Below are 107,253 nucleotides of genomic sequence, written 5' to 3' on the forward strand. Positions count from 1 at the left end.
CAAAGTGTCTAGGACAGAACTGAAGAGTCAGTTCAATACTAAGAAGCAAACACTAGAACTTGGTATTACTTCCCAAAGCACTCACTAGAACTGTATTATATACTATTCTAAATGACAAAAAGGTGCTAAGTAAAGTTATTTACAAATACAATGGTTGTATAGTACCTTTAAATCTGCAATTTAGGTTTCAGATTTTCCATTAAGAATAAACTGCACTGAAGTTCTATAAATTATACTTAAGCAATTCAGCTATGAGAGCTTACAACAAAGAGATAAATACTGCCATTCAAATCATTAATTATCATTTAACAAATCTCAACAGCAACAACCATTGTAGTTAGTTACTATTGTCTGACTTTGTATGGGCATCTTCTAATCTTATTTTCTTCATAGTTTACAACCTTGTTATGGACATAGGAAAAGACCCAACCTTAAATGAAACAACATTTAGACCTCATATTAACATTAACACACACACACACGCACGCACACACACACACACACACACACTGCAGCAGCTATTTCAAATGCCTATTTTAAGTTCAAGCCTTATTTAAAAATCAATACCAAGGACCTTTAAATAAAATTCAACTATTATCTTTCTAATCTGAAATTTTAAGAACTATTTAGAAAACCTGGTCTACTTAGCAGTACCTTTTGCAGAAGAGTAAAGGAAACTGTAAACTACATCCACACTTAAGTGAACTGCACTATGCCCTTGTGGCCAGAAAATTGCATTTTTTTTCCTAAAAGGGAGGCAGTCTACTTATTTATTCATTTGCTTGTTTTTGGACTTTCAAAGCTGGATTTATGATAACTACAAACATCACTACTTTGGAAGGTTATAGAAAAATTCTTAGAAAAAATAATTTAAAACATTAGTCACACTACTGAAATACTCATCCAATAATTTGTTCTTCGGTAAGAAATAGAACTCTTCATAGCAAATGCCCCAGAGCTGCCTCATTCAACTATTACAGCCACTAAAAACCAAACTGCTAGCTAAACCGACATGTTTCTGTAGCCTCACTGAAGACTAGCTTTATCCTGCTGTTGCAATAGGCACCACTGTCAGTCAGTGTCACAGCAGATGGCCACTGACAGAGGCCACTCACCAAGCTGACGTCCTGTGTGAAAATCCTAGCACTGACACTGTGCTTCCAATAGGTATACTGTCTAATGCACATAAAAGCAGACCTAGCTAATGCCCTTTGGGGTCAGAAGAGTTTACTTTGCCTTGATTGGCTCTCGTTCTAACCAGCAAACTCTAACCTTTTGCTTATAATGATACTCTTTTAGGAAATCCTGTAACATTGATGGCAGAGGGAGCCCATCAATTCCATCATAGGTGGTGTACCTGCAGATTACTGCACGGCAGATATACTGCAGGCTGAAAGGAAAAGTCCTATTAAGTGATATAGTAAGCAGTGGTTCAAAAAACATGCAAGAACTGGGATCCTTATAATGTTCTAGAAGTCCTGTTACAGTGGAGGAGCGAAATACACATGGGTCATGGGCATCAAAACTGAAGTTGTGATTCCACTTCAATTCTGGCATGCAGGGATCTGTTGTAGGGGCGGAAGCTCACAGAGAAGAGGTAGTCCTCTTGAACTGAGTCCCTGAGCAAAAACGTGCCTTCAGGTTTCCCTTCGAGAAGTGCTTCTGCTTCATAAGGGTCCACCATCCCCCAGTAACAGGGATTCCCTGTGATCTGAAGCAGATCCGGCACAAGGCAGTGTATGTAATTAACCTGTGTATGGACTTTCCATGCACCCTGTCTGCTAATGTGGGCATGACTGTCTCCAGACACTTGGCGTTGCTTCTGCCTCCAGGGCTGCAAACACAAGGTGGTTGTATCCTCTTCTGAGTCACAGTTACCTTGTGGAATTGCAGCACTGTCCCCACTTATTTCTGTCATTCCAGGAGCTAACTTTGGTCCCAGTTTGTATAATGGATTAACCTGTGCAGTAGCTTCAAATGTATGTATTTGTGCATTGAGAGGGGGGTCTACCCCTTCTTCAATACTAAGCCATCTTCTATGTCGAAGCCTGTCTTCTTCATCTTCTGTAGAAACCAACGATGGATCAAATGTATCAAAAAAATGTTGAATGTGGGCTCACAGGAGCTGTATGCTGTTTTATCAAATGCCATTTTTGAGCGAAATCTGAGCCTGCAGGAAAAGGACATTTCTCCAGCATTAATTCAGAAAGATGTATTTTCCTTTTGTTGGAGAAGAGTGGCTTTGAGTGCTTGCTGTAAGTCCTCATTGGGAAACACAGGCCTACGGTGTCCTGCAACCTCTGTCTCAGTGAGCGGCTCCCAAGGGCTCTGCTGGAAATGCTGTCCATGTCGTGCACAGAGCTGACTCTGTAGCACCGCTCTCGCCTCTGAAGTCCACTTCGAGTTCTACCAAACTTTTTATCAGTATCCAATGAACTTTGCGTCTTTGTGGAACAGGAATTTTTTTCTTCCCACCCCAGGGGGCATGTCGATAGTAGGAATCTCTTCAAGCAAGCCTTGTTCCTGGGGCAACACATGAGTCACTGTCCTTCTCAATGCTTATTTCAACAATTTCAGGGATTTCTGCAGCACAATTTTGGTTTCTCCTTGAAGAATTCTTTGAGGAGCTTAATCCCAGTTGTAAGGCCACATTTTCTCGTTAGGGGCTGCTTTGCTGCTGAGGAGATGAGTCTCCCAGACTCATGTTTTTCTCTTTGACAGACAGACATCTGTTGGAGTTCATGTCCATGCTTTCACTACGGCCTCCTCCCTCATGACCAAAAAGATTCTGACACCTGTACTTGAAGTTATTCCACATTTTCCCCACTTTATCCATTGATTATAAAATCAATATCTCCTTCCAGTAGTTTGCTCAGTTAAGACATCTTAAAACTTCTATGGAATATGTACTCCAATTTTGCAGGGCCTTTTTCCAACCAGAAAAGCAATTCTTCAGAAACGCCCCAAGAACCTACTGCATGTAAACTCCCACTATGCGCGGCACAGTGCTCACGGGCTCGTGGCCCGGGCTTGCCTTCCTCTTCCGGCCTGCGCCGGGATGCGGAGGCGCGGGCCAGAGGCGGCCGGCACCGGGCGCAGGCACCGGGGCAAGGAGGAGAGGCGGCCGCTAGCCGCTGCGCGGGGGGCCGGGGGCAGGCAGCCGGTCGGGCGACCGCAGGGACACTCACCGGCCAGGGCGCGCGAGGCGACCTCAGCCAGGGCACCTGCGGGCGGGCGGCAGCGACCCAGACGGCGCAGTCACCGAGAGGGCCAGTCCGGCCATCCGCCGGTGCGTCCCGTCCCCACTGACTGCCCAGCGGGCGCAACCTCGCCTCATCCGGACCGAGCTTGGGGACCCCAGCTCAGGCCGGATGCCCCCGCCAGCCCCCACCCCTTCCCCGGCCGCCTCCCCCCCTTATTATTCATTTTGAGGAAGATAAAGGACATAAACTATTTAAATATTCACCAATAAAAGCTAAGGGACTGAGTGCTTGTGGCTCAGGCCTCAGGAGTCTTGAGATCTGAAGATCACCGTTCAAAGCCAACCTGGGCTCATCTCCAATTAACCACCACCATAAAAAGACAGAGAAGTAGAGCTGTGGCTCAAGTGATAGAGTGCTAGTCTTGAGCAAAAGTTCAGGGACACTATTGAGGCCACACCCTCCTGTTGTAGGGAGTACAGCTGACTCCATCTTGTTTAGGGAAACATGGTAGGAAAAGTTGGGGGCAGTAGATTAGGTCAACCTGACTCCAAAATTCTGCTTCTGTAAATGGCTTGCTTAACTTGTTTGTTGCTTGCTCTACCCCTTGTGTCAACCTCCTACATCTGTGCCACACATGCTTGTTGCTTGCTCAACCCCCTGCATCAAGCCCCTACATCTGGGCTACGCTTTTACCTCTATAAATCCCAATTTGAGGACTGCTCGGGGTCACCGTGGCAGCTCCCCAGTCTGCCTCCTGGCCAGTCAGCCCATTTTCATTGTCAGCTCCGCGAATCTGTGCTGCATTCCTGGCCAGTCAATTTGCTTTAAGCTTCCCCAATAAACACATCTTTTTGCTTGAGACTGTCTCTGAGTGGTGGACTCTTGGAGGGACTAGGAACCCCCTCCCTTGAACCCCATAACACTCCTCCAACCCTGTCTGTAAATCTGATGCTTCTGTCCCCATTTGCCCTGTTTTCACATGGACCTTACTTACTTACTTACCTTACTTACTTTACCTACTTACTTTTTACTTACTTTACTTACTTTTTACTTTACTTATGCTTGTACTAGAGATTGAACTCATTGCCTAGGACCTTAGCTTTTTCTTCTCAATGCCACTTTCAACTTTTTGATGGTTAATTGAAGATAAGAATCTCCACCAGTTTTCTGCCTAGGCTGGCAGGAGGCATTCCAATCTCTTAACCCTTCCCTGGTCTCACAGCTCTTTTTCAACACTCCCTACAGTAACTATCCATAAAAAGTAAGCACAGTTCTAGAGTTTAAAGGTTTTTCAGCAAGTACAAAAGTCAGGATTCAAACACCAGACATTATGGTTAACCTTGGTTGTCAATTTGCTTAGATTGAGATGCAGATGAGATCAATAAAGCGCATCTCTAGGTGTGTGTGTTTCCAGTAAGGATTAGATCAATGGGTCTCTAACTATCAATGCTTAATCTCTGGGAGGACTCAAAATCTCAATACACTACTTGGATTTCTTGGAACTGTGGAAGGTTAACCTTGAACTCAGAGTCTGGATGCGGTCCCTTAGCTTTTGCCCTCAAAGCTAGAGCGCTGCTACTTGAGCCTCAGCTCCATGTCCAACTTTTTGGTGGTTAATTAGAGATAAAAAGTCTCATGTGGGCTGGGGATATGGCCTAGTGGCTAGAGTGCCTGCCTCGTATTCATGAGGCCCTGGGTTCAATTCCCCAGCACCACATATACAGAAAATGGCCAGAAGTGGCGCTGTGGCTCAAGTGGCAGAGTGCTAGCCTTGAGCAAAAAGAATCCAGGGACAGTGCTCAGGCCCTGAGTCCAAGACCCAGGACTGCCCCACCCCCCCAAAAAAAAGTCTCATGTACTTTCCTGCCTGGGCTATCTTTGAACCTTTTTTTTTTTGGCCAGTCCTGGGCCTTGGACTCAGGGCCTGAGCACTGTCCCTGGCTTCTTTTTTGCTCAAGGCTAGCACTCTGCCACTTGAGCCACAGCGCCACTTCTGGCCATTTTCTGTATATGTGGTGCTGGGGAATCGAACCCAGGGCCTCATGTATACAAGGCAAGCTCTCTCGCCACTAGGCCATATCCCCAGCCCCCTATCTTTGAACCTTAATCTTCGTATTTCAGCCAACTGTGCCTAGTTTGACAGAAATTATCTTGACTGTGACTTCCAGCTGTAGTAAGTAATCAACTTTGCTTTTTCATGTTTATCCTCCAAGATGTTTTTGCCATACCACAGACCTTAAAAAAATTGAGCCAAGGGGCTGGGGATATGGCCTAGTGAAGGGTGCCTGCCTCATATACATGAGGCCCTGGGTTCGATTCCCCAGCACCACATATACAGAAAATGGCCAGAAGTGGCACTGTGGCTCAAGCGGCAGAGCAAAAAGAAGCCAGGGACAGTGCTCAGGCCCTGAGTCCAAGCCCCAGGACTGGCAAAAAAAAAAAAAAAAAATTGAGCCAACTGACCATGGACTGAAACTTCTTAATCCAAAGAAACTTTTCCTCCTCTACCCAGGCATCCGTGGCTCATACCTGTAATTCTAGATACTCAGGAGGCAGAGATCTGAGGATCATAGTTCGAGCCAGCCCAGGCAGAAAAGCCCCCATGAGACTGATCTCAAATTGACCACTGTGGTTCAAGTGCTAGAGCACTGGCCTTGAACACAAAGAGGCTCAGGGACAGCACAGCACCCAGGCCCTAAATTCAAGCTCCACAACAACAAAAAAAAAAAAAAAGAAGAAGAAAGAAACTTTCCTCTTCCTCTTTTAAATTGTTTCTTTTCAGATATTTGCCACAGTAGCAAAAAGATCTAACAGATCACTCATACATTTGAGAGTTCCACAGTACAATGATCCTTGCATTGTATGATTCAGAAGAGTTTAGAAAACACAGTGTAGGAATATTTCTGAATGAGGGGCTTCAAAGATGTGACACATGTTTTTCCAAGGAATGGCATGGTTCCTGGTCTCAACAATTATCACATACAATGGTTCACAAGACATGAACAACATATAACATATATAACATACAACATATAACATATACAAGAATGTTTATGCTTTCCTTGTTAGTAAAGTTTATGCTTTTCCTTGTTGTATATATGATACTGAGGAACCTGAGCAGCTGTTGCACCTCTATATTGTAGCTTGGGCCTGACGGGGCCCTGAAGTTTCCTGGAATAACTGCAGAACATGTCAATGTGAAGCCTGAACAAAATGCAGACTCTAGGAAACAAGTCAAGGACCTGAATTCCAGGAAAGGTGTAAACTTCCCAAGCAACAGATCAACAGATAAATATTTGAAGTGCCAGGTGCTCCACCAGGGAATTAAGATAATCAATAACAGGACTCTGAACAAGTTATTGCCCCAATAAGTAACTAATGTATACGTAGCAGGAGGGGACTGACACCAAAAGTCCCTTGCAGCACCCCCCCACTAACAGTCACGAGGTCGATAAGAGAAGGCTGATTCCAGATGTCTTTTTCCTTTTGGTCTTTTCTTTTTTTGGTATTGGGGATCGAACCCAGGACATTGCACTTGCTAGGCAAGCACTTTGCCACTGAGCTACATCCCAGCGACGCCAGATGTAATTTGCAAACTTTGACTATCTTGCAGTTAAGCGACAAAGCCCCAGCTAGTCAGGAATAGATAACACACTAAAGATTACCCCCCTAGACTTGTTTGTTCGGTACTGTTAAAAACTCGATGTAATCTATGCTCCGGGCCTTCGTCCATCTTGGCTGTGTCCATGTGGGCATAGGTCCAAACTCCAGCTTGCTAATAAACGACTCTTTGCTTTTGCATCTGAAACGGCTTCTCCATGGTCTTTGGGAGGGGAGTGGGGGGTGCTCTCCAATTTTGGGCATTTCAATACACGTGGTGGTGTTCATTGGCCAAGCACTATTTGTCCTATTATTATTTAAAATGTCTGTAAAAGTTAATAGCCTAATAAAACCCATGAGGAATGCGATCACTCTAAGCCATTTCAGTACACAACCACAACAGCGACTTGAACTAAAGCCTGGGCTGGGAACTGTCTCTGAGCTCTTTTGGTAGCACTCTACCACTTGAGCCACAGATCCACTTAAAGCAGCTTTTTCTGTGTCGTGCTACCACTTACAGCACAACAAAAACCTGAGCACAACCCCACCATCAGAGACAATACTCAAAAGTCGACGGGGGAGAGTAGTCTGAATTGGGTTATGAGGCCAAGTCCACTAGTACCTCACCTCAGCCATTGAACTCACGCAGCCGGCCGTGAGTCTATTCCAAACTCCGGCCAGGGGAGGCATCCGCCAGGCCCCTTGGAGGGGTCCTCGGCATCTCCTGCCAGGTCTTTGCCCTGGCGCAGAGCCCCAGTCTCTGGGAACTCACCTCCCTGAAAGGCAGGGAGGGACCCGTTAGGTCCGCCTTAGGCCCTAGTCTCAGACCTTCCCAAGGGACATGGGACGGAGTGACGTGCACTCAGCTTGTGGCCCCACTGATGAGCTTCCCTCCGCCTTACAAAGCGGAGAGGGCGGCGCGCAAACTTTATAAGCCTCTGAAATGGGAAGTTACTTTACAGTCATGGTGACTTCCCACAAGGCACTGCGTCATGCAAATATTGCAGGGTTGGCGGCTTTCTTTCGAGCTCTCCCCAGGCCTTGACGCTGTGCATACGCACCCACGTGACCCTAAGCCAATGGTTGTCGGGAGCATGTTGATACGTCCGCGTTTGGATTCCATGGCGGCGCGGCAGCGGGGCAGCAACAACCGCCGGAAGAAAGGTTTGGAACGCGTGGTTTCGGATGCGGAAAACTTGGGGTTCCCCTTGCTCTCCCCTCTGCTTCCCGTGACTTGTACTTGGCTCCAAAACGAATTTTTGTTTCAAACTTTCTAAGTTGTTTTTCATAGTTCAAAAAGGCTGCGAACCCTTAATAACAAACATAGTGCCAGTACTGTTGCTAGTTCAACTAAAAAAAGACTAAACTGCTTATCCTTCACCAGAAGAGATAATCGTGATTATTTACCTATCATCTTAAAATGCCTCCCCAACATCAGAAAAGGACTCATTGGATTTATAATACTCTCTGTATTGTGCGTAGGTGCACTGTATGCACACAACAAATTAGATACTATTGTTCACCTCTGTTTTCTATTTGGAGTAACTGTTACACACATCAAATATCTTATCCAAGGTCCTACAACTACAGAGCACTCCACTAACCATTATCTCATACGGAAGTATTGGTGCTGGTGAGACTCATGCCTCAGTGTATGCATTTTGCTTTTATTTGCCTGGAACAGCAATTTAGTATGGAATGCTGAAATAGTTAAGCAGAATGATGTGGCAGTTAGCGTTGTTGGTTTGTAAACCTACAAAGCCATCTTAAGTCACTCCTTTAAATTTTCTTTTCAATATAGGTAGAGCAGCAACAAAAGACTCTCCTCCAGCCAAGAAAACTCGAGCATGCCAGACACAAGATATGAAAAAGGGGCCCGCGGCTGGACAAAAAGATAATGAGGACAGGACCAAAGACAAGCAAGGTCAGAGGGAACATAGCCAGCAAAGGGTCTCTGAAAGGGCTGGGAGTAATACCTTGTTTTGTCAAGCCATTTCTTTCACCTCTAATAATATAGTTTTTTTTTTCTTGTTTTTTTTTTGCCAGTCCTGGGCCTTGGACTCAGGGCCTGAGCACTGTCCCTGGCTTCTCTTTGCTCAAGGCTAGCACTCTGCCACTTGAGTCACAGTGCCACTCTGGCCATTTTCTGTATATGTGGTGCTGGGGAATCGAACCCAGGGCTTCAAGTACACAAGGCAAGCGCTCTTGCCACTAGGCCATATCCCCAGCCCTATAGTTGAGTTTTCTATGTTCATATCACAGTACTTACTGAATCTTCATTTTTATGGTGTGTTTGAGATGCAGTGAGACTGAAGCAGATGAAAGAAAGTAATATGACAGCTTTCTAGGCACTTTGCTAGCTACTTTTGATTCCTGTATAAGTAATCGCAGTACATATTTATCTTCTCTCAGAAACTGTGAAGGTCTTGCTGTTAAAAGGCAAAGCTCCTGTGGATCCAGAGTGTGTAACCAAGGTGGGACAGGTGAGAGGCTTTGGAATTGATTTTCAATCCATTGGTTTTCCAAGAGAGCAGTGTTCTTTTATTAGGATTTCTGTTTAGGATGATGCTCGTGGTTTATTTTGGGGTTGCCACAGTGGTTGTTGTTGTTGTTTGTTTTTTCCTTTGTTTGTTTTTTCTCCAGTCCTGGGGCTTGAATTCAGTGCCTGGGCACTGTCCCTGAGCTGCTTTTGCTCAAGGCTAGCCCTCCACCATAGAACCACAACTCCACTTGCAGCTGGCCTTTTCTGTTTATGTGGTACGAAGGAACCAAACCCAGGGCTTCGTGCATGCTAGGCAAGTACTCTACCAATAATCCACATTCCCAGCCCCACACCTTTTATCAACTAGAAAATGGTATCATTATTAAGGGGGAATTGTCTTATTTTGATAAGTTGCTGATAAATGGGAAAAGGATTTAAAGAATAAAGAAAAGCAAGTTTCTTGTATATTTCTGTAATTAGAAAAAGGCAATATATTTTCATTATAGTAATGACAAGCTGTGTGTAAAACATTCATTTCTATTTTTTTTTCTGTTGAAGATGTTGGAAAATGAACCTTGAGGCATAAGAAATTCAGAGCCAGGGGCTGGGAATGTGGTTTAGTGGTAGAGTGCTTGCCTAGCATGCATGAAGCCCTGGGTTTGTTTCCTCAGTACCACATAAACGGAAAAGGCCAGAAATAGCACTGTGGCTCAAGTGGTAGAGTGTTAACATTGAGCAAAAAGAAGCCCAGGGACAGGTCTCTTGTGCTGAGCTTAAGCCCCAGGACTAGCAGAAGAAAAAAGAAAAGGAGAATTCACAGTCTCATTTTGTATCTTAAGATTGATAACAGACAATATTCATAGAGCTCATAAGCATTGTAGACTAGAATGACGTCCATCATTGGGAAGGTTAAAAAAAAATGATGAAAGCAAGGAGGGGTGGGTTGGGGGTGGGAGGTGGGAGAAAAATGAAGAAAGGGGTAAGAAGTATGACAAGAAATGTATTCACTACCTTAAGTTAGAGCTACATAACTGTAACCCTTCTGTACATCACCTGGACAAAAAAAAAAAAGACTGACTACATAAATGTCTTATTCCTATCTTTCTAGGCTCATGTGTATTGTGAAGGAAATGATGTTTATGATGTCATGCTTAATCAAGTAAGTGGGAAATTCTGCTTGATTACTGTTAATAGCCAGTGACCAAATCTGTTAACTTCATAATCTCTTATATTAGCCCCTAGTGGTGAAATTTGTTAATGCTCAATCGCAACCTGATAGTAAGTCCTTTATGAGAAGCAGATCTTTTTTCAAACTTTGTCTTTTGTTGAACCTGTCAACAATTTTTCCACAACCTTTTGGATATTTTAAATATGTTCTTGGTCAGTTTTTTTTTCTTTTACTGGCTTTGAAGAACTTCATTTGCTAAGAAGAGTAGTTTTTTGTTTGTTTGGTTTTTTTTGTTTTTTTTGGTGTGGGGCCTGAACTCAGGGCCTGGGCACTGTCCCTGAGCTTTTGTGCTCAAGGCTACTTAATGTTCTTCTGCTGGAGCTACGGTACCACTTCCGGTTTTCTAGTGATTAGTTGGAGATAAGAGGCTCACAGACTTTCCTGCCTGGGCTGGCTTTGAACCCCAGTCCTCAGATCTCAGCCTCTTGAGTAGCTAGGATTACAGGCATGAGCCACCAGCCTAGTGAGAGTAGCTTTTTGATTGTAATATAAACCATTTTCCAAGTTTTTCAAGTTTGTTATTTGCCTTTTCATTTTATGCAAGATAGGCTTTTTTGCCCATACTGAAGTTTTTAATTTACATATTGTTACATATTATTTTTTTCTTTAATTTTGTTTTGAATAGATAATATATTTACTTCATTAAATTTATTTCCTGATGTGATTTTGTATTAGAAATTATTGCTCTAATATATAATTTTAAGGGCTAAGTAGTATTCCTCTGCTACTACTTCTATTTAAAATAGTATAAACTTTTTTGTTGTTGTTGTTGGTCATGGGGCTTGACCTCTGGGCCTGGGCACTGTCCCTGAGCTCTTCAGGTCAAGGCTAGCACTCTACCACTTGAGCCACAGCGCTACTTCTGATTTTCTGCTGGTTAGCTGGAGATAAACGTCTCACGGCCTTTCTTGCCTAGGCTGGCTTTGAACCTCAATCCTCAGATCTCAGCCTCCTGAGTAGCTAGGATTATAGGGTGAGCCATCAGCACTGGCTTAAACAGATTATTATTTTTTAATGTCATAAGGCTCTTTTTTGTTCTAATATCCAATGACAGGCAAGAGGTAGTGGTAGTAGCTGTACCTTGATAAGCAGGGCTCAGACTTCCAGAACTAACTGTAAGCTATACCGCTTTGAGTGATTTACCTGCATATAACTTGGATACTAGTCATACTCTCTCTCTCTGAATATCTCCACATTAGATTAGGTTAGTTAGGGGTGGGACAGATGTGGCAGTTTTTCCTTCTTTGCTATCCTTCATTGCTCCTTCTTCCCATGCTAAGATTGCCCTGCTGAAGCTCTTTATCCATTTTCTGCAGCTGACAAACTGAAGGTGTATAAGTAGAACTATCACAGAGTAAGAAGTTATAAAGACAACCATTGAAGACCTATAGTGCATAAAAAGGGTTTTCATTTGGAAAGCAATAACTGGGATAGATTAGGAACTAGAAAACAGCATAATCTACAGACTACCTGTGGAGAAAGCTGAAGCAGGAGGAACTAGTCAGGGTGGGATACTGAAGTGATATATGAGGTTTTAGGAAAGCTTTCAGGCTTCCACTTAATTCCTAGGATTCCGAGATTTATTAAACTTTATTCTGTCAGAGACAGGTGGGTCATGCCTGTAATTCTAGCTACTCAAGAGACTGAGCTCTGAGGAGCACAATTCAAAGTCAGCCTGAGCAGGAAAGTTCATGAGACTCTTATGCCCAGTTTACCAGCAAAAAGCTAGAAGTAGAGCTGTGGCTCAGGTCACCAGCCTTGAACAAAAAGTAAAGTTCAAACACTAGGCAAAGCACAAAATAAATAAGTAAATAAACTCTATTCTTTATATTCTTAGTCTGACAAGAACCTTTTTTTTCTCATCATACCACCTTTTCCTTTATAGAAATTACTGATAACCATAACTAAGGTTTGTGTGATTTGTGTGATTTACAATTACAAAATTATTATTTTGTCACTTATAGACCAATCTCCAATTCAACAACAACAAGTACTACCTTATTCAGCTGTTAGAAGATGATGCCCAGAGGAACTTCAGTGTCTGGATGAGATGGGGCCGAGGTAATGACTTCTATGGAGGATTTTATGAGTTGTCATTCAGAAAGCCAGAAGCAGTGTAGTGAGTGTTAAGTTGGCAAAATAGGGGTTCTGAGAAGGGCTTAGAAATCAAGTTAGCTTTCTTGAAGTTTGGGAATGGCAGGCATCCTCACTAGAAAATTTCCATGAGGAAGACTTAAGAATAGCCCCATTAAGTCTGAGAACCCTTCTGCAATTGCACTGCTGGTATTGCTCATAGGCAGTTAGCAGGTAGTGGGTATCAATGAGATTGGTTCTCTAAGCCCTCTGAGCTTTCTCTTCTTCTTTTCCTGCCCATTAGTCCAATGTAAGCAAAGAGACCTTGGTGATCTGCCTCATTACTGTTAGAGAACTTCTTTGGGGGTATAGTTCTGCAAACCATCTTACTTGTGGCATTTCCTTTATAGTTGGGAAAGTGGGGCAGCACAGCTTGGTGGCTTGCTCGGGTGACCTCACCAAGGCCAAGGAAATCTTTCAGAAGAAGTGAGTGCTAAAAAGAAATACTAACCTGTCTTCTTGAATCTGCACTGTTAAATTTTTTACATATGTGACAAAAGAAAATTGTCAATTCCATTCCACCTGTGATTAGAACATTGCTTATGATTACTAAATCATCCCACAACCTTGAGATTTACTGAAACAAGAAGAATCTAATGTGTTTAAAAAGCAACAAACAGGGCTGGGAATGTGTCTTAGAAATAGAGTGCTTGAAACACTGGGTTCGATTGCTCAGTACCACGTTAAAAAAAGCTGGAAGTAGAATTGTGGTTCAAGTGGTAAAGTGCTAACCTTGAGTAAAACCAGCTCATGGATAGTGCTTTCAAGCCCTAGGCCTGGCCAAAAAAAAAAAAAAAAAAAAGCAAGAAACAAATCCAGAAAATTTGGGGAAAGAGAATATCCAGTTACAAAAACACTTACTGTGGCCTTGGCACTAGTGGCTCATGCCTTTAATCCTAGCTACTCCAGAGGCAGGGATCTGAGGACTGTGGTTCAAAGCCAGATTAGTTTGAAAGAAAGTCTGTGAGACGCTTATCTCCAATTAGCTATTTTTAAAAAGCCAGAAGTGGGGCTGTAATTCAAGTGGTAGAACACTAGCTTTAAGGAAGAAAAATTCAGAGCCACAGTACCTAAGCCCTGAGTCCAAACCCCAGGAAAGGCACACACACACAACTTAACTAAACTAAAAAAACACCTGTGAAATCTTTGAGAACATGTCATATTCAGAACAAGTACTGGGTACATGACTTTTATTTTCAGTCTCAGTGGCTGTTTTATGTTAGGATTTAGAAAGCCTTACAGATCCCTTTTTCTTTTTTTTTTTCTTTTCTTTGTCAGTCATGGGCCTGAACTCAAGGCCTGTTAGTTGTCCTAAGCTCTTTTGCTCAGCCTCCTGAGCAAGTAAGTGTGAGCCACCAGCATCCAGTTCGTTTTTTTGTGTTGTTTTTTTTTAAACTAATTTCTTTGTTCCATAGTTTTCCTATGCATACAGTAGTATCCTAATTTAGAATTCATATTTGTGAAAAACAGATGTGTGAATGAGCTCTGTAAGGGGAAATATTTTGGAGGCTTTATAAAGAAACAATTGTTAATCCATTCTTGATAGCAGACCTTTATTTATAAGGAGTTTTTTGTTGTTGTTTTTTTCCCACCACCTGGGACTCTATAGATTCCTTGACAAAACGAAAAACAATTGGGAAGCTCGTGAGAAGTTTGAGAAAGTGCCTGGAAAATATGACATGGTACAAATGGACTATGCCACTGATACACAGGTAAATTCTGATGGTACCCATAAGGGTCAAGTCAAGCAGGATAGCCTACGTCACAAGCCAGAATGTCTTGAGATATTATTGTTCCCCACCTCAGAGGTAATTTCTTACTGTGTAATTTCAATTAAGAGCTGGAGTGTTAGAGCTAGCATGTGTGAGACCCTGTGTTTGATCCCCACAGTGACAAAAATAATAATTTTCTCAGGCTATCATTCACTAAAATGTCAATCACACGTGAAAAATGGAGATGATTTAGTGTTACCAAGATCAGAAAAGTTGAGGTATAATAGTTCTATTTACATAATACCATTTCTTAATGCCATTGGGAGGGCCTTTTAGACTTTGCTCTGACTGGAGAGGCAGATCTGGCATTCCTGCTAAATTAGTCACATTGGCTAATTCTAAATTAGTCACATTTGCTGCTCCAACTAGACTACTAGTGAAAAGTGTGTGTTCAAGCAGACATTGATATAACAGAGTTATATCAATGAACCAGTCCTTGCAAGGTCTCAAAATAGATCCTTTCATTTGTTTGGGTTTTGATTTGCTGTAGGAAGAAAATGAAACAAAACAAGAGGAGGCTCTGAGTGATGCCTTGAAGCCAGCATCCAAGCTAGACCTTCGGGTGCAGGAGCTGATAAAGCTAATCTGTGATGTCCAAACCATGGAAGAGATGATGATTGAAATGAAGTATGACACCAAGAAAGCCCCACTTGGTAGGTCTCCATATTGTGTACTACAGGCCTTCTTCATATTTCTCAATTTATTTAATGGAATATTTCATTGCTACTATAATTTAAAGCTTGCTGAAAGTACTGAATAAAGAAACCAGGATTTGAAGATGAAAGTTAGAGGGATAATGAAGGTACTATTTTGAAAGACTTTCTGCCTGTGCTTCCAGGGAAGCTGACCATAGCACAAATCAAGGCAGGTTACCAGTCTCTAAAGAAGATTGAGGATTGTATTGGAGCTGGCCAGCATGGACAAGCACTCCTGGAAGCATGCAATGAATTCTACACCAGGATCCCACATGACTTTGGGTAAGGTTAGTGCAGCTGCTTGAGTTTGTTGTTCTTTCTGCCCATATTTCATGCAACAATGAATAGCTGCAATCCTTTTCATCTTTGTAACTAAAGAAATTATCATCTGAAATATGGAGTCAAAATTATTTCTATTCAGCTTAGGAACTTAGAATGCAATAGAAATATAGAATGCAATCTATGCAACTTCCCAGCCTGAGGAAAACTATATTCCCTGACCAATGGAAGTTACTAACTCTAGAGACTATCAAACCATGGAGCAAAGCACCTGCAAGCCTACCTCCCTTTTTCATTAAGGTGATTTTAACCACACCAATACCATTTCTGTGAACCAAATGATTTTATTAGATATATAATACATATGTTCTTCTTGCTTTTTTGGGGGGTGGGGGGTGGGGGGTGGGGGGTGGGGTGTTTGTTTTTTCTGCCAGTTCTGGGCCTTGGACTCAGAGCCTGAGCATTGTCCTTACTGATTTTTTTTTAATGGCACTAGGAATCAAATTAAAGCCTTACACGTTAGGCAATTGTTCTACCACTCAGCTATATCCCAGCCTTTGGTTGTGTGTGTGTGTGTGTGCTGGTCCTAGAGCTTGACCTCACCTGTCTTATTGATGTCAATATAAGATTAAAAAAAAAAAAAATCCAACTGTATTTCCAAATGTGAAAATCAGTATAGCTTGTTTTCGTAGTACTCAGAGTATGTATTTAATATCTCCATATATTTAGAAATTAAAGTCTTTACAGATCACACTCTTTCAGCTGGAAAACTCCAATTTCTTGTATCTGTTTTGTAAGACTTATTTTTAGTTATGTGGCTTTCAGCTACAAATCAGATATCTCATTTTGGCTATATCTCTGTTCTTAGACTCTGCACTCCACCATTAATCCATACAGAGAAAGAACTGTCAGACAAAATACACCTGCTAGAGGTGAGCTATATATGGAGTGGGAAATAATTAACCGGTTTTCTTGAGTTCCCTTACTTTGGTTATATATTTCATCTTCTCAGGCATTGGAAGACATTGAAATTGCCATTAAGCTAGTGAAGACAGAACTCAAAAGCCCAGAACACCCCCTGGACCAGCACTACAGAAACTTACATTGTGCTTTGCACCCTCTAGACCATGAAAGTTATGAGTTCAAAGTAAGAAAAATGGTCATCTATTTTCATACCGTATGCTCCGTAAGACCTACTCTCCCCATCCCACTGTACTCTGAGGTTTTCTGGTTAAAAACAGAAGTCTGGTTAGAGCAAAATTTCTATTTACTAGGAAATTAGGGAAGAGCTTTTTCAAATTGACTTATGAGACTATTTGGGAACACAAATTGCTATGAAGTTAACACAAGCCCTGAGTTCTTCAGTTCAGCCAGCTTCTTGTTGGGTGCACACTGTGTATTTCTTATCTTTCCCACAGGTGATTTCCCAGTACCTACAGTCTACCCATGCTCCTACACACAACGACTATACCATAACTTTGTTGGATGTTTTTGAAGTGGAGAAAGAGGGTGAGAAGGAAGCCTTCAGAGAGGACCTATCTAACAGGTCTCAGAATCTAACTTGGATTTGGATTTTCTTGCCTAGAGTACAGTTAAGGACTAAAATGGTGGCAGAAACAACTGTTAGCTTTTTAGTGTTTACAGCTTATGTTTTCAGGACAGCAAGTACAATAATGGCTTTTTCTTAGGATGTTGCTATGGCACGGTTCCAGGCTGAGTAACTGGGCAGGAATCTTAAGCCATGGGCTTCAAATTGCCCCACCTGAGGCTCCCATCACAGGTTACATGGTGAGTAGAAATTGAACTCTGGAAGGAAAAGGATAAAAATCATGTCCTCAGTTCTTTTTTCTTCCACTAGATTTGGACTAGATGGTAGTCCTCCCCAAAAACTTAACCAGCTCATTGATAATCCTATCATCTCTTACTGTGTACTATTATTTAAATTCTAAGATATCTGTCCCATTTCTCCAGAAGTTGCACAGATGTCCCTACATCTCTGGAACAGAATTGTTAAGGGCAGTGGTGAAGGGTCTGAATTGTTTCTTTTTTTTTTGGCAAGTCCTGGGTCTTGGACTCAGGGCCTGAGCACCATCCCTGGCTTCCCGCTCAAGGCCAGCACTCTGCCACCCGAGCCACAGTGCCACTTCTGGCTGTTTTCCATATATGTGGTGCTGGGGAATCGAACCGAGAGCTTCATGTGTAGGAGGCAAGCACACTTGCCACTAGGCCATATTCCCAGCCTGGTCTGAATTGTTTCTGAGAATGGAAAACCAGGAACATGTTAGGGGTCTACATTATTGTATTTATAGAAATGGAAAGTCAGGATCAATGATATGAGTATTCTTCTATAATGGTCTAAGTGGCTAACTCTGGTCTTTGACTATTTCAGTTTGGGAAAGGAATCTATTTTGCTGACATGTCTTCCAAGAGTGCCAATTACTGCTTTGCCTCTCACCTAAAGAACACAGGACTGCTTCTTTTATCAGAGGTGATCTCTATTATGAATTCTTTTTTTTTTTTTCCAGTGAGAAAAGTTTGATCTCAGAACCAAAACCTTCATCTGCGATGTCTTTGGGAGAGCCAAATAGAATTTCCATTACATTAGATTCCTGTGCTAGTGGAAGGGGAGAACTATAAATGAGCATGTTCTGCTTGGCTTTAGAGCCACCTAGTTCTCCACAAGGTGTGGGCATTCAAAGATCTTTCTCTTTGCAGGTAGCTCTAGGTCAGTGTAATGAGCTACTGAAGGCTAATCCAAAAGCAGAAGGATTACTTCAGGGAAAACACAGCACCAAGGGACTTGGCAAAATGGCTCCTAATCCTGCCCACTTCATCACCTTGTAAGTATTCAGAGCCAGCAGGTAGATGACTTCTTTCAACAAATAAGACTACTTTCTCCACTCAAACACCTGAACTAAAGCTGATGTTAACACATTTGCTTCCATTTGGCAGGAATGGGAGCACAGTGCCCTTAGGACCAGCAGGTGACACAGGAATTCAGAATCCAGAGGGTTATACCCTCAACTACAATGAGTTTATTGTCTATAATCCCAACCAGGTCCATATGCGATACCTTCTAAAAGTTCAGTTTAATTTCCTACAGCTGTGGTGAGTGTTGATATTAAACCAGAAAAGATACAGTCTCCAAGCAAGAAAACAAGAACTATCTTTTAAACTTTTTTGATATTTTGTATAATAAAATGGTATACATCTACCACTGACTTCCATGAATTTTGTTCCTTCTTAGTTCAAGCACCAATACTACCACAAAAGGACAGGAAAAAGGACAGTCAAGCTAGCATTTGTTAAGTACCAGATGTCAATTTTACACCTCAATTTATTTCATCCTTATAAGAAACGTATAAAGCTGGGTGCTGATGACTCACATCTAATCCTAGCTACTCAGGAAGCTAAGATCTTGAGGCTCACTATTCAAAGCCAGCCTGGGTAGACAAATAACTGAGACTCAACTCTTAACTCCAATTTAAAAAGCCAGAAATGAAGGCATGCCTCCAGTAGTAGAGTGCCATTTGCAAGCTGAGTGAGAACAGGCCTGGAGTTCTAGCCCTGGCACTGGTACATACCCTAAAGCTATCTATCTATCTATATAGCTATATATATCTACATATCTCTATATACATATATGTACATATTCATATATGTGAATAAGGAAGTGAAAAATATATGATACAAGCCTCAATTTTCATTATTGAATCTGTTACCTATAAGATTATTTCTCAAATTTCTATAGTTTCTAAGTGCTTGCTCCTAAGTTCTATCTCATTGTATTTATTTATTGACTAGCACTAGTCCATGAACTAACCATTAAGTGCTCTAGATTTCAGAAACATGCTTATGGATGTTAAAATAGACATAAGAAGCTGGGCATGGTAGTTCATGCCAATAATCCCAGCAATCAGGAGGCAGAAGCAGAGAGATCAAAAAAGTTCAAAGCTAGCCTGGTGTGGCTCACCCCTGCAATTTCTAATTATTCAGGAGGCTGAGATCAGAGGACTGAAGTTCAAAGCAAGCCTTGGCAGAGAAGTCTGTGAGATTCTTTTCTTCAATTAACTACCAGAAAGCTGAGCTGGGAATGTGGCCTAGTGGTAGAGTGCTTGCCTAGCATGCCATAAAGCCCTGGGTTCGATTCCTTAGCACCACATAAACAGAAAAGGCCAGAAGTAGCACTGTGGCTCACGTGGCAGAGTGCTAGCCTTGAGCAAAAGGAAGCCAGGGACAGCGCTCAGGCCCTGAGTTTAAGACCCAGGACTGGCCAAAAAAAAAAAAAAAAAAAAAAGCTACCAGGAAGCTGAGAGTGGCGGTGTGGCTCAAATGGTAGAGCACTAGCTTTCAGCAAAAAACCTCAAGGACAGAGCCCAAGTCCTGAGTTTATATCCCAGGCCAGGCACTTAAAAAAATTTCAAGGTTAGTCTGTAATATGTAGTGAAACCCTGTCTTATAAACAAACAAAATAAATGTATCTAGGGGATAATAGCTCAGTGGTAGCTTTCCAGGTATACATAAGTTGCTAGGTTTGATTTCTGGCAGACCAAAAAAGTATGCAAACTTGGTGTATGAAAGAGAAGGCTTTGTGGATAGACAGGACAAATGTCCTATGATACCTCAGTCCAGTGGCTCTTCATTGTGAAACACATCCAAGCATCAGAAGAAACTGAAGTTATATGTACTGATAACAATCCAAACACTGCTTAATATAAAACAACTGAATTGCCTTTTCAACTCTTTTGGGTACCCCTCATCCATGGGAAATATGTTTTAAACTCCCAAGTGGATGCCTGAAACCACACATGGTACCAAACCCTAAATATATAAGCCTTTTCTTATATGGACATACCTATGAATAGTTTAGTTTACAATATAATCAGGAATAGTAAGATACAAAAACCTAATGATAGAAAAATGGCAACAATATTCTGTAATGAGTTATGTATGCAATTTTGCCCTCCAATTCCTCCCCTACTATACTGTGATCATCCTTTCTGTGATGATCCGCTGCTGGCATGAGGGGAAATGTGGGGAAGGGCAGGCACTGGGTAATGTTAGGTAGTCTACTGTATAGAACTACTTGAACACAGGTGTAATACCATGATAACTGATTTTAGTTACTTGTGGCACTGGGATTTAAACTCAGGGCTTCAAGCACTACTGGCTTGCTTGTTTATGGCTGGAGCACTACCACTTGACCACCCCTCCAGCCCTGCTCTTTTCTGGTTAATTGGAGATGAAGTCTCTGTCTAGGTTGGCTGCAACCACCATTCTCCTGGTCTCAGCCTACTAAGTAGGTAGGAATGCAGGAATAAGTCACTGCCACCCAATGCCTTTTTGCCAGTCCTGGGGCTTGAAATCAGGGTCTAGGCACTGTCCCTGAGCTCAAGGCTAGCACTCTACCCCTGGAGCCACAGCGTCACTTCTAGCTTTTTCTGTTTATGTAGTTCTAAGGAATTGAACCCAGGGCTTCATGCATGCAAGGCAAGCACTCTACCACTAAGCTACCTTTGCAGCCTGGTTGGCCATTTTTAAGTGAACTAAGTGGATAAGTCGTGGTTTATATCCTGGGTGAGATAGAGCAGGACAGAGCAATTAAAAACTTGGGCCTGGTACCAGTGACTCACATGTTAGACTACTCAGGTCAAGATTCAAATCCAGCCTGGGCAGCAAAGTCCCAGAGAATTTTCTCCAATTAATCACTTAAAATACAGCTAAGGGACAATTCTAGGCACTGAGTTTAAGCCACGCATGCACACACACACACCCCAACCAAAACAAAAATCTTGGAAAGTGTTTATTTCCACTATTTCTTTTTTTGGTGTTCTGTTACTGGAGCGTGAACTCAGGGCCTTGTGCTCTCATTAGGCGTTTTTGCTCAGAGTGCTCTACCACTTGAGCCACCCCTCCACCTTTACTTTGTTTTTCAATTTTCTATGTAATATTTTTGGACAAAAATAAGAATGAAATCAGTAATTTCTTTTCTTTTTAGCAGTGCTAAGGGTTGTACCTAGAGCTATGTGCATACTAGGAAAATGCTCAATCCCTGAGCTACACCCTCCTTTAGTGACTTTTCAAATGATGCCGTGATTCTCTACAAGATACTTAAAATAACCTTAACTCAGACTTGTAGTCATGATAGTCATGAGGTCCATATGGAAGGAAGTGAGGATACAGAGGGACTTGCAGGCATGAGGACCATGTGAAAGGAAGTGAGGATACAGAGGGACTTGTAGGCATGAGGCACATATGGAAGGAAGTGAGGATGCAGAAGGACTTGTAGAACATTTGCACAAGGCACATGAGAAAAACAAATGACCTATCAAGATGCATCCGCTGGATTCTTATTTCCAATTAACCACAACAAAGCTGGAAGTGGAGCTGTGGCTCAGGTGATAGAGCACTAGTCATCAGCACAAAAGCTTAGTGACAGCACCCAGGCTCTGAGTTCAAGCCCTATGACCAGCACACATGCACAAGCACATGTGCTTACACACACACACATACACACACACGAGAGTAAAACATTCTGTTGGAGTAGTGAATATCGAAGGAAGAGGGAGGGTGAATGAGGAGGTTGAATATGGTCAAGTACTTTATACATATGTATGAAAATAGAACAATATACTGAAATTGCTTTAAGGGGAAAAAGGGTGATAGGGTATATCGTGTGTATTTGTAGAAATGTTATAATGAAACCCCCTGTACAACTAATCTGATAATAAATCTTTTGTGTCTGTGTGTTTGCCAGTAGTGGAGGTTGGGTGCTATCCCTTAGTTTTCACACTCAAGGTTGGCACTTAAGCCATAGATTCACTTCTGACATATTGCTAATTAATTATAGATAAGTCTCAAGGACTTTTCTAATCAGGCTTGCTTTGAACTACTTAATCCTCAGACCTCAGCCTCCTGAGTAACTAGGATCATAGCATGAGCCATCAGAGTCCAGCTCCAGCACATTATATATACACATGCACGTGCGTGGATATCACCTGGTATCTTTACCCTCTTGTCAAAGGGCACTGGAAAAAAGGTAAAACTCCTTAGGTGACTTTTCCATGTAAAACATGGAAGAGGTGCAAAATGAGCGATTAAACTCCCTAGATCCTTAAATTTTATCTGTACACGCAGTGCAGTGGTGTTTGTCAGAGAGAATCCTACCAGCCCAAGATGACATGCTTGTTATAGTTCTGACTTATCTTATACAAGCCCTGGGGGCACAGAAGATGTTTCCTCCTTCCTTAAGTCCTAAAGACAGGGCCTTAAAGGAATTACTTCCATAGGCTAGGATTTCAGGAAAATAAAAAGATAGTAGAATTTTGCCTAAGAGGGCCAAAGACCACGGCAAGCATATAACTGGTCCACCTTTCACTGTACTTTAAGCTTTGTTAACTACAATGAAAGATTTCACCTTTGTGTGATTTCTCCCCAAGAACAGCAATGATTATATGACTATTGCTTGCAAGTCTCTGGGAAAGCCAGCAGGCAAATCCACTTTCAGTGCCTTGGCCTGCTCAGTGGGGCATTTAATTTTTAGGGCTGGGTCTATGATGGGACCCAGTGTTTCCTAGTTCTAGCCATTCTTTCTCACTCCTCCTTCCCTCATTCTTTTTTTTTTTTTTTTTTTTTTTTTTTACCAGTCCTGGGCCTTGGACTCAGGGCCTGAGCACTGTCCCTGGCTTCTTTTTGCTCAAGGCTAGCACTCTGCCACTTGAGTCACAGCACCACTTCTGGCCATTTTCTGTATATGTGGTGCTGGGGAATCGAACCCAGGGCTTCAAGTATACGAGGCAAGCGCTCTTGCCACTAGGCCATATCCCCAGCCCCCCTTCCCTCAATCTTTCTGGATCAAGTAAAAGTACTTTGCTCTATTCAAACTAAGTGCTGGCCAACATGACACTTGTTCTTCCAACCCGAGGGAACAAGATCCAGTGTCTAGGGCAGCAAGGGACAAGGGAGTTCCAAACACTGGTTTCAAAGAGTATCTACCATATATGAGGCTTACTTTCTTGCAGTTATAATAAGAATGTTTAAAAAATTAAATATATTAGAACATATCTCCTTCCCATTGATCCAAACCCACATAAGGACACAGGCAGGGATTCACTTAAAATTTTCTTAAACATTACTTTTAATTATCTAGCTATTTATTTAGTGCCAGTACTGGGGCTTGAACTCAGGGCCTCTAGAGCCTCTACATCTAGAGCCATACCTTCACTTCTGGCTTTTTGGGGGTTAATTAGAGATAAGAGTCTCGTGGGTTTTTCTACAGAGGCTGGCTTCTAACCTTGATCCTCAGATTTCAGCATCCTGAGTAGCTAGGATTACAGATGTGAGACACCAGTGCCCAGCAAATTTTACTTTTTAATCTTACTTAAAAAGAACACTGATGTCTTCAAGCTTTGCATTATTTATAAGTGCATTATTATTAAGTGCATTATAATTGCATTATTATAAGTGGCATCATCTTTCTTTAAGGAGTGAATTTTCTTTCCCAGGACAAAAAATACATGTTGCCTTGTGTGTCTCCAACAGCAAGCTGCAGGGTAGAGTTGGGGCCCAGCCAAGGTTCTAGGCAGCTCACTGCCCCTTTACAGCGGAACAGGCCCACCTAAAAGAGAACAGAAGCAGAGGTAAGGGCTACAGGTCTAGGGTAGTCTTCCTTACTAATCTGATTTTCTCTCACATCCATGCCTTCTATTTAGGAACAAGTAAACCAATGCAAAGGGGATTGGAGAAAACAATTTTTTTCATGTTTTCAATATGTTTTAAGAAAAGACAAGTTTGATCTTCTACCTTTTCTTACCCTACATTTGCTTCCTTTTTCTTTCTCCCTTCCTTCTTTCCTCTTTCTTTCCTTCCTCCTTCTTTCCCTCCTTCCCTCCCTCCCTCTCTTTCCTTCCCTCTATGTGTGTATGTGTGCACATACTAGTAATGGGTCTCAAACTAGGGCCTACACGCTATCCTTTAGCTTTTTCCCTCAAGGCTGGTGCTCTACCACTTAAGCTATACCTCCACTTCCAGATTTGGGGTGGTTAATTGGAGATAAGAGTCTCACAGACTTTCTTGCCTGAGCTGACTTCAAATCTTGATCCTCAAACCTCAATTTCTTGAGTAGCTAAGATCATAGGCATGAACTACCAGCACTTGGATTTGCTTGCTTTCTTGTAACATCCCTGTATCACCCATCTGCATCCATGTGCACAACACAAACACATATACATGTATACTTGCCAGTTTCATACTGGGTCTCTCCCACAGCTTAACATCTCTGTCCTTTGAAGCTGTCACCAGCAACCCAGGCAGCACATGGAGGGTGGTGACAGCACACGAGTGGATCTCAGAGAGAAAGGGAACAGCAGTATGGTGAGATCTCAGGGAATCTCTTACTTAAGGAAGCATCAAAGGCTGCTGCTTTAGACTCTGAGCTTCCTCCCTACCTTGGTGACCCTTTTCTCAAACTTACCTTTTTACGCTGACGTGTTTTTAAATGAGGCATTTCTGGCCAGATTTCCATGTTAGTGTCCAACTCTGAGCACACTGATGAATCTGACCCTTGAGTTTGGGTTTTAGGTGTTTTCCTCTGCCAGATGTTCCCTGTGGTCCATTCTCCTTCCGGGGTGCATGCAGCCAGGTGCCAGAGCATCCCATCAGAGCCGGCACATAAAAATGAAGACTCTGCCATTTTAAGGGCAGCATCAGAGCCAGAGCTTAGGCCTTGAAGGATCTACCAGCCTCTGCCAGGTATTCCCACTTACCAGATTCAGGTTTGGCTTGAGTTATTTGGGTTGAGGACCTAGTAAAATTCTCTAAATTCAGCTTGAAGTCCAGGTTCTCTTCAAACTCTCCTGATTCCTTTTGCTTCTGTAAAATGATAGGTAACTTTGTTCAGTCTGTTCATATCACACAATGCACCAATAGTCTCTGGAAACTAGCTTCTAAGGAGGCTGAGATCCGAGGATCTCAGGTTCAAAGCTAGCTCAGACAGAAAAGTGTACAATACAACAATTAACCACTAAATTAGACTTAAGTGAAGCTGTGGCCAACTGGTAGGTGCAAGCCATAAGTGAAAAAACTAAGGAAGAGCAAGAGGCCTGGTGCCAGTTACCAGCACAAAGGAAACCAAGCAGTAGGGTCTGCTCTGAGGTGGCCAGGACTTTTAGAAAACTATAATACAGATATAATAAAGTACATTAACTGGACATCTGAAGGAACTTGTACATGCGTCTACCATGCAGCCACCCCAAGATGTCAAGATGTAGGACCATTTCTATCACCCCAAAGGCTAGCAATAGTCTGGTTCTATTGCCACATATTTTTGCCTTATCTTAAGTTAAAAAAAATCATACTTTGGGTTAGTGATTTAAGTGATAGAGCATCTGCCTAGCAAGTGTAGAGCTCTAAATTCAAACCCCCGTACTGAAGGAAGAGGAGGAGGATTAAGAGGAAGAGGAGGAGAAGAATAGAAAAAGAAAACAAGGAGGGAGGGAAGAAGAGAGGAAGGGAGGAAGAAAAAGAATAAGGGAAAGGAAGGGAGAGGAAGAGAAGTGGGGGAGAGAGGGAGGAAGGGAGGAGAAGGAGGGTAAGCAGAAGGAAAGAAATCGTCCTATATTTTCATTTTTATTTTTGCCAGTCCTGGACCTTGAACTCAGAGCCTGGGCACTGCCCCTGAGCTTCTTTTGCTCAAGGCTAGCACTCTACCACTTGAGCCACAGCACCACTTCTGGCTTTTTCTGTTTATGTGGTACTGTGGAATCGAACCCAGGGCTTCATGCATGCTAGGCAAGCACTCTAACACCAAGCCACATTCCCAGCCCTCATCCTTTATTTAAGTGAGATATACATATACTTTTGATGCCACTGTGTTGGCTTCTTTGGTCCCAAATAATGCCTATGACATATATCTATATTGCTCCATGTCACATTCTTTTTCCTGCTATGTAGCACTCCATGGTGTATCTATTGCAAATTATTTATCCTTTCCTGTTTACAGAGGTTTAGATTGTTTGCGCTATTATTAAAAAATAAGTATAGACATGCTTGGCTAATTTTTTTTTTTTTGGCCAGTCCTGGGGCTTGAACTCAGGGCCTGAGGACCGTCCCTGGCTTCTTTTTGCTCAAGTCTAGCACTCTGCCACTTGAGCCATAGCGCCACTTCTGGCCATTTTCTGTATATGTGGTGCCGGGGAATCGAACCCAGGGCCTCATGTATATGAGGCAGGCACTCTTGCCACTAGGCAATAGCCCCAGCCACTTGGCTAATTTTTTGAGAACATGAGTACTAATATCTTAAGTATATATTTAAGAATGATATCACTGGGCTGGGAATATGGCCTAGTGGCAAGTGTGCTTGCCTGGTACACATGAAGCCCTGGGTTCGATTCCCCAGCACCACATATACAGAAAATGGCCAGAAGTGGTGCTATGGCTCAAGTGGCAGAGTGCTAGCCTTGAGCAAAAAGAAGCCAGGGACGGTGCTCAGGCCCTGAGTCCAAGGCCCAGGACTGGCAAAAAAAGAATGATATCACTGGCTCATAACTAGGCTTTATGTAACTTTAGTAGTAGCAGATTATAAAGGTGCTAAAGGTTAACAAGCTTTCCAGGAACAAAGGGACTCTAGAACCTATACCTGAAGTCAATGTCTTGCCTCAGTACACCCGAATCAGCACGTGAACACCTGTGCGTCTAACTGCTAAGCATGAGGACAGGCGAGGTTCAGCCTTCATCCTCTGGATATCACAATAGTGAGAAAAGACACACATAACCATGAAAACTCCCAAGATTTCATTTCTATGATTTTAAAAATAAGACCACCCTCTCTTTTCCATAATTTTTTGTGTGTGCTGGTACTGGAGCTTGAACTCTGTGCTTTCCTTAGCTTTTTCCACCCAAGGCTAGCACTCTACCACTTGAGCCATAACTCTAATTCTGGATTTTTGCTGGTTAACTACAGATAAGAGTTACATGGACTTTCCTGCCTGGGCTGGCTTCAAACCTCCATCCTGACTCTCAGTCTCCTGAGTAGCTAGAATTACAGACACAAGGCACTGGTAACTCTTTTATATCAATGCTAACTTACACTGGAAACCCAACATCCAATATTGTAGAGTTTGTTCCAGCTGAAGCATATGGCATTATTTTTGTAATAAACTTTTATTTTGCCAGTCCTGGGGCTTGGACTCTTTTTGCTCAAGGCTAGCACTCTACCTCTTGAGCCACAGCACCACTTCTGGCTTTTTCTGTTCATGTGGTGCAGAGGAATCAAACCCAGGGCTTCATGCATGCACTATCCCTGCCCAGGATATGGCATTTTGAGCCAACTGCTTTCCCTGTCACTTACCTTCCATGCTAGGTCCTGACATTTAGCAACACTAGTCCTGGACTGATGTTTGTTTCAACACATAACCAAACAGGACTTACCAATAAATAAAGAGATCCATGATCCCCTGGCTGAGTGCAAAACACACCATACTCCTTGTCGATAGACCATATCATTGGATGTTCCATGTACCGATTCCTGGTTTATAAGAAAGTAAAAGGCTGAGCCAAAGACTACCTCTCCTTAATAATCATCTTTTTTTTTTTTTTGCCTGGGCCTTGGAATCGGGCCCTGAGCACTGTCCCTGGCTTTTTGCTCAAGGATAGCACTCTGCCACTTGAGCCACAGCGCCACTTCCGGCCGTTTTCTATATATGTGGTGCTGGGGAATTGAACCCAGGGCTTCATGTATATGAGTCAAGCACTCTTGCCACTAGGCCATATTCCCAGCCCCCTACCTCTCCTTAAGACTAGTGTTTTATTTTAAGTGAGGCTCAAACTCAGGGCAACCACTAAGCCACTTTTCTCCTTCCTCTAGCTCAGGAGGAAAAAGCATTGTGGATCTTACCAGATCACAGATGGAGCATCACCAGGTTTCATTTGTAGTAACTGCAAGTTTGCTTTGACCAAAATGAGGGACTGACCATCAGGAGCCAGGCCCAGGCCCATCAAGATGCCCAAATCCTCCTGTTGAACTTGGTTCAGGTAAAGCCTATGGTTCAAAAATGCATATGGATAGAAAAGCAGGTCTTTTAGTTAACCTCCCTTGGACTCCTTGTGTGTTCCTCATGACTACAAAGAAAACGTACTATGTGCCTCCTCTTTTGTTGTGTGGTTGTTTTTTTTCTGTACTATGGATCAAAGCCCAGGCCTTCTAAATGTAAGCAAGTGCTCTGCCACTGAGCTACTTCCCAGCTCCCACATTTTTCTTCTAATAGTATTTGCCATCATTACCAAACTAGCAATCTCCAACATTCCTTTTTTACTTTTTTCTTTTCCTGTACAGGGGCTTGAATTTAGGGTCTCATGCTCTCACTTGGCTTTTCATTCAAGACTGGCAATTTACCAACTAGCCACACCATCACTTCCAGCTTTTGGGGGGTTAACTAGAGATAAGAATCTTATGGACTTTTCTGCCTGAACTGGTTTCAAAATCCTCAGATCTTAGCCTCCAGAGTAGCTAGGATTGCGAAAAATTCTTTTATTTTCCTTATACTTGTGTCTCGAACTCATAAATAAGCCCTCGATTCCACCTTAAATACAACCCTAAACCCAAGGAAGGTCTACTGAAGGTATCCCTAAGCTTCAGCTCTAAGACATGTCCTTGTCTTTAGTGTCTCCCTATACCTGTGCATCCTCTACACTGCTGGTACAATTCTTTTTCTAAAGTTCAGGCCTTAAGGTCTGGAAGTTTCTTTTCTTTTTTTTTTTTGGCCAGTCCTGGGCCTTGGACTCAGGGCCTGAGCACTGTCCCTGGCTTCCTTTTCTTTTTTTTTTTTTTTTGCCAGTCCTGGGCCTTGGACTCAGGGCCTGAGCACTGTCCCTGGCTTCTTCCCGCTCAAGGCTAGCACTCTGCCACTTGAGCCACAGCGCCACTTCTGGCCGTTTTCTGTATATGTGGTGCTGGGGAATCGAACCTAGGGCCTCGTGTATCCGAGGCAGGCACTCTTGCCACTAGGCTATATCCCCAGCCCCTGGAAGTTTCTTAGTGGTAAAGTGTGTGTTTAGTATATATGGGGTCCTGGATTTGATCCCAGCACCAAAAATAAAAATAAGTAAGTGACAAAATACTATTTAGATCATTATTGTATTTAAAGCTGTTAGCACTATACACTCTACTTTAGCAGCACTGGCCTTAGTTTATATTTCCAGACTAACTCTTCCCTTTGTCCTCTAGCTCCCATTCACTCCAGGGACCCAAGACCAACAGCTTAGACTATATCTAGAACACCCCATACACCACTCCACTTCCAAAAATGCCATTTCCTTGCCTTACCTGTCCAGATATTTGCTTTGTATACTGTTTTTTTCATCTAATCTGAAATATCACTACTTTCCTAAATTTTTTTCAAATTCTACAGCTCCATGAGGTACTTTAAGCTTCTTTAATTAAAGAATAAAATTTGACTGTACTGTGGTGGCTCATATCTGTGATCTCAAGCTACTTGGGAGGCTGAGGCAGGAAGAACTCATGTTCAAGGTCAACCTGGGAAACACAGCAAGATTCACTCTCAAAGAAATTAGAAACAAAAAATCATTTGTATCTGGGTTCACACTGCCAGGCCCAGAGCTTTGAATGAAGCAGGCACTTGAGAATTAATCATTTCAACTGTTATGACCAAGAGCAGAAAATTAGTACCTGTCAATAATTAACATCCTATTGACCTAGTTCTAAAAGAATGGAGTGATTTGTGTAAAATCTAGTTTCAGGCTAATAGATGATTTTCTTAGAAGGAAAGAGAATGATGTTAAAGTGAAAATGCAAGCCAGGCACTGGTGTCTCATACCAGTAACCCTAGCTACTTAGAAGGCTGAGATCTAGGGATTGTGCTTCAAAGCCAGCCCAGGCAAGAAAGTCCATGAGACTCCCATCTTCAATAACCACCAGAAAACCAGAAGTGACACTGTGGCTCAAAGTGGTAGAATGCTAGCCTTGAATGAAAAGTTCAGGGACAATGCTAAGGCCCTGAATTCAAGCCCCATGAATAACAAAAAAAAAAATCTAGGTATAAAGAGACCACTGTTCCTCTCACTTCGCCCAAATACTTGCTTGCTTCACCTGATATTTCTGGAGGTTGAACTTCTCAGCTGTTCCACTTTCCACTCGCTGATCTTTTCATCAGCACTCAGAACATAGAAGGTATGTGCTGAGTACCAGATCAGAGCACTGACTCGGCCTGGAGCCTGGTAATACAACAAATTCATTACTACTCCAGGATTAACCTTTGCCCTCCCAGACACACATGCAACCTAGGTTCCATTAAATACTTAAGGCAGAGTCCACATACACAGAAACTGAAATGTCCATAATTTACCTGTGCTGTGGCCATAACCTTGGCATTCTGCCACAGAGTTAGTTCTCCCGCTTGATTTCCAGACACAGTCACAGAACCATCTAGTGCCCAGGCCACAGCAGTGATGGCCGCAGAACTCCTAGGGGTATACGTGTCATCTAGAGAAGATAGTGATTCAGTAGGAGTTGTGCTACTGGCTGGCATACAAGAGAAAAAAATGAGATCACCTTTGACCTTTATCCCAGTAGCACAACTTTTTTTCATGTTTAACTCCATCTCCATTTCTCACTCACCTGCTTCTTTGGGTATTTGCCAGAGCTGTACAGAACCATCTTCTGAGGTGGTCAGCAGGAGACCCGAAGTCTCTGAAGCAGCAGCTGCACTGATTGGGCCACTGTGTCCCATGAGAGTGTGTGTTTGGCACACCTAGGAAGAAGGAATGCAGATGGGCCCTGGGGGGTTGACACAATAGAAGGTTGTCCACCTTACTTTTCTAAGTCCTACACCCCAATTCTTACAGGAAACTCACCAAGAGTGGATGCCACAAACGAGTAGTCCCATCTAATCCAACAGTCACCACAAGGAGTTCCAATCCAGACTGCCCAGCTAAGACAAGGAGAGAAAAAGAAAATCAGGAGAAAGAAGAAGAGGTATGAGGGATGAGAAAATTGGCTACTTCCTTACCGGAGCAAGGCTCCAGGACAGCGTCACAGTGACTGATGGGTTCTGAGTGAGCAATGATGCTCGTCAGCTCCACACCCTGTTGGTTCCACACTTTCAAGGTTCCATCCCGGTCCACAGATACGATGTGCTCTTCCTGCCCCCAGAGAACAGGATCAACACAAGGTCATCCTGAACAGGACATGAAAACTCCCCTTTTCCCCAAGAAGGCTCCATAAAGGTATGGGCTGACTTGGCAGTGTAAAGGAGAGGACGCATAGTTATAGACACTAAAAATACAGAGATAACTTAGTTGTTACTGTAGCCCTGAGAAGGCTTGATATAGGCCTGCTCTGGGCAGTGAAGATGCCCAGTTGGAGTTAAAGGAATTGAGTTGGAGATAAAGGAAAGATAAGAATGAAAGATTCCTAATTTGAGGGAGTAAGGCAATGTGAAGAGAACTCAAAAATAGAATCAAATGGCTCAGGACTGCAATCCTACCATCAAGTCACCACACTAAGAGCTGTGATATCAATCCCCCTTCCTTTTCCTCTTCATGTCACCCCTCCTCCAGCCACCCTCAGCCTCAATGGCATAATCTACTCCCAAGTATGTCTTTCCTTTGACTCCTTTTGCCTTTGAGATTAGACACTCAATGTATCTACTCTTCCAAAACCCCTTTGGTTCTCTGAGAGACACCTCCTACCCCAGGGAAGCTTATTGCTATCTCACCACAGCCACCACGGTGCTCACGGCACTCTGATGACCCAGGAACTGACCAAGTTGTTGTCCTGACTCTGGGTCCCAGAGCCCCACAGAGCCATCACTGGAGCAGGAAACCTGTTAGAAGGTAGAGGAACAGAAGTTAGAGGAACAATATTATCAGAATTCCTCTGGCATTTATGTTTGTTCATCATATACAGTGAAAGGTAGTAGGCCTTGTGATTGAGAAAATGAGTCCTTATGAGTTCAAATCTTATCCACCATTTGTGATCTGGAGCAAGTTTATCTCTCTGAGCTTTCTCAACAATCCAAAGCCAGTGACAATCTGATTGGTTGCTATAGGGTTGAGAATGTCTATATAAAGTACGGGACAATCTGCCTGTACACAGGGAACATTAACAATTACTATTGCCCTTCTTATTTGTGGAGTATTGGCCAACAAGTCCGAAAAAGGGGAGAAATCTGTAGTGCTCAAGAGAGCCCTCTGGCAGACTAGAAGGAAACTGACAAATCTCTTCAACTGAAATTTCTTCCTTTCTTATCTCTCCCCCACTCCCTCAGTCCTGGGGCTTGAACTCGGGGCCTGGGCTTTGTCCCTGAGCTTCTCTGTGCTCAAGGCTAGTGCCCTGCCACTTGAACCACAGCCTCACTTTTGGGCTTTTTCTGTTTATGTGGTACTGAGGAATCGAACCCAGGGCTTCGTGCATGCTAGGCAAACACTCTACCACTAAGCCACATTCTCAGCCCAGCCCATATCTTTTTGAGAAAAATAGGAGGATGCTATATTGGAAAACCACACTCCACCAACCTTGGGAGTATAATTTGAGATTTTGTGCCTGAGGACAAAAGAAATAACAGCAGTACATTTAACCCTTAGGGCCAGAAAACCTAAACCTTGGGGAGACAGTATTGTGGTGGTTTTTTTTGTTGTTGTTCATACATAGATACAATGTATTTTGATATTTTTATTGTCCACCATTCTCTCCTTCTCCCTTTATCTGTATTTGTTTTGTTGTTGTTTGGTGCTAGTACTGGGACTTGAACTCAGAACATTCTTTGGCTCTTTTGCTCATGGATGGTGTTCAACCACTTGCACCACATTTCGTTTGTCTTTTTGCTCGTTAATTTGAGATTAAAAAAACCTCTCAGATTTGTCTGCTGATCTTCAGATCTCAGCCTCCTGAGTGATTACAATTATGGGCATGAGCCACCAGCACCTAGCTCAGTAAGAACATGGATTTCTTAGAATGTTTATGGGCTAAGCATTATCACTAACATGATCTTGGAAATGTTCAATTTTATTGTCTGTGAACTACAGGTAGATACAGAAGTATCTACTTTTGAGGGTTATTGTTTGGTTAAAATATGTCCATATATTCACAGGCCTCAGTTCGAATATGGCAGAAAATACTCAGTAAATGTTAGCTACTACTATTACTGCTACTATTTTGGATATTTTGAGACAATGCCTTACTATTCAGCTCAAGCTGGCCTCAAATTCATGATCCTTTTGCGTCAGCCTTTTGAGTACTGAGATTACAAGTATGTACCACCACTTCTGGGTAGTTATGAATACTATAAATGAATGCTAGATGGGGCTGGGAATGTGGGCTGGGGGTAGAGTGCTTACCTTGCATTCATGAAGCCCTAGGTTGGATTCCTCAGCACCATATAAACAGAAAAAAAAAAAGGCAGAAGTAGCGCTGTGGCTCAAGTAGTAGAGTGCTAGCCTTGAGCAAAAAGAAGCCAGGGACAGTACTCAGGCCGAGTCCATGCCCCAGAACTGGGGGGAAAAATATCAAAAAATGAATGCTAGAAAAAGTCTGAAATGAAGAGTACTATCCTCTCCCAGGACTCCTTTGGGGCTCTGCACCACACCACCCCTTTACTCACCAGCAGGTTGTCTTTGGTCCAGGCACAGCCAGTGACCCAGTCACAGTGACAGGCAAGGAAGGAGTGAATCAGAACAGGGGCTTGGGGTGTCCTCACATCCCAACAGAGAAGACTCTAGAGAGGATCCAAGGACAGAGCAATCAGGACCACCAGAAGGAGAGCAGGTAAGGGCCATTTGGGAGAAGATGCTTTTCTTTTTTTTTTGGCCAGTCCTGGGCCTTGGACTCAGGGCCTGAGCACTGTCCCTGGCTTCTTTTTGCTCAAGGCTAGCACTCTGCCACTTGAGCCACAGCGCCACTTCTGGCCGTTTTCTGTATATGTGGTGCTGGGGAATCGAACCAGGGCCTCATGTATACGAGGCAAGCTCTCTTGCCACTAGGCCATATCCCCAGCCCAAAGATGCTTTTCTAATAGAGGGAACACAAGGAAAAGCAAGTAGACAGATCTGTAGGAGACTTAGCAGAAAAACAAGAATAGGCCGTTAAAAGAATGTAGGAAGCAAGGGGTTCTGGGTAGAATCCTTCCACAGCTCACCCAATCTCTGCCTCCTGTGACCAGGCTGGCTCCATCAGGACTGAAGCTACAGCAGTTCACAGGACCCTCGTGTCCCCAGAGCTCAGTGCCACAGGGAAAGTCATCTGCCTTGTGTGGCTGCATCAACAACTGCCGAGGCCACAGCCTCACTGCAAAATCCTCTGAATTGGAAATAGAAAGAAGAAGGTAGCCAGGCACCAGTGGGTCACATCTGTAATTCTAACTACTCAGGAAGCTGAGATCTGAGGATTGCAGTTCAAAGCCAGCCTGGGAATAAAAGTACCCATGAGACTCTTATCTCCAATAAACTACTCAAAAAATCCAGGAGTGGCACTGTGATTCAAGTGGTAGAGCATTACTTTGGGCAAAAAAGCTAAGGGATATTGCCAAGGCCCTGAGTTCAAGCGCCAGTATTGACTGACACACACACACACACACACACACACACACACACACACACACACACGAAGTTTGCCACTAAGCAAAGTCTGCCACCAGGCAAAAACTCATAGGATTAGTAGGACTTTAGAGGTCCCAGGATGAGGGCTAGGGAACAAGAAAAATTATAGAATATAAATATATTCAAAAGCATTTTTAAAAGCTGCATTTGTATATGTGTATAGTTTCCTACACCTATATATTGTGTATAGACTGCAAGGAGGTATTTAAAAGGAAGGAGTGAGTCACCCTGCCTACTGCTCAGAAGTACCTGAGGCTGAAGCCAAAAGCTCCTGGGAGGTAGCCAGTGCCAGCACTGGCTTCTGGTATGTGGTCAGGAGCCAAAGGGACTGAAGGGAGCTGTCCTTGAGCACCCAGCCCTGTAGGGACCCATCTTCTGCACCACTCACCAACACCTCGGGGCTGAGCCAGGCCAGTGCAGTCACTGCCACAGCAAGTGCTTGACACTGAGCCCCCTGGGAACCTGGAAAGTGGATGGGAACACAGAATAAGACATTTGGGAAAGGAGTAGGCTAAAGGTTCCCTCTTCCCAAAGGGCAAAAACCCATCCACTTCCCCTTCGGTACCAGAAGAGATTCTGAAGATTTTAATGCCATCTGCTCGGTATCCAACAGCCACATGATCACCAGCTGGGCTGAGAGCCACAGAGAGGGCAGGAGAGAGGGGAAGGGAACCCAGGTGCCCTCGGGGCTGTCCAAGTGATCCTGACCACACCTGAATCTGGGGCCAAGAAAAGGGTTTAAAGATACCCTGCCTTCTACAGTTTGATCCTCTCTCCCACCCCACCTATGGACACCCAACTAAAGTTTTCCTTCCAGGGATTCTCCATGAAAGCTGAACGTGCAGGTGCCTGTGTCTCTGTCCTCAAAGCTCTGGCACCTATGCTCCTCTAGTCCCTTCAACAAAGGCCTTCACTCCCCCTCAAATATTCCCAGCTTTTCTATTCCCTCCTCAAAACAGACCACAAGTCCAGCTGCCTGAAACTCACACCTGTAATCCTAGCTACTCAGTAAGCTAACAAGGCAAGGAAGTCTATGAGATTCTTATCTCCAATTAACCAGACAAAAGCCAGAAGTAGAGGTGTGGTTCAGGTGGGAGAGTGTCAGCCTTGAGAAAAAAAAAAATCCCCAGGCTGAGTTCACACACGTATACACACACATACACACACATACACACACACACACACACACACACACACACACACACACACACTAGCAGCAGCAGCAGCACAATCCTCTGTAACCTTACCTTGCCATCTTCTCCAGCTGTCAGCAACTGGCATCCAGCATTTAGGAAAAGTGCAGTAGCAACAAAGCCACAGTGGGCAAGGAAGGTGGCCAGTTGTGCCCCCTCTTGCCAGGCCCACAGCTCCACTGTCCCATCCAGCCGACCTATAATCACTACCCGCCCAGGAGCATTGAAAACTAAAGTATGGACAGAGGCTCCTGGGGCCCCCAGTTCCTATGCAAGGAAACAGAAATGAAATGTCAGGGCCTTCTCAAAATAACACAGAATGTAGATATCTATCACTCCTCACCATCCACTCCTATGCTCTCCAAAAACTATAAAGGACCTCCTTACCTTGATGAGTTCAAGTCCATCCACCCGGAAGAAGCTGATGCTACCAGCCCAGCTACCTGTGGCTATAAGCTGGCCTTCTGGGTGAAAAGCAATACAGTTCAGGGACTTGGGACATGTGTGCTGGAATGCCAACTGCCCATGAACTGTGTCCCATAGCTGGAGAAAGGAGAGAAATTAAGATCCTGAATACAGATTTCAAAGTATCTCAGACACAGATTTGGTGGGGGGGGGGGGGGGAACACATTGCTTCATCTCCTGTTGTTAGTTACTGTGTGTGTGTGTGTGTGTGTGTGTGTGTGTGTGTGTGTGTGTGTGTGTGTGTGTACACTGGGGCTTAAACTCAGTCTGGGCTCTGACTAGTTTTTTGACTCAGGTCTAACACTTGAATCACAGATATACTTCTGGCTATTTGCTGGCTAGTTGGAGATAAGAGTCTCACAAACTTTCATGCCCAGGCTGGCTTCCAAGTGTGACCGAAGTGTGATCTCAACCTCTTGAGAAGCTAGGATTGCAGGGATGAGCCACCATCACCTAGTAGTTACTCTGATCATTACTATGACCAAATATCTAACATAAACAACTTAAGGGAAGGACAGTGCCAGTGATTCATGTCTGTAATCCTAGCTACTCAGGAAGATGAGAGATCTGAGGATTGTAGTTCAATAGCCAGCCTAGGCAGGGAAGTCCATGAGATTCTTATCTTCAATAAACTATCCCCAAAAAGCCAGAAGTAGAGCTGTGGCTCAAGTGTTATAGAGCACTAGCCTTGAGCAAAAGCAGCTCAGACAGCATCCAGGCCCTGAGTTAAAGGCCACAACACCCTCTCCACACACACACAAAAGGGGTGGGGGGAAGGAAGGACTTATTTTAATTCAGTTTCAGAAGTTTCAGTCCATCATAGCTGGGAGGATCTGGCAGAGCAGAGCAACATTATGGCAGCCAGGAAGCAGAGCAGAGCCAGAAGGGCCAGGCCAAGATACAGTCCCTAAGGTTATGTCCCCAATGTCCTCCAACTAGGCCCTGCCTCCTGCTTTTCACCTAACAATGTCATTATGTTAGAAATCCATTAAGGGATTAAACCATTCATTGGCTCAGAGCCCTCAGGCTCTGATAATCCCAAAAAATGACCCCACAGACAGATACACATAGAGATGTCCTTTACTAATCTCCTAAGTGTGTCCCAATTTAATCAAGTTGATGCTCAAGGTTAACCATCATACCTGCTTCAGCAGGTAAGTCTTCCCAAATCCAGGCAGTCAGCAGCTCTGCCGTGTTAAGACAATAAAATCACCAGGCTGACTCACAGCTTAGGGGCACTTGGTCATTACCTTTACACAGCCTTCTAGGCAGACAGTAGCCAGCAGCCGGCGGTCTGGGCTCAGGCAACAGCCAGTAATTTGATTCTGATGGGCCTTGGTCTGTAGCACCCTATCCCAGAAAAACAAAGTCAAGAACTGGTGATCACCTGACCACAGCTCCCTTCTCATACCTTTCCCTAGGAGTTTTTGAAAGGAAAGGCTTTCACTAGGGACCCCTTACCGACAACCATGTTGCAGGTCCCAGAGCTCCAGAAGCCCACTGAAGGCAGTTAGGAAAAGGACATTGTCCGAAAGGAATGTACAGGAGGAGATTCCATCACAGCCAGTCGTCACAGACTTTTCCTCCTGTGAAGCCAGTGAGGAAATATACCTCAGATACCCTCTCTACCCGCCAGGCACAACCATAAAGGAAATTGTGGTAAAGAAGGGCTTAAAGTCCTCAGCTCTCTACATTCCTGACCCAAAAGAGTCAAGTGAGTCATGAATGAAGATCCATGATTCAAATAGGGCCAACTCTTTTTTTTTCCTCTACTCCAAACCTCATATCTATTTTCCAAGTCACAGATTTTCATGGGTATACAGAATGCAGTGGTATGCATGCATGTATATTAGGGTGGGGGACAGTATGGTGAGAGGGGGTAATGGCTATGGACCTCCCCTTCCCAGGCTAATCTATCATTAGTTTATCTGTACCTTTAGCAATTTATACAGATATCCTCCTGTCTTTTTGCTGAGGCTCCATACTCAACCCAGAAGGCCTGTGTTCATCCTAGGTCCTACCCTGTCTGTACAACTCACATAGGTTGTTTGCTTGTTTCTCATACTAGAGCTTGAACTCAAGGCCTCATATTCTTCCCTGGCTTTTTTGCTCAAGGCTGCACTCCACAACTTGAGCCACAACTCCACTTCCAGCTTTTTGCTAGTTAATTGGAGGTAAGCATGTCTCAGATGTGTCTGGCTGGGTGGCTGCTAACAGTGTTCCTCAGAGCTCAGCTTTCTGAGTAGCTAGGATTACAAGCGTGAACCACAGGTGCCTAACATTTCACACAGCTTTTAATCAGACCAACATCTGTGTTTTGGTTCCTTTTGTACATTATAGGCTTTATCACCCAACAAGGTTGATCACTGATGGGCAAAGACAATGTGCTAAGATCTGTTCTTTACAATTTGTGGGGCCCTGAATAGAAGCCGTACAGTAAATGCTTGAATATTTTTTTTTGATCAAGCTCTTTGATCTGATGCAGGGAGCAGGTGGTTAAGTTACTGTTTGGCTTGCCTAGTGCTTTGGGACATTCAGTCAGGGTTTATGGTCTGCTATCCTGCCTTCAGCCTCAGTGTTGTACCTGCCAGGTTCTTAAGTCCAACAAGTAAACTGTCCCATTGGCAGTGCCCACAGCTGCTCTTTGTCCATTGGAAGAGAAGGCCACGGCAGTTGGGGATGAAGCAGTTGCCAGAGTCAGGCTAGAGCTAAAAAAAGACAAATCTAGAAGAAAAGACAAATCTAGCACATGGGAAGAAAGCAATGGGACTCTCCAGCAGTCATGCACTGCATCCTTCTCTCCATTGTGACTGGTCTGTTCTCTTCCCTAGCTTCACAAAGGAGAGCAGGTATTCTCTGGCAGGCTTATTAGGGCCTGTGGTTATGGTAAGTATCCTCTAGCAGGTTTACTAGGGTCTGTGTTCACAAGTCTTACCATTGCTGATCCCCCATGGTTTGGTGCTTATTAAGCCACTGGAGTATGTACTGGCAGGGCCACCGCTGAGACAGCAGGGGAGCCTGGCAGCAAAGAGGCGACTCCATAGGCTGATTGGCTGCCTGCTGGCACAGAAGCAGAGGATACCGGCTGAGAATTGGAGCCTGTTGCCTCAGGAAGGTGCAGAACACAGCAACATCAGCAAGCTTTTGGTCCTCTTCAGGAACTGAAGAAGCTGAAGGGGGGAGGCACAGAGTATAACTAGGGAACCAATCTGGAACCCACTAACCTTAGTACCACATCAAATAATATAGTGTAAGTACCACATCAAATAATATAGTGTAATATAGTGTCTAAAAATAGTAAATGTAGTCGGCACTATTGGCTCACACCTTGTAATCCTAGCTACTGAAGAGACTTAGATCTGAGGATCACTGTTTAAAGCCTGATCAGGCAGGAAAATCTATGAGGCTCTTATCTCCAGTTAACCAACAAAAAACCCAAAGTTGGAGGTATGGCTCTGGGACACCATCCTTTAGCTTTTTCACTCAAGTCTGGCACTTTCTACCACTTAGCCACAACTCCACTTCTGACGAGTATACGTGTGTGTGTGTGTGTGTGTTTTACTGTAGATAAACTCATGGACTCTCCTACTAGGCTGGCTTTACACTGTGATCCTTGGATCTCATCCTCCAGAGTAGCCATCAGTGTCCAATGTCATTGTCTGCTTGAACTGAAAATTTGTATGGTTTTCCATTACACTTCCCCTGAGTAGGATCCTCAAGAGTTCCACATCTTAATAGTGACTCCTCTTACCATAAAGTACATAGGCCTCCAACAGTTGAGAGACAAGACCCAATTCCAGATGTGCAGCCACTACATGGAGATTGGTAAGGAACTTTGCGAGAAGGCCATGGTTCCTGCTCTGGAGCTAGAAAGGCCAGATCAGATTAATTAGGTGATGGGGCTGTAGCCCAGTGGTAGAGTACTTGCCTACCATGCCCAAGGCCCTGGGTTCCATCCCCAGTACCTCAGGGGGAAAAAAGTATCTAGACTCATTAGGGATGTGAAAGGAACTGAGGATTCTTCTTCTAAGTCCTGTGTAGCTAGGACCTAGGCTCTGGAGCTGGGACCAAAAAAAAAAAAAAAACCTTGAAAAGGAGCTCAGAGAAATGGAAGGAAGGATGGTAGGGGGAGTTGGTGAGGAAAGTAACGGCAGTGATGATAGTAGCAGTAGTAAAGGATAAAGCGGGCCTAAGAATCCCTATAGAAGTTGTTTGGGAAAAGGTGTCTATCATTGGGTACTGGTGGCTCACACCTATAATCCTAACTACAGGAGGCTGAAATCTGAAGATTGAAGTTAGAAACCAGCCCAGGAAGGAAAGTCTACAGTCAGCCAGCAAAAAGCCAGAAGTACAGGTGTGACTCAAGTGGCAGAGCACCAACCAAGAGTAAAAATGTCAAGGGACAGCACCAGGCCCTCAGTTCAAGACCCAGTACTGACACAAAAAAAGAAAAGAAAAAGAAGAGAGAGAGAGGAAAGAAGGAAGGACAGGGGAGGGAGGAAGAGAGGTCTATGGGATCCATCAACTAACCAGGTGGTAAGGCAAATCCCCCAGAGCCTTAGGAGGGCAACTTCGGAAGGTGCCTGAGGCATCAGGATCACATGTCTTCCAGAGCTGAGCTACAAACAGACATTAAGAAGGGGTCAGCCCTGCAGCAGTCCAGATCACATCCCCTAATGTTACAGCTGTCATCTACCCACTGGAGTGGTAGGCCAGCAGAAGGGGATTGACAGTGGATGGTTCAGGCCTCCAGTTCCAGCCCCATCCTCAATGCCCAGGCTGACCAAGGCTGGAATCACCTGCAAGGAGGACATGTGCTGTGTTCTCCAGATCTGGTCTCTTCCCATAGCGACGCTTAGCTGCTGTCCTCAAGGGACCATCAGGGAGGCAGAGACAGGCACCAGGGCGCTCCAGAGGGCCTTCCCCTAACAAACTATCCTCAAGAGAGAAGAGGAAAAGGACAGGGAAGGAGAGGGCAGTCTGTCAGTGGCATGCTGGCACTCAAATAGCAGTAACTCAGTAAGCAATCCAGTTGAGTGACAGGAGGCAGGTGGTGGGGGCCCAACCAAAGGAGGAGCAGGATAGAAAAATCACCATGTGGAGCCCTGACTCAAAGATGGGAAGGCACAATGAGTTCAGTAGGAGCTCAGCGAGGACCTGCTGTACCTGCGCAGACTCTGGACAAGGTAAGTGAAGGGAGCCATGGGGAAGGGGTCTCCACTGTTAATAGCAGTCACTGCTTCTTCCCAGCTCTCAGTCCCCTTAGGTATACTCTTCCAGGCACTCAACACTGCATGAAGCTGGTCCACAGTCAGACCTGAAAACCCAAGTGCTCTGAGGTTCCAAACCAGACCACCCAGCAGCATCCGCATGCCACCTGGTCCCTCACTGCCCTTCTGGCTGAGAGTCTACCTAATCAAAGATCATCCAATCCAAGCCCTCAATCTCCCATCCTTTTCCAACCACTGACCACTACGTGTGACCTCCAGGGTGGCAAAGGCTTGGGGAAGGACACTGCACCCATGCTCTTCTTCCAAGGTGTTCAGGATGTACTGAAGCAGCAGGGGGACCGTGGCTGGCAGGGCCCGCAATCTCGCAGACACCTGGAAGGAGAGCAGGTTTCAGCAGCAGGTAAATGAGCAGCAGGAAGAACAGAAAAAAAGGTAAAGGAAAACTGGTAGAGCCAGGCACTGGCAGCTCACACCTATAATCCTAGCTCCTCGGAAGCGTGAGCTCTGAAGATCAAGGTTCAAAGCTAGAAAAGTCCATGAGACTCTTATCTCCAATTAACAACCAAAAAATCAGAAGTAGAGCCGTGGCTGAAGTGGAAGGACACCATTATTGATGAAAAAAGCTAATGGAGAGTGCTATGCCCTGATATCATGCCTCAATACTAGTGGGGGAAAACCCACCAGTAGGAAGAATATAGTGGTGTTGTGCCAAGTCGTGAAACCACCACCAAGAAGACCACCGAGACTCAGACATTCCGAAATGCTACTTTGCATTTACTTGGCACGATCCTGAAATCGGGATAAGCGGTCAATTGACCTGGACCAGGCTGCCTCAAGGATTCAAGAATTCACCTACCGGGCTGGGGATATAGCCTAGTGGCAAGAGTGCCTGCCTCGGATACACGAGGCCCTAGGTTCTATTCCCCAGCACCACATATACAGAAAACGGCCAGAAGCGGCGCTGTGGCTCAAGTGGCAGAGTGCTAGCCTTGAGCGGGAAGAAGCCAGGGACAGTGCTCAGGCCCTGAGTCCATGGCCCAGGACTGGCCAAAAGAAAAAAAGAAAAAAAAAAGAATTCACCTACCATCTTTGATGAGGCGTTACATGAAGACCTGAGTACCGCTCCAAAAATACTGGAATAAGTCTATTGCAATATGTAGATGATTTGATAATAGCCGCTCCAGACAAGAATAGCTGTCTAAAGGGAACAGCTAGGCTCTTAAAGACTCTTTGCAATTTGGGCTATAGGGCCTCCACTAAAAAGGCACAAATTTGTAAACCTGAAGTCACCTATCTGGGCTGTCAGATGCACATAAAGAGACTGTGCTAAAAATCCCTGTGCCTAAGTCAGCCAGACAAGTCAGAGAGTTCCTGGGAACAGTGGGTTTTTGCCGGCTGTGGATACCTGGGTTTGCTGAGATGGCCAAGCTTCTATATGAAGTCACCAAAAACCTCCCAGAATTTCATTGGACTGAGAAGATGCAAAAAGCCTTTGAGGCAATCAAAAAAGCCTTCTAGAAGCCCCAGCCTTAGGCCTACCTGACATGAATAAACCATTCACATTATTCGTGGCTGAAAATAAAGGAATAGCAAAAGGGGTGCTCACCCAGCCAATTGGAAGCGACCAGTCGCCTACTTGTCAAAGAAATTGGATCCTGTTGCCGCTGGGTGGCCTCCGTGCTTAAGAATAATAGCTGCAGTAGCCCTCTTGGTAAAAGATGCAGATAAGTTGACTCTGGGACAGAATCTGACTGTGGCCACTCCACACACTCTAGAGGGGGTGCTAAAACAACCGCCCGAGCGGTGGAAGAGCAAGGCCCGCATGGTCCATTATCAGACCTTGTTACTTAACCCGGCACGTATCAGCTTCTGCATATCTACAGCATTAAACCCAGCAACTCTGCTGCCGGATCCGGATCTGGAAGCGCCACTGCATGATTGTGAGCAGATCCTGACCGAAGCACATAGCCTCCAGCCAGACTTGCTGGATTTGCCGCTATCACATGCCGAGCACACCTGGTTCACCAATGGCAGCAGCTTCATTCGGGATGGAGAAAGGTATGCAGGTGCGGCGGTTACTACGGACACTGAGATAGTGTGGGCAGAGGCACTCCCTCAGGGAATTTCTGCACAAAGAGCAGAACTAGTGGCACTAACAAAAGCCTTACAGATGGGAAAAGGAAAGAGACTAAATATCTATATGGACAGCTGGTACGCTTTTGCCACCACGCACGTCCATGGAGCCATCTACCAAGAGAGGGGGCTACTGACAGCCGAAAGAGGCCTTTAGAAACAAGCAGGAGATTTTAAGCCTCATCCGGGCGCTATGGGAACCAGCAAAGATTGCCATTATGCACTGTCGGGTCATCAAAAGGGAGTTGATTCGGTGACTAGAGGGAATAATCTGGCCGACCAGACAGCTAAGGAAGCAGCCCTCTAGCCCAGAGCAGAAGTATTGACTCTAGTAGACCCAGGGCCACGAGCTTTGCCTCCTGTACCCCAGTACTCCCAAGAAGGCTTGGAGTGGATAAAGAAAAGTCCCATGGCCCACAAAACCCCTGGACAGAGAACGAAACAATGGGTGGTGGAAAACTTGTGAAGGGAAACTTATCTTGCCACAAGGGCTGGGTAAGGGGATCCTTAAAAGAATCCACCGAGCTTCTCACATGGGAACCCGAAGAATGCAGGACTTGCTCCGACTCTCCAAAGTGAAAATTAGACAAGGAAATCAACTTATTGAAGATATTGTTAAAAATTGCAAGGCCTGTCAGCTTACCAATCAACAAGTTAAGCCTATCCAACAAAGCATGACTAAAGGAGCTCGCCTCCATGGGGATAAGCCAAGCGTGTATTGGGAAGTAGATTTCACAGAAATTAAACCTGGAAAATTTGGATACAAATATTTGCTAGTTTTTGTAGACACCTTTTCAGGATGGGTGGAAGCCTATCCAACAAAGCATGAGGCTGTGAATGTAGTGGCTAAGAAGATCCCGGAAGAAATCCTACCCAGGTATGGCTTCCCATCCACTACTGGGTCGGACAATGGACCAGCTTTCGTCTCAAAAGTAAGTCAGGAATAGCCGCTGCACTGGGGATGAATTGGAAATTGCATTGTGCTTATAGACCCCAGAGTTCAGGACAGGTAGAATGAATCAGACTCTAAAAGAGACCTTAACTAAATTGGCCTTAGAGACTGGCGCAGACTGGGTGTCACTCCTTCCTTTTGCTCTGCTTAGAGTAAGAAATTTTCCCTATCAGCTTGGCTTTACTCCTTTTGAAATAATGTACAGGTACCCCCCGCCCATTATCCCTAGCCTTCAGACTGAATTGCTTGCTGATTTGGATGATACTGAATTTTTGTGTAAACTTAATTATTTGCAGCTCGTGCACAAGAAAATGTGGCCCCAACTTAAGGCATTATATGATTCTGCTTCTGTCCCTACCCCCCATTTATTCAGACCAGGGGATTGGGTGTTCGTCCGGAGGCATAACCCCAAATCCTTAGAACCATGGTGGAAGGGACCCTACTGACTACTCCCACCGCCCTTAAGGTAGATGGCATCGCCACTTGGGTCCATTGCTCCCATGCCAGGCCAGCTGACCCTTTTGCCCTGGACAACGACTACCATGGTGGATGGGAGGTCTCCAAGTACCCAACTCAGCCGCTTCGCCTTCGCCTCAAGAAAATAAAGTTAGACTGAATATTGTTATAATTTCCTTTTTGCCTTCTTTCCTTGCTACCCAGGCTAATGTTGATGTTATTTTGGCAGCTCACTCCCTTATTTTAGGTAGTTTTGGGCTTGCTCAGGAATACGGGTATAGCCACCCAACCCTTAGAGCTCAGCTGAGAAGTTTATGTATTATTTTGTTGCTTACATTTGGATACTAAACACTATACAGCTAATGGTAAGTCTGTATAGCTGAAAGTTAATTTTCAGTTTGCAGTAATCCTGCAGTCCCTTGGTAAAGTAGATAAGGTTATAGGTTCCTGGCTAGGTAAGGTCAATGCCCCTGAGTCAGCCTGAAGAAGTTACAGAAGATGGATGATCTTCACCCATCAGCCCCCCTTTAAAACCGAGGGACCAGAATTGTTTTTGGGAAGATGAGGCAGGATAAACTAGAGACATGCAAAACAAAGGTACAGAGACTGTACTTGTGAGAAATGGTGACAGGCCCTTTGGTTACTACTTTGGGCCCTATTGGCCTATGCCTTATCTCTATATCACTCCCTAGACATGCTAGCCATTGAAATGGACAGAATGGAGCCATGATTGGCTCCCAAGATACCGAAAAGAAAAAGGGGGAAATGAAGTGCCAGACTTTGAAGTCAGGCCCCATTTTACCACGTGAACCCCATTTTACCACGCGAACCCCACTTTACCACGCGAACCTGAGATAAGCAGGCTCTGTGAGCAGACTCAGGACAATCCCGTTAGGGCCCAGTCGGTCTAGAACTCTAACCGCTGGGAATGCTTAACTCTGACCACCCCTAGAATCGAACCCTGAGCCAATCAGATTTGTACCTGTATCCTAATCTTGCTTGCTTGAACACCTGATTGTTGTAACTTTGTCTTTTACCTTTATAAGCTCTGTATAATCGCAGCTCGAGGCTGCCTCCTAACCTCTGCTGTGTCGGTGGGTAGGACAAGGCCCGGGCCGCGGCCCCGCTTGAATAAAGTCTTGCTTTGCTATTGCATTTTGGAATGTCTGAGTCTTGGTGGTCTTCTTGGTGGTGGTCTTGCAACTTGGCACAACAGTGGCAGTAATGAGGTGAGGGTAAGGAAAGGGGAAGCAAAGATGGCAAATGATGAGAGATAAGATGAGTGAAGGAGTCCAGAACACTGGACAGAGAGATGAGTGAAGGAGTCCAGAACACTGGACAGAGAACAGAAGTGTGTTAGGACTTAGAGGATGAGGACCAACCAACCTGTTCATAGTGCGTGAAGAGCCTCAGGTGATCAGTGACCAGGTGTAGGTAGAGTGGCAGAGCCGAGTCCTGTTTCACCAACAGCAGTTGCATCTGATGAGAATTGAAGGAGTCAGTGTGGAACCAGGAAGCCTGCCACAGCCCATCTGCCTGTGCCCCATATTTTTTACTCTATCATCTGAGCATTTCTTCTACTTCCAGCTTTTTTCTGGTTAATTGGAGACAAGAGTCTCACAGACTTTCCTGCCTAGACTGGCTTTGAAATTCAATCCTCAGATCTTCAGCCTCCTGAGCAGTTAGGATTAGGACCTTAGGATTAATTGCCCTTGGTTCTTGAGAGAATAAAGAGATTTCCATATACGGTGGCTGGCAGTCTCAGTTTCTATGCCCTCGTGCCTCAAAGATTCACCTCTATATACCCACCAGCCCATCTAGGTCCAACCTGGTTGTTAAAAGGTGACTCCTCCAGCCGCTTCCCATATAGTGCTAGCTCTTCTCTCACCAGCTGGGCCCGGATAGATGGAGCCACAGGTCCCAGGGCCACCACATGGGCACCCTGGCTCTGTTCAAGGGTCTCTCCCAGGACTGAGTCAGCTGACACACTCAGTACCAGATGTACCCACTATGATATTTGAGCAAAAGACCAGGGGTAGAAAAGAACAAAACAGAACACTATTAAAGCAATTCTTCTCCCCCTTATGGCATCCTTCTTTCTCTCCAACCTGCCTCCCACCCCCACTTTCAAATAACCCTTACCCGAGGAAGGGACTTTGGGATCCAGTCTGAGATCAGCTGCCCATTCTGATCCACCACTCTGTCAGCCCCATCGATAATGAGGACCAGGGACTGGCCAGGTTGTAAGAACTGAGCAGAGTTGGGCAGCAGCCTCTGGTGTAGCTCCCACAGCAGGCCTCTGTGTGTGGATGGGAGGTCAGGGTCAGTGGAAGAAGGAGATGCAGCAATGAGTCTGGGTAACTGTGAGGTACATACCGGTAAGTGCTGGGAAGGGCACTGGGCTCTTGCAACTTTCTGTGAAGATGGGAATGGAGGCGTCTGAGCAGGTTGACAGCAAGACTCTGATCAGGTCGAGCCGTTGCAAAGTGAAAAAAGACCAAGGGAGCCACCTTGACCTGATGAGCAGCCTGCAGGGCTGACACAAGGGAGGCCTGCAGGGATAGGAACAAAAACAGTCATGATTCATTATACACACAAGCTGTCCCAGGCTCCATAGACCACACAACCCTCTCCACCTGCCAAGGCCCTGAGACTCATACCAAGAAAGCAGTCTTGCCTTGTCCTGCCTTCCCAGTCACCAGACTCAGCCTCCCATGGGGCAGCAACAGCTTGTGTACTGTGTCCTGAAGAAGGCGTGGTCGGGCAGGATTCAGTGGGTTCTTCAGCTGCTGGAAGGTGGACTGGATCAAGTCATCGTCTGGGATGGACACCTGCTTTTCTAGCTGGGTTCTGGACTGAGGGAACACATGACACTGACTGTCCATGCTTCCAGGTTCCCAAGGACCCTTCCTTACAGAGAGACCTCACCAATCCACTTCCCACTCAGGACTTCCAGCCACTTTATGCTGCTCTGGGCATCAGCACTCCTGCTGACCTGTACATAAAGCTTCTGGATCACATTCCATACATCCTGAAGAACAAGCTGTCCAAACTCCTCCAGCCCCCCAGCATAGGGCCGGCCAGCTGCCACGCCTCCCCATTCACAGGAGTATCTGCAGACAAAGCAAGCTTAGAGAGTCAGCAGGCCTGTCTTCCCTCACCCATCTCTATCCAGGTGTTCCCTACTTATCCTAGCTCACCTGCGGCAGGTAATCTCTTTCTGTCTTCTCAGGTAGCTCTTCAATTCTGCGATCCGATATGCAGCCTCTTCAGACTCAGAAATAAAGTCAGATTTCCAGGCATCTGGCACAGAGCTGACCACCAAAGATAAACCCAAAATGAGCCAGGCTCAGAGCCCAGCCTCCCACTACCACCTGTGAGACTGGGTTATGATTCCCTGGAGCTCCTCTCCTGACTTCAGCTCCAAGGCAACTTGAGGGTACAAAGGCATACTCCCCGAGTCCTGTTCTTTCTTTTTATTTTGTGCTGATACTGAGGTTTGAATTCAGGGCCCCTAGCTCTTGTTTGGCTTTTTCCTTCTCTCCAGGCTGGCACTCTACCACTTAAGCAACGGTTCCACTTCCAGCTTTTTGCTGGTTAATTGGAGACTAGAGTCTTACAGACTTTTCTGCCTGGGCTGGCTTCAAACTGTGCTCCTTCTGGGTAGCTAGGATTATAGGCATGAGTCTTTTCTTTCTTTTAGCCAACCAGTCCTATATTCTGCATATTGAGAGAGAAGATGGCCTGTTTGGCCTTCTGGCCCTGGAGGCAACAGGAAGTACCTCAGAAAACTGGGATCCCGAAAGTAGACAAGAGCTCGGGCAGATGGCTGCAGACATTGGTCTCGATTCAGGAACTGCATTACTTCCATCTCTGTCACAGAGCGTCCTGAAGGATATTGCTGGGTCTGCAAGGAAAGGGTAGAGGCAAACAGCCTAGGTCATGTAAGTCTGTTCCCTGATATCAGCAAAAGGCCCAGGGCTCCCTCATCTCAGTAACGTTCCTCCCTCCAGACACAAGCAACAAAATATAGTGAAGAGTTTTTATTGACTGCTTGATATGATACATATCTCTCTATATAACTATATATATGCTCACTATGTGTGTGTGCGCACATGTATGACAAACAACAAAAAATGTTGTTTTGTCTTTTGATTATTTGTTTTGTAGTATTGGATCTGAACCTGGAACCTCACACATGCTAGGCAGGCACTCTACCACTGTCCTACATCCCAGTACTTTTTATTTTAAGATGGGCTCAACAAGTTCCCCTAGACTAGTCTGAAACTTGCAATTCTCTTGCCTCAGGCTTCTGAGCAGCTGAGATTACATGTGTGTACCACCACACCCAGCTAAGTAGATTTTAACATTCATAACAGCCCTGTGAGGTAGACATTGTTGCTTCTGTTCAATGTGTGGAAGTTGAGAACAGGTTCAATTAAGCTACTCCCCAAAAAGCCAAAGGAGGCACAAATAACCCAGAGAGTTGGAGACCATGTCTGTTTGATGGTAAAGCCTAAAGAGTACTGCCTAAAGAGCACTGCTGTCATACCTTATATCCCTCAGCCAGAGACAGAAGTGCTTCTTATTCTGCCCATGTTTCACTTCAAGTCTCAAGGCACTGCCTGAGCATAGTCTCTGAGTTCCTGACAGCCCATGGCTTTTTCCCAGCCCATCTGTGTTACCCAGTGAAAGTGAGGATGGTCAGGAAGATTGTAATTAGGGGGAATGTGGCCATAGCGGGAGCCCAGAATCCCCACGAACAGCTGCGAGTTCTCCACTTCCCCAAGGCACACTTCCAGTTGTCTGTAGACACAGGTGGGAGACAAGGAGGAGTCAGTAAGGCAGTGCAGAGACTACAAATACTTCAGAGAAAGGATTCTGGCTCACACTGAGCAGACTGAAGGCTTTTGAATTCAGGGCTTAGTCACTGTCTTTAAGGTTTTTTCTTCAAGTCTGGTGCTCTATATCTTGAGCCACAGCTCTAATTCCATATTTTTGCTGGTTAATTGGAGATAAGAGTCTCATGAACTTTTTCTGCTCAGGCTAGCTTTGAGTCTTGATCCTCAGATCTCAGGCTCCTAAGTAACAACCAGCACCCAACTAAGCTGCTCTTGTTGACATCCTCATCTTTATGCCCAACTCAGCCTACACTCAAGCCCCTCATTCCAGCCCTCTTATTTGTAGCTGCCACACCTGTTCCTACGGGTCTCCTCCTCTGTGATGCCCCAGCGCAGGTCAATGGCATGAAGGCTTATGTGCTGAGGAGCTGCTTGGGCCTGAAGGGCTGGCAGCACAGACCTCAGCAGCAGGTCTCGCTCTCCATGCATGTCCCGGAACGTGGAAGAAATGAAAATCCGGATGCTGTGCCATCTGGGGATGAATGGAAAACTGAACTCAGTCTAGGGATTCAGGTGAGTTTAGTCCACTCAAATCAACAGCCATTATAAGGACCATTCCTCAGCACTGGGCCCTATCCCTGATCCGGACAACAGAAGGGCATTCTCCCAGGGACTGATGGCTCACTAGTGGCTCACACCTGTTATCCTAGCTACTAAGGAGGCTGAGATCTGAGGATCAAAGTTTGAAGCCAGCCTTGGAAGGAAAGTCTGTGAGATTCTTATCTCCAATAAACTATGCAGGAAAGGCCAGAAGTGGTGCTGTGGCTCAAGTGGTAAGAGCACTAGCCTTGAGCAAAAGAAGCTCAGGGACAGCACCCAAACCCAGAGGCACAAAAAAAAAAAAAAAAAGGCATACCTACAAACCCTCAAAGAAAACCGCTACTAACTCAACTGCAAAACCCTGCCATTGAAGCCCCCTTTTACCATTTCTTTTTTTTTTTTCTTGTGTCCACACTAAGGCTTGAACTCAGGGCCTAGTGCTAAAGGCTGGCACTCTACCACTTGAACCACAGCTCCACTTCTGGCTTTTCTCTTTTTAAAAAAATATTAATTGTTAGTATAAAGGTAATATACAGAGGGATCAAAGTTACATAAATCAGGTAAAGGTTACATTTCTTTTTGGGAAATGTCACCCTAAGTAAAAGCTCATGGTCTTGAGTTCAAACCCTAGTACTGGCATACACACAAAAATTAAGCAACTGAGGACTGGGGCATAGGTCAAAAGATAAAAGGACCTAAATTCAAAACTCATAGGAAAGAAAGAGGGAGGGAAGGAAGGAGGGAGGGAAGGAAGGAGGGAGAGAGGGAAGGAAAGAAAGGAAATGAAGTAATTAGCCTAAGATTTGAGCTACTATTGGCAAAGCCAGCATGAAAACACCAGAGCCTGTGCTCCTCAACCCGCTGCCTAATCCCTAGCTTTATGGTCAAGGCACCTGCTGTTCTCTGGCACTGTGACCTCCTTTGCTTAGTAGGGCAAGGAGCAGGTTCATGATTTGACAATCCCTGGCACTAGAAGAGGGCCTCCTAAGGAAGGAAGACTTGCCATCTTGATAACTTTAGCCACCATTTTACCAGGCCTGAAGCCCTCTTTATTCACAAAGGCACAGAAAGTTGGACTGACCCATGATGGGAAATAGGAGCCATAGGGCTTAGGGCATCCTCTTCCAGTGGCCGGGGAGTCAGGACCTGTGTCTTTCCCGGGGGTGGTGGAATCTTGAATATTCTATCCATTTGATCCACGTGTTCCAGAAGGTGAGAGGCCCCATGCTCTGCAATGAACCTAAATAAACAGCAACAAAATCCTAAGAATCAGGAAGATCTTGCAAGTAAAACAGAGTAAAGACATGGCCACATTCTTGCATATGTACGAGATAGATCTAAAAATACACTGGGACATGATAAATTATAGAGAACTTTAGGCATTCACACACAGTGAGACCAAAGGAGGACACTTTTAGGAGATGAACACAAAGGCACAAAGGCCTATGTGCCTCTGATCATATAAAATAACACTTCTTCAAATGAAGTCAGGGAAATGGAAATAAGGTTTTTTTCTTTGTTGTTTTTTCTTTCTTTTCTTTTGTCTTATTCATTTATTTACCTTTGAGAGGGTAACGGGGTGGGGGGAAACCTCAGAAAAGGAGAAACCACGGTGAGCAAATGCAGTAGTGGTACTCATTAGACTATATGTTGAAAATGAACCATACAACCTATGGGTGGAGACAGAAGTAAAAAGCTGGGAGAGAGCAAGGGAAAGGAGGGGACATTGTGCGAAAAGAAATATGCTCTCGCCTTGAGCTAGAGACAGCACCCAGACCCTGAGTTCAAGCCCTAAATTGAAAAAAAAAAAAAATAAGTGAGACTACGGAAATGCAAAAGTGAATGAAAAGAGAAGAAACAAGTCTGAGGTCCTCCTCCACCCCTCAGTGCTTCTCCAATAATCCTAAGATTTCTGTTAACCCAGGGAAAACCAAGTTAAGGCATCAAGTTTAAGACTATCCACACCTGGGCTGGATTAGCTCTACACCAAGCACAGAAGTTACCAGTTTTGAGGCATCCTAATAGGATTTAAGGAAATGATTAACAGCCAAAGGAAAAGATGGAGAAAAAAGAGAATAAATGAAAAGGCTAAGGTGCAGAGAAAAATAATGTAAAATGATTTCTGGAATTAGCAGAAACAGATGAGATTTTTCTCTGGACCAAAATTAGAACAGAGGGGACAGGACTACAACCATTTTTTAAATTATTTATTTAAAAGAAAACAGTGCAATCTCCCCTATCCCTCTTTCTCTTTCCTGCTGAATACAGATTTGGCTAACTACAAAGACGTCAGGAGCTGATGCAGCCCCCTCGACTCATCAAGCAGAAGCCATTGAGGACATGAAGTATTAAGATAGCAAGTGCTTGGGCCCATGTAATGCCATGCTGCTGGGCCTAGAGAGCCATACAACAGAAATAAACTATCTTGCTTACAAAAAATTTTTTTTAAGTGATGAGTTGTTAATTTCCATTTCCTGCATAAGGAGCAAGAAATGTTTCTCCCTCTTTTCCATTTCTCCCTATTTTAAAACTACTACAGTAAAATTAATCCTTTCTTTTATAATTTATATAATACAATATAATTTTATTGTTTTTACTAAGGTGTTATTATCATTTTATAAGTCAGGTAATGGGTACATTTCTTGGACAATGTCACCCCTTCCTTTGCTTTTCCTCCATTTCCCCCTCCCATCCCTCCTCACAAGTTACATAGTGCATTTTCCAGTGTCTATTGAGTACCATGGGTGCATTGATTTACCCTTCCTTTCTCTATATCTGCCCCATTTGCTCCCTCCCAAAAGATGGGAAAAAGAATGACAACAAAAACAGTGGATTTTACCACTGTTGTTATTTTCAATGTGCTATCTGAAATTATGCCACTTTCTTTTGTTTTTCTTCCCCAGGGTTTTACCCCTGATGTTACTGTTACTGATTTTGATACCCTGGGTATTGTAAATATGTTTACTGGAAGTAGGGAAGAGAAGGAGAACATCAAAATGGAGAGACAAAGGGTAAAAGGCAAACCAATATAACAGAAATACTTACAAAACTATATGCTATAGGGCTGGGAATATGGCCTAGTGGTAAGTGCTTGCCTGGCATACATGAAACTCTGGGTTCGATTCCTCAGCACCACACATATAGAAAAAGCCAGAAGTGGCACTGTGGTTCAAGTGGTAGAGCAAAAAGAAGCTAGGGACAGTGCTCAGGACCTGAGTTCAAGCCCCAGGACTGGCAAAAAAAAACCCAACCCACAATATGCCACAATCCAACTGTACAACTCATGGGGTGGAGGAGAGGAGGGAGGAAAATGAGAGAGGAGGTAACAAGTTTGATAAGAAATGTACCCATTGCCTTATGTATGAAACTGTAACCCCTCTGTACATCACTTAGAGAATAAATAAAGTGAAAGCAAACACCACCACCAACAACAACAACAAAAGAAAACACCTCATGTTTCCCTTTCCTGGAATTCATTTTGATAGTGTTTGAAATGTTCAGGAGTATGCCTTTGTGTTCCTCCCCTAAAGTCTCAATGTGTGTGAAAGCCTAGAGTCCTGGGCAATTTACCATACACTGGTGTATTTTAGATCTAGCTTCTGCATATGAGAGAAAAAATTTAAAAAGTGAATGAAATGGAAAACACAAATAATCTCAATAAAAAGGTCTAACAAAACTTCCAGCCCATTTTATACTCACTTCAGAATCCCATCAGTACAGCCTGAGAGTGTCACATCCTTGGGATTCAAATTCGGTGACCTGGCAAAGCAAGAAGCAATCACTAAGCATCAGAACAATGCCTGAGCCAGACATGCTGGCTCACACCTATAGCCCAGCACTTAGGAGGCAGAGGCAGGATAACCTGCAGTTCCAGACCTGCCCAAGACATACAGTGTTTGTTTCAAAACAAACAGCTGGGTGCTGGTGGCTCACACCTGTCATCTTAGCTACTCAGGAGGCTGAGATCTGCAGACCAAGATTTGAAGTCAGCCCTGGCAGACAACTCCAAGAAACTCTTATCTCCAATCAAACACACACACACACACACACCAAAAAACAAAAACAAAAACCAGAAATTGAGGTACACATAGTAGAGTGCCAGCCTTGAGCAAAAAAGCTAAGAGAAAGTGTGAGGTCTTGAGTTGAAGCCCCAGTATCAGCACAAAACAAAAAACACTGCCTTTCAATCACAAGACCCTAAGTTCAAACAGGCAGCACCACAGATGGAGAGAAGGGAAGACGGGAGGGAAAGCAGGAAGCAGAGAAGCATCTTCTGGCTACTCAGGAGGTGAGAGCTGAGAGATTACAGGTTGAAGCCAGCATGGGCAGAAAAGTCCAGAAAGACTCCATCTCCAGTTAATCAGCTAAAAGAAGGCTGGACGCCTGACCCAAGTGGTAGAGTGCCAGCTGTGAGCAATCAAGTAAAGTAGAATGAAAGGCCCTGAGATTAAACCCTGGTACGGGGAGAGGGGAATTAATAGGGTGGAGAAGAGAAAGTCTACCAGAAGAGGGGAATTAATAGGGTGAAGAAGAGAAAGTCAGCCAGCTAGGAACACATTGTCGCTGTCCAACACCCTCAGATAGACACATCACTTCTTTATTATTTTGTACCAGTCCTGGATCTTGAACTCAGGGCCTGGGCACTATCCCTAAGCTTTTCCACCCCCTCAAATCTGGCATTCTACCACTTGTACCACATCTCCATTTCTGGGTTTTTGGTGATTAACTGGAAGTAAGAGTCTCTTGGATTTGTCTGCCAGGGTTAACTTCAAACCTCAATCTGCAGACTTCAGCCTCCTAAGTAGTTAGAATTATAAGCATGAGCCACCAGCTCCTATTATCTCCCCTGCAGTGTAACCCTATTGGGTTATACACTAGGCTAGGGTGATCCTTCGCAAAAATGTATGAAGACTTTAGAGAAAGTTCTAGAATCTGAAATGCAACAGAATGAAGAAGGCATAGACAGCAAGTGAGAGGTTTGGCAGGCGTGAAGAACTATGGTCTCCATCCCGACTCTGAGCAGGGAGTTCAAGAATCCTTACATGTTCAGCACTTTCCTCAGGATGACACCAACAAAGAGACACTTAGAATTCACATGCTGCCAAATCATTTGTTTGGCTGCATTGAGCATTGTATCATTCATCATTTCGCCAAAGAGGATGACCCTGTCTACCTGTAAGATGAATGAAAGATAGGGGCATTAGGAGAATACTTAGAATGAAGGAAGTTACTAAATTCTGACTTGGGGGTTATACCAAAGTAGAGGTTGCGGTTGAGGCAGTGGTAAATAGTAAATATTTTCAATAGTAAATCCTCTAAATTTATCAGTAATCTTACTAAGTTTTAGCATTATCTGCTCTTGAACTAACTTACATCTCTATCAATACTGTAGAAATACAATATAATATGCTACTAAGCCTTTCTTCCCAACTATGTTCACTGATATAATGTTGGTAGTTTAAAGTCAGTCAGGGCAGGACTATTTATACCATAGAAATTGGCAAAAGCTATTAACCAAGTCTTGTTTTTCCATTTATTATTAAACATTTATCAATCAGCATACCACTGGGTAGAGGACTGCAGCCTGGAGGTACTGACCTGGAGACTGGATATAGCGTGAAACATCAGACTTGAGGGGTCAAGACATGAGAGGACAATGTCAGTTGTACAGGAACCAAGCAATACTCACCGGGACCCTTTGGACAGCCAGAGACAGCAGGTAGTTCCCAAAAGTAAACAGAGGCCATTCATCATTTTCTTCCAGTTCCTTAAAGAAGCACACTCTCATTATATGGTTGCACATGAGGCACATAATGTTCTGGTTTACATATAGTTTGATTGTCCCCCAAGGGTTAATATATTGGAATTCGAGCCCCTCTGTAATGTATTAAGAGGATAGATACTAAAACTGGTCACTGGTGGCTCACATCTCTAATTCTAACTACTCAGAAAGCTGAGATCTAAGGATCACAGTTTAAAGACAGTTCAGGTAGAAAAATCTACAAGACTCTAATCTCAATTAACCGGTACAAAAACCAGGAGAGGAGCTATGACTCAAGTGGTAAAGAATGGGCCTTGAGCAAAAAAGCTGAGGGAAAGTACCCTTGACTCAAGCCTCAGTAAGTACCAGCACAAAAAAAAGGGGGGGGGGCGGTGGCTAGTGGGAGGGTCTTCAGATCATTGGGCAAGCTGTGTCTGGATGATACTACAGTAATTTAAATGAGACTATGGAGTTCTTCTCTGAGCTGTAAAAGCCTGAGCCTGAGCCTGACTCACTCCTGCTTCCTTTTTCTTCCTATGTGTGTCAAAAGTCTTCACCAGAGCCATGCTAAGGGCAATTCTGTGTTCCCTAATCTCCAAAGCTGGAGTAAGTTCTGCCTCAGTTTCTCATTGTAGCACTTAAAAGCAGACTACTATAATCAATAAAATAGAAACACCAGTCTGCCTAGAAAATCTTCAGAACTCTATATACCCATGCCTGTGTATTTTTTCTATTTGTTTTTTGAGATAAAGTCTCACCTATAATGCCCAAGCTGGCCTCAAACTGACCATCTTCTTACCTCAACTTCCTGAGTGCTGGGATTATAGGTATGTATCATCATGTCTGGCTATCCATGTCTTTCCTAACCATTCTCTTGTTTATATACCTCCTTCATGGTTTTGGATGGTAGGGTGAGTGTCTGACCTGGACTTGAGCCTGGAGCTTGCCAGCAGTCTTCAGAATGCCTTCTTCAGCCTTCAGTTCTGCCATCTTCAGAGTTCCTCTCCCACACAACAAGAGCTCTGCCTGTTCTGCCCGTGCCATCAGCATTGCCAGCAGCAGCAGCACATAATTCAGTTGGGGCTGGTAGGGAAAACATGAGGGTAAAGAAAGCTTCTTCATTTCAAAGCTATCTCTGCCTTTTCCCTGCAACTCTGGAGGCCAAATACCTCTGCTTCTTGGGGAAAAGGCCAAGTCTCCAGTTAGGAAGGCTCAACATCAGCAGCCCTCAGGAAGAGCCGATTGTAGGATGTGGCAAAGCTAGAATCCCTAGCTAGATTCAGTACTAGGATGACATAGTAAGGTGAAAGTGAGATATATTTTAGTGGACAGAGTTTAGTGTATTAAGTACTAGCCAAATGTAAAATGTTAGTATTACCATCCATAAGGAGAATTATGACCAAAGCCTAGGGGACCAAGGACTGGTGGATGGAAGCAAATCCATGTTACTTATTTCTGTCTGTGTGCTTCTCTGGGAAAATCAGATCTGGCTAGACAAGAAGATGGTGAATTCATGACCAATCTGGGTTACACAGTAAGTTTCTAGCCAGCCTGGACTACATACCTCTCAGGACTCCTAGAATCCTATCAACCCCTTTAGAAAATGCTATTTAGGGGGCTGGGAATATGGCCTAGTGGCAAGAGTGCTTGCCTCCTACACATGAAGCTCCCGGTTCGATTCCCCAGCACCACATATATGTAAAACGGCCAGAAGGGGTGCTGTGGCTCAGGTGGCAGTGTGCTAGCCTTGAGCTGGAAGAAGCCAGGGACAGTGCTCAGGCCCTGAGTCCAAGGCCCAGGACTGGCCAAAAAAAAAAAAAAAAAAAAAAAAAGAAAAAGAAAATGCTATTTAGTTGTTTATTTAGTACTGGTTCTGGGGCTTGAACTCAGGGCCTGAGGAGCCATATTTTCACTTTCAACTTTTTTGGTAGTTAATTAGAGATAAGAGGCTCATAGCCTACCCAGGCTGGCTTTGAACCATGATCCTCAGCTCTCAGTTCCTGAGTATCTAGAATTACAGACATGAGCCACCTGCACTTGGCTTATTTTTTGTTTTGTTTTATTTTTGTTCATTTTTTACCCTTTGTGTGTTGCTTTTAGGACAGAGTCTATCTGCACCAGAATCTGTCAGGTAAACCAGGAGGGTACGGCCTGGCAGTGGGGGCAGGTTGTGCTTCACAGAGAGGTTCACAGCTGCTTCCAGGGCTTGGCGGTACCTGTCCAGCATCTCAACGTCAGCATGACACTGTCTGCAAGAAAGGAAGATGTAGACAGGCAGAGGTTCAGAGCCTTGTCTGCCTACCACCTTAAAGCAGGAGGGAGGATGAGACCTTGTTTTCGCTTAAGTATTGAGATTCCTTTCTCTGTTCTCAGCACCACCACATCTTTCCGCAATGGCCTCCACTTTTGCTATAGAAGGTTGCCTTTCCCCATGCTACAGAACTCTTGTAATCCATTCTCATGGCAGGAGAAGGGAAGTTAGCTATAAAGCCACTTGCCTGGCACACTCAACACATTAATCCATAGTTTCTTTGTGAAGCAAGTCTAACTACTGTCCCTTCAAATTGTAATCAGTATTCAGAACCAAACCCAAGGCCATGCAAGGCAAGCATTCTACCACTGAGCTATATCCCCAGTCCTTACAATTGTATTTTAAAGAAGAAATACTGCCAGGAGCTGGTAGCTCAGCCTGTAGTTCTAACTATTTAGGAGGCTGAGATCTGGGCAGGGAAGTCTGTGAGACTTTTATATCCAATTAACCACCAAAAAGCGAGAAGTGGAGCTATGGTTCAAATAGTATAGCTCTACCCTTAAGCTAAAAGCTAAGAGGTAGTGCTCAGCTCTGAGTTCAAGCTGCAATACTGGCACAATAAATGCATACATACAAATATACAAACATTCATACACACATACATACACACACACACATACATACATACACATATTCATTCATTCTCCACTGGAGAGTCTAGGCAAGAGAATGGCCAGTCTGGACTACATAGTGAATCCTTGGCTATCATGAGGTACATAACAGACCTGCCTGAGAAAAAAAGTAATAGGAGGAAAATAGAGAAGAAATACTAAGTGCTTGCTCTAAAAATCTAGCAAATAAAAGAGTAATAAGTAGCTGGTATGACGGTTCGTACCTGTAATCCCAGTACTCGGAAAGTAGTTGCAGGAAGATGGGCTACAAAGTGAGTTCAAGATTAACCTGAGGGCTGGGGATATAGCCTAGTGGCAAGAGTGCCTGCCTCGGATACACGAGGCCCTAGGTTCGATTCCCCAGCACCACATATACAGAAAACGGCCAGAAGCGGCACTGTGGCTCAAGTGGCAGAGTGCTAGCCTTGAGCGGGAAGAAGCCAGGGACAGTGCTCAGGCCCTGAGTCCAAGGCCCAGGACTGGCCAAAAAAAAAAAAAAAAAAAAAAGATTAACCTGAGCTACATAGTGAGACTTTGCCTCAAGAAAAAAGAGAGTAGATTGAAAATGAAGTATACAACTTATAGGTAGGAATGGGAGGAAAAAACTGGAAGAAAGCAAGTCCAAAATGAAATGTACTCTTTAACTGACTTATATAACTGTAAGCCCTCTGTACATCACCTTTTTAATAAGTTTTTTTTAAATGTTTAAAAAGAAAAGAGGGGCTGGGAATGTCGCTTAGTGATAACAGTGCTTGCCTAGCATGCATGAAGCCCTAGGTTCAATTCCTCAGCACCACATAAACAGCCGGAAATGGTGCTGTGGCTCAAGTAGTAAGAGTGCTAGCCTTGAGAAAAAGGAAGCCAGAGACAGTGCTCAAGCCCTGAGTGCAAGCCCCAGTACTGGCAAAAAAGACAGAGAGAGGGAGAGAGAGGGAGAAGGAGAGAGAGGGAAAGAAAGGGAGAGAAAGGGAGAGATAGGGAGGGAGAGGGAGGGAGAGGGAAGAAAAGGGAGGGAGGGAGGGAGAGAGAAAGAGAGAGAGAGGAGAAAGGGGGGGAGGAAGGGGGAAGAGTAGGGGAAGAGACACTAGGCTATCAATCTTCTATGAGCACTAATCAATCCTAGTATCACTCAGGGCAGGCCCATCAGACTTTTTCTTCCTGATCCTGTACTTTATCAAGAGGCACAAAAGGTCCAATGATTCTAACTAAACAGTGTGCACAGAATCACTTATGAAATTCTTTATTTTTTTCACACTTATAAAATTCTTGAAAATAAAATTACTAAATCTAAATAGATTTAAGTCTCTGGAGCTCATGCCAACTGATAAGAAACAGAAAAACCCCCTAGGAAAAAGACAATTCCAAAACATGGGACATTTTCTGGGGTCCTTGAACCTGGCTTCCACAGCAATTTGCTGATATAAAAGGGAAGATTAAGATATTTAAGAGACGGGGGGCTGGGGATATAGCCTAGTGGCAAGAGTGCCTGCCTCGGTATACCCGAGGCCCTAGGTTCGATTCCCCAGCACCACATATACAGAAAACGGCCAGAAGTGGCGCTGTGGCTCAAGTGGCAGAGTGCTAGCCTTGAGCGGGAAGAAGCCAGGGACAGTGCTCAGGCCCTGAGTCCAAGGCCCAGGACTGGCCAAAAAAAAAAAAAAAAAAGATATTTAAGAGACGGAACAACCAAATGCAATGCATAGACTTGATTCAAAAAAATGATGAGCCAGATACTGGTGACTCATGTTGTAATCCTAGCTACTCAGGAGGCTGATATCTGAGGATTCTAGTACAAAGGCAACCAAGGCAGAAAAGTCCATGAGACTTTTCTTCAACTAACCAGCAAGAAGTAGGAAGTGAAACTGTGGTTCAAGTGGTAGAGTACCAGACTTAAGAGAAAAAGTCAAACAAAAGCAAGAGGCTCTGAGTCTCAAGTCCAGAGAGAAAGTGAGAGAGAAATAAAAAGAAAACCAATTGTTGCAAAGAACACTACCATAAACCAGAGATGTGAGAGAGAACACCAGCATGCATTAAAGAAGAGAGACACAGAGTCCATGGGAACCAATGAAATATTAAAGACAGGTTTTGCTGTGCAAAAGATGCTGCTAAGACCAAGCAGATCTGTACTGGAATAACTACAAGCACATGTCTCCAGAAAACAGCTGTGGCACGCACACACACACACACACACACACCTGGCTTTGTGTATTTTCAGCTTCTCCCACTTCAGCTGCTTGTAGATCACAGGTATCACCATAGCTGCCCGAAGCTGCTGACGACTAAGGAGATGAAGGTGTCTTGGATGAGCAGGCCTCTTGATATTTTTTGAGAGTCTAATCATTATCCGTCTCATGAGGTTTATATTGGAGGGAAAGGGCATTGCTGTGTGGTGACAAGTAAAAACATCTGAGTCAGACAGCCACTGTTCCCTCATCTTATCCTGTCATTAATATGTTCTGATCCCGAGGGCTGGCAATTGTCTGACCTCTGCCTATCCCCAAGTTGACAAGATAAGGAGCTCAGAATACCAGAGGGCCTATCTCATTTAGGCTGGAAAGCCATGCAGACATTAAAAGAAGGAAGCTAATACTAATACCTTTATTCCGGAGTTGAGCATCAAGGTTATCAATGGAATCATGGGCATTAAGGAATCTGAATGGAAACTGCCGACTATGAATCACAGACTTCTGAAAAACAAGGGAGGAACCATGAGCAGAGAACCAGGAAGGATAGGAGTGCTGAAGAGGCCATAGCAATGAAGTAACCACTTAATTCCTACCAACCAATTGTGAGGTGGGTAGAAAGGTGAGGAAAGGGAAACCGAATTACAGATACACAGAAGACAAAGTCACCATTTTAGCATACAAGAGGTGAGAAGATGAAGTTACAGAAGGAGCTCCTATTTATTTTATACCTCCCTCTCATCAATTAAATTTTAAAAGGATTCTTGCTTGGCGCTGAGGCCTTCTGCCTGTAATCCTAGCTACTCAGGAGGCTGTATCTGAAGACCACGATTTGAAGCCAGCCTGGTCAAATCCAAGAGACACTTATCTCTAATTAACCAGCAAAAAGCCAGAAGTGGAGCTGTGGTTCAAGTGGCAGGGTGCTAGCCTTCAGCAAAAGCTAACCAAGAGTTCAAGGTCCTGCATGATGATGGAGGAGGAGGAAGAGGAGGGGGGAAGGGGGAATAGGAGTAGGAGGGGGAGAGGAAGGGAAGAGGAGGGGGGAGGGGGAGGGGGAGGGGGGGGAGGAGAAGGGGGAGGAGAAGAAGAAGAAGAAGGAGAAGAAGAAGAAGAAGGAGAAGGAGAAGAAGAAGAAGAAGGAGAAGAAGAAGAAGAAGAAGAAGAAGAAGAAGAAGAAGAAGAAGAAGAAGAAGAAGAAGAAGAAGAAGAAGAAGAAGAAGAAAGGATTCTTTCTGGTAATCATTGAGCTCGAAAATTAAGAACAAAAGTTTTTTAATGCTACTGTAATTTCTCAAAGGACTGATTGAAATGTCAGACAACAAATCTGCCTTTGCATTTTCATACCTATTACAGCCCACAGTGAAATAGGCTGGTGGCCCTGGCCTTTCTTTGGTACTCATGAAAACCTGGCCACCACTATGGTAGCTGCAGCATTTTCTTTTCTTTGGCCAGTCCTGGTGCTTAAACTCAGGGCCTGAGCACTGTCCCTGGCTTCTTTGTACTCAAGGCTAGCATTCTACCACTTGAGCCACAGCGCCACTTCCGGCTTTTTCTATATATGTGGTGCTGAGGAATGGAACCCAGGGCTTCATGTATATGAAGTGAGCACTTAACCACTAGGCCATATTCCCAGCCCAAGCTGCAGCATTTTCAGCCACATGCTGCCCACCCCTCACACTTACTGAGTCCTGGAGTCTCTCCATAACAATGCCATGGTGGCGGGTGCTAATACCAACACGAAGCAGGTTGCACAGGTTTCGAACCATGGCCATGAATGGAAGCTTCCCATTGTCTGTGGAGGTTGGGGCAGAAATTGGAAGAAAGCAAACAAGCACTGAGAGAGAAGTCCAGACCCTGTCTGGGAAGTTCCAGATGGAGGGAATAGGAAACTACATATAATTTGTTCTAGTTCTTAAAAATTTGTTGTCTGCAACTAGTATTTAAACTCACTACCTTATGCTAGCTTTTGTTCACGATCCATGCAGTACCATCTGAGCCATGCACCCTACCCACTTTATATTTCTGGTCCAAGACCAGGATCTGAATTCTTGATCTGACACTTTTGTTCATTGGCTGACACTCTACCACCTGAGCCACATCACCAACCCCCATTCAAATATTTTAAAGGAGGTAGGCCTCATGGTTCAGGCCTGTAATCCTAGCTATTCAGGAGGCTGAGATCTGAGGATCACAGTTCAAAGCTAGTCTGAGCAGGAAAGCCTGTGAGACTCTTATCTCCAATGAACCACCAAAAAGCCAGAGGGGAGCTGTGGCTTCAGCAGTAGAGCACTAGCCTTGAACAAAAATAAAAGCTCAGGAACAGTGCCCAGGCTGAGTTCAAGCCCCAGGACTGGCACAAAAATAAATAAATAAATAAATAAATAAATAAATAAATAAATAAATAAATAAATAAAAGCAAATGTTTTTAAAGTTTAGAAAGATAAAATGAGGATTGACCTGAAGTGTCAGCAAACCAACCAACATTGTTTATGAAATACTTGTTTCAATGAATAACATAAATTACTAATGTCTCTGGTCCTAAAATTGAGTTCAACTGGAAAAATGTATCTCTAGTTTAGAACAATGGTTTCCAAACTTTTTTTAATGCCATTACTGGGCCTGAGCATTGTCCCTTAGCTTTTTTTTTTTTTTTGCCAGTCCTGGGGCTTGAACTCAGGGCCTGAGCACTGTCTCTGGCTTCTTTTTACTCAAGGCTAGCACTCTGCCACTTGAGCCACAGCGCCACTTCTGACTTTTTCTATATATGTGGTGCTAACAAATCAAACCAAGAGCTTCCTATATGTAAAGCAAGCACTTTACCACTAGGCAGTATTCCCAGCCCCTCCCTTAGCTTTTTCACTCAGGCTAGTGGCTCTCATACTCAAACCACAGCTCCATTTCTGCCTTTTTGGTGATTATTTGGAAATAAAAGTCTCATGGACTTTACTATCTGGGCTGGCTTTGAACCTAGACCCTCAGGTCTTGTCATCCTGAGTAGATAGGATTACAAGCATGAGCCATCAATGCCCTGCTATCACTGTCATATTATACTCACTTATCCCTATGATAGGATCATTTTTAAATCATAATTTTTAATATGGAACGCTTCACGAGTTTATGTGTCATCCTTGCACAGGAGCCATGTTAATCTTCTCTATATCATTCAATTTTAGTATATGTTCTGCCAGTGAACACTTTTTTTTTTTTGGTTGGTCATTGTTGGGAACAGCTGCGCCTTTAAGAGGGCACAGCTGGCTTTAGCCCATCCCCTCTCCTTCCACCTTCAACCGGAAGAGAAGCCCCTACCCCTGGGGGCGAGCACGTGTGCAATGGCGGGGACCCCAGAAACCCTGTCCTTGGGGGGCTGTGGTCTCTGCCCATAGAGGATGTTCCGTGACATCACCTGAGGGACAGTCATTTTAGCCAACCAGTAGCCCCTCTCCTGTGCCTGCCTTTGGGGGTATAAATTGTTGGCCCCTCCTTTGAATAAACCAGAACGCCCACTAGGCCATATTCCCAGCCCCCTATAAGACTCTTATCTCCAATTAACCACCAGAAAATCAGAAGAGCTCAGGGACAGTGCCCAAGCCCAGAGGTCAAACCCCACAACTGACAAAGTAAAGAAGCTCGGTGCCAGTGGCTTGTGCCTATAATCCTAGCTACTCAGGAGGCCGAGATCTGAGGATCATGGTTCAAAGCCAGGCCAGGCAGAAAAGTTCCTGTGGGACTTTATATCTCCAATTAACACTGACAAAGAAGCAAAACATCTGGGCTTCTAAAGTTCTAAAATGTGGTCTATTCAATTTCATCCAAGCCAGGTGCTAGTGACTCACACCTGTAATCTTAGCTACTCAGGAGGCTAAAATCTGAGACTCATGATTTGAAGCCAGCCTAAGCAGAAAAGTCTCTGAGACTCTAATCACCCATTAACTAGCAAAAAGCTGTAAGTAAAGTTGTGGTAGAGTTGAATCAGCCTTGAGTGAAAGAAAAAAATCACACATAGGTCTAAAGGTAGATATTCTTCTTTTTTTTTTCTTTTCTTTTCTGATGCTGGGGCCTGGGCCTTGTCCCTGAGCTTCTTTTGTTCAAGACTAGTGCGCTACCACTTGAGCCACGGCACCACTTCCAGCTTTTTCTGAGTAGTTTATTGTAGGTAAGAGGGCTGGCTTCGAACAACAATCAGCCTCCAGCTGATTCATTCTTCCTTTTTTTCTTTCTTTCTTTCTCTCTTTCTTTCTTTCTTTCTTTCTTTCTTTCTTTCTTTCTTTCTTTCTTTCTTTTTAGGAGGTGGGAACAGGAAGTTAAAATAAGGTTATTTTTATAAAGCCCAGGCTAACCTCAAATTCACTATGTTGCCATGCTAGCCTTAAATTCTCAACCTTCTGCCCTCAGTTTCCCAAGTGCTGGGATCACAGACATGTGCCACCATGCCAGGCAAGGCTTTAATTTATTTATTTTTCAACAAAAATTTAAAATTTTCAACAATCAAAGAGGGAGGCAAAAGAAACAAAATGGAAACATGTGAAAATAGAAGAACAATCTTTTATACTTCAAATTGACTAACAATAAAAACAGAGAGAAAAGATCAACTTAACCTGATCCTGCTCAATGTGAATCTTTCTCCTTTATCAGTGTAGACAAATTACTTACTCTTCCATGACCTAAATATGAGCTTCTGTAGAGATTCCAGTGTGCCAAAAGCCATTTCTATCTCATTTGAAATGAGCTATATAGGTAACGGTGGAAATATGATCCTAGGAGAGTTGCCACATCTGTCACATACTGATAAAGACTTGGGTATTACCTAACTGGAATACTGACCTATTAAAGACTTGGGTATGACCTAACTGGAATACTGACCTATCTATGATGCCAATTGCACACAAAGCAGGCACCACTGTCCACATTGTGACTGATGAATGGCAGACCTTAAAAATCCAACTATTTTCAGTAATGTAATTACTAGACATAAAAATAACTGCATCGGGGCTGGGAATATGGCCTAGTGGCAACAGTGCTTGCCTCGTATACTTGAGGCCCTGGGTTCAATTCCCCAGCACCACATATAGAGAAAACTGCCAGAAGTGGCGCTGTTGCTCAAGTGGCAGAGTGCTAGCCTTGAGCAAAAGAAGCCAGGGACAGTGCTCAGGCCCTGAGTCCAAGCCCAGGACTGGCCAAAAAAAAAAAAAAAAAAAGAACTTAAAAACAAAACAAAACAAAGAATAACTGCATCATGCCATGGAAACCTTTCAGTCAAGATCTAAAAGGTAAAGACAAAAATGAGAAGAGAACTGGGCTCTGGTGGCTCACACGTGTAATCCTAGCTACTCAGAAGGCTGAGATCTGAGGATTTTGAGACAAAGTCAACCTGGACAAGAAAGTCCATGAGAATTCTCTCTTCAATTAACTACCAGAAAACCAGAATTAGAGCTATGGCTCCAAGTAGTGGAGTGCTAGCCCTGAGCAAAAGAGCTCAGGGACAGTACCCAGGTCCTGAGTTTAAGCCCCATGACCAACAACAACAAAAAATGAATGAGAAGTGAGAGCTGGGTGCTGGTGGTTCACAGCTCTGAGGATCACAGTTCACATCCAGCTTGAGAAAGAAAGTCCACAAGACTTTTTTCTTCCAATTAACTACCAAAAAGCCAAAAGTGGAGATATGGCTGAAGTGGCAGAGTACCAGCCTTGAGTAAAAAAAGCAAGAACAAGAGGTCCTGAATTCAAGCCTCAATAGAGGCCCAAGAAACAGAAAAGGGAGGGAGGAAGGAAAGGAGGAAGGGAGGGAGGGAGGGAGGGAAGAAAAAGGAAGGAAGGGAGGAAAAGGAAGGAAGGAAGGAAGGAAGGAAGGAAGGAAGGAAGGAAGGAAGGAAGGAAGGAAGGAAGGAAGGAAGGAAAGGATGGTTAAGGTCACCCTACCTATGAGATCCTCCCAAACAGAAGCTTTATTGCCCCGAAGACTCAGCTCTCGCTCCCATGTCTCTGGTCTAGACAGCTTCATCCGCTGCCCAGCTCTGCTAGAATACCATGGCCCAGGGAGATGACTTCGAGAAAACTGCTGTAGATTAGAGGGGTACCTAGGACAGAGAAGAAAGTGTCAATCATTTTAAAGCTAGCAGAAAATAGAAAAGGAAAGTCAATAAAAGCCAGCCATGTTTACAAACAATATCTGCCTAGGCTTACATTACTCAAACTTGAGTCGCTATAAATTTAGAACTACCAAAAAGACTGGGGCCATGGATGAACTGTGATGGAGTCACCTTGATGGAAGATGTGTGCAGCATGTAGCTTCTCACCTGTAGCCAAGCAGGGCCAGAACATGCTGGGCAGGCTTATTGATATGCAGTCGCTGTACCAGCTTCTTCAGGGTGAATCTTGGCTGGCTGTTTTTCTTTGGTACTGGATTATAGGCTGCCTCAAACTGTGAAAACAGCCCCAAGTCCCATAGGGTCATTTCAACCATGTCATGGACTTTTTTTCAGAAAGCAGAGACCATAAACATCCTCCACCTGTCAGATAATTCCTTTCCATAAAATAGATTTGGACTGCCAGATACCAGGAGCTCACACCTGTAACTCTAGTTACTCAGGAAGCTGAGATCTGAAGATCACTATTCAAACCCAGGCAGGAAAGCCAATGAAACTCTAATCTCCAATTAATCACCTAAAAGTTAGAAGGGGAGTTGTGGCTCAAGTGGTAGAGTTCAGCCTTGAGCAAAAAAGGCAAAGGGACATTTCCCAGGCTCTGAGTCAAGCCCTAGTACTGACACAGAAAAAAGAATGGATTTGGAGAAAGAACAGAATGGAAGATATACAGCAACAAGACCCCTCATGACAAATATAAGACAGCAGCTCATGTACTATATTCCTAAAATGACATGTTGGATTTAAACCTCTTTGTTGTACAATTCCTTAATTTTTTTATTTTTTTAACTGTTTTGTGCTTGTCCTAGGGCTTGAGCTCAAGGCTGTATCTATGCTTTTTTCCCCCTAAAGCTAGCACTCTACCACTTGGGTCACATCTCCACTTTTGGCTTTCTGGTGGTTAACTGGAGATAAGACTCTCACAAACTTTCCTGCCCTGGGCTGGCTTCAAACCATGATCCTTATATCTCAACCTCCTCAGTAGCTAGGATTACAGGCAATGAACCACTGATGCCTGGATTTAAAAAAAAAAAAGACAAACTTATAATGAGAGTGCAGTTGCACATCTACAGTCCAAGTTGGTGGGAGGCTGAGAAAAGACAATCATTCAAACTCAGTAGTTTGAGACCAACCAGGGCAACAATAAGACTTCATTTCAAAACAAAAGACCCAGGTATATATATATATATTTTTTTTTGGCCAGTCCTGGGCCTTGGACTCAGGGCCTGAGCACTGTCCCTGGCTTCTTCCCGCTCAAGGCTAGCACTCTGCCACTTGAGCCACAGAGCCGCTTCTGGCCGTTTTCTGTATATGTGGTGCTGGGGAATCGAACCTAGGGCTTCATGTATATGAGGTGAGCACTCTTGCCACTAGGCCATATCCCCAGCCCCCCCAGGTATATTTTTGTATATCCACAATCCCAGAACTCAGGAGGCAGAGACCTGAGGCCAGATTGGAGTACAAGGGAAGAATGTCTCAAAAAAGGAAAAGCAAGGGCTGGGGATATAGCCTAGTGGCAAGAGTGCCTGCCTCGGATACATGAGGCCCTAGGTTCGATTCCCCAGCACCACATATACAGAAAACGGCCAGAAGCGGCGCTGTGGCTCAAGTGGCAGAGTGCTAGCCTTGAGCGGGAAGAAGCCAGGGACAGTGCTCAGGCCCTGAGTCCAAGGCTCAGGACTGGCCAAAAAAAAAAAAAAAAGGAAAAGCAAAACTTCCTCTGAAACCTTGATACTTCATATATTTTAAACTCATTTACTTTACCCTACTGAACATTTAACCTAAGAGTAAACATAATATTAAGGACAATAAAATAGAAAAAAAAATTTAAACCTCATACTTGGATCCCATCGTAATCCTGGTTGAGAATCTTGAGGCAAGAAATTGGCATGTACCTTCATTTTTGGTTCTGGTCTATTTTTGTTTTTGCATTGTTGGGGATAAAATCCAGGGCCCTGTATATACTAGAGAAATATTCCCCTATAGAAGTATACCCCAACCCTATTAGTATTTTTTTTGTCAGTCTTGGGGCTTGAACTCAGGACCTGAACTCTTTTGATCAAGGCTAGTGCTCTACCACTTGAGCCATAGCTCCACTTCTGGTCTTTGAGTGGTTTATTAGAGATAAGAGTCACGTAGGGACCTTTTGGCCTGCAACCCTCAGATCTCAGCTTCCTGAATAGTTAGGATTACAGGGGTGAGCTACTAGCACCCAATCCCTATTTGTATTTTTTCAATCTAATAGAATTCTATTTATAGGATATGGTACTGTGGCTCAAAGTAGTAGAGCACACTAGCCTTGAGCAAAAGAGTTCAGGGACAGCACCCAGGCCTGAGTTCAAGCCCCACCACTGACCAAAAAAAAAAAGGGAGGGGGGGTGGGATTTGTTATAAATATCAGCTCAGAACAGGTAGGAACTTCCTGAACAGAGTCCCAGGGACACAACAGATTGGAGACAGACTTTGTCAACAAATGGGACTACATTAAAATAAAAAGTTTTGGGCAGGGGCTGGGGATATGGCCTAGTGGCAACAGTGCTTGCCTCGTATACATGAGGCCCTGGGTTTGATTCCCCAGCACCACATATACAGAAAATGGCCAGAAGTGGTGTAGTGGTTCAAGTGGCAGAGTGCTAGCCTTGAGCAAGAAGAAGCCAGGGACAGTGCTCAGGCCCTGAGTACAAAGCCCCAGGACTGGCCAAAAAAAAAAAAAAAAAAAAAGTTTTGGGGCTGGGAATATGGCCTAGAGGCAAGAGTGCTTGCCTCGCATACATGAAGCCCTGGGTTCGATTCCTTAGCAACACATATATAGAAAAGGCCAGAGGTGGTGCTGTGGCTCAAGTGGCAGAGTGCTAGCCTTGAGCAAAAAGAAGCCAGGGACAGTGCTCAGGCCCTGAGACCAGTCCCCAGGACTGGCAAAATAAAATAAAATTAAAAGTTTCTGCATAACTAAAGACATTGCTACTAAACTAAAAAGACAGCCAACCAAATGGGAAAAGATATTCACCAGCAATGTATCAAGCAAAGGCCTAATATCCATCATGTTCAGGAAGATCAAGAAGTAATCCCTCCCAAAACAAATAAACCAATCACTAAATGGGCAAGGGTGCTAAAGAGAGATTTCTCAGAAGAGGGAGTAAAAATGGCAAAGAAACACAAGAGAAAAGGTTCATCATCCTTGGCAGTAAAGGAAATGCAAATAAAAACAACCCTGAGATACCACCTTACCCCAGTCAGAATGGCCTATACTCTGAACTCAGGCAACAACATGCTGGAGGGGATATGGAGAAAGAGGAGCCCTACTACACTGCAGGTGGGAATGTAAACTAGTACAACCACTCTGTAAAACAGTCTAGAGGTTTCTCAAAAAACTATGACCCAGCCATACACTTCTACCCTGAGCAGCAGGATCCAGGATACAAGGACACCTGCACTTCCATGTTCATTGCTGCACTGTTCACAATAGCCAAGATACAGAAAAAACCTAGATACCGCACTACAGAGGAATGGATCCAAAAAATGTGGTACCTATATACAATGGAATTTTACACAGCCATTAGAAAGAATAATGGCATTCAGAGAGAAATGGATAGAACTAGAACAAATCATGTGGATTGAGGTAAGCCAAGAACAGAGAGACAAAGGGCACATGGTCTCCCTGATATGCAGATGTTAGATTTAAAATGCAATGAGATATAACAAAGTAAGCAGGACTTAAGATACCAATATACAGTGAGAACCAAAAGATGACAATCTTGGGAGAAAAGCACCAAAAGCACCAAATAATAAGACCCAATCACTTCTTCTGAAAAGAATACCAAAAATAAGGAAACAAAGGATCTTATTTTTAGATGATACTATATTCTTTTCTCTCTCTCTCTCTCTCTCTCTCTCTCTCTTTTTTTTTGCCAGTCCTGGCACTTGGACTTGGGGCCTGAGCGCTGTCCCTGGCTTCTTTTTGCTCAGTGGCCCTTCTGGCCTTTTCTATATATGTGGTGCTAAGGAATCAAACCCAGCACTTCATGTATATGAGGTAAGCACTCTTGCCACTAGGCCATATTTCCAGCCCGACACTATTCTTTACTTCATATATGATGTACACACAAACACATCTGAGGGAAGCTGGGAGGAGGACACAGAATGAGTGGAAAGAGGGTAGAAAAAATATATACTGCAGAGGAGCCCATCAGCTACACTGGACATTGATGAAAGTTAACTAAGCAATCAATGGTGGTGATGGGAGGGAGGGAGGGAATGAGAGAGAAAGTGGGAACAGATGATACTAAGCAAAAGGAAAGAAATGTACATATCACCCAATCTGGAAGAAATAGTTTTGTTGTTCATAGAGTTTGTAAGCTTTGTAGAGTAGAATGATGATTTTCATCACTGTGAAGGTTAAAAAGTATACTATGAAATATATGTAATTACTTAAACTTAATTTTATTTATTTATTTTTTTTTTTTTTTGGCCAGTCCTGGGCCTTGGACTCAGGGCCTGAGCACTGTCCCTGGCTTCTTCCCGCTCAAGGCTAGCACTCTGCCACTTGAGCCACAGCGCCGCTTCTGGCCGTTTTCTGTATATGTGGTGCTGGGGAATCGAACCTAGGGCCTCGTGTATCCGAGGCAGGCACTCTTGCCACTAGGCTATATCCCCAGCCCCTTAAACTTAATTTTAAAAAAAGAAAATGAGGTATATATACACAATGGAATTCTATGCTTCCATCAGAAAGAATGGCATTGCTCCACTCATAAGGAAGTGGAAAAACTGGGAAAAATCATACTAAGTGAAGTGAGCCAGACCCAAAGAAACGTAGACTCTATGGTTTCCCTCATTGGTAATAATTAGTTTATGTTTAGGATAGTCCTAGCAGAGGATCACAATAGCTCAATAGCTATGTGCAAATGATCATATAAAATGATGCTAAGCAAAATGAACTCCAAGATATGGAAACAAGAGGTTTTTCATTGTTATTTTTAATGCACTATGAGAAATTACCTCTTTTTTCTTTTGTTTTTCTTCCCTATGGTTTATCTCCTATTGTCACTGTTTTTTATTTTGGTACCCTGGGTATTGTATATATGTTTATCTGAATTAGGAAAGGGAAGGGGAACATCAATATGATGGGGCAGAGGAAAAAGGCGAACTAATGCAACAGCAATACTGACAAGACAATATGTTGTAAACTAACTGCACAACTGGGGGGAGGGAGGAATTATGGAGGAGGGAAGGTAGGAGAAAAATAAAGGAGGAAGTAACAAGTTTGTCAAGAAATGTACTCAGTACCTTATGTATGTAACTGTAACCCCTCCGTACATCACCTTGACAATAAAATTAAATTAAAAAAAATCAGTATCAGCTCAGAAAAGACTACATGCACATATACAACTCTAGAACAAAAGACTTACCTTAATCTGTTCATTTTTAAGTGGCCAAAGGCTCTTTGGAAAACATCTCTCAGAAAATGGGCACTCCATCTTCTACAGAGACAAGAGAAGCTATTTCAAGCAGGGAAACTAAGGCTCTTCCTGGAGAAACCATTCCAACGGCTATCTATCAGAAAAGAAACCAGCTGAGGAAAAGCCCCACTTTTCCCTTTCTGCTCTTGAGCTCTTCTAGTGACTCTGAACATCTCTGACTCTTTTGGATGCTACCCAGGACATGTCAAATGCTTAATGTAGAATCCTATCCTCTACCTCCAGCTCATTTAATCATCCCTTCCCAGAGAAAAGGGGCCTGGTTTATAAATGACAAGGGCTATGGCAGGGACTGACTGGAGGGTGTGCCAGGAAGTGGGGTCTTTTCTTGGCACGGTGCTTCCTTGGGTTATACTTAGCCAGTTGGTACTCATCAAACTGTGCAAATTTGTCAGTCATTGCAGCACGGAGGCAGGCAGGCAGGGGCACCAGCTTGTTCTCATCTCCTTCAACCAAGCACTGTCACAGAGAGAGAAGACAATGAGAGACCAACTCCCCCAAACAAAACAAGAAAAAGCATTATGAGACTACAGAAGAAGGAGCAAGTCATTGTAATTCCTATGGCACTGAACAAGTCACCAGTATTCTCTGGTCTTCGTTCATCATTATAAATATCCAGAATAAAATAAGATCAACTTCTCAAACTTTGGTTCAACCTTTTCCCCCATATTTTCTCTGTTGCACAACCCAATATTATAAAGGGAGTGGCTGTCCTGAAAAATCTCAGAATTATCTAGAAAATTTTCTCCACAGATACTAATAGCAAAAGAGAAGGAATTGAGTGCCATACCTGATAGAACTCTGCTACCTGGATCCAATCAGAAGGCAGGTGCACAATGGCACAGAAATATCGTCGCAAGTGGGGGCGACAGGCTGGCAAGAAGGCAGCAATGGCCAAGACTTTATTGGCCACAGTTCGTATGTTCAACTTCTGCCTAGTATACAAAGATGCCTAGAGCACAAAGTGAAAAGGGTTAGCATCTTGGCCTCTTCACCCATAGCCCCATTCCCTACACTAACTTAAATCTGTCTGCTAAAATCTTCCCTTGAATACTCTATGTCTACAACACATAAAGCCCAAGCCCTTTGGCTTGGCATGGCAAGCCCTCTGTAATTTAGTTTTTTGTGTGTTTGTGTGTGTGCAAGTACTGGGACGTGATCCCAGGGCCTCACCATCTCACATGGCTTTCTCACTCAAAGTGGGTCCTCTACCTCTTGAGTCATAGCTCCACTTTCAGCTTTTAACTAACTGGAGATAATGAATATCTCTCACATCTGTCTGCCTGGACTGGCTTTGAACTGCAATCCTCAGGTCTCAGCCTCCTGAGTAGCTAGGATTACAGGCGTTTGCAACTAGTGCTCAGCTCCTAATTTAGTCTATATCCAGCCACCTTTCCAACAAGTCTTCTTCTAAGTCTCCTGACTGTCTTCCCAATCAAGTTCTTTTCCTATTTGGAAGACTACTCCTGTCAACATCTGCCAAAACCTTAACTAAGAATTCATTTTGCTAGCTGGGCACCAGTGGCTCACACCTGTAATCCTAACTACTCAAGAGACTACATCTGAGGACTGTGGTTCAAAGCCAGCCCAGACAGGAAAGTCCATCAGACTCTTATCTGTAATCAACCACCAGAAAACTGGAAGTAGCCACAGCTCAAGTGGTCGAGCTCTAGCCTTGAGCTGAAAAGCACAGGGACAGCACCCAGGTCTAGCATTCAAGCCCCACCCCCACCCCCACCCCCACCCCCAAAAAAAGTTCAAATTGCTAATTAAACCTTCCAAATCTTCTCAGAAAATAGTCACCTTCTCTGCTTCTGAAACATTATCCATTGATCTAGTTGCATTTATATATTTACTTTTCCTTAAGAGCCAGATCCTTGCTTCACTGTTGGTTCTTCTTATGACTCCCACAAGCTAACATTGTGGACTTAGCTATGCAAATCAACCCTACTATACTCAGTTCCTTAGCTCATCTTTCTCTACTCTTGTCTGTGTGTGAGAGGAGAGTGTGTGTGTGTGTGTGTGTGTGTGTGTGTGTCCATACTGGGGCTTGAACACAGAGCCTGGGCACTGGTCCTTAGCTTTTTTGCTCAAAGCTAGTATTCAACAACTTGAACCACAGCTTCATTTCTGGATTTTTGGTGATTACTTGGAGAAAAGACTTTCCTTCCCAGGCTAGTCTCAAACTACAATTCTCACACCTCAGACTCCTGAGTAGCTAGGATTACAGGCTTGGGCCATAGGTACCCAGCCTCTTCCACTACTCTTTACAGCCCCAGCCCCAGGAACTAGATTAAGATTGACCTAGAAATTCTATTTCTTACTAAGTTTTTTCTACCTCTCACACATAGTAACCCCATTCTCTTTCTCCTAGTTTCCTGCTTCCATCCCTCCTTCACTGTGAAATACCTTGAGGATGAACTCAGGATCCAAAGTGGCCAGTTCTCTGCTGATTTCAAGGATGAAAGCTTGGGTAGGGTCATTTGCATCTTTTATGTTTACATTTGAGGCCAGAGTAGAACACAGTAAGCCCAACAGAGCCATCTAGACATTGGGAGAAGAAATGAGTGAGGATAAAAGGACTAACTTAAGAATCCACACAGACCAGCTTAATAAAGGACAAGCCAGGTACTGGTGGCTTACACCTGTAATCCTAGCTACTCAGGATGAGATATGGGGGTCAAGATTCAAAGCCAACCTAGGCAAGAGACTCTTATCTCCACATGATCACCAGAAAGGCAGAAGTAAAGCTGTGACTCAAGTGGTAGAGTGCCAGCCTGAGCAAAAAAGCTAAGGGACAGTGTCCAGGTAATATGAGCATAGGAAGGAAGGGAGGGAGGAGAAAGAGATAGAAATAATAGACCCCCACATTCAGAAAGGATGACTGTCTAATCAACTTAGAGATTAGAAAAAGAATTAGGGAGAATAGAAATTAGGTCATGTCCCCTTCTTTCCCTTCATTTGGGGAAGGGCTGTTTCTGACCTCTGTCCTTTCTCTAACTCCACCACCATCAACTTCTTCCAACTCTGAAAGTTTTACCTTTTTTTCATGAAGGAGTTGGTCAGTTGGCTCAGGATGAGATGTGGAATTCCCAGATGTGAGCTTTAGGGCCTGGGCCTCCATGTCCTCTTCCTCTCCCAAACTTAGACTATAAAAAGGCATTGGGGCCTCTGCTTCTTCATTTCCTTCTGGCTTTTTCTTCTCTTCTGAATAACACCAATGCCCCTAGAAGAGTGGTGGTTAGAAATCACAGCATGCACTCACGGCCCTTCAAACACATGGATCAAGGTGAGTCCTAGAAATAGGAAAGATCTACATCTCTGTGTAGCAATCTCCTTTACACACCAACATTGATCAGCATTGGTTTGTCCTATATGCTTTGTGCTCTCATGGTCATAAAACTTTTTTCTATACAACCTTCTGCTGGGCCTTTACCCAGATGCTTCATAATCTTCCTTCTGCTTCCATTTCCTTATGGCTCTCACAGCCTGGGAGCCTGAGGCCCTCCCATTCCTCTTTAATGCTATAAAGATATTTTTAGAGCCAGGCACTGATGGCTCATGCCTGTAATCCTAGCTACTCAGAAGGCTGAGATCTGAGGATTACAGTTTGGAGCCAACCTGGTCAGGAAACTCTGATATTCTCATCTCCAATTAACCAATTGGAAAAATACAGAAATGGAGCTGTGGCTCAAGTGGTAAAGCTAAAATTACAGGTGTGAGCCACCAATGCCCAGCTCTGTCCAGAATCCTTGAACTAGATATGCAGTAAAAACGGGGATGCTAATGAAGTCAGCAATGGGGAAAAAAGCACCTCAGAAAAAAAACTGAGGAGAAAAGGTACCAAATACAGAGTACTACAGAGAGAAGTAAGAAGCATTAATTAAGCTAGTGACAAGAGTACATAACAGACAGGGCTAGAATCCAGATGAGTGTACAGAGCTATTACCAAAGTTGCTTCCTGAAATCTTTTTGTAGTAGAGGTGGATTCCAGAGTCTTGGGACAAGTAGGAAGATCTAGTCCCTCAGAGAGATGCTGAGCCCTCCTACTTGGTGGCTCAGAGAGCAGGTAACTGTGGGTGTTCAAGTTGTTTAAATTAGCTTGCATCACATGAGATGTCTGAAGGCACTGGAACAAGGGGCTGGCAGACAAAGTACTCTTTACAGTGGGGAGGGTAGCTAGACACTGGTTCTCTAAGCAGAGGATATCTGAGTGGGCAGACATATGCCTATGTGGCTTCTCTAGGGGATGTAAATCAGGGAGCATGGCCAGGCATCGGTTCTCCAAGGAGAGGATGTCTGAGTGGACAGACAAATGTCCATACGATTTTTCCATGGCCTTCAGGTCAGGAATTTGACCCATGCACCGGTTCTCCAAGGACAGGATATCTGAGTGGGCAGACATATGCCTATGTGGTTTCTCCAGGGGCTGTAATTCAGGGAGCATGGCCAGGCACCGATTCTCCAAGGAAAGGATATCTGTACAGGCAGACACATGCCCACAGAGTCTCTCCATGGCCCTCCTAGAAGAAAAGAAAGATTGATGAGTATTTGACATCTAAAGAAGTATATTGAAGCCAGGAGCTCATGGCTCATGCCTATAATCCTACAAACTCAGGTGACTAAAATCTGAGGATAGTAGTTCAATGCCAGCCTGGGCAGCAAAGTACATGAAACTCTTATCTCTAAATAAACACCAGAAGTAGAGCTTCAGATCATGTAGTACAGCACTAGCCTAGAGATAGCACTCAGACCACGTTCAAGCCCCAGTACTGACACTAAAACAAAATAAAACAAAACAAAAATAAAAACAGGATATGATAGATCTGACTTTTGAATTCTGGCTTCTCTACCATGAGACCTTGGCCAACCTATTTTAACTCTATATGCCTCTGCTGTCTCATCTATCAACCTTACAAAAAAAGGCCTATAAGAATGAAGGAGAAATATGAACACTTGGACAAGAGCCTGACACTTAAATATAGTAAGGGTTCAGTAAAGGGAAGTAAGTCTTTGTTATTATCCAATAAACTATAAAATCCTTTTGTTTTATTTGGGCAACGGGATGTCCTCTAGAGCCCAGGACCTCATGATTCTTCTGCTTTTCTCCCCAGGGATGGGATTCGAAATGTACACACCCTTAAGTGGTTACTACTCCCTCCACAGATCCTCTCAGATCTATCTCTATTGCCATTCCTCCTACCACTACTTTTGTTGAAACCTTATATTCTACTTGTGATTATTATTGACACCATTCAGATCTGCCTAAAGAGCTCCCTAATATCGACCTCAGCCACCAATTATAACATCACTATGTTTATCAAAATAAAAAAAAACTTTTGTTGGCTTAGTTGCCTATTTTTCTTACTGAAATGAAACTCCTGGAAGGTAGGGCTCCTTTGTCTTGTTTCCATCTGTAGCCTCAGTCTCCTACACAACCTAGCTTCTGTCCACATGACAGCTTCATTTGTAACTGATGCCCCAACGTAACTCCCTACATTTTATGTCTAGTGGTTCATACATGCAACCTCAGCATTTAGGTGGCAGAAGCCATTGAGAATTCCAACCAGGCTGGACTACAAAAACCTGTCTCAATACAAAACTGTGATGGTTTGTATGCTTCCTTCATCTTGGTTGGGATGGAAGGAAAGTAAGAAGGAAGGAAGAGATGAAAGAAGGGAAGGAGGAAGGAGGGAGGGAGAGGAGAGAGAATCAGAGAGAGGTACTGTTGGTTCACACCTGTAATCTTAGGAAGCTGAGATCTGTTGGTTCATACCTGTAACCTTAGGAGGTACTTAGTGTTAGCATTTCACTAGCCTCAGATCCTCAGCACCTCCCACAAGCCCCCAGATCCACCCATACCTAATGATTCCTCCTTCCTGGTAATGGGCCACAATTGGGTTTATGTTCTAAATGGAACTTTTCTGGCTTGTGCCAAGGGTGTGTTCTCCCATATTGTTCATGTTAACTGGTCCTGTGAACTTGTCAGCCTTTTGCCTGACCTTTTCAAAAGTCTCTTTTAACAGGATAACATCCCTCACCCAGGATGCCACCTGGGAACTCGCAGTTCAAGGCCATCCTCTTATTACACTTCTCTGCCCAGTGCAGATCTGGACCCTGAAGACCCCAGGCTGTGATTCCTTGATGTGCCCAAGCTGCAGGAGGTAGCCAGAGGAGACCATGACACCTATTGGCCCTGATAAGCATTCTCATGGAAATGATGAGGACTTTTACCAACCAAACTGTCAAATACTTCTTGGATGGTACCAGGCCAAATGACAAATCAGGGACCCCTGACTACTTCGCCCCTTTACAGCAGGAAGTAGTTCCAGAAGAAACAACCTCTGCCCATACTCCCAGCCTGGTACCCATACTCTGTTATTAATAAACAACAAATGGGGGAATGTTAGCATTTCCCTAGCCTCAGGTCCTCAGCTCCTCCTACTAGCCCCCAGATCCACCCATACCTAATGAGCCACCCCTACTCACTACCTACCTACTTCCCCTTTACTCCCAGAGAGAGAAGCTGCCACCTGGATAAGGTGCAGACACCATGTAGCTCCCTCTTCCCTGAGAACTATGGCCTCACTAATTAACCTCCTTATGAACCTTCTTCTCCTGCCTGTGATTATCTCTGCATGGTCCTCTGGGATGGCCAAGACCTATGCTTTCATTGTTAGGTAGTGAGTAGGGGTGGCTCTTTAGGTATGGGTGGATCTGGGGGCTAGTGGGAGGAGCTGAGGACCTGAGGCTAGGGAAATGCTACCACTTCCGATGCTGAGATCTGAGGATTCCAGTTCAAAGCCAGCCTGGACAAGGAAACTCCATGCAACTCTTGTTTTTTTGTTTTTTGTTTTTTTTTGGCCAGTCCTGGGCCTTGGACTCAGGGCCTGAATCCCTGGCTTCTTCCCGCTCAAGGCGCCACCTGAGCCACAGCGCCCCTTCTGGCAGTTTTCCATATATGTGGTGCTGGGGAATCAAACCAAGAGCTTCATGTGTAGGAGGCAAGCACTCTTGCCACTAGGCCATATTCCCAGCCCCCAAGCAACTCTTATCTCCAACTAGCCAGCAGAATGCTGGAACTAGAGATGTGTCTCAAATAGTAATGCCAATCTTTAGAGAAAAAGCTAAACAGAAAAAGCAAGGGCAATGACTCACAACTATAATCCTAGCTACTCAGGACACTTAGATCTGAGGGTAGATGTGTTAAACCAGTGGAGAAGGAAAGCTCATGAGATCTTATCTCCAATTAACTATCAAAAAAAATTCTGGAAGTAGAGCTCAAGTAGTAGTGTGCTAACCTTGAGAAAAGCTCAGGGACAATGCTCAGGTCCTGAGTTCAAGCTCCAGGTCCCACATTAAAAAAAGAAAAAAGGAATAATCAATCTCTGAAATAAGCCAAAAAAATTTCCCCTATGAAAACAGAGAATGCCAGGTGCTTCTAGCTCATATAATCCTAGCTACTCATAAGACTGAGATTTGAAGATCTCATTTGAAGGTAGCTAGAGCTGACAGATCCTAGAGACTCTTATTTCCAATTAACCAGCAAAAAGCACAATGTGAACTCGTGGCTCAAGTGGTAGACCAAGGCCCAGCCATGATGGAAAAAGCCAAGTGTGTGGGGGTTGAGAGTGAAAATATATTTAATGCATATCACATGAATTTAGGAAAACTGTGATGGGAGAGAATGATTAAAGAATATTGATAAGATGGGGGGTGAGGGAGGGGGGTATGAGGGACAAGGTAACAAACAGTACAAGAAATGTATCCAATGCCTAATGTATGAAACTGTAACCTCTCTGTACATCAGTTTGATAATAAAAATTTGAAAAAAAAAAGAATATTGATAAGATGTACTGTAATCAAACAAACATGTTGAATGGTGACCCCTTTGTATAACTACTTAAAAATATTAAAACTTAACTAAAAAAAAACTTTTGCTAGGTACGGGTGGCTCATGCCTTGTAAGCCTAGCTATTCAGGAGGCTGAGATAAGGATAGCGGGTTCAAAGCTAGCCAGGACAGGAAAGTCTGTGCAGCTCTTATCTCTAATTCACTAGCAAAAAGCTGGCAGCGGAAGTGTAGTTCAAGTGGTAGATCAGTAGCCTAAAAACTTAGCAACAGTGTCCTAGCCCTGAGTTCAAGCCCCAGGATCGGCACACCCACTGAAACCAAGAAAAAAAGTAACCTTTCACCAGGTCACAAAAACAAAGCTTTGATAATTCACAAGAAAAAGAATCACACAAGTTATCTTCGTTAACTAGAAAGCTAAGGGGGGACAGCCAAATGAGAGTGTGAGGCCTGAGTTCAAGCCCTAGTACAAGCAGAGAGGGGGGAGAGAGGGAAGGGAATAAAGGGAGAGGGCTTCAAATAAGACTAACAGAAAAGGGCTGGGGATATGGCCTAGTGGCTAGAGTGCCTGCCTTGTATTCATGAGGCCCTGGGTTCAATTCCCCAGCACCACATATACAGAAAATGGCCAGAAGTGGCGCTGTGGCTCGGCTCAAGTGGCAGAGTGCTAGCCTTGAGTAAAAGGAAGCCAGGGACAGTGCTCAGGCCCTGAGTCCAAGCCCCAGGACTGGCCAAAAAACAAAACAAGACTAACAGAAAAATAAGTCATGTAAGCATTTCCTCGCAGGGGTTTGTCTAGAGACTCGGCTCCCACAGACGGAAAAGCTAAGCCCTCCTCGTGCTGGGGCCGTTCCCCAGAGTCGGCCACTAGCGCAGCTTACTCACTTTCCGGGGCGCCTGGAAACGACCGTGCCGCCCGGGACTTCCACCTGAGGCTCCCCGTGGGTGTCAGCCACTCCCCAGCGAGGGTCCCGAGGCAGGGTGTAATGAAACTCTCCCTTCTCCCCTCGCCTTCCACACACCCAGGTCCCGGGGAGCTGCCGGAGGAACCCGCGGAAGCGCCCCAACCGACTCCAGCCCGTTCTCCGCACCAGACCCAGGCCCGGTCACGGTTCCGCCTGCACTCCTCCTCCGCAGGTGCAGGAGCAAGAGCAAGGCCGTGCTCCTGCCGGAAACCCTACCGGGTGGCCCGCTTCCCAAGACCCAAATGGCCGGGACAGGGAGGGGCCGGGGAAGGGGGCCGGCCTGAGATGGGCGGGACCGGACGTGCCAGCCTGCAGGACAGGAGGGCGGAGCTTCGAAGCTGCGCCCTAGGACCTTCGAAGCTCTTTCTGGGCCCTAGTTTCTGAGTTTGGTTTGTTTTTCTTCGCCGTCTTTTCCTTTCCCTGCTTCTTTCTCCAGTCCCTCAGGTTTTTCCTTCTACCAGATTTCCCTCCTCGTTGGCTAGTTTTCACTCATACTCCTTGTTATTATAAAGGTGACATACAGAGGGGTTATAGTTACATAAGTCAGGTAAAGAGTACATTTCTTTTAGGACAATGTCACTCCTTCCCTCTCCTTTCTCCTGTATCTCCAAATTAAATTTCCCGAAAAAAATTGTCATGTTTGCTATCTATATTTTTCTTGTTATCAAAGATATTGAACCCTTAGTTCATCTCAAAGTTTCTTTGAGTAAGTAGAAATGAGGTGGAAAGACCACAGCAGTGGGTCCACTGATCCACAGTCAATGAGACACTCAGAATAAAACTTCTAAAAAAATTTTATTGAGGGAGAAAATACTGGCATGCCAGGACTGCAGTTCAGGATCTCAAGATGCAGTCCCAGGCCATCTCAGAAGGCTGCTTACATACCCAAAAACTGCAGGAATTTTCCCTTTAGCTTAACTATAGGGGCTTGTTACTTCTGAGAGGTGTCAGTCACAACAAACAGGTCATAGCCTCTTGATCTTCACTGGAGATCATCTAACACCTAAGGGGGTGGGGGGAGTGTTACTGGTGTGATCAATACTGAGCAAAACAAGTTCAAAGCAAGTTGGGTGAATGCAACCTACATAATTTTAAAGAAGGAGCCAGCTTCAGAAGTTTTACATTGAACACTACTTTTTTTTTTTTTTTTTTTTTTGCCAGTCCTGGGCCTTGGACTCAGGACCTGAGCACTGTCCCTGACTTCTTTTTGCTCAAGGCTAGCTAGCACTCTGGCACTTGGGCCACAGCGCCACTTCTGGCCATTTTCTATATATGTGGTGCTAGGGAATCGAACCCAGGACTTCATATATAAGAGGCAAGCACTCTTGACACTAGGCCATATTCCCAGCCCGACAGAACAGTATTAGCAATACTTTGTTGTTGAAAGCTAGCATAGCAACAGATTAATTATCTTCACTTCACAGAGAGCACACTTGGTGATTAACTCCTTTGACAAAAGATTTACAACTGCGGTCAAAGAACAAATACTTTCAGGAAATATCAGTACCAAAAAAAAATAGAAAAAAGATTACTTTTCACATCATTATGATAATTTTTTTTTTTTTTTTTTTGGCCAGTCCTGGGGCTTGGACTCAGGGCCTGAGCACTGTCCCTGGCTTCTTTTTGCTCAAGGCTAGCACTCTGCCACTTGAGCCACAGCGCCCCCTCTGGCCATTTTCTGTATATGTGGTGCTGGGGAATTGAACCCAGGGCCTCATGTATAGGAGGCAAGCACTCTTGCCACTAGGCTGTATCCCCAGCCCCATTATAATAATTTTTATGTATTACAATGAGATAACTTTGAACATGTTTACACACATATACACATACATACATATTTGTGCACCAAACCTTTAAGGAGCACTTAGGTTTTAAAAATGAAAATCGGCCATAAATTCTCTTGGAATTCCAATGGTAAATATTATTTTGCCCAATTTGAGAGAACCACATGGTCAGTTTTAGACAAACAGACAATAGCAAATGTCACAGGGTTTGAAAGAGGGGATTCCTCATCCATCCAGGAGTCCACCACTCAGAGACAGTCTCAAGCAAAAAGATGGATTTATTGGGGAAGTTTTAAAAAGCAGGCTGACTGGCCAGGGACGAGACACAGACTCGAGAGCTGAAACTGCCACCGTAAAAAGCAGGCTGGCCAGCCAGGGCCATAGCCCAGACCTGGGGGCTGGGACCATGCACCCCAGGCAGCGCTCAGGGTCCGGTTATAAAGGCAAATACCACATGGTCAAGCCTGCCACATGCAGGTGGCCAATGAGGTCACAACACTTACAGAGCATGTCAGGTCACATGCAAGTGGCCAATGGAGTTACAGTCTGCCCCATAGTAACCGTTTGAACCAACCCATCATTCTAGGTAGAATTGGCACTCAGATATGGCAGGTCCCCACATGGTGCAGGCAGATACGCCTACTCATGGGGGCAGGGGTAAGGCTGCTCCTTGATGGAAGGGCACAGGTTTAACCTTGAACTTTCCGCAACCAGGTGGTCAAGCAATTTTCACCATCTTATCACAGCAAAGGGAACCTTCCCTGGGCAGGGTGGGGCCCTCAACTCTGAAACTCAGGGGTGGGGGAGATCTTAGTAAAGATAGGGTCACCTTCTGCTCTTTAATCTGAGATGGAGTCAATCTGACACCCCTCAACACCAAACAAAATATAAGTCAAAACTTAGATTTAACAAACAAACAAATAGAACAGAATCTCATGCTTACACTGTTGTATGGTAAAATATACTTTAAATCAAATATAAAAACCAATAATGAGAAAATACAGAAGCCACATCTTGAAAGTCCAAATTTTGGAGTCTTTTGGGGAACTAGTGAAGTGCCAGTCAGGCCCCACTTTACCATGTGAACCCCACTTTACCACACGAACCTAAGATAAGCAGGCCCTGTGGGAAAACCCAGGACAAGCTTATTAGGGCCCAGCCAGTCTAGAACTCTAACCACTGGGAATGCTTAACTCTGACCACCCCTAGAATCGAACCCTGAGCCAATCAGATTTGTACCTGTATCCTAATCTTGCTTGAACACCTGATTGCTGTAACTTGGTTTTTGCCTTTATAAGCCCTGTGTAATTGCAGCTTGAGGCTGCCTCCTAACCTCCGCTGTGTCAGTGGGTAAGACAAGGCCCAAGCCCTGGCTCACTTGAATAAAGTCTTGCCTTGCTTTTGCATTTCAAGATGTCAGAGTCTCGGTGGTCTTCTTGGTGATGGTTTTGCAACTTGGCATAACACTAGCAGACTGCAGGTGGGGCAATTACAAAAACCTGCAGCCCCAAACAGAACAGAGCTTGCACCAAGCTTTTAAAGACAAAAGTCACATATTGGGTGGAGACACAAGCCTCAGCAAAGCATTATACAGAAAAACAGTGTTAGGTTTTTTTTGGTTTTTTTTTTTGGCCAGTCCTGGGCCTTGGACTCAGGGCCTGAGCACTGTCCCTGGCTTCTTCCCGCTCAAGGCTAGCACTCTGCCATTTGAGCCACAGCACCACTTCTGGCCGTTTTCTGTATATGTGGTGCTGGGGAATCGAACCTAGGGCCTCGTGTATCCGAGGCAGGCACTCTTGCCACTAGGCTATATCCCCAGCCCCTAGTGTTAGGTTTTTAAAGTAGGTAGCTGGTAAAGGAGAATGCCACGCGGTATTCAGGCAAGAGAAAGTTTATTACCAAACTGCTGGCCTGTGGCCGAGATGATCCATGGGCGGAGAGAAGGGAGAGAGAGAGACCCCCACCCAGCCCTGCCTTATATCTAGGGCAGGGGCAAGGGGTGTGGCCAGGTGGATTAGGATGTGACCTCAGGGAAAGGGGAGGTAACTGCCTCCAGGTCTGCAAGTTACCCAGGTAACTGGGTGGAGACTTAATGAGGTGGGGGCATCTGCATGTAGCCCTCAGGGAGAGGACCTTACATTCCAGCCTTTTAATAGTTATGAAAAGGGCTGGGGATATAGCCTAGTGGCAAGAGTGCCTGCCTCGGATACACGAGGCCCTAGGTTCGGTTCCCCAGCACCACATATACAGAAAACGGCCAGAAGCGGCGCTGTGGCTCAAGTGGCAGAGTGCTAGCCTTGAGCGGGAAGAAGCCAGGGACAGTGCTCAGGCCCTGAGTCCAAGGCCCACGACTGGCCAAAAAAAAAAAAAAAAAAAAATAGTTATGAAAAAGGACGAAGACTCTCTCTGGCTGCTTCCTGCTGGCAAGGGGTGTTGACATTAGGGGTAAAAGGCAGAAATGTGGCCTCTCCTGGAGGAGAGCAGCAGGGTTCCTTGGTGGTTGATGCCAGTCCTTGAATGAAGCGTGGAAGAAGTCTCATGAGGCAGGGGCTGGGCAAAAAAAAATACTGAGGCAAAAGGAAGGGTTTAGGGCACAAAATTAAAAATTGGATGACTTGGACAGTTCTTATACTCAGGCATGGACATTAGATGGACACGCTACTATCTCTTGATCGACCGGCTCTGACTAATTTTGAAAGGGTGAGACAAAGTGACTCCATTTAGGATGTGAGATAGTTCTCCTCTTACTCCTCTCCATGATCCTTGTTCCCTGAACTGGCTGAGTCCCAGGGGTCCCAGCTTGTTGCTGGGATGGCTTGCCCCCATTGGCATTCACGGGGTTTAAACTCAGGGCCTGGGCACTGTCCCTGAGCACTTCTGCTCGAGGCTAGTAATCTACCACTTGAGCCACAGCTCCACTTCCAGCATTTGGCTGGTAAGAGATAAGTCTCTTCAGCCATGCTTCCAGCCTGACTCTTTGCTGGTTAGTTGGGAGATGGAGTTTGAGAGATTTTCTGCCCGGGCTGGCTTCGAACTGCAATCCAAGGCGTCTTTGCCACAAAAGCCCTTTTTTATTTCCAATTAAACCAACAAGGAGACCAAGGGGACTAGAGCTTACCAGTACCTTGTCAAGAATTGACCAAATAATTGCCAGAATTCTGCAATGACAAAACTCAGTAGATGTGATGAGTTTTAGCACAGATATATAGCTAGATGGACATACTAACAAATGACATTTACACAGACATACACACTGTGCACATAGGGTTTACAGCATGCAAAAATGAATTTCAGCAGTAGACTCTTTTGGAATTCCAATAGTAAATGACATTTTTCCCCCAATATTTTAAAACCACGTGGTCGGTTAGAAAAACAATTTTGCTAGCAAGCAACAATTTTCAGATTATAAAATGGAGAAACCATATTTTGATAAACTCCAGTGGGATGCCATGTTGAGCGGGGTGGCAGGGGGACACAAACACTAATAGAGAACACGTGGCATGCCATAATGGCGCCTGAGCTGGTGCCTGTTAAACCCAATATCCACCACGTGGTCAATGCTAGAGAAAAGAACTTTTAGATATCTTTGCTGACAAAGCACATTGGTGGTCAAGCCTCAGTTTTGGAGGTCTGTGAAAAGAGACAGCTTTGTGAGCAAGGCACACCACGATGGTACGACTTGGGAATTTTATAAAGTAAACAAGTAAGCAAGAAGATGAGAGAGGGAGAAAAAGGAAGAGAAAGAGAGGAAAAAATGAAAGAGAGAGAGAGACCCTGAATAGAAGTGACTTCTAACCATTTACCATTGCAGTGGCAAAAACTGTATCTGTCCGAGTATTTCGAGCAGGCCTCGTTGCACTGTCAAGAGGCATGCTAGCAGTGTCCTGGCTCGGGTGTGACTGTGATGCAAAACCCAAAAAGCACAGGAGGGAGGTGCCTAGATGAGAGCTTACCAGGCAGAAGCAGCAGAACCGGCGGACGGAGCGCCAGAGAACTGGAGCAGCAGCAGCTTCACTCACCAGGGTAGACAAGTGGTGTGGATGTGGATGTGGAGGTCAGCAATGGTATTAGTGAAAAGTGCCGCGTGGCGTCTCACAGCAGTTCAGTTCGCAGAAAAAGGGCCGTCAGGACTGGGATACTCTCAGAGAAAAGAAAAAAATAGATGGGAATTCCGCCTGTCCTGACTCTTAAGCCCTATCCCGGGTTTCGGCACCATATATGTTAGGTTTTTAAAGTAGGTAGCCGGTAAAGGAGAACACCACGCGGTATTCAGGCAGGAAAGAAAGTTTATTACCGAACTGCTGGCCTGTGGCCAAGATGATCCATGGCGGGAGAGAAGGGAGAAAGGGAGAAAGGGAGAGAGGGAGAGAGAAGGAGGGAGGGAGGGAAGGAGGGAGAGAGGGAGAGGGAGGGGAAAAGGAGAGAGAGGGAGAGAGAGAGGGAGAGAGAGAGAGGGAGAGAGAGACCCCCACCCAGCCCTGCTTTATTTAGAGCAGGGGCAAGGGGTGTGGCCAGGTGGATTAGGATGTGACCTCAGGGAAAGGGGAGGTAACTGCCTCCAGGTCTGCAGGTTACCCAGGTAACTGGGTGGAGACTTAATGAGGTGGGGGCATCTGCATGTAGCCCTCAGGGAGAGGACCTTACACACAGCACAAGGATCAGAGCTCCTTGGGGCTAAACAACACTGGATATCTACATAGTCCCCAAAGCAGGGCCCTCCTGGCTCTCCATTGAGCCAGGCATCTGCAGTTAAAAAGATAGCTTGTCTCACCTCCAGGCCTTGGAGCTGGGTGGACAGCCAGCCCCCTTCCCCAGACTAGGCTCCAGGATGTCTGTGACAACAACAGCTCACAGCACCTGGCCAAGAAAGGGATGGCTGTTGACTCAGTTTCCACATTACAAAACAAACATTGATAACAAGAACAGCCTTTAAAACAATTTTGATGCTGAGGCACTTTAGTATATGAATTGGATATTTTAACACCTAGAAGAGAGAAAAAGAGTAAGCTTGGTGGTCCTTCATCTCTTCCTGGGTGTCAGTCTCAAAAACCTGTAAAGAGAATGGGAGATGGGGTGACTAAACAGGTTTCTAAGAAGCAGAAGCAATTGTATAGAGCTATGAGATAGAGTAGAGGTGAGAGAGATAGGTTTTTATTCTACAGCCTCCTAGAGGAGTGTGCCTCAAGGAAGAAATTAAGAATCCAGATTTTGAAGTGAGTAGGCTCAGAAAAAAAGAAAAGTAATGGTTTAGTGTCTGAGTCCCAAAGGCAAAATGATAGGTTTGTTTTGTATAGCTATGGGATCTGGGGGATGGAAGAAAAAGGAGACAAGAGAGGGCAAAGGTCAACAGAAGAAGTTTGTTTGGAGCAGACAGCTTTTACTTAGAGAATCCAGACCCACTAAAAAGAGGAATGTAGTTACAGGAACCAAGAGGGAGAAAATGCTTGGGGTTATGGAACTGCTAGCCTTTAAAGGTATAAGGTCCACCCCTGGGAGGGCTCCATGCAGATGCCCCCCACCTGGTTAAGTCTCCACCCAGTTATCTAGGTAACCAGCAGACCTGGAGGTAGTTACTTCCCCCTTCCCTGAGGTTACATCCTAATCCACCTGACCACACCTCACTGCCCCTGCCCTAGATAAGGCAGGGTGGGGAGTGTAAGCCCTCTTCTCTGGAGATGAATCACCTTGGTCAAAGGCCAGCAGTTTGGTAATAAACTTTTCTCTCCTTCCTGAATACCCCCTGGCATGGCATTCCCCTTTATTGGCTACCTATTTTAATAACTCTTGCAGTCTGCTCAAGTTGGCTTCAAACCACTGTCCTCATATCTTAGCTGTAAGGCGTTAATGTAGAGAGTAAGACTGACTCCATCTTAAATTCATTGAGAACTCACCTGCCCTTGAGAATTGAAGACAACTGACTAGGTTATTACTCAAATATTATCTCCAGTGATCCAGTCTTCTTTTTTTTTTTTTTTTGCCAGTTCTGGGCCTTGGACTCAAGGCCTGAGTACTGTCCCTGGCGTATTTTGCTCAAGGATAGCACTCTGCCATTTGAGCCAAAGCGCCACTTCTGGCTGTTTTCTGTATACGTGGTGCTGGGGAATTGAACCCAGGGCTTCATGTATGGGAGGCAAGCACTCTTGCCACTAGGCCATGACCCAGCCCTGACCCAGTCTTCTTAAGTGTTGGGCTTGTTAGCCCCTCCTGGCTCGGACTCTTACTTCTTTCTTTCCACCCTCCCTTTCTCGCCCTCTCCCCTAGTCATCCAATCAGCAGATAAGCTAGAGTGGAACGGGGGAGTTAGCTCTGACCTGTCGCGCACGTGGTCTGCCGCAGATGTGTGCCCGCCTCCTTATCGCTAGAAATCTGATGTACACATGCAACGGGGCTAGCTTCTTAGAGCGAACTAACTTTATTGAGACAAGGACAAGGGGAGATGATTCCGAGGGAGGGGTTTGGCCAGGATGTCGATAGGCTGAAAGGTATCATCTGACCCCCAAGGGCTAATGTCACTCGAGCGCGCTGAGCCAGGGCGGGGTTGGTAGGCGCCGGGTTGGCTAGAATGGATTGGGGGCTGTTTTCCCAACCGGTTTCTCTGGATTCCGATCCAGAGAGGGTAGCAGGGCCGCATTCCCCAGGGCTGGGGGAGGGGCATCAAGCCCCTTCCATCAAGGGGAAAGATGGATCCCAACACTTAAGCACCTCAGATTCCAAGAAATGTCAAGACTACCCAAACTATTTGGATAAGTCACCACTTACTGTACAAAGAATGTGTAGTCTGCTAGACCACCTGCATTGTGTGTGTGTGTTTTCCTGTGTAAGCCCCCTCTCCCATAGCTTTAGCATGCTCCCTCCCTGAGCAAAACTAGGCCCATGTAGTAAGGGCAGTAAAACAATCAGCCTCCACCCACTTTACCTTGAGATGGCATTTCTTTTGGGCAATTATGACCATATAAGGCAACAAGATCCCCTTAGAGTAACCTTCGGGTCTGGCCAGTTGCAGGACCACTTATCTACCATTTGGGTAGCAGCCATAAATCCTAAACTGACATAATGAAGCACCTGCTCTGCACACCTGAAAGGATATGTCCCAGCCATCCCAGGGGACCATGCCGAGATAGACAGGAGAAGGTTCATAAGGAGGTTTATTAGTGGGGCCATATCCCCACAGGAAAGGGAGCAACATGGTGGCTGCACCTTATCCAGATGGCAGCTTCTCTCTCTGGGGATAAAGGGGAAGTAGGTAGGTCTTAATGGTGAGTGGGAGTGGCCCATTATAGTTCTAGGGCAGGGAGTTTAGGTATGGGTGGATCTGGGGGCTAATGGGAGGAGCTGCGGACCTAAGGTGGGGAAATGCTAACATTCCCCCTTCTGTTGTTTATTAGTAACTGGGGAGTGGTACCAGTCTGGGAGTATAGGCAGAGGTTGTTTCTTCTGGAGCTACTTTCTGCTGTAAAGGGGTGAAGTAGTCAGGGGTCCCTGACTCATCATTTGGCTGGGTACCATCCAAGAAGTATTTGCTTGACAGTTTGGTTGGTAAAGGTCTTCATCATTTCCATCAGAATAGTTATCATGAAATGCTCAAGTTCGGATCCCCTGAAAGACCTCCAGAGACCAAGACCAATGCAAGCAGCAAAAAGGGCATTTATTTCGAGCTAGCTCAGTCCTCTGAGCACTCAGCACACTGGTGATACTAAGAGGCCCTGAGCTTCCAGCTTCCAGCTGTTTTATACATTCTTTGCAGAAGGCAGGGACTTAGCATATATCATAGCATCTTTTAACAAATCAACACACACCGCGGGAAAATAAAAAAATAATTCTAAAGCATGTTTGGCGCATTTGGTGGTGGGAAGGAATCTGGAAAGGGTCATTGGTCAGATCAAGGGACCGACGCATTTTAAATTGATTGGTTAAGCCATAGGGGGGTAGCAAGAGGAATATGTGCACAGCTACAGGGTTTTGATTAGATATTGGAAATTGCACTCACAGTTGGATACTGGAAATCCCTCTCAGAAATACTGGAAATCACACTCACGATATGATACTGAAAATTCCACTGTAATTACTGCAAATCACACTCACAGTTGGATATGGCCTTTACTGGGAAGAGAGGGGCATGAGGTAGGACTTATGGTAAGGTCAGTCAGGTACAGAATGGGGTCTTAGTACAATATGGAGTTACTCTGGTCCTTCACTCTGGCTCTACAATCAGAGCCACTGGATGTCATTGTCTCCTCTGGCTACTTCCTGTAGGTTGGGCACATCAAGGAGTCACTGGGGCTGGGGTCTTCAGGATCAAGATCTGTGCTAGGCAGAGCAGTGTAAGTGAAGCTCCAGTTGTCTGTAGTAACAGGAAGGTTTTGAACCGCAAGTTCCCAGATGGCATCCTGGGTGAGGGATGTTATCCTGTTAAGAGACTTGAAAAGGTCAGGCAAAAGGCTGACTAGTTCACAGGACCAGTTAACATGAACAACATGGGAGAACAAACCCTGGCCACAAGCCAGAAAAGTTCCATTTGGAGCATAAAACCCAATTGTGGCCCACTACAAGGAAAGAGGGGGTATTTTGGGGCAATTGGGTAGTGGACTGTTTGGTGTAATGGAGTCCCCCCAAGGGAGGGGACCACAATGTAACGTGGTCCAAGGGTGGGGGGATCCCCCATCCCTCCAAGAGTCTACCACTCAGAGACAGTTTCAAGTAAAAAGATGGATTTATTGGAGAAATAAAAAGTATACTAACTGTCCAGGGTCACGGCCCAGACTTGGAAGCTGGAACCACAACCATAAAAAGCAGGCTGGCGGGCTGGGAATATGGCCTAGTGGCAAGAGAGCTTGCCTCGTATACATGAAGCCCTGGGTTCGATTCTCCAGCACCACATATTTAGAAAACGGCCAGAAGAGGCGCTGTGGCTCAAGTGACAGAGTGCTAGCCTTGAGCAAAAAGGAAGCCAGGGACAGTGCTCAGGCCCTGAGTCCAAGCCCCAGGACTGGCAACACTCAGGAGCTGGGACCGCACGCCCTGGGCCATGCTCAGGGTTTGGGTTTTAAAGGCAAACACTGTTGTGCCAAGTTGCAAGACCATCCCCAAGAAGACCACCGAGATTCAGACACTCCGAAATGCAAAAGCAAGGCAAGACTTTATTTAACGAGCTGCCAACTCGGGCCTCGTCCTACCCACTGACACAGCGGAGGTTAGGAGGAAGCCCCGAGCTGTGATTACATAGGGCTTATAAAGGCAAAGAACAAGGTTACAACTATCAGCTGTGCAAGCAAGATTAGAACACAGGTACAAATCTGATTGGCTCAGGGTTCGATTCTAAAATGGGGTTCACGTGGTGGGGCCTGACTTCAAAGTCTGGCACCTCATTTCCCCCTTTTTCTTTTTGGTACCTGGGGAGCCAATCATGGCTCCATTCTGTCCATTTCAATGGCTTGCATGTCTAGGGGATGATATAGAGGTAAGGCATGGGCCAGTAGGGCCAAAAGTAGTATCCGAAAATAACTCTGGTCCCTCGGTTTTAAAGGGGGGCTGATGGGTGAAGATCATCTATCTTCTGTAATTTCTTCAGGCTGACTCAGGGGCGTTGACCTTACCTAGCCAGGAACCTATAACCTTAGGCTACTTTACCAAGGGACTGCAGGATTCACCTCACTTTGGAGTGAGCTGCCAAAATAACATTAACACTAGCCAGGGTAGTAAGGAAAGAAGGCAAAAAGAAAATTATAACAATATTCAGTCTAACTTTCTTTTCTTGAGGCGAAGGCAAAGCGGCTGAGTTGGGTGCTTGGAGACCTCCCATGTTCCACCACGGTAGTTGTCATCCAGGGCAAAGGAGACAGCTGGCCTGGCATGGAAGCAATGAACCCAAGTGGCTATGCCGTCTAGGGTCCCTTCCACCATGGTTCTAAGGATTTCAGTCCCCTGGTCTGAATAAATGGGGGGTAGGGACAGAAGCAGAATCATATAATGCCTTAAGTTGGGGTCACATTCTTGTACACGAGCTGCAAATAATCGAGTTTACACAAAAATTCAGCATCATCCAAATCAGCAAGCAATTCAGTCTGAAGGCTAGGGATAATGGGCGGGGGGTACCCGTACATTATTTCAAAAGGAGTAAAGCCAAGCTGATAGGGAGAATTTCTTACTCTAAGCAGAGCAAAAGGAAGGAGTGACACCCAGTCTGCGCCAGTCTCTAAGGCCAATTTAGTTAAGGTCTCTTTTAGAGTCTGATTCATTCTCTCTACCTGTCCTGAACTCTGGGGTCTATAAGCACAATGCAATTTCCAATCTGTCCCCAGTGCAGCGGCTATTCCCTGACTTACTTTTGAGACGAAAGCCTGTCCGTTGTCTGACCCAATGGTGCATGGGAAGCCATACCTGGGTGGGATTTCTTTCAGGATCTTCTTAGCCACTACATTCGCAGTCTCATGCTTTGTTGGATAGGCTTCAACCCATCCTGAAAAGGTGTCTACAAAAACTAGCAAGTATTTGTAATTTCTGTGAAATCTACTTCCCAATACACGCCTGGCCTATTCCCACAGAGGCGAGCTCCTTTAGTAATCTGTTGATTGGGGGGCATTGGCAAGCTGACAGGTCTTGCAATTTTTACAAAAACCTTTAACAAATGATTTTAGCATTCTCCAACCTCATTTTCCAGGGCTTGATAGTTTTAGTAAAACATTTTTAGTCTTAGTAAAACATTTTAGCGCACCAAACAATTTTCTGCTTAAGAAGGCTGGGTGGGGGTCCCCCTAGAGTTCTTTTTTGCGGACATTCTCACTGATTGACTGATTGTGGGCTGTCACCTGTACATCTTTCCAGTGAGCTAAAGTCAAGCCCAGGGGAGTGGAAGGAACGTTCCCCCTCATCCGTTTGTCTGTCAGGCACAGTGCAAGAAAGAAACACACAAAAATAATCACAGGCACAAAGACCAGACAACACTTACAGACAGACTTAGGGAGCCGCGGCTTACAGGTTTGATTGTGTCTCTCCTGCCCCTGTGAGGAGGCAGACCACACAATCTCACTGTGCCTCTCCTGCCCCTGTGAGGGGGCAGATCACACAGTCTCAATGTGTCTCTCCTGCCCCTGTGAGGGGGCAGACCACACAGTCTTGAGGCTCTCTCTCTCCCGTTCCTGTGTAGGAGCGGACCAGACAACCCCAAATATAGAGTGGACTAGACGGACATTAGAAGGGCCTCTCGGTCCAGTCCTTCATGTTCAGGGTGGTAGTGGGAAGCCTGAGCCCCCTGTGGAGTGCTTGAGGTGTCCCCCAAGTCCCCCCAGGACTGCCCATACGAGCATGTCCACTCCGGCTCGTCCTTCACTACCTACAGGTTCAGATTCAAGCGGCTGGCCTAAACAGAAAACAAAACTACAGACACAGACACACAGAATGAACTGCCCTATTTTCTTACCTTCAGAGTCTGGGGTCTCGGGGGTCTCTGGGGCCATCCCAGACGAAACCCCAAATGTTGTGCCAAGTCGCAAGACCACCCCCAAGAAGACCACTGAGATTCAGACACTCCGAAATGCAAAAGCAAGGCAAGACTTTATTTAACGAGCTGCCAACTCGGGCCTCGTCCTACCCACCAACACAGCGGAGGTTAGGAGGAAGCCCCGAGCTGCGATTACACAGGGCTTATAAAGGCAAAGAACAAGGTTACAACAATCAGCTGTGCAAGCAAGATTAGAACACAGGTACAAATCTGATTGGCTCAGGGTTCGATTCTAAAATGGGGTTCACGTGGTGGGGCCTGACTTCAAAGTCTGGCACCTCAACACCACATGGTCAAGCCTGCCACACGCAGGTGGCCAATGAGGTTACAACACTTACAGAGCATACCAGGTCACACGCAGGTGCCCAATGGAGTTAGAATCTGTCTCACAACAAGCCTAGAACACAGAAAACAAAGGGGCATGATCTCCCTGATATATGACTGTTAACAAAGGGAGATGGAGAGACAGTAGAGACCAAGTCTGTGAACACTGTATATGTGCTTGATACATTGTATACTGCATATGGGTCTACCTGACCTAGACAAGGGATGGGAAAACAGGTTGTAAGATATCACAAGAAATGTACACAATGCCCTACTATGTAACTGCACCCTCTTTGCACAGCACCTTGTAAAAAAAAAAAAATTTATGTTCAATTGATAATAAAAAAAAAAATAAAAAATAAATAAAAAAAAAAAAAAAAAAAAAAAAAAAGAATCTGTCTCACAGTATCTGTTTGAATGAACCTATCATTCCAGTTAGAATTGGCGCATGGATTTGGCGTGGCTCATATGATGAAGGCGGATACACCTACTCATGGAAGGGCACAGGTTTAACCTTGAACATTCCTTGAACCTTCCATGCCTCAGGTGGTCACGCAGTTTTCACAATCTTATCACAGGGAAGGGGAACTTCCCTGGATAGGGTGGGGGAGATCTTAGCGAAGGTGGAGTCAGCTTCTGCTCTCTTTAACTAATCTGAGATGGAGTCAATATGACACCCCTCAACAGCCAAAGATGGCGCTGGCCAGATCTGACCTTCATATTACAGTTGGGAGTAACCAGTAAGAGGCTGTTGTGCCAAGTTGCGAGATGACCACCAAGAAGGCCACCGAGACTCAGACGTTCCGAAATGCAAGCAAGGCAAGGCTTTATTCAAGCGAGCTGCAACTCGGGCCTCATCCTACCCACTGACACAGTGGAGGTTAGGAGGAAGCCCCGAGCTGCGATTACATAGGGCTTATGAAGGCAAAAACAAAGTTACAACAATCAGGTGTTCAAGCCAGCAAGATTAGGACACAGGTACAAATCTGATTGGCTCAGAGCTCGAGGCACTCTAGGGGCAGTTAGAGTTAAGCATTCCCAGTGGTTAGAGTTCTTGACCGACTGGGCCCTAATAAGCTTGTCCTGGTTTGCTCACAGGGCCTGCTTATCTCAGGTTCACGTGGTAAAGTGGGGTTCACGTGGTAAAGTGGGGTTCACGTGGTAAAGTGGGGCCTGACTTCAAAGTCTGGCACTTCAAGGCTAATATATACAAATAGCAAATAACAAAGGCAACTTGCATTCTTGTCCAGAAGGAAAGTGGACAGGTATGGACATTATTCCTCTTGATCCTGTCCAGTTGGAGCATAGACAGGTATGGACATTAGGTGGGAAAGCAACTATTCTTCTTTAATTTATTTATTTATTTTTTTTTTTGCCAGTCCTGGGCCTTGGACTCAGGGCCTGAGCACTGTACCTGGCTTCTTTTTGCTCAAGGCTAGCACTCTGCCACTTGAGTCACAGCACCACTTCTGGCCATTTTCTGTATATGTGGTGCTGGGGAATCGAACCCAGGGCTTCAAGTATACGAGGCAAGTGCTCTTGCCACTAGGCCATATCCCCAGCCCGCAACTATTCTTCTTGACCTCCCAACTCTGTTTAATTTTTTTTTTTTTTGGGGGGGCCAGTCCTGGGGCTTGGACTCAGGGCCTGAGCACTGTCCCTGGCTTCTTCCCGCTCAAGGCTAGCACTCTGCCACTTGAGCCACAGCGCCGCTTCTGGCCGTTTTCTGCATATGTGGTGCTGGGGAATCGAACCTAGGGCCTCGTGTATCCGAGGCAGGCACTCTTGCCACTAGGCTATATCCCCAGCCCCTCCAACTCTGTTTAATTTGAAAGGGCAGTTTAAAGTGACTCCATTTAAGATGTGACTTCATCTCCTCTTACTCCTCTCCATGGTTCCTCCTTGTCAGGATTGTCCTCATCTTGAAAGCTTATTTCCAATTAAAACAACAAGGAGAACTATAGGAGTAGAACTCAAGTCTGCTCTCTGCAGCAGCCACGACAGTTCCTGAGACATGGAGGGGAAAGACACCAATGGTATCCAATGCAAACCTGTGGCCAAACACAATTCTGATACATCAATATACCATGTGCTGCATATTTGAACCTTTTGGAGTTTTTCTGCACCCAAACACGATCAGTTTGGGTTTAAAATCAGGTTTGTTTGTTTTCTTTTGGCTTGGATTCAGGTGATTGGAGTCAGGATTGCCTCCAGGCTGTTTACTGTGGCTCCACCCACAGGCTGCAAGGAACAGTGTAAGTTACAATAGTAGTCAAAAGCAAGTAATTTTGAAACCATGATGCCAGTTTTTTTTTTTACATATTTTACACACAGACAGGCACAGACACTTGTTCACAAGCTTTGGGCCATGCTTAGAATTGTTTTTTAATTGGCCATGTATGTTTTCTGGAATTCCAGTGGCAAAATGACATTATTTTGCCCATATTTTAGAACCATGTGATCAGCTAGTGAGAAGCATAGAGAATAAAATTATGACCATTATGCCCCTAACAGCTATTTTGCTTCTGTACCTTTGCTTGCTAACCTATGGGGAAATGGAGAAATACCAGCAGTCTTCCTATAGCTACTCTGTAACCACACTCCACTCCACACCCCTCTGTGAACTCTGTACTACCCGAATCTGGGCACTGAAGATAACGGCCATCTGGCCTGGGACGTGATTAATTGTCCGCGCCCAGAGCCCACTCAAGGTTGGACATGACTAAGTGCCGGGTCTCAGACCCCGGCCCAGATCTGGGCACAAGAGACAAGAACCATCTGGCTCCAGGAATGTGGCTACATGACCACTCCTGGAGGCACACCCTAATCTGTACCCCAAGGTTAAGGCCGTCTGGCCCATATGTTCGGTGGGAAAACCCAGGCCAATCCTGAGGTGACCAGTAAACTAGGGCAAATGTCAACCAATCATGTACTTATAACCAGGGGTCTTCCCCAACTTCCCTGTACTTGTCTATAAAAGCTGTGCTAGAATTGTGCTCGGGGCTCTCAGCGTCACTGGCAATGAGTGCACACGGAGCCCAGGTTCGAACTCGTAATAAACGACCCTTGCGGTTTGGCTTTGACTCTGGACTCTGATGGTTGTCTTTGGGGGCCTTGAAATCTGGGCGTTACACTAGAAAACAAAAAAGGTTTTCCAGCAAATAAAACTGTTAACAGATTATACAACAAGGAAATGGAGAAGCCACATTTTGAGAAACCAATTCAGCTCCAATGGGGAGGATGCTTTGACCAGAGAAGGTCCAGGAGACAGGAGACAGGACACAAACAGAACACAGACACATGGCATGGTGTAATGGTTGCATTACTGGTAATGGCAGCAAGCTGGTCAGATCCTTAACAGAGGCTTATCTCTTTCCAGGGATGGTGCCAGGACAGCATGATGGCTTCACATTTGAATATTTGAATTGCAAGGTGGCAGTTACAGAGTTGGGGGGGGCAGGGTTACAGGGAGCCTGAATTTCCACATCCCCACCCAGCCTCTAGGAAGCTCAGCCTCTAGGAATTCAGCATACCCATTACCTGGGGACATGGGGGGGGGGGGGGAGAGGACTCCACCTCCAACAGTTTTTGTAACCTTGATGGAACCAAGATGGCACTTGTTAAAACCAATTCTATTGTCCACCATGTGGTCAATGCTAGAGAAAACTTAGGGTTTAGCCAAGAAGTAGAATTTAATTGAATCTTCAAGCTTAACAAACACCAATAACAAGAAAAGAAAACCTTCCTTTGTGTCTTTTAAACAGATGTTAAACAAACATTGGTACCTTTGGAAGCTGGTACCAGCCCATCCCATATCACATGCAGGAAGGCAGGCAGGCAGGCAGAGTTTAGAGAGAGGCAGAAAGAGAGAGAGAGAGAATTCCATCTGCCTGAGCACTCATAGAACTTACGTAAGTCCTGTAAAATATCAGGGGTCCAGTGTCCCATGAAGGGTCCATGTGGAGTTCCAAATTTGGGGCCAAATTTGATTGTATGAGGCTTAAGACTGGCCTCAAACTTGGGCAGCTTTCCTGAAGCATTTTAGACTGTCCCCCATTCTTGATGAGTGACCAGCAGAGCTGAATTAGAGATACCCACCAGCATCCCAGTGGGGCTCTGTTCAGTTGACTCCATTTGGAGTCAACTGTTAGGGAATAAACAGCTAATTGGAGTTGTCACACCAATTGCTGATTCCCTTGACCTAGCCTGGTGGCTTATGGTCCCTAGGTGTGGGGCTCGGAGCTTGGGGCCAAGATTTCGGTCAGTGCGACCCAGCAGCTTTGGCCCAGTGGCCTTATGGAAAATCAGATCTGACCCCTGGCTAATGGGTGAATGACCATCATTGTTGTGGTGGATGGATGTAGAGTGCTCGGTCAGGAGAAAATTGCCTTGGTGGTCCTCTGGGTGGCCATAGGACAGCAGAATAGGTCCTGGAGGCAGCTTGAATCCCCCCAGAAATGGGAGAGCAAATGCACTGGGGAACCTATCCCAGGTTCAGCACCAATGAAAGGATATGTCCCAGCCATCCCAGGGGACCATGCCGAGATAGACAGGAGAAGGTTCATAAGGAGGTTTATTAGTGGGGCCATATCCCCACAGGAGAGGGAGCAACATGGTGGCTGCACCTTATCCAGATGGCAGCTTCTCTCTCTGGGGATAAAGGGGAAGTAGGTAGGTCTTAATGGTGAGTGGGAGTGGCCCACTATAGTTCTAGGGCAGGGAGTTTAGGTATGGGTGGATCTGGGGGCTAATGGGAGGAGCTGAGGACCTAAGGTGGGGGGGGTGATGCTAACATAGACATTAGCTGGACAAGCTACTACCTCTTGATCCCTCTGGCTCTGATTAATTTTGAAAGTGTGAGATAAAGTGACTCCATTTAGGATGTGACATCATTCTCTTATTTTTCTCCATGATCCACACTGAGGTCCCCACCTTGAAGACCTCCTAGGTTATATATGTCACCCCAGACAATAGACAGTACTTCTCACTTCTCCTGGTGAGCAGGGGTCTTGCTGGTCCCTTTGTCAGCAATAAACCTTTCCTGTGTTCTTCTGAACCTGGATGTCTGCGTGGTTTCTGGCAATGTCTAATATATTCTAACATCCTTTATAAGCCCAGCCTAAAAACTGATCAGGGTCACAATTACAGCTCACAAGTCTGTGCAACATCCCTGGTTGGTCAGCTTACCCTTCCCCCAATAAAGATCTTCTTGCATGAGACTGTCTGTGTGGTGGACTCTGGAGGTGGAATCCACTCCCCTGGACTCCATACCATTAGCCTCCTGAATAGCTAGGATTGTCGGCATGTAGCACCTGGCCCAGTACTTTTTATGTTTTGTTTTTGTTTGTTTGTGTTTTTGGTTGTCACCCTCCTGGTTGCAGTGTCCTCCTGGGGTTTGGACTCTGGACCTGGGTACTGTCCCAGAGTTTTTGTGCTTAAAGCTGGTGCTCTACCTCTTGAGCCACAGTTCCACTTTCTGGCAATTGAAGATAAGATTGTCAAGGACTTTCCTGACCAGGCTGCTTGGAACTGTGATCCTTAGATCTCAGCCTCCTGAGTAGCTAGGATTACAGGCTTGAGCCACCAGTGTCAAGCCAAGAATATCATTTTGCATCATCCTTGGGCCCACCCATTTAGAGAAGCCCCCTCAAATGTAAACTAGTAATGTATCACATGGCTTGAATTGAAGTAGTCCTAGAAACTGCTCTAGAATTTGGCAGTACTCCCTCCAGTTCACCCTGCAACTTTGTATCTTTTTGTTGTTGTTGTTGGTGGTGGTGGTCATGAGGCTTGAACTCTAGGCCTGGGCACTGTCTGGAAGATCTTCAGCCCAAGGCTAGCACTCTACCACTTGAGCCACTGCGCCATTCCAGTTTTCTGGTGGTTAAGTGGAGGTAAGAGTCTCATGGACTTTCCTGACTTTCCTGCTCAGGCTGGCTTTCAGCCTCCTGATTAGCTAGGATTGCAGACATGAGCCACCAGCACCCGGCTGGATATCTTGATACAAATTTCACTTACATTAATTTAAAAGATACCTTGAACACATTCCTCGTCCTCTCAGGTTTCAGGAGAAATGTATAGGTAGAATCTTCAGGGCAAAATTCCTTGCTGTCATATCTTGGTTCCTAGTTGGATCGCAGATCTTACTTTCTCTCCCAAACTGTTGATCAACTTCTATTCCTCCCACAACTTATCCTTCTCTTGGGCCTGCCTTTTCTCACTCACCTTGACCTTGATGTTGGGTAGCCACACTTACTCCTCCTGACATTCTTAAGAAACAAACACTGTAGTTGTAGTCAAAGACATCCCTTTATTAGAAATAAAGAAATACAAGAGGAAAAGCTGAAAGAGGTAACTACTCCTTGGGGAATCAAGCACTTCTGGGAAGTTGGAGGAAATAGCAGTTATCATAATTATAACTCCTTGCCATTTTAGTCCAGACCAGTTCTGTGTTCATCCTTCCCTTCCCTACCTCACACTCACTATAGAATGCTGCATAGTCCTCACTGTAGAGAAAGGCACCTTTGGTCAATTTTCCTTATATCCCAAGACCAGCAAATTGGGCTTCAGGTGGCCCAACCCAGAGACCTGCAAAAAAAGACATGGGGATAAAGTGCACTGGGAAGGCAGTAGCAAGTAGTGATCCCATTTGCCCGGCAGACCTGCATGAGACTCTGGGCCCTAGACCAAAGTGTGGAGATATATGACTATAGGAGGAATGAATCTTCCAGACATTCAGCCAGTTAACACGATTCTTGGACTTTTGAATGGATTGGGGCTTTTAAGAGAGGGAAATGGAAAGGTAGGGTGGGGACTGACTCCTTTAAAGCATCATGACTTTTCACTGTTCTTCAGGTGTTCTGAGCTTAACACACTGTCCTCTGTTCTCTACTTGTCTCCTTCATCCCACCCATGCCTTTTGAGGCAGTGTCTCTCTATGTAGCCAGGCAGGCTTCAAACTCATGATCCCCATGATTCTGCCTCCTGAATGTGGAGATTACAGTCATTTGCCAGCATACCTTACTCTCTACTTCTTTTATGTTTCTCTAGTAGAATCTCAAGCCTAAGTGTTTGTTCCCACTTGTCTTACCTGGACCACATTCCCACAGATCATGTGACTCATGTTCTTGGTTAAAGCTCCCACAGAATCCCCCAGGGCTGGATACTGGTTTGGAGGACCAGTTAGATACAGGTAACTGTAGGGGACTAAGAATGTGGCTTGGTAGAGTGCTTATCTAAGCATGAATTAAGTAAGCCCTGGGTTCAATTCCTCAATACCACATAAACAGAAAAAGAATGGCTCAAGTGGTAGAGTGCTAACCTTGAGCAAAAGGAGCTGAGGGACAGTGCCCAGGCCTTGAGTTCAGGCCCCAGGACTGGCAAGAAGAAGGAGGAGGAGGAGGAGGAGGAGGAGGAGGAAGAGGAGGAGGAAGAGGAGGAGGAGGAGGAGGAGGAGGAGGAGGAGGAGGAGGAGGAGGAGGAGGAGGAGGAGGAGGAGGAGGAGGAGGAAAGGAAAGGAAAGAAAAGAAACAGGCACCGTGGTCTGTAGAAACAAAGTTATATGTTGAAGACAGTAGTTCTTCTCACCTACAAAGGAATTTTAGGGTAAGAGTAAGGCGGTGTTAGCAATGTTTTTCTGTCTCATAGCATAATTACAGAAGCTGGGAACTCATTCTTGCCCTCTTCCCATGGAGGCTGCTGCTCCTCAGAGAACTCCAGTGTCTATCTCTTCTGTATTCCTCTCTAATTTGGTTCTCTGAATTTCTCTACTGCCCTTCCCTGATTTCCTTCTATAAATATGACTTGAAAACTCAAAAGCCTGCAGGATTCACACTGTAATCCTAGCTACTCAGAAAGCTGAGATCTAAGGATCATGAGACAATAGCCTGGGCAAGAAAGTCCATGAGAGTCTTGTCTGCAATTAACCAGCAAAAAAGCCAAAAGTGGAGCTGTGGATCAAGTGATGGGACACCAGCCTTGAATGAAAAAGATAAGGGACCATGCCCAGCCCCTGAGTTCAAGCCCCAATACTGGCACCAAATGTATAAATGAATGAAAAGTCTGTAAGAAGCATATAGTATCAAATAATAAAGTGCATCAACTGGCAAACCAGCAAGCACCTACCTCATCTAATGAGATGGAAGTTATTCAGTTCCAGCTAGGTATTTTATGTAGTGTGGAGTCTTGGCCAGGAAATTGGTTGGAATGTTAATGTTGGGATTTAATTTTAATTTTTTTATTTTGTCAGTCATGGGGCTTGAATGCTGGGCCTGGGCACTGTCCCTGAGCTCTTCAGCTCAAGGCTAGCACTCTACCACTTTGAGACACAATGCCATTTCCAGTTTTCTGGTAGTTAATTAGAGATAAGTGTTATGCCCAAATCGCGAGACGACCACCAAAAAGACCACTGAGAGCCAGACATTCCGAAATGCAAAAGCAAGGCTTTATTCAGGCAAGCTGCTGATCGGGCCTCATCCTACCCACCGACACAGCGGAGGTTAGGAGGAAGGCCCCGAGCTGAGATTTCACAGGGCTTATAAAGGCAAAAAAACAAAGTTACAGCAATCAGGTGTTCTCAGGGCTAGAGACATTTCAGAATGATTAGAGTTAAGCATTCCCAGTCAGTTAGAGTTAAGCAGGGAGTTTCTTGACTAGCTGGCCCTAATAAGTTCGTTCTGCCAGCCAGGATAATTGGTGGCCTGGGTTTGCTCACAGGGCCTGCTTATCTCAGGTTCGTGTAGTAAAGTGGGGCCTGACTTCAAAATGGCTTTAGTTTGGCTCTTCAATAAGAGTCTCACAGACTTTCCTGCCCAGGCTGGCTTTGAACTGCAATCCTCAGATCTTAGCCTCCTGAGTAGCTAGGATTACAGGAGTGAGCCACTGGCACCTGACATTTTAAAATTTTTGTTCAATCTTAACAATAATCATTGCGGGCAAGCTCCAACCCAAAGACGACTAGTTTCAATCTATCATTGAGAGATCTTTACCAGCAGTTTTTTAGATGGTCCTGCTCTTTGAGGCTCAGTGACTGTTCTTTGAGGCTCACCTGCCATGTGGTAGGTGCCCTCCTAGACAGAAGAGCTGTGGTTCACATCTGCACAGAGGAAAGGTGTTACAGAATGACTTGAGGGGGCATGATTGTCAGGTAGAAGGGGTAATAGCAACTGACTGCTCACCAGGAAATGGGGGTGGGGGTGGGGCGGATGTCAGCCTTGTAGGGATTGGCTTCCTGCTGTATCTCACTTCCTCACTACCTGCCCCATCACTTCCCAGGTTTCTTACCAGATTGCATAAAGCACCAGCACAAGGGTGAGACACAGAGTGATGAACGTTGCCCAGCATATCAGGAAGAACATGATGAGCAGGCAGAGCAGAAAGCCCAGCCAGGAGACCCTGGGGCTATGGGAAGACTGCCTATAATCCTAGCTACTCAGTAGAATGAGATCTGAAGATCTCAGTTCAAAGTTAGCCCAGTCAAGAAAGTTTGAGACTCTTATTCCCAATAAGTACCAAAAAAAGCTGGAAATAGGGCTGGTGGCTCAAGTGATAAAGTGCTAGCCTTGAGCAAAGAAAGCTCAGGGATAGCACCCAGGCCCTAAATTTAAGCCCTGGAACCAGCACAAAAAAGAAAAGAAAAAAATAGATATGGTATGTCGTTCATGTTAACTGGTCCTGTGAACTTGTCAGCCTTTTGCCTGACCTTTTCAAAAGTCTCTTTTAACAGGATAACATCCCTCACCCAGGATGCCACCTGGGATGCCACCTTGCAGTTCAAGGCCATCCTCTTACTACACTGCTCTGCCCAGTGCAGATCTGGACCCTGAAGACCCAAGCCCCAGTGACTCCTTGATGTGCTCAAGCCACAGGAGGTAGCCAGAGGAGACCATGACACCCATTGGCCCTATAACCATTCTCGTGGAAATGATGAGGACTTTTACCAACCAAACTGTCAAACAAATACTTCTGGGATGGAACCAGGACAAATGATGAATCAGGGACCCCTGACTACTTCGCCCCTTTATAGCAGGAAGTAGCTCCAGAAGAATCAACCTCTGCCCATACTCCCGGCCTGGTACCCCTCCTTTGTTATTAATAAACAACAAGTGGGGGAATGTTAGCATTTCCCTAGCCTCAGATCCTCAGCTCCTCCAACTAGCCCCCAGATCCACCCATACCTAATGAGCCACCCCTACTCACTACCTACATATTTCCCCTTTACCCCCAGAGAGAGAAGCTGCCACCTGCATAAGGTGCAGATGCCATGTAGCTCCCTCTTCCATGGGAACTATGGCCCCACTAATAAACCTCCTTATGAACTTACCAAAAAAAAAAAAAAGAATAGATATGGTAGAGCCCCTGGGAATGTGGGAAGGGAATGACAAAGTGGAGAGGCAAGAGCAGTTCCCTCCCCATACTTTTCCTTGATTTATAGACAGACTGAATATTGCTGGTTGCATTGGCACCATCTCTCTTCCCTCTTCTGCCCCTCCTTCTCTGCTGTCTGCTTTCCTCTTTCAATTTCTCTGTCAATTTCCCCTCCTCCCCTGGCCCCCTTCCTCTTCCTTTCTTCCTCACCCGCCCCCCACCTCTCCCTTTCAAAGGTCCAATCCTGTTTTCTGGAAATCTAGCACAGGTGGATTGTCTCTTAACAACCAACCACTGTCCTCTCCATCTCCCTAAATCACCATCTAAATCCTGGATACAGAGAATGGAGTTCTCGGGACTGGGGATATAGCCTAGTGGCAAGAGTGCTTGCCTCGTATACATGAAGACCTGGGTTCGATTCCCCAGCACCACATATACAGAAAACGGCCAGAAGTGCCGCTGTGGCTCAAGTGGCAGAGTGCTAGCCTTGAGCAAAAAGAAGCCAGGGACAGTGCTCAGGCCCTGAGTCCAAGGCCCAGGACTGGCAAAAAAAAACCAAACAAACAAACAGAGAATGGAGCTCTCTTTTGTCTTTTCGCTAATACACACACACAGAGAGACACAGACAAACACACACACACACACACACACACACACACACACACACGGGATACTCCTGAATTTTTATATTCTCCCCTTTCTCCCCAAGCCTCATGCTAAGATAGCAACTAACCTGGAAGATTTTGAAACCTGAAACAAATCAGGAAAGGGCAGAAAACATGGTGGCACTGAAACATCCAGAAGATGTCAGATACCTGAAGGCAGACACCAAGCTTATGACCTAAAAAGGAGGACAGACCAACAGAAATCTCTGTATTCCACCCAGATTTTCACATGCCTTTCTTAGAAACTTCAGGGAGTATTAAATCTTTATATATGTTTTTCTTACCCCGGTACTCGGGCTTAAACTCAGGACCTCACACCCGCTTGGTTTTCTCACCTGGTATTCTACCACTTGAGTCAAACTACCAGCCTGGCTTTTTGCTGTATCTGGAGGTAGAGTTTTAAGCTTATAGAATGCCCCTCCCTCACATAAGATCTGCCCTTGGCAATGTG

General features: G+C 44.9%; 2 protein-coding genes, 1 non-coding gene and 1 pseudogene across 3 annotated transcripts; 1 reads left to right on the forward strand and 3 right to left on the reverse strand.

Moving 5' to 3' along the window:
* Positions 1 to 645: 645 nt before the first annotated feature.
* LOC125358516 lies at positions 646 to 3,033 on the reverse strand (annotated as a pseudogene).
* A 4,857-nt stretch (positions 3,034 to 7,890) lies between these two features.
* On the forward strand, positions 7,891 to 18,605 carry Parp2 (poly(ADP-ribose) polymerase 2). Its single transcript, XM_048355697.1, has 16 exons — positions 7,891 to 7,967; positions 8,605 to 8,727; positions 9,216 to 9,286; positions 10,394 to 10,444; positions 12,478 to 12,574; positions 12,997 to 13,072; positions 14,256 to 14,358; positions 14,909 to 15,071; positions 15,257 to 15,395; positions 16,261 to 16,324; positions 16,405 to 16,539; positions 16,811 to 16,938; positions 17,081 to 17,180; positions 17,782 to 17,880; positions 18,108 to 18,232; positions 18,345 to 18,605. The coding sequence occupies exons 1-16, from the start codon at positions 7,898 to 7,900 to the stop codon at positions 18,502 to 18,504; spliced, it is 1,704 nt and encodes a 567-aa protein (XP_048211654.1). The 5' UTR covers positions 7,891 to 7,897; the 3' UTR covers positions 18,505 to 18,605.
* A 5,137-nt stretch (positions 18,606 to 23,742) lies between these two features.
* Positions 23,743 to 82,307, reverse strand: Tep1 (telomerase associated protein 1). Its single transcript, XM_048355696.1, has 56 exons — positions 82,084 to 82,307; positions 77,301 to 77,874; positions 76,392 to 76,577; positions 75,761 to 75,895; positions 74,142 to 74,303; positions 73,649 to 73,810; positions 73,283 to 73,354; positions 68,031 to 68,155; positions 67,654 to 67,811; positions 63,420 to 63,529; positions 62,151 to 62,241; positions 61,750 to 61,936; positions 58,713 to 58,881; positions 57,557 to 57,715; positions 56,561 to 56,638; positions 55,914 to 56,044; positions 54,571 to 54,630; positions 51,953 to 52,111; positions 50,627 to 50,803; positions 50,116 to 50,236; positions 49,213 to 49,337; positions 48,631 to 48,744; positions 48,426 to 48,543; positions 48,091 to 48,285; positions 47,807 to 47,982; positions 47,573 to 47,729; positions 47,259 to 47,438; positions 46,817 to 46,909; positions 42,129 to 42,261; positions 41,825 to 41,975; positions 41,458 to 41,591; positions 41,189 to 41,277; positions 40,410 to 40,524; positions 39,594 to 39,828; positions 39,243 to 39,366; positions 38,120 to 38,244; positions 37,909 to 38,008; positions 36,581 to 36,736; positions 36,248 to 36,460; positions 35,566 to 35,719; positions 35,250 to 35,462; positions 34,541 to 34,701; positions 34,007 to 34,120; positions 32,123 to 32,230; positions 31,415 to 31,547; positions 31,260 to 31,336; positions 31,024 to 31,156; positions 30,752 to 30,888; positions 30,496 to 30,620; positions 28,285 to 28,428; positions 27,819 to 27,915; positions 25,157 to 25,262; positions 24,865 to 25,076; positions 24,633 to 24,737; positions 23,852 to 24,009; positions 23,743 to 23,819 (listed from the first exon to the last, which is right to left on the reverse strand). Exons 2-55 carry the CDS (start codon positions 77,865 to 77,867, stop codon positions 23,872 to 23,874), a joined length of 7,899 nt encoding a protein of 2,632 aa, XP_048211653.1. The 5' UTR covers positions 77,868 to 77,874; positions 82,084 to 82,307; the 3' UTR covers positions 23,743 to 23,819; positions 23,852 to 23,871.
* Positions 64,829 to 64,930, reverse strand: LOC125358931. The gene has a single exon (XR_007212449.1). It is a non-coding gene; the product is annotated as a U6 spliceosomal RNA (small nuclear RNA).
* Positions 82,308 to 107,253: the final 24,946 nt, after the last annotated feature.

The sequence above is a fragment of the Perognathus longimembris genome, chromosome 10 (assembly GCF_023159225.1).
Source record: "Perognathus longimembris pacificus isolate PPM17 chromosome 10, ASM2315922v1, whole genome shotgun sequence".
NCBI classification, from domain to species: Eukaryota; Metazoa; Chordata; class Mammalia; order Rodentia; family Heteromyidae; genus Perognathus; species Perognathus longimembris.

What these genes read in the sequence shown, in the direction of transcription:
- Parp2 (XM_048355697.1), top strand. Translation starts at nt 7,898, where the DNA reads ATGTTGATACGTCCGCGTTTGGATTCCATGGCGGCGCGGCAGCGGGGC. An exon ending in ACAAAATACACCTGCTAGAG is followed by an intron (nt 16,325 to 16,404) that starts GTGAGCTATATA and finishes TCATCTTCTCAG; the next exon opens with GCATTGGAAGACATTGAAAT. An exon ending in AGAGAGGACCTATCTAACAG is followed by an intron (nt 16,939 to 17,080) that starts GTCTCAGAATCT and finishes GCTTTTTCTTAG; the next exon opens with GATGTTGCTATGGCACGGTT.
- Tep1 (XM_048355696.1), bottom strand. Translation starts at nt 77,867, where the DNA reads ATGGAGAGACTCTGTGGGCATGTGTCTGCCTGTACAGATATCCTTTCC. An exon ending in CTGAAAATACACAAAGCCAG is followed by an intron (nt 58,882 to 61,749) that starts GTGTGTGTGTGT and finishes CCTTTCTTGCAG; the next exon opens with ACAGTGTCATGCTGACGTTG. An exon ending in CTGAGGAAAGTGCTGAACAT is followed by an intron (nt 54,631 to 55,913) that starts GTAAGGATTCTT and finishes TTGCTTTGCCAG; the next exon opens with GTCACCGAATTTGAATCCCA.